Source organism: Peromyscus californicus, unplaced genomic scaffold, assembly GCF_007827085.1.
Source record: "Peromyscus californicus insignis strain IS unplaced genomic scaffold, ASM782708v3 Scaffold_11__1_contigs__length_118956290, whole genome shotgun sequence".
In the NCBI taxonomy this organism is placed as follows: Eukaryota; Metazoa; Chordata; class Mammalia; order Rodentia; family Cricetidae; genus Peromyscus; species Peromyscus californicus.
Window position 1 is genome coordinate 118,360,799 of NW_026294402.1, and position 135,077 is coordinate 118,495,875.

Sequence of the window (135,077 nt, forward strand, 5' to 3'; positions counted from 1 at the left end):
GAACCAAACTTTGGTCCTCTGTAAATGTAGCAAGCATTTAGCCAGAAAATTTTCTCTTCACCACCCACAATACATATACACCAAAGACCTTTCTAGTGCCTACTCTTGCCATTGGGAAAAAGAGAGAGAAATAAAAGACATCTCTTGTTGATGTTCCAAGTGATGTCTAAGTGTCTTCAAAGGTGTCTGCACAGATAGACCCAAAGAAATCCTTCAATTCCATGAGCTCAGCAGAGCAAAGATTGTTAGTACAGTAAGGACTCTCAGTCTAGATAACCTTGATTCATTTTATTATGATAAAAAAGAAAAAAGACAAATTCACATGATGGATGAATAACAACCATAAATATGGTGTGTTTTCAGCTACACACTACTCTGTGTGATTTATAGACATTTTAGAAAACATTATTATGTAGAGGTGAATGAAGGTGGTTGTAAGTGACGTTTGTAGGAAAGTTAAAATTACTTGTACCTTTATGGATGCATCTGACACTGAAATCCTAGGGATTGATGTGTCTGTTCAGATTCCTTATACAGTCTAGAGTTGTAGAGAGGTTAGTCCTGGCCCACTGTGAGGAACCTTAGATTCTGAGAAGGGTGACCTCCTTTGGAGTCCCAGCAAAACTCTCCCTTAGTGGCCATTAAATCCTGGTAGTATTTAGAGAGTAGCCAGGGAACACAAAAATTACATATTCACTGTGACTTTAAAGAAAAGAATTCTACTATGTCACCTTTGGTACTCCAAAAACCTCTGACACTGGTTGAAAAGCAATTGCTCTCTAGCATATTGTTTTCTTTTAAGCAAAAAACTGAAGGGCTTGCTTGGCTCCTAAGAGTTACAGTCAAGTTTCTAATGGCCGTTTACCTTAAATTCTAGGACTTTCTAGAATCAAGGAAACAATGATCTCCAGTACTGGCCTTAACCCCTGATGACAAGGAGGCTACAAGGTATGACTTTTAGATGGCAAAGGATGGAGGGCCCCCCTAAAGGATGTGGTCCCTCCCCAAGGCAGTCTTCTTTCTCTAAGCTCCCTAATCCTCCTTACAGACTCAGGAGGCCCCCAAACCAGCACTCCAGCCATGGAGCTCCCACCAGCAGGCAGCAACTGTGAAACAGAGAGTGGCTGACTTCGGTCTCTGGGAGGTCCATTCTTAGGCCACTGGGGCCGAGCCTCCCATCTTGAGGCGATTCCTGATGAAAGTCCCCAGGGCCACCAGGGGGATGCACATGGTAGATGAAGCCACCAGCAAACCGATGACAGCTAGTGCGTGTGGGGGGTAATCTTTGGTCACCAGCTGCCCCTGGGAGAAGAGACTGAGAATCAGGGGAAGGTCCCTCCTATCAAGTCCAAGAGAACTATTTACCTAAGGCTTCTATGAAGGGGAAGATGCTGAACAGTGAGAAGAGGACTGTGGTACTCCATTTACCCTGCAATTCACAGCAAGCCTTCAGAGAAACCAGGCCCATTTTCTCTATATACCATAAAGAAAGATAATTTTGACTTTTTCAAATGTATGTGAAAGATTGTATGTGAAGCTCTCCAAGAAGAATGCCATAGAAACAATCCTTCTAGTACCTTATTCTGAGGCCCTAAATGTAATGTAACCTTTAGCAGGGACTATCACTAAACATATCTAGTGTGGCACACAAGAGGAACCAGTACTTCTAGGGAAAGATCCACTGGGATGCTGTGGGTGACTCTTACTCTCTCCATGCATCATGGTTAAAAACTCACAGCCCAGTTCTGCTGTACTAGACTGAGCATCTGTGAAACATCTTGATGAAGTTCCCATGTTATCACCTGTAACCTTCCCACACCACTGTAATGGTTCTCTGTGTTCTGAAGTGACCTCATGGGCTCTGCCCTTATTCCCCATCCCCACAGAAACATCAGGTACCTGAGCAGCATCCCAGGCTTGGTACTGTAGCGTTCCTGTGAGGATATAGTCACTGAGGTAGAAGGCAAAGAGGCTGATGATGAGCAGTGGACTCACAAACGCCCACATGGCCTTCCAGTACCAGTTGAGGGTGCGGCCAGTCATGGCCTGAAGGTCACTTTCAAATCTGTTTGGACCACAAGGAGAGAGCCTAGGTTTATTCATGTTCTGGAGGGAGGGGCTCTAGTTTGCATACCCTCTGCCCTTAGGAAGATGCTGTTCTGGTTATTAATGATGTTTGAATGTGCCCCTGAACCCATCCGATCCTTTCCTGGGGGAGGTATTGAGGTGAAGGGAAATGGGCTGAAGCTGCCTGAGGGAGGATGACCAATAAAGAATGGGTCATGGGATACCTCCCTGGTGTTGGCCTTCAGAGGTCCCCAGATGTGGACCAGAGGCTAATTCCCAGAGAAGGTGGAATCAGGGTGCATGGAGGAGGGGAATGCCAGTCCTCTCAGTCCACAAGGCTAGGGTGACATTGCCTCTCTGCCTGCCCACTCTGTCCATTAGTGATGGTTCCAAGTATTCTCTACTGCCTCCTACAGATGGTCTCAGAGCAGTCACTTTGTGCTTGGAAGGGCTTGGCCTTGGCGTGGAAGAGCAGGTAGAGTGGAGCAAGAGCAAAGCTGCTAGGCTGAAACCCAAAGACCACCCTCTGTATTCTCTTATCTTGGCCATATTCTAGCTTTCTCTTTTTTTCTTTCTTGGATCTCTTGCATACACATAACAGTACTGCAGCATTCCTTTACCATGGATTTGATGGGTCAGTCCTATAGGTTACAATACTCATGTGTAAGTATGAAAGCATTTCAGCACTTAGGGACCTAAGCAACCTCTCTATTTTTTAGGAGAGAGGCTGGAGGCCAGGGCTCTGATGGAATTTGATGAGGGCTCTCAGAGCCTGAGTGGCCAGGTAACCTCAGACCAGGGCCTTGAAATCTGCTCCCTGGGCTGGGGCCAGATAAGATGCCATTGTCAGCAGTTGCAGTCTCAGCCACCTGCCTCCTCATACATGTCTGTTCTACTGAGTCCATGTATGGTTGTGCAGAGCTCTGCCTGCTACTTTCTACTGCTGACTGGGCTGGATTCTAAGCTCTCCACCATGAATGTGCAATGAGAACACCAGGACAAACGTCAGAAAGGGCTGTATGCTTCTTGTTCCTCCCCTGTTCACTTTGGAATAAAGGTAGGGGAGCGGGCTGCAGCAGAATGAGGAGCCTGTTACTGGAGGCCACTAGATGGCGACGTCTCCTGAATGAGCAAAAAGTTCCTCCTGGCCACGGTTTGGATCACCAGCAGAACTGCAAGACTCCCTTTGTTTCTCCCTCCTTCCCATCACTTGCCACCACTTTCGGGATATAACTTTGTCCCCTCTTCAGTCACTCCAGAGAGCTGAGGTTCAGGCCACTCTTTAACTTTCTTCTACTCTGAAACACCCACTTCATGGCCAGGTCCCTTTCTCCCTGAAAACTGGAGTTTTTTTAGGTGACCATTTATACCTCTTCACATTGGGTAATCCAGAAATTGGTTACCCATTCTTTAAGGACTTCAAAATGTCATAGGGAGTGGATTAGAAGAAAGGATAAAAATCCCAAGTCGGTTTGGGAATGCTACAAAGTATAATCCCTCTTTTAGGTTCCCAAGCATTTTCAAGACTCTGAGTCCTTGGGGAAAAGCCACCAATCTGATTACCTAACTTATCTACTGAACAGTTGGTCACTGGAGATGCTTCAGTATGTCATGGAACCCTGGCTCTTTAAGAGACAGCAGGGAATGCTTCTTAATGGACAGCCTGCCAGTTAGAGTGTTATGGCTGGTTTTACCTAAGCTTAAACCAGTTTAGATCATCAGAAAGAATCCAAGGAAGAGGGAGGGATGACACAGCATAGCTCTTTGACCCAGATCACATTCAAACAGCACCTGTAGTATGCCTCTGAATCTCCTTCCACGACCTCACTCAGCAGGACTGAGTGACTGGAGGGCCTTAGGTTCTCAAGGGTTCCTTGTTGCTCCTGCTGCTGCTTGACAGAAAACTGGAAAATCAAATCCTACACTAGTAGGTCTCAGCATGTAGTCCCCAGAACACCAAGGAATGTCTGAGTTCTTGTACCTCAACCCAGATCTCCTCAACCATAACCTCTTAGAGGCAGTAGTCTGGTTTTTACAAGATCCCCAAATGATATGATAATTCCCAGGCTTGAAACCTGTCTTGTTCAGTAATATTGGTCCCAGATATACATCCCATCACTTGGGAGGCCAAAAACATCCCAGTGTTGGCCAGGGTACCAAGGTAGAAATCTGACCACATTCCTAGGCTGAGTTTTCAAACTGGACTCTGGTCAGCTTTCTTGAAAAGTTCTGATGTTGGTGGAAGATTACAGAATCTAGTCATGGAGACTGAGTCCCTGCCCAGAAAGCCATGAGTATAGCAGGGTCAACAGGGAAACATGCCACGATACAAAACAGAAAACAGGAAATGGAAAGAAACTGTTGGATGCAGGCAAACTGAGGAAGCAAGAGATAGCCGAGATCTGAAGGCAAAGAACAAACTGACAATTCTGGTATCTAAAACAGGCATGCCCACCGAGGAAAGATGGTTTTCTTATGAGTGTGGCCCTGCAGCTTATCTGCCCCACGTAGAAGGCGGGGTCTGGGGTCTCCTTACCTCTTTAGCCCATATATATAGCATACAGCTATGGTCTCCACCAGCACAATGAGCAGCAGGGACAGTGTGGCTGCATAGTCGTTGAATATGTCAAACCAGTAGTTCCCAGCCTCCATGGTGAACACCATGCCAATGGCACAGCTGATGAGACACACCAGACCTGGAACACAAGATCACTGTTCATCTCTTTGAGTCTCCCTGGCTTTCATCCCACATTTGATGTCAACAAGTGCCATAGATCCCTAGATGTGCTTTGGAGGGTGGGTTCAAACCCACATGAGCTATAGGAGCTGTTCTGCAGGGGATTTCAGAGCAGGAAAAAAACAACAGTCAGGTGTTGCTCTTTGGGTGACATCATGATGGCCGAGAGTCTGGGGATGCTGAAGATCCCAACAACTTAGCCACAGAGATTATGGGAAGTAGACTAAGGACAAGGCTTAATATGGTGTGTGGGCCCAGATAAGGATTGGCTTTGGAAGAAAATACAGTTTATGTAAGTCCTATCTAATGTCACACTCTGGTCATGTATCAGACATGATTAAGCCTCCAAGGTAGCAGCCAGGAATCCCTTTTATAACAGGATGCCAAGGATTAGTGATGTCAAGTAACTGCCTATAGCACAACACGGCAGAGTCAATATTTGAACTCTGGTCTTTAACCACCAATCTCTCCAAGTTTTCTTCTGACTCCTTAGGTCTTTCCATGATGTATTTGACTTTATAGTAGCCGTGCCCTTTCCACTGCCACACCACACAGCGTCAGCCACTGAATGCCCTGAGATGCTCACTTAAGGAGAAAGGAACTATATGCACATGTAATCTGGAGCACAGAGACCCAATTTCAGAAAAGATACCAAGTGCTAAGAGGCTCTGAGGAAAGGGGAAGAGGACACATCCCACTGGATGGCCAGAACATGTGATCAGATGTAGCACTTTTTCACCTACCCTGGACATAGAACCATCAGAGGCAGAGGTTTTGAATGTCAAGCCCAGATTATCTTTTTCAATGACTTTCAGGAACAGACAAAAACTAGTAGCATTAGAAGTCAGAACAGGGTGATCTATTGGGTGTTTATTGCCTGGAGAACATGTGGAAGGAGCTCCTTCTGGTGTGGAAACAGGTCATACGCTCGCCTTAGGAAATGGACAGTTGATAACCGTTATCCTTCGATTAAAACAAAGACAGATGTAGGCTCTCAAAGACTGGAGACCTTCGAGTGTGGGCTGGGGAGTTGTCACCTTTTCTCCTTTCCTCAGAGCCTCCCAGTACTTGTTATCTTTTCTGAAATTGGGTCTCTGCAGTCCACATTACATGTGCATACAGCTCCTAGGCCAGTCTACCCAAGTGAGGCTGTAGTGAGTTCTTAGCTGGCACCTAGGGCTGAGTAGCACACTGTATCAGGAACATAGCTAGACTCCTACAGCCCTCCTGGAGTTGGCCTTAGAAGCACATGGCTCCCAAAGAAGCCCCTCCACTGATTGTCTTGCATTTCCCCATCCACCCAAGCCCTGCCTCCACTGCCTGGTGTCCTGACCTGAAATGGCCTCCTTGGGCAGGTAGCTGGAGATGACCTTGCTGTCAGTCAGAGGGGTAAGGATGGCCGCTGTGTTTCCAAGCATGCTTCCTATACCCAGCATCAGCAGCATGAAGAAGTAGAGCACTGACCACAGCTGGGACACTTCCATGTTTTTAATGGCCTCAGTATAGACAATGAAGGCCAGGCCTGTGCCCTGGACAGCCTGAGAGTAATTAAAAGACACCAGTTACACATCTGAGTCAAAGGGAACAAGAGGTAGAATGCCATAGTTTGAATGTGAAATGTCCTCCATAGGTTCATGTGTTTGAACAGTATGTCCCCAGCTGTTGTGCCTTTGGAGGTGTGTATAACTTTAGGAGTTGAACTCTCACTGGAGAAAGTAGGTCATTGGGTGAGTGTCTTGAGATTTTATAGTCTGCCCTAACTTCCTGTCTGTTTTTTGCTTCCTGGTCCATCAATAGTTAAGAGTCTCAGCCTCATGATCCTATTGTCATGAACTCTACAATCATTCTCCACCATGATAGATTGCACTCTCTCACTCTGGGAAGCAAAATAAGCACCCCACACCCTGTTAGTTTCTTCTTGTTACATATTTGGTTACAGCAACAAACATTTTGTATTGACTAATACAAAAATATAAGTAAGCTCAATGGCATAACACAATGGGAACAATCAGCCTTAGGAACAGATAAGGATATGATGACACTTGTGGAAAATTCTAAATGAATATTAAATAATACAAAGCAACAATTTCACTATTATTATTATCAGGAGCCATCAATTCTAAACAATGTCAGTGTTGAAATACTCCCTACTGGGGTGGTCTGATCTTACTTCCCTGCCCATGGCTACCACTGAAAGCACCACATCATAAACAATTGGAATAAATAACTTTGAAAAAATAGTGTTTTCAATAATAAACATAACTATTGGTTTAAAAGGTCACTGTAATATGAATATTAGATTAACTATTGATGAAGAGAGAATTAGTGGACAGGGAGGTATGTCTCAGGGTAAATTCTATTCAATTGAATGTAGTTTGACCTAAAGATGCACTTAAATTGGACTAATGGTGTCTTTGTACATAGTGAATTGTAACCTAACTTGAAGTGTAACAGACTTCAATCTTTATAACAAGTGCTGAATCTCAGACAATCATTTCAGCTCAGCTTCTGCAAACCAGACAGCCAACTGCTTAAAACAAGGATCAAATAAGACAAATATAAGTTTTACCCAACTAAGCAGTCTGTATACTTCACTTCCATTTTCCTTTTTTAAATTTTATTTTATGTATGTTGGTGTTTTGCGTACATGTATGTCCACATGTGTGTGTCATATCCTCTGGAACTGGAGTTACAAACAATTGTGAACTGCCACGTGGACAGCACTGACATGGAATTGAATTCAGGTCCTTTGGAAGAGCAGCTAGTGCTCTAAATTGCTGAGCCATCTCTCCAGCCCCCTCATTTCCATTTTTTATATATTATTTTCTTTTTTTTTATATATACAGCCTGTACATGTGAGTGTAGAACGTTCTGAACTTCTTTTTGCCCAGTATGCTTTCCAACTACAGAATCAAGCCAATTAAGATCTATAAAAGTGACTTGCTATTAGATTCTGTCTTACTTTTCTATTGTTGTGACAAAATGCCATGACCAAGGCAACATAAAAGAAGGTGTTTAATTTGGGGCTCCTGGTTGCAGAGGGTTGGAGTCCATGACCATCATGAGGGGAGCATGGCATCAGGCAGACAGGCATGGTATTAGAGCATGAGAGCTTACATCCCTTTCTGCAAGTATGAGGCAGAGGGAGATAACTGGGATTGGCCTAGGCTTTTGAAACCTCAAAGTCCATCACCAGTGCTGTGGATATCGTTCTGTATAAATAAAACACTGATTGGCCAGTGGCCAGGCAGGAAGTATAGGTGGGACAAGGAGAGAGGAGAATTCTGGGAAGTGGAAGGCTGAGTCAGAGAGACACTGCCAGCTTCCGCCATGACAAGCAGCATGTGAAGATGCCGGTAAGCCACGAGTCACGTGGCAAGGTATAGATTTATAGAAATGGATTAATTCAAGATATAAGAACAGTTAGCAAGAAGCCTGCCACAGCCATACAGTTTGTAAGCAATATAAGTCTCTGTGTTTACTTGGTTGGGTCTGAGCAGCTGTGGGACTGGTGGGTGGCAGAGATTTGTCCTGACTGTGGGCCAGGAAGGAAAACTCTAGCTACACATCAGTGACATACCTCCTCCGATGAGGCCACACCTCTTAATCCTTCCCAAACAGCTCCACCAACTGGGGACCAATTATTCAAACATATGAGCTTATGGGGGCCATTCTCATTCAAACCACCACATTCTACTCCTATGATAGGCTTGTGGCCATATCATAATGTGAAACGACTTTAGTCCAATTCTAAAAGTTTCCATAGTCTTTCATAGTCTGAACATTGTTTTAAAGTCCAAAATCAAAAGTCTCTTCAGAGACTCAAGGCAACTTCTTAATTAAAACTCCTTGTAAAATCAAAAAGCAAATTGCATACTTTCAATATACAATGGCACAGAATATACATTACCTCCCTACCAAAATGGAGGAATGAGAATATAGTGAGAAAATACTGGACCAAGGCAAGACAGAAATCCAGCAGGGTAAACTTCAAATCCTATCGCTCTATATCTGCTGTCAACAGGCTTAGATGGCTCTTCCCTTCCATGTTTTTCTCTCTTGGTTTGGTTCCACTCTTTTTGGCAGGTATCTCCTGTGATTCTGGCATCTCCAACATCTTGGGGTCTCCAAATTCAGATTTCATTTTTATAACTACATGTATGGCTTCTCTGGGCTTCCATACAGGGATTTTCCTGCCATACACCTGGCCTCAGAGACTTTTCTTAACTGCAGAGGAAGATTCCACAACTCCTTTACTCCTGTATCCTTCAGGACTCTAAAGCCAGAACCACCTGGCCAATGCTGCCATATTCAGTCATTTGAGTTGGAGCCCGTTCTCCTTCTTGAATTATATTTGTGTAACATTTTTCCCTGTTGTAGCTTTTAGTAGCAGAAAATTCCTTAGGAATTTCCTTTTTACAAGTTGTAGGATTAGCTGGGTGAGGTCTGTCCTGAGGATATCACTCCCTTTATTCCATTTCACATCAGGCCTATCCTTATTTCTTTTAGTACAGATATTACATTTCTTCGTGCTTTTTTCTCCTCAAACTGTAAATTTTATATTTCTTTTTGCCCTGTTTATTATTTTTCATTGTAGCCCCACATAAAAATGATTACTAATAACCATGCAAAAGAGTTAATATCAGGGGGCTGGAGAGATGGCTCAGAGGTTAAGAGCACTGACTGCTCTTCCAGAGGTCCTGAGTTCAATTCCCAGCACCCACATGGTGGCTCACAACCATCTATAATGAGATCTGGTGCCCCTCTTCTGTGTACATAATTAGTAAATAAATCTTTTTAAAAAAAGAGTTAATATCAGGCTGTTTTGAAATCTCCTCTGCCAATAAAATTAGTCCAAATGTTTCAATTTAGCCTCAGGCAGATTTTTAGAATAAGGGCAGAATGCATCCACATTCTTTGCCAAAGTATCAGAAGAATGGTTTCTAATACTGTCAGCAATATTGTTTCCTTCTGAAACTTCTTGAGCTGAGCATCCATAATCCACATTGCTCTCAGCACTGCTGTCCTCCATGCTCCTATTAGGATGGTCCATTCGGCCCCACTTACAGTATTCAACAACTTTCCTAATCCATTGTCCCAAAGTCTTCCATATTCCTTGAAAAAACAGCATGGTCAGGCTTGTCACAGCAATAGCTCACTCCTTAGTACCAACTTTTGTCTTACTTTTCTGTTGTCATGACAAAAACACTATGACCAAGGCAACTTATAAAAAACAAAGTGCTTAATTTGGGGCTCCTGGTTACAGAGGGTTGGAGTCCATGACCATCATGGGGGAAGCACAGCAGCAGGCAGGCAGGCAGTAGGCAGGCAGGTATGATGTTGGAGCAGCAGCTAAGACCTTGCATCCCTATCCTCAAGTAGGAAGCAGAGAGAGCTAACTGGGAATGACCTGGACTTTTGAAACCTCAAAGCCCACCTCTAGTGACACACCTTCTTCAACAAGGCCACACCTCTTAATCCTTCCCAAACAGTTCTACCAACTGAGGACCAAGTATTCAAACATATGAGCTTATGGGGAACATTCTCATTAAACCACCACAGATTCCCTTTTAATAACATAGAAAGAAGTAGAAAGAAAACTAGCCAACCAGTCATACAAATAAAATGATGATATGGAGATTGTAATATGTAAACACAAAGTTATGGAAAAGGAGGGAAAAGAGTAACATAGATCTAAATGCAGATCTTCAAGGAGAAAAGACAGAAACAGAAGCAACAGTTAAGAAATAATATATATGAACTTGCCAAAACTGAAAAGAAATCATGTATTCATAAATCCAGCAGGTTAATATTATTTAGGCTCAGGCCTGGATTAGACAATAAAAACACATCCATACTAAATTCACCGAAGTTAACAAAAACAAAGGGACATATTTAGTGAAGTTAGAGAAAGGACTATTCACTTACAAAAATAAAAGATGGGCAGACAAGACAGTTCAGCCAGGAAAGATACTTGCAGTGCAGGCCTGAACTTACATTCAACTTCTGGACCCATGTAAAGGTAGAAGGAGAGAACTGACTTCACAAAGTTTTCCTCTGAACTCCACACAAGTGTTTCAGCATCCATCCATACACAAACACACATACTAGTAATTAATTTAAAATAAAATAATAAAAGAAAAATTCAGCAGCAACAACTGAAACCAGAATTATAAGGCAAATATTATTAAAATATTGAGAGAAAAATCACTGTTAACCTACAAAACTCTACTCTGGGGACAAGTTCTTTAACAAATGGGGCCAGGGGATGTAGAAGTGGCTCAGTGGTTAAGTGCACTCACTGGCTGCTCTTCCAAAGGACCTGGGTTCAATTCCCAGTACCAACAGTGGCTTACACATGTTTGTAACTCTGGTTCCAGAGATCTGACACCCTTTTCTGACTTCTATGGGCACTGGGCATGCACATGGTGCATGTACATACATGTAGACAAAATATACATAAAATAAAATAATTTTTAAAAAGACTATGATAATATATTGCTGGGTAGGGGTGACACATGCCTTTAATCCCAGCATGGCTTGGGAGGCAAAGGCAGATATCTGAGTTTGAGGACAGCCTGGTCTACAGAGTGAGTTCCAGGAGAGCCAGGGATACACAGAGAAACCCTGTCTTGAAAAACAAACAAACAATAAGGAAGGAAGGAAGGAAGGAAGGAAGGAAGGAAGGAAGGAAGGAAGAAAGAAAGAAAGAAAGAAAGGAAGAAAGAAAGAAAGAGAGAGAGAGAGAGAGAAGTGGGACAAATACAGGTGTTTATATAGAAGCAAAATCTAACAAAGTTTATTGTTCTTAATACTTGCTCTGCCAGGCATGGTGGCACACACCTTTAATCCCATCACTCCAGAGGCAGAGGCCAGCTTGGTCTGCAAAGCAAGTTCCAGGACAGTCAGGGCTGTTACACAGAGAAATCCTGTCTTGAGCCACCACCCCCCCCCCCCCCCCCCGCAAAAAAAGAAATCAAATGAACTTGCCTTATAAGACAATATTTTTTTTTAAAGATTTATTTAGTTATACGTACGTGGACATATACATGTGTGTTTGTGTGCCCACAAGGCCAGAAGAAAACACTGGATTCTCTGGAGGTGACTTTGAACTACTTGACAATGTGAGTGCTGGGAACTAGATTGAAATCTGCTAGAAGAACACCAAGCTTTTCTAACTGCCAAACTATCTCTTCAGCCTACAGGAAGGTATTTTAAAGTTAACTCTTCTCTCCCAAAGACAGTTGGAATGCAAGAAAGAGCACTGAACAAATAAAATCCTGTGTGTGTGTGAGGGGGAGGCGCTAAGGACTGAACTCAGGGCTTTGTGCATCCTAAGTATTCAGTATTTGGCAAGTTATGGGTTTAAAAGGCCTGAACTGCGTGACAATCATATTCAAAACAGAAGAGAGGAACCAGATCTGGCCTACACCTGTAATCCCAACACTCAGGAGGCAGAAGTGGGAAGATCAGGATTTTAATATCATTCCTCTGTTTTAAAAAAAGCAAAAACAGGAAAATTAGAGAAAGTGTTCTAAAATTCTTACATTGTTTGAAAGGGAAGTAAAGATGTTCTCTAAGATTAAGCTGTGTTGTTAAACATTAATGAGAGATTTCAGGAAGAAGACATAAAAGTCCAAATTTCAAACAGTAGAGAATAGGGTAGAAAGGAAAGAAAATAAGAAACAGAGAATGGAAGGAACAGGGGAAAGTCAGTCTAAAAAATCGGTTATTATAACATTCTTGGACATAGAGCCAATCTCAAAAATAAGTGAGGAAAAACTAAGTGCCAGAACCAAAAGAAGGGAACTGAATGTCAAAGCTTAGAACAGGTGTCACAGATGTCCAAGTGAGATCTAGATCTTGAAGCCTGGGTGTTAGGGTCTTGGTGTCTGAGCTGTGCAGGGATGGAGGGTCAGGACATAGACCCTGTAGGCAGGGAGCTGGGTTGAACAACTGTGCTGACTAGTTGTATGTCAACTTGGTACAAGCTAGGGTTATCTGAAAGGAGGAGACCTCAATTGAGAAAATGCCTCCATAAGCTGCATGGCATTTTCTCAACTAGTGACAGGGGAGAAGGGGATGCAGCCCATTGTGGGTGGTACCGTCCCTGGCCTGGTGGTCCTGAGTTCTACAAGAAAGCAGGCTGAATACATCATGGGGAGTAAACCAGTAAGCAGTACCCCTCCATGACCTCTGCATCAACTCCTGCCTCCACAATTCTACCTTGTTTGAGTTCCTGACTTCCTTCAGTGATGAGCAGCAATATGGAAGTGTAAGCCAAATAAACTCTTTCCTCCCTACTTGCTTTGGGTTGTGGTATTTCATCATAGCAATTATAGCTCTAACTAAAACAACAAACAACGGGAAGAAAGTGTTGTGTCCTCTCCCTGGGCTGACTTAGAATGATGCACCCAGAAAACAAAATACCCAAACCAGCCAACTATTCCACAACTTCACTGATAAGCCAATGTCATGGAACCTTTTCTCTAGAAGTAGTCAGCAAAAGTCTTTATAGCAAATCTAAGAACTGGTCAGTGTGTTCATTTAACACTGAATTTCACCATGCTCAAAGTACAGGAAAACAATTGTGCTTGAGACTCCAGTAAAAACAATAATGGTGAAACAACAATAAAAAGGACTGAAATACAAATATTGAAAAGAAATGTGCAAAATTGTGTCTGCAGGTAATAGACAGTTTATACAGAAAACAGAAGCAGTCATGGCAGCCTGTGGATCAGATATAAGCTCTCAGGCACTGCTCCAGCACCCTGACTACCCACCTGTTGCCATGCTTCCTGCCATGATGATCATGGACTCACTCTTGAAACTGTAAGCAAACCTTCGATTAAATGCTTTATTTGGTAAGTTGCTTTGGTCATAGTGTCTCTTTATAGCAACAGAAAATTAACTAAAACATCTTCTATTCCATGAGCATAGAATATCTTTCCTTTCCTGGTGCCATCCTGAACTTCTTTCATAAGCATTTCACATTTTTATTGTAAATATCTCTCATTTTCTTAATTCTATTTACTTAGAGCTCAAACAACTTAATAGCAAAGAGCCCAATTTAAAAATGGACAAATAAATGGCCTATATAGACATTTCTTTAAAAAGACACAAGGAGGCTGCAGAGATTGCTCAGTGGTTAAGAGTGCCTGTTACTCTTGCAGAGGACCTGGGTTCAGTTCCCAGCACCCACACAGCAATTCATAACCACTGGCAACAGCCCTCTTCTTACCTCTGTGAGTACCTGACACACATGTAGTATACATGCAAGCAAAATACTCATACATGTAAAATAAAGTAAATACATCTAAAACATTTTTAAACAGACACAAATAGTCAGCAAATATATTAACAAGAAGTCAGCATTATTAATCTTCAAGAAAATTCAAATAAAAATCACAATTAGATATTATTGCAAAGGAAATGAAAAAAGTCATTGTGTCAAGGATATAGCAGCACTCTCATCTTTACTGCAATAAAAAATTCAGGATATGAAAACAACCATGGAAGAATGAATATAGAGAATGCGTGTATATATCCACAAAAGAATGCTATTTAACCATAAAAAGAATGAAATCTTGTCATGTGTCAGTAGAGAGAAGTGTAGGCATCATGTTAAACAAAACAAATCAGACACAGACAAATACTACATTTTTGCATTCATTTGTAGAAATTGATAAATGAATTTCAAAGAAGATAGGGAAAGTGGCAGAGAGTGAAGACAGAGGTTTGACAAGAGTCACCAAAACACAAGAATTAGAAGCAGAAATTATTGCTGCTGTGCCCAGCACTGTAGACAACTCTAATCTACAAAAATCCATGATACTTAAAAATAACTAGAAGAGTCAAAAAATCATTAATGTCTGAGGAGACAGAAATGTTAACAGCATTGATCTGGTTGCTGTGTGTTTCATACTTGTATCAAATCATAAGGCCCATCATAAGTATAGATGAATACTATGTTGATAAATATATATTAAAAACAATGTATCATGGGCAAAAAAAATGTAAGGATTTTGTCTACAATGAGGAGGGAAAACTTGATATTAATTTCAGACCTTTAATTGTGTCCTTAAAAAGTTTCTTTGTTCTATATAAAAAAAATCCACATATTAAATGACAAAAGGTTTGCAGTGTTCATTTGAGAAATGGAAATATTGGCGTTTGTGTGCTGGATAGTTTTATGGCAACTTGACACAAGCTAGAGTTATCTGAAAGGAGGGAACCTCAGTCAAGAAATGCTTCCATAAGATCTGCCTGTAGGGCATTTTCTTGATTAATGCTCTTTGGGGGAGGATCCAGCCCATTATGGGTGGTGCCATCACTGGGCTGTTGGTGCTGGGCTCTATATAAAAGCAGGTTGAACAAGCCATAAACAGCACACCTCCTTGGTCTCTGCATCAGCTCCTGCCTCCAGGTTTTTACCGTTTCAATTCCTGTCCTGATTTCAGTGATGAATAGCAATATAAAAGTGTAAGCCAAATAAACCCTTTCCTGCCCAAATTGCTTTGGTGATGATGTTTCATCTTAGCAACAGTAACCCTAACTAAGACAGTATGCTAACTTATACTCTGCCTTTCCCATGTTTTTAAAACTTCAAAAGAGATGAGGAAAAGGAGGGAAAACTCAGACGCTAGGGGAGCTTTCCAATGAAAAGGATTCCTAGTAGCAGCTGGAAGAGCAGGAGTCCAGTCTCTCATACCACTGTTGCAGGGAAAACAATCCAGTTTCCTGTCTTCATGGACTGTGTGAAGGCTCTTGCAGGTCATTATGAACTGTGTGGAGAGAGGCAGTCCCCACCCTTTCCAGGCCTCTTACCGTGTTCAACTCTGATTCCAAGCTGCAGTTTCTAATGTGCGGGAACACTTCACTGTACTTGCTTGGGTAGGTAGATGCCAGGTAGTCCTTCATCTCCTCCAGGTTACTGGCTGTCAGAAAGCCATCTTCAAGGTCAAAAGAATTGGTCAGCAGCAGAATCACCCTGCAGAGCAGACCGCCATCTTGACCTTCATGATTAAGGGGCCACTGGCTCTAAAACCTGGGAGGAATGTGGGTATAGGGCAGCCTTTTCCCTCCTGCCCAGTGAGGGAAGTTGATAGGAAGAGCAACTCTGGATGCCTGTGCAGAAGCCTCAAATCTGAGCAGAGATGAGGACAGAGACTACCTCGCAAAAGATAAGTGGCCTCTGATGAGACCGGGTGGGATGCTGGAAGTATTCAGTACTTCATAACCAAATTAATACCCATCGGTGGTAACAGCATTTGAATGTGGCTAATGCCATTGAGGAACTAAATTTATAAATAAATTTAGAATCACTTAAATATATTTAAATAGATTTACCTATTTTTAGACAGGGTCTCACTATGCATCCTTGGCTGTCCTGGAATTTGTTGTGTAGACCAGGCTACTCTCAAACTTAGAGATCCACTTGCTTCTGCCTCCAGAATGGTGAGATTAAAGGCATGCACCACTACATTTGGCAAAAAATTCTTAAACTTAATTTTATATCACTGTGCAAATTAAATTATTTGAATGTACACTGACTTCCATTAGTTTCAGTCCTAGTTTAGAGATAGCTACTTGTGTAAGTGACTGCCCTACTGGACATCTTAGCATCTGAAAGATGGTCCTCTGTTTTGAAGGAAGCCAAAGACAGTAAACTGTAGTCTCTGAGACTTAGCTAGAGAGATCTTGGTTACCCTTGAGATGGGGAATGGGACCAAAGACATTGGCATTTTTTGCTGAAAGCCCCTTTCTGCTAAGTGCAATGACCACTTTAAACTGCCTTAACTTTTTGGACTGTCAGTTTCTAGTGCCGGTAAAAGGCAGCAATTATGTAGTTGAGAGAAGATGCAGACTGCAACACTGGAGTCTTTAGTCTACCCCTTGACTTCTGGGAACCCAGTCCTTCCCAATCACCCTTCCAGCTCAGAGCTTTGGAGCCTTGCCTTCCCACTTGAGTCCCAAGGTTCTGAGGGACAACTTAGACTCACTTGTTTAAGCAGTTTTCATAGTTGAAGGTGGCCTTGAAGCCATAGATGGAGAAGGTCACAATGCTGGCAAATATGGAGGTGGAGCTGTTGATGATGGACACAATGATGGCATGCTTCTGGCAGTTGTTGGAGGGTTCATTGTAGCTGGCAAAAGCAATCAGGCTGCCAAACCCCAAGCCCAGTGAGAAGAAGATCTGCGTGGCTGCATTGATCCAGGCCTTGGGGTTGGCTAGCTGTTCCATCTAAAAGGCCAGTAGGGACAGGGCTGAAGAATCCTGGGCTCTAATCCCAAACTCTCCCTCCCAGATGATGGAGGCACAGAGATGGAGAAGAAATTACTTCTAATATACAGGAAGTCAGGGTGGCTTGGGGCTGGAGTCCAGGTCCCTGTCCCAGACTGTCTCCAGTGTATTCCCTGGCAGGTAAACTACTTAGCAATCTTCTTCTCATACCCTCTATGGCACCCTACCTATGGAGAGTGCAACTGAATATTGTCTAGTCTAATAGTTCAAAACCCATGGAACCTCTGAATCACCAGCCAGGCACTGCATTGGTCTTAATGCACAGAAATTTAGATGATGTGACCTGGATGTGGAGTCAAGTCTGATGTGACCCTAGTACTGATACTTAAGGTTTTGCAACAAGGGTGTATATTTTGAAAGTTGCTACAGTCATCTGAGTCCAGCCACAAGGTTTGTTAAGCAAAGAATGTGCCTTACTCGAAATGCAATAGCATTCCCACTGAAGAACACTGGCTAGGGTGACTGGAAAGGAAAAGTTAAAGAGAGGATCATGGCAACCTAGAAGGAAAGGGTCTAGGGAAATATGGGGATAGATAGGGGAGATGACTGCAGTGGTGCCCATGGTCCCTAGCACAGTGGAGTGTCTGGACAGGGCTTTGGGTTAGAACTGGAGCAGGAAGAGCAGAAAGAAGGCACAGGCATTAGTCATCGGGGCAGTGAGGGCAGCAGGAGGGGATGGGCAGAGGATTTAACTTCCAGAATGTACAGGGCTTGGGATGACCTGTCTGAGGAGGAAGTTTGGGCCCCCCAGCTATCCATTGCCTTTGGCCCAGTCTTGGGCTCATATCAGCCCTGCTGATTACAGATCTTACCCCTTCTCTTTCCTCCCAGGCATCCCAGAAAGGGACAGTCCCCTTCCCTTGCAGCCCATACCTTGGGTGTGAACATGTACATCAGGCCATTGGTGGCTCCATGGAGTGTAAGGCCACGGACCAGGTAGATAATAAGTACACAGTAAGGCATTGATGCGGTGAAGTAGACCACCTGTGGGCATCCAGGAACAGAATAAGACTGCTGGAGAGGTAGGGATGGAAGGGCAGACAACCATCCCCACAAGGATGCATCCACAGCTGCTGACACCTGCAGGTGGCACTGATCCTGAGTAGGACACAGGGTCTGAGTGTGGTTTGGAGAAAGGCAGTATGGGACATTGCTACCCATATCTGTTGCTACCATGAAATTTCTGCTTTCTACACTCCTCCAGCCCCTCTGTCTCTAAATAGGGCTGGAGGAGCCCACAAAACATGTGAGTCTCTCTGTTCAATATTTGAGCCAAATTTGACTCTGAGCTTTCTGGGGTTCCAAGAAAAGCAGGAAGACCAATCACTTACAAGATCCATATTGTCTCTAAAAGGGAAATTAATTCAATGACTGGGGGAAGAGCCGGTTTTCCAGGATGGGATCTGAGAGAAGCCTGGCTAGGCATGCCCGTGGGTAGAAAGCAATGTATGAAACAAAGTTCCTACAATAAATGCAATAGATATTGCTGGTGGGATTTTGTATATTCTTCATTAAAAAGTCACTATTTGGTTAAGCCAATCTTCTTTCCCTATTGATATGCATCATAATTTAAGGATGTGTTCTTGGTTGCTTTGGCAGGGGCATCCCAGACTTGGGGTCATCCTGACTTTTGAAAACCCTCAAAGTATAAGGACTTTCAGGTGCATGTCTGCTTAGCCTGGGTGGGAAATTTTGGGTAAATCACTTTCTATGTACTCATAGATTCATGGATAAAGCAAAAAAAATATTGGCAAGGTTGTTTTTGTTTTGTCAATCTTCTTTTAGGTTGGATCCATTTCTAAGAAACACAGCTAGAGATCCATGTCTTGATATGTTTGAATTATGCTCAATCTTCCATTTCATTGTTGGCATGGCAACATATTTCATGAATTTCTAAGAAGGTCAGAGGGAGACTAAGCAGAATGTGGGCTATGTGTTTACCATGGCATTTTATACATTTAGGGAACTAATAAACATACCCAAGTATCTAATATATCCTGACTTTTGAAAACCCTCAAAGTATAAGGACTTTCAGGTGCATGTCTGCTTAGCCTGGGTGGGAAATTTTGGGTAAATCACTTTCTATGTACTCATAGATTCATGGATAAAGCAAAAAAAATATTGGCAAGGTTGTTTTTGTTTTGTCAATCTTCTTTTAGGTTGGATCCATTTCTAAGAAACACAGCTAGAGATCCATGTCTTGATATGTTTGAATTATGCTCAATCTTCCATTTAGAGATAGAGATGGATAGGGTCCTTCGGTCAGTGATGTGAAAGAAATTCAGGGATATAATGAAGGGCTGATTCAGGTCCATAACACTGGGCACTTAGAGGACACTCACGGAAAGCCCTGAATTTCCTTCCCCCACCCAGTAGACTATGTTTTTTACAGGGTTTCTGGAGTCTCCACAAAAATGACTCCTTCCTTTCCCTTGTGGGAAGGATGGCTGGACATGTGATGTAGCTTAACCTATCATAAGTAATAACTTCTCATCAATAAGTAAAAATTCAGAGGAGAATAAGAGAGATTTCAACAGAAAAGGAAAAGGCAGCATCTTTCCCTATATATGGAACTGCCGGGGCATTTCTGTCAGGGAGGGGGTCATAGCATCCGCAGAGAAAATAGATGGTGAGGATTGATATGGTATCATGTCCAGGCTCTACTTAATTTCACAATTGTAAGAGGCCTGGAGAGGAAAGGACTGCTTTAATATTCAAGAGTACAGACATCACCTTTAGATCTTTTGGATCATGCTTGGTCTAGGTTGGGACAGAGGAGATGCTGCAAGTTCTGAGCTCAGTTGAGAAAGCACCCTGATTCTTCTGCTCAACTGTGAGGCAAAGTGCTCTGGGACTAAGGTGCTGGCCACTATGGGGATTTAGAAACCAATGTAAAATGTCATACAAAGCACAGCACTGGGGTTGTCATGCAATATCTTGATGACATAAGTTGTTCTAAGCTTGATACCTCATGGGAAAAAAATGTCAGTGCTGGGGAAGGGAGCTCAGGTGATCAGGAGAGTGAGATTCTCAGAAGAAAAATGGGAAGTGACTAAGTCACAAAAGACATGAAGAAAACATTCATGGGGCATGTCACCAATAGGATGGGAAGTCCTTGGAGTAAATCTGGGCTCTGTCCTGACTCTGCTGTCCCTACCTGTGATCTTGGGAAGATCACTTTACCTATCTAAGTCTTTTGGGAGTGTCATCATGTATCTACTCTGAGGGGCTGTTACAAGAATAAGACATTGTGGGCATGTGGTCAACTATGGATTTGCTTTGCAGAGCAGTTGAGTATGGAGCATTCACTCCAGCTTGAAACAGGTGCAGGTGATGGAAATACAGCAGCTATTTCAGCCCTAGGAGGAATGGAAACCTGGGGATCCAACAGGAAGAAAGGATTTAGGCAGATAAAAGGCCTAATCCAGGTATTGTGGCACATCTGTGGTCTGCAATCCTAACACTCAGAAGGCTGAATCAGGAGGATCACTATGAGTTTGAGGTCAGGTTGGGCTGTATAGTGAGTTTCAGGCTAGCCTGATCTACATAAGGAGAAACTTTCAAAGTAAAAGTCAAAACAAAAACTAAAACCCCAAACCGCACAACAACAAAACAAAACAAAAAACAAACCAGAGAAGAATCCAACAGTTCTGGGTCTCATTGAGTCCTTAAAAGCACTTTGAAATGGTACCCCAAGTCCAGCCACATAATAAAGTCACTGGAAGCTGGCTCATCTGTTCATGTTGAGGTCCCTCCCCAGAATAATAGCTCTGGCATTTGAGGGGGAAGGGCTGAATTGTCAGATGTTTAAAGATCTCCATGAAATGCCCTGGTATAGCTGAGTTTGGGAGCTGGCTGGGGCATCTCATTTCAGATTCAGTGTTACAACTTCAACCCTTCTGTCAGCCTTCACTGTCAGCTAGTAGAGGAACATGCCAATAACACCATCCATGCCTTCTGATCCAAGAAGCCTCTACTTCTGGACTGCAAGAGACAGCCCCTGGCACTGATCAAGGTTGGGCTGAGGTGCCACTCATCCATCCACCCAGATGCATCACCATCACATTCCCCAGCCCACCTTGCCAGTTGATTCGGTGCCTCTCAGGATGCACAGATAGACCATCAGCCAGGCCAGGGTGAGACACAGTGCTGGCTCCCACTGCACTCCTCCATTCTCCTGGATGGATGGTGAAATGTTGAGTGTTTTCCTGTACCAGAAGTACTGTGTTGATGAAGCCTTCTCACACTCCTCATCATAGCCTGTGCGGTTACCATTCAGTGGGCAAATAGACCACGGCAGGGGATCCTTTGGAATGAAGTGAGAATCAACAGAAAGGTAAGGGGAAGGTCAAGGTCTGGGTAGGATAATAGGAAGTGGCTTTGACAGGAGGCTTTATTTATACCTTGTCCTGTACATATGGGCTAGCGTGGCTTGCTTTAAGCAACAGAGTACAGTGGAGCAGAGGCTTCCTGGCCTAGACTTTCCAGATCCTTGTAGCTACCTTTTGTCCCTATTCAAAACCAGTTGTAGGGCTAGAGAAATAGCTCACTAATTAAGAGTCCTGGTTGTTTTTCCAGAGAAACCAGGTTAGAGTCCCAGTACCCATGTGATGGCTCACAACCATCTGTAACCCTAGTCCTGGGGGATTTGACACCCTCTCCAGGCCTCTGCAGGCACCAGACATGCATGTGGTACACAGACATGCAGACAAAACACCCATACACGTAACATAAATAAGATAAAATTTAAAAACAATCAAAAAATCAAGCAGTGAAGGTACTTGAATTAGAATCTTGGAATGGTGAGTCTATTTGGATGGAGAGGCCATAGGAGGGAGACATTGGCGCCTGGTGAAAACCAGCAGTAGGTTCCAGCCAAGAAGCAGAAACCCTCATAAACTCAGTTGCCTCGCCTAGTCCATTCTCTGGTCTCTCTGCTGAGGCCACTCTAACTCACTCTGTTTCACATATTTGGCTGAAAACCTGAGGATACCTTGGCTGTACCCAGGATCTCTGGGATCTTTTGCTCAAGATGACCTGGACCTCAGGTTTTTTTTTTTTTTTTTATGTTCCTGTCAATGTACATGCTGCATGAAGTAGCTCTAGGGCATGTAAGAACAGGTTCAATAGAACAATTGAGAAATTTTCAGTTCTCTTCTCTCTTCATCTGCATCAGAAGGTAAAGATAGGGTCCCTACATTTGCTTGGCTAAAGAAGGATGCCCCACCCCCACCCCATGAAGTAGAGTCCTGTAGAGTAGCTTGTAGCTTGTGGGATTGGGCAAAAGCTCTCATGTGGTGTGTATGACCGTGTGAGTGTAGATTTATATGTTCCAGGGACATGCCTGGCCCATAGAAGTGTAAGTGAAGATCTGCTGTGTCATTATCCTGTGACTTTGGAAGAGGATTTAGTGCAGGGGTAAGGGGAAGTCCAACAACCTGTGAAGTATGAAATGCATGGATATTAAAGCAGTACTTCCTAGATCCTTTGCTCTTTCCATCTGGAAAGAGGCTGAGATGGAGGCATTGGGAATAGAGTCTCTGAGAGTGAAAGGCTAAAGATGGAGGAAATAGAACATGAGTGGTGGAGAGGAAGATTCCTTATCTTTGTACAAAGACCATCTCTCAGTGTGGAATAGTGGGTCTTCTATTTTCCACAATGCCTAGACCTTTCCAGAATATCAGTAACAAGAATTTGGATAATGCATTGTTTAAAATGTTTGTCATTGAAAATAGCCCCTACAGTGTTAAAGAGTATCATTGCTCCTTTTAGGTGAACTTTTGGGATCTTCAGGATCAGCCTAGAATCAGGAAGATGGAAGGACAAATGACAATGGCAAGGGGAGGAGGTAGAAACATGACAGGAGGAGAAATAACCATTTCAGACTTGCTGGAATGGTGAAGTTATCCCCATAAGTCCTTGCCACAGATTTTCTCCTGAGTTTGTCATAAAATGGTTTGTGATATTTTCAGGATACTCTCTGTAGATATTCCAATGAGTGCTGTGGAACTGCTCCTCAGAAATGTGCACACACATAGAGTTGCATAGCATAGCTCACATTGTGACGAGTAGTGGATTCTGATGTCTCTGCTTGGTTTGAGATGTGTGGCATACCTCACCCTCTCCCCTCATTTAGAGGGTTCCTACAGGCTGGTGTTCTCATCCTCCACCAACTCCCCACTTGGTGAATGGCTCTGCATCTTCTACCCTTTTTGCTTCTGCTCTGGATAGAGGTTGGCTCACCTGGAAGGAGTGGAAGAAATACCAGAAGCCCCAGGCATTGATGACATTGTAGTACATGGCAAGGAAGAAGGAGACCACCACACTAGCAACACCTGTGAACAAGCAGAGGGCCATGCTAAAGATCAGATGTATGTGATTTAACCAGTGGCACTGGAATGACAGAACTATGGTGACATCCCAAAACAGGAACACTTTTCCTTCAGGTTTTCGATAGACCTGATACAACTACAACCTCTTCCTAAGGGTTATTACCCCTAACTGCTGATCATCTGAGATGGGAGACTAATGACAGTTTTTTGACATCTGAGTGTCAAGTCCTGGGCTCAGTACTCTATGTGCCATTAGTTCTCACAACAGTATTGTCCTTCTTTCAAAAAGTAAACTGAAGCTCAGAGCTTGCCCAAAACTACCCAGGAGAGCTATGGAGAAGTGCCAACCACATGCCTGACATGATGCTTGCTCCTTTTGGACGACGAGTCACTGGAGTATGAGATGTGAATCAGACAGATAACCCCTACCTCCAGCCTGGTCTGACCTATGAGGGTCCCACAGTAGCACTGTGAAAAAGAGAGAGTTTGCAATCAAGTTGGTCTAAAGTGGACTCACACTGGCCCTCAGGAGTACTGTCAAACTTTGTCATCCCACATGTAACCAGGAGAGCTTGTGGTGGTATTGTGTTCCCCGAAATATTGTGCACACTAATAAACTTATCTGGGGTCAGAGAACAGGACAGCCACAATGTTAAACAGAGGTTAGGCAGTGGTAGCACACGCCTTTAATCCTAGCATTCCAGAGACAGAAATCCCTCTGGATCTCTGTGAGTTCAAGGCCACATTGGAAACAACCAGGCATGGTGACACATGCCTTTAATCCCAAGAAGTGAGCCTTTAATCCCAGGGAGTGATGGTAGAAGGCAGAAAGATACATAAGGCGTGAAGACCAGAAACTAGAAGCTTTTGGCTGGTTAAGCATTTGGCTGGTTAAGCATTCAGGCTTTCGAGCAGCACAGTTCAGCTGAGATTCATTCTGAATGAGGACTCAGAAGCCTCCAGTCTGAGGAAACAGGATCAGCTGAGGAACTGGTGAGGTGAGGTAGCTGTGGCTTGTTCTGCTTCTCTGATCTTCCAGCATTCACCCCAATACCTGGCTCAGGTTTGATATTATTAATAAGACCTTCTAAGATTCCTGCCTCAAGAGCTATAAGTTGTTGACCTTGGGCGTGGTAGACTATACCAGTATCAGTATCATTACATAGCAGCAGCTCCCTCCACCTCACTGGGAATTCAGGCCAGCAAGTGGGTGTCAGTGGCCAAGGGGCCAGGCAGCCTCCCCTGTCTTTCCAATATGCAGCATATGTTGCTGCCTCAGCAGACTCTGTGATGTCCTTCATAACTCTTCACAGTGAGGAGGCAGTTTGAAGATGACTCCTAATACCCTTGACACATTTCTTCTAAAGCTGTGCTAGGTCACATCAAATTGACCCTTCTTCATTCATGAACCATTACTCAGCATTCCTGTCTGCTCCCCTTTCTGGGGCATGAAGGTGCACAGAATATCTATGGCCACTGATGGCCCTGGATCCTGGACTTTTACAAAGTAGGAGAACCACACCCTGGAGGTGCCAGGGGACAGTGACTGAAGGTCACTCTGGAAGGGTGCAGTGGACCACACCTGGTATGCACAGATCCCTTGGCTTCTGCATACAGGTATCACTGTGGTGCCCCAAAGCCCCTAAGTGGTGTGGTGAGGATGAAATGAGCTCACACAGTCATAGGCCATGCTCAGCATCAGGCACACAGTAAGCAGGGGGCAGTTGTGTACATCCCCAGATGGTAGGTGGTTGGGACTGAATGAATGCTGTTGTGCCAGGCAGCTGTGTCCAGTCATTCACAGAATCTCAAGCTGAGGTCCAGAGTGGAGATGCCCTGAGGTAGAGTTTCCTTGGGGGGCTGCATGTGGGGGTCAGAATTCAGGGCCCTCTCTGCCCAAGTTCCTTGGTAGCCCTCCCTAGGCTGTTAGTTAACCCAGTCACAGGTCTTGCTTATGGACAGCAACCCACACACCTGTGATGCCCAGAAACACATGAGTCTCTGTCAGAGGAACTGAAGAGGATCCCACATACCGACACCACTGAGGTAGGGGCTGATGGTCCTCCAGGCACCGATGCTGCCCTGCCGCATGCGTTGTCCCACAGCCAGCTCCAGGTACAAGAGTGGCATCCCCTCTACAATGAGCATGATGATATAGGGGACCAGGAAACTCCCTGTGGGATGCCAGAGCGGAACATCAGGTCAGTGTGGAGAGATGGGATGTACCCTGCCCCTACCTCTGTGCAACTATGCTTCTATCACCTTACCTCTCCCCATCCAGTCCTCTTTTTACCCCATCCATCTCCCCTCAGACCTTTCCACTCAAAATGGAAAGGTCTTTTCTGCCTTTGTTCCTTCTACCTTCCACACACCCTCCCTTCTACAATTTCTCTCACCATACGTCAGCCCACCCATCTATCTGACCATCCTTTGATTCATTTATTCATCCATCTATCCACCCTTCTTTTCTTCCTTCTGTCCCTCTATCTGTCTACCCATAAATCTATTTATCTATTTCTAGTAAAGGCTATGTTCCCACAAGCTTTATGGAATAGTAGACCAAGCCTCAAAGGTTATAAAATAATCTCATTTTTTTAAAGCCCAAAGTGTCAAACAGTAACCACAGCAGACCTAGTGAGTCCCATGGTCAGCTTGTCTCTGTGACAGGACCTACTTACTTGACTGCTGTTTGGGGTCAGGTGAAATCCAAGGCCTGGTGCCAAGTGGGAATGGGGATATTTTTAGCACTGCTCAGCAATCATTTGCATCATTTTCCCAACCCCCAATTACACAGTTCAGGCAAATGAGCTCTGTCATCCTTTTGACAAGGACACTAAAACAACTGAAAATGCATTTACAGATAAATTAAATATAATTCATATTACAAATTTTATATAAAACTATGAAAATAGATCATAGACCTGTATTTACTATCTAGAGCTTAAAACTTAAAGAAGCAACAGGAAAAATCTTTATAACTTCAGGTTAGGCAAAGATGTTTTAGATTCAAAAGTAAAAGCACCATCTATAGAAGAAAATGTTGATAAACTGAAGTACACTACATTTTCCCCCCTTGAACAACACTTAGCAGAACAAAAAGAACAACTGCAGACTTGGAAAAATACATATAAAACATGTTCCTGAGAAAGTGTTATATGAGGCATTTATAGAGGAATCTCAAAACTGAAAATGTTTCATAAGTAACACATCTTAGTGCACTTACGTTGCATCTTGGAATACATGAGCTCAGGTGCTGTGGGATGGTCTGTATGTCAAATTGATTGGTCAATAAATAAAACACTGATTGGCCAGTGGCCAGGCAGGAAGTATAGGTGGGACTAACAGAGAGGAGAACAGAGAAAACAGGAAGGCGGAGGGAGTCACTGCCAGCCGCCACCATGACAAGCAGCATGTGAAGATGCCGGTAAGCCACAAGCCACGTGGCAAGGTATAGATTTATGGAAATGGATTAATTTAACCTATAAGAACAGTTAGCAAGAAGCCTGTCACGGCCATACAGTTTGTAAGCAATATAAGTCTCTGTGTTTACTTGGTTGGGTCTGAGCGGCTGTGGGACTGGCGGGTGACAGAGATTTGTCCTGACTGTGGGCAAGGCAGGAAAATGCTAGCTACACTCAGGTCTGTTGTAAAGAATGGAAATGCATTAGCTCTTAGTTCTAGAGGAAGCACCATGCAGAGCACAGTGCTGACTTTGAGTCCTTTCTTACTGAAGACAAGTGCAGCAGAGGGCAAGAGTGAGATGTGAACTCAATTTTTATAACAAACTTCACTTCTGTGATTATAACAATCTATTTGATGCCCAAACCCTAATGACCTAATCACTTTTGAAATATGCTACCTCTAAACATTATTGAGTGGGGACCAAGTTTCTAAAAACAAGATTCTCTGACAGACTCCCAATGCTGTTAACAAAACCAGAATATTTACTATACGGATTTATTGAAATTTTACCAGTTTCCCAGAGTAGGATCCAGCTTACAGTCAGATTCTCAGATCTGGTCTTAAAGTTTCCTCATTTTTTTTTTTATTTTGACATTTTAGAAGTTTACCAGTGAGTTTATTTTGTGGAATGTCTCTCATTTGAGGTTCTGGTAGAAACACTAAAGTGACCTGATGTCCTCCTTCAGAGGTACAGGATGCCCATTTGCCCCTTCTTGGCAGTGTTGACTGCTCATGTGGCTTAAGTGGTGTCTGCTAGATTTCTCTGCTGAAACTTAACTCTTCCCTTTGAAACAATAAAGTAATTTGGAGGGGGTACTTTTTGTTTTTGTTTTAGAACATGGTCTCATTGTATGGCTTAGGCTGGCAATCTTCCTGCCTTTGTCTCCCAAATGCTGCATTATAGGCATGCTTGGCCACTGCATTAGACTTGAAGAATTTGATTCTCATTCTTTTGTGTGGTCATTTTACATGAACTAATAATTCTTACCTAAAACAATGATTAGTGCATTAGCTGTGTTTATAATTCCTCTGCCTGTAACATGATCTATCATTTTCAAGTGGTTTGTCATGCACAACAGATAACTAGAGCATATATGAGCATTTTTTGTTAGCATCCCTGACACCTGTATGTCTGTGTAAGCTTGGATGACTGGGAGGAAGTGACATGGTTCTTATTTCTTAATTCCCTGAAATCCGCCAATATATCTCGACCAGCATTGTATCATGCACCATTCCACCTCCACACTGTCTTCTGGCTCCCAGTTTATAAGTGTCTCCTTGGTTTTGTGATACTTGGTCTACTTTACCCCTCTGTCTCTTCCCTGGTTAAACCCTCTTTTCATGCTCCTTATACTTGAGCTAAAATTTACACTTTCCCTCTGTGGCCACTGTTCCCTGGCTAGGAGGCCTTAGCACCTTCACTTTTGTCTCCCCCTTTCCATTTTCTGCACACATTTGGCTTCCTTACAGGCTTCCCTCTCTGCCCTATGCTCTGTATGACTTACTTTCTGAGTAATGAGCTATGTGAAAATGCAGAAACCACCATTTTCTCCTGGTATGTCTCCTTACTACTGAGGAAGCTTTTGTCCTTACTCAGCTCTGCATGGTACTGGACAAAGCTGGAGCCCAGGGAGTAGTTGGTGAGTGTAGGTTAGTATCTTTCAGGTCTTACTGGACCTTTTACGCATACCGTTTTTTTCCAATAACTTCTTCAAAAACTGAGGTAGGGTCTTCATCTTTGGTCTCATAGTTCCTGCTTTTGAGGCAATTGTCTGTTGTGGAATAATCCTCTTGCACATTGTAAAGATTTGTCACTCGAATTGGTTTAATAAAATGCTGATTGGCCAGTATCCAGGCAGAAAGTATAGGCAGGACAACCAAACTAAGAATGATGGGAAGGAGAAGGGTGGTGGGAGGAGTCGCCAGCCAGAGGGAGCAGGAAATGAATGTGCCATGCTAATAAAGGTACCACCACGTGGCAGACCATACATATGGAATATGGGTTAACTCAAAATGTAAGAGCTAGATAGTAATAAGCCTCAGCTATTGGCTGCACATTTATAATTCATATAAGCCTCTGTGTGTTTATTTGGGACTGGGTGGTTGGGACAGGAAACTTCCATTTACAATTGTCCCTGTACTATTTACAGCTATGCTACTCCCAGACTTTTTTAAGCCACCCACTGAGGACAGAAGAAGACTCTATCTGGCTCACCACTGCCCTTTAATTCTTTTTTGTTGTTGTTTGTTTGTTTTTCGAGACAGGGTTTCTCTGTGTAGTTTTGGTGCCTGTCCTGGATCTCACTCTGTAGATCAAACTCACAGAGATCTGCCTGGCTCTGCCTCCCATGTGCTAGGATTAAAGGTATGCGCCACTGCCACCTGGCCCTTTAATTCTTAACAAAGGGTCTGACAAGGAGCATGTCCTCCACAGACTGTTGGTGATAATGGTTCTACAGTAGTGGTTTTATAGGAGGGTAGGTAATAAAGATATTCCTGGAGGATAATGATAGAAATGTCTTGAAAGTCAGTCATGTTGCTAATAACAGAGCACCTAAAAATTCACACAGGGCCCAGTAAGATGGCTTAGCAGGTGAAGGTGTTTTCTACCAAGCCTGATGACCTGAGTTTGATTCCTGGGACACACATGGTAGAAGGGGAGAACTGACTCTCAAAAGTTGTCCTTTGACCGCTACACAAACAAAATAAATAGATTAAAAAAAACAGCTTATGAATTCACATAGAACTATTTTAACTTCCTTTGACTTTACTTTTGTGTACATTAGATAAGACAGGGGAATGTCTATCCATAAGGATGGGCAATGAGAAGTATTCTTTGAACTTATAAGACACTGTAGATAAACACACACACACACACACACACACACACACACACACACACACACACACACACACACACAAACCCTTCAGTGTGTGCATTAGATAAGACAGGAGAAAGTCTATCCATAAGGATGGGCAATGAGAAGTATTCTTTGAACTTATGATAAGACACTGTAGATAAACACACACACAAAAAAACCTTCAGAGTGTTAGAACAAATGTCTTCCTCTAAAATAGACTTGCTGTGAGAAAGAGAAGAAAGCAGAGAGGATTTATGTTTATTGTATATCATGATGATGATCATCAATGATGATGAACAGTGCAGAAGAAAATAAGTTTTTTAAAGATGAAAAAATATGATTGTTAAATTTAAAGCCCAGTAGGAGCAAAAAGTAGAGCATAGTCACAAACACAGAAAAAGAATCAAGAGGTGGACAAGGCATGGCCAGCAAGCTTAAGCCCTTACTCTATCTAGAACTGAGAGGGAGAGAACACCACAGACACAAGAGTTGGAACATGTGCAATAATGAGATTTGTAAGACAATTTCCTGATAGTGTGATTGTGAACATCACATTATATAGAACATCACATATATGTCCATGATACTTTAAGTGCCTAGGGTATCTAAGAATTAATAAAATTAGCTACAGAATTCTCCATCACAGAATTAAACATCTGAAAACAATAGAAAAAAATTATAGATTTTGAGCAAAGGAGATTGCAACCCATTCATGGTGCTACAAAGGAAAGCTAGTCTTAACATTGAGTCCTTTATTTTCTGTTCCTGAAAGAATTATTTGTTGATGAGCTGCAGTGTGGGATCAGAAGAAAGAACTCAAGTATGGAGTTGTGTTATAAAATAAGTAATCAACAGTAAATAAATAAGCAAAACAATGAAGTGTAAAAATAATACTGGTGATTTCATTGGAAAAATAATATAAAAGAGAAAAGGAATTTATGAATAGGGAAACATGATTATTAATAATAAAATAACCATTGTCACATATATGAAATCCCAGATTATATTTTTAAAATGTGCTATATAGAATGGTGTAAGGAAAGGAGCAAGAAGTAGAAGTATGCTGTGGTTTGAAGGTGTCCCTCAAGTTTCATGTGTTGGAAACTCAAGTCCTTAATTCATATGGTAATCATATGTGGAGGTGGGACCTATGAGAGATGATTGGATCATGGGGACGCTGGATTAATGAATTAATGAAACATAGCGATGGAGTGGCTTTGGAATAAAAGCAAGCTCTTCTAGGCAGAGCTGCTCTATTTCAGCATGTGAGATCCTTTGTCATGTTATAATACAGCATAATGCAGAGCAGGTACTGGCTCTGGTGAGCAGTCTTCAATGTTAACTTGACTAGATTTAAAGTCACTGAAGGAACACACCTGTGGATGTGTCAGTGAGGATGTTTCCAGAAAGATTTAACTGAAAAGGGAAGACCTACCTTAAATATGGGTGGTACCATTCAATGGGCTAGGGTCCTGGACTGAATAAAAAGGACAAAGAGGGGTTGGGGAGATCGTTCAGTCAGTAAAAGGCTTGCCCTACAAATAAGAAGACCTGAGTTTTGATTCCCAACACCCACAGAAAAAAATGAGTATGCCTTTCATCCCAGCACTGAGGAGACAGAGACAGTAAGTCCTTGGGACTTGCTGACCAGCCAGCCTAGCAGAACTCCAGGTTCAGTGAGTTCAGTCTCAAAAAATAAAGTACAAGGGCTGGCTGGAGATATGACTCAGTGGTTGAGAGCTTTGGTTGCTCTTGCAGATGACGTGGGTTCAATTCCCAGCACTCACCTGGTAGCTAACAACTATCCATAACTCCTGTTCCAGGGGATCCAACACCCCCTCTGACCTTCATGGGCACCAGGCTTGTACATGGTACACAGACATACATGTAGACAAAACTCTCATAGACATAAAATAAAAATAAATGTTTCAAAAATTTAAAAAATAAGGTAGAGAGCAATTGAGGAAGATACAATGTTGACCTCTGGCATCATGCACGTGTGTAGATAACATGTGAACATGCACCCACACACCTGTGTGTATGCATAGACATGCTAGCAGATGTGAGAGTGGTGGTGACAGCAGGGAAAACAGCAGCTTTCATGCTCCTGCTACCATTACTTCCTTCCCAGGATGGATGCTACCCTAAAACTGTGAGCCAAATTCTTCTTTCCTTAGGTTACCGTTGTCAGGTACTACGTCATAGCAATGAGAAAAGCAGCCTATGCAGGCATCATACTCTTAGACTGTTTCAGCCTTCAGATTCATGAGCTATGCTTTAAATTACTCACTTGGTGCTATTCAGTATAACAGCATAAAATGGAATGCCAATGTGTTAAAAGTTTCAACTCCACAGGGTGATATCAAAGATAACATTTCATTCTTGATACTGATGGAGGAAATACTTTTTTTTTCAAAAATTTGAATTAACTATTGGTAGAGTAAAATCAGAACTTAAAACTTGTAACCATTTGAGAGAAAAAACCAAATCTATTTTATATTATAAGAGATCAAAATGCAACAATCAAACAGCAAGACAGCATAAAACAGCTAATAGCCAGTAGGTGGTGGCACACACCTTTAATCCCAGCTCTTGGGAGGCAGAGGCAGGCAGGTCTCTGAGTTTGAGGCCAGTCTGGTCTACAGAGTGAGTTCCAGGACAGCCAAGGCTACACAGAAAAACCCTGTCTCAATAACAATAATGATAATAATAATAACAACGAATATAGTCTGATAATGATTATAAATGGATTGAATTCTTCCACTAAAAGATTATGACAATTCAATAATAAAGTGTCAAATCTTAAGGTGATTAAGTTCCACAACTGGAAAATGTTTAAATGTGTTGTTACCTCTATAAATGACATGCTATAGAGCTATCTAAGTTTATATTTTTAAAGAATATGACATGACTTTGAAAATGATTACAAAAGTTTTTTTCCCATTTTTTGTCTCTTCCTTTCTTTCCTCTTTCCTTCCTTTCTTTTCTTTCTTTTGAGGCAGGATCTCACTATATACCATAAACTGATATTGAACCCAAAATCTATCTGCCTCAGTTACCTAAGTGCTATTAGTCATCGTGTCTGGCCAGGTGCTTTCTTACATATGTGAAATCATGTGTACAGAAGTCAAATGCAAAGGTCAGAGGACAATGTGCAGGAGTTGGTTCTCTCTTTCTGTCATTTAGTTCTGGGATTTGAACTCAAGTCATCAAATTTGGAAGCAAGAGCTTTTACTCACTGAGCCATTTTGCTGGCCCCTAGGCTAGGTTAATTTTAAGAGCAAAACATCAAATGACATGTAAAATGTAGTTATAACTTATTAAACAAAAAATAGGAACAGTTATTATCTCTGGGTGGTGGAATTTCAAGGGTTTTTTGTTGTTTGTTAGTTATTTTGTGTGTGTGTGTGTACTAAGGATTCAACCTAGGGCTTCACTCATGCTAGGTGAATGTCTTACTACTAAGACTCATCTCTAGACCCTGATTTTGTATTTTATTCTTCATATATTTCTCTATTTTCTAGAGTTCCTACTCAAATAATAGGTTATTCTGGAGCATGCAATTACTTATCTTTATAATTACCATAGCAGTACCCTGTTTGCTGAACCCAAGGATCTCATCGGTAGATAAATTCTTTTCTGTGTGACAAGCCCTTACATTGAGTTCTACCTCTTTGAGACTCAAAAAAGAGACAGAAAACCCAAAGTTAGCAACTTACAGAAAGTCAACTCATGTCATGTTTTCTGATTCTTGGTCTCCCTCCACTTACATACCTTTGTCCTCTACAAAACCCACAGCAGGTATCCATTAACTTGATTTCCTTCTTGAGGCATGCACTTTCTTGATTTAAGAAACAACATCCTAGATGACCCTGCAGCCTGTTGTGATGGGGACCACTTAAAGAACCACTGTTACGCTCAATGCAGGACTCCATCTGACTCCTTCACTCTCTTCATTTACCCTCCTTCCCACTTCAGTTTACTGCACAGGTTCCCATGGGGGCGGGTTGACTCAGATCCATGTTTGAGAAACAAAGCAGAAGCACAGGTGAGGAAAATTGAAACGATTCTTATTGTCTCTGACCACCTGGATCTAAAATTTCGAGGATTTCTCTCCTAGTCCTTTCTCTGCGCCTATCTTGTAACATCCTTCCTTCACCCACCACCCAGTTTATCTCCGGCCATCATCCTGCTGTGCTTCATAGTGATGACCACACCACTCTCCCACTTAACCCTGGCCTTGCCCTCACAAGTAAAAATTGAAGTTCTTCTTCAGGCAATGAACAAGACCCTTTGAAGACATACTGGCTACCTCTTCACCCCCTCTCACCTCTCCAACCATTGCCTTGGTCTCTGCTTCATGTAACACAGTCACCTGGAGTTTCTAGCTATTTTCCTCAAATGTATGCTCTCTATGCCTTTTGCACAGTTTACTCTGCTTGGAGTTTTCTAAGTATTGTTAACTCTATCTGGTGCGCTCATTTAATGATGCCATTGCTAGAGGCTTTCTAGACTCCATCATACATCAAGTCCTTCTTCCATTATTTCAGTAAACAGCCTTCTGTGAAAGCTCCACCTGCTCTGTGCGTAGAATGTTTATACATTTGCCCCTTCTTGCCCCAATGTAGTATCCATCTCTGCTAGCTCCCCCATAATATAAGTCCTGCCTTGTAGCTGATACTCAGTAAATATTTATGGAATGACTTAAGTTCCTAGAAGGTTTATATTATTCATTTTTAATTGTTTTATGCCCCTTACTTCTTATAACAAAATATAAGACAGTGATTACAGACTGCAAAGAATCCCATAATGAGGAGGCTTCTCCAACACATGGGCACTGAGTCTTGTCACTTATCTTCTCTACCATGAGGTGAGACACATCACCACAGAGAGGAGAGATGGCTTAGCCTAGGTGCCTAGGAGGGCTGCATGGGATACTTTTGATTTGGGGAGGAGGAGGTTTCCAGGAGAGGGTGAAGGGATGAAATGCACAGAAGACATCAGACATTGTGATGTGTACGCAGAGGGCAGAAATAGAGAAAAGGCTGGAACAAAAGGTACATGGGACCTTTAAAGGAGAACACAGAGGACACCCAAGCTCTTGGCCAGGCCCCCTCCAATGTCTATCTGAAGCCCTGACTGAGAGAACCACAAGAGGAGCTCCTGCCTTTATCACATTAAATACAGAAGCTACAGAGTGCTGTAGAAAGAGTCCCGTTTGCAGACAGATGGTTGAAGCTTCATTATCCCTCCTGAAGCCGTCTTTGCTCCTCTGGGCATGTTTTCCCTCTGGAACAGACAGGGTCAACCCTGGGAGTGCTATGGAGACTGACTTGAACATCTGTAGAAAATGCTCTACAGCATGACTGACTGACATGCCAGAAGCCCAGTGGAGTACATTATCACTAGGACTGATGCTGAAAATACTGGGGAAGGGCAGCAGAGGGATCTTCTATGGCCTAGACCACAACTTTAGGGCCTAATATCTGCAAGTTCATTTTGGCTAGAGCCTTTTTCTTTTTCTTCCTTTCCTTTCCTTTTTTTTTTTTTTTTTTTTGGTTTTTTTCGAGACATGATTTCTCTGTGTAACTTTGTGCCTTTCCTGGAACCCACTCTGTAGCTCAGGTGGACCTCGAACTCATAGAGATCTGTCTGCCTCTGCCTCCTGAGTGCTGGGATTAAAAGCATGTGCCACCACCACCTGGCTTTTGGCTAGAGTATTAATGCCTGACCTCTGACACTCAGGTTCTGTTCTACCCAGAACTATAGAAACAGCACAAGACACAGCCTGAATGTGCATGCATACACTCTAAGTAAACACAGTAGGGTAAGTCCCTGTCCATTCCTGGACACTTTGATGTTCATCATGCTCAGGCTGGATGCTCATTTGAGCTATGGTCACCATAGCACCTGACTCCAGTGGCATATGCAGACCTTCCCAGAGCACCACACACACCGAGCCATCCTCACCTCTTTTCAGTCTTGCAACACCCTGGAACTGTGTGGCATTCTGAAGCCATCCATAGTGGGAATGTTTATACCAGGATGCAAACCAAATGCTATGACAAGCTAAGCCCCCAGCAGCTGATAGAATGGGAACATTTGAACAACCCTGACCCTTCTTCCAAGGTATGGTCTGTGAACTGGTAGTATCAGTCTCAACAGGCCCTGTTTAAAAATGTCAGATCCTGGCTGGGCAGTGGTGGCTCACACCTTTAATCCCAGCACTTGGGAGCAGAGGCAGGCAGATCTCAGTAAGTTTGAGGCCAGCCTGGTCTACAGGGCGAGTTCCAGGACAGCCAGGGCTGTTACACAGAGAAACCCTGCCTCAAACCTCCCACCCCCCAAAAAAGTCAGATCCTGTCTTCTCTATGGGTCTCTGAGAGGGGTTCCATTCGAGATGCAATATGTTGAGCAATTTGGGTTATCAAAATTAAGGAGGCTAAAAGAACTTAGTTCCTATCCCAGAGGGAGATGAGAGCTTTGAAGAGGAATGGAACATTAACTCTGAGAATGACTTGACCTTCTATAAAGTCAGATGCCCTCTAATTTTTTCCTTGTTCAAATATCATCTAGAGAATAATTAAGACAGGGAAAATGCATAATCCATATTTTCTCCAGCCACACAACTGCTCTTTCTTCCACACATTTTTCATGCATTCAAGTACACCACGTGCACACACACATTTATGTAAGCTGCCAGTGAATGTGTGTTATCACACATTTGTGCTCAGCACACTTGCAGCCTTGAAGTAATTAATGCCTTGGACTTTGGCCTGCTGACTTTTTTGAAAATGGGATTTTGTAAAGTTCCTTCATCATCCTTGTTGTTTTTGTTTTTTGTCTTTGGTGCAGGGGTTGGAGTGGCAGAGTTGTGCAGAGAAGAGGGACACCTGGAACATAATCCTCAGAATTAACATTCTTTATTCAGGGCTGGCTGAAGGGAACAGTTACAATCTGTTTGATTCTGGAGGTTGTTTTTTTTTTTTTTGGCAGTTTATAAACAAGTTCCTTGTTGACTGGCATGATTGCATCTGTGTCAGAAGACTTTTTACATCTTTTAGAGAGCAGTGGTTCTCAAGCTTCCTACAGTTCATGTTGTAGTGACCTCCAACCATAAAATTTTTCTCATTGCTACTTCATAACTGTAATTTTTCTACTGTTATGAATCATAATGTAAATATTTTTGGAGATAGAGGTTTGCCAAAGGGGTTGTGACCCATAGGTTGAGAACCAGTGCTCTAGAGTCCAGAGTTTTTCTCATGTTGTAGCTGGTCCATCCTTACCATGGAGTCTAAGAATGAGTTGAAACCACCTGGTTTGGGGTGATGTTAATAACTTGTTGTCAGTTAACCTATATGGAGTGGGGTGGGAGTGCCACCAGCATCCTTCATTGTTGACTTTGTGTGTGTATACATGTGCACATATTTAGTGTAAGTCTGAAGTTGATGGTGGTGTCTTCCTTCATAAGTCTCCATTTTGTTAACTGAGGTAAGGTCTCTTAATTGAACTCAGAGTTTTCTAACAGGCTACCCAGCTTGCTCTATGGATCTTGTTTCTGCTTCCTGAGTGCAGACCCTTACATCTGCCAGATGTTTACCTGGGTCTTGGGTATCCAAACTTTGACCCTAATGACTGCACTACATGTACTTTAATCCACTGAGTCATCTTCTCAGTCTGAATTTATAGCTTTTCATTGCAGGTCTTGCTTATTCATTCAGTACGTTTTTATGGGGTACTTCCTTCACTGCACTGGGGGATTGGATGGGCAGGGTGAGAGAAAAATTCTAAAGCTCCCAGTGTTTGTGACCAAGTGTTCATTTGATTTTACAGGTAAAGAGAGTCAGAAAGACCAGCAGGGGAGGGTAACATGGAAGTTCTCCAAGTAAAGATCAGCCAAGGTAGGGGGAGGAGCTACATAGCGGGAAGTTAGATACCCAACTTGTGGGTAGTTGAGGCAGGGAAGAGCTTGGGGATTGGGATGAAGATGAATTGCATAGGATAAAGTGGAACTATCAGGCAAGAGATGGTCAAATGTCTACTGTGCGGGGACAAACAGTTTAATTTTTATTCTGGACACATTTGTTATCTGTCTAACCAACAATTTCCCCTCTCACCTGCTCCACACTAATCCACTCATCTACACCACCCTCAATCCCAGCTAAACATCCACTGTACCATCCACTGAATTTCTTTTGCTTTCTTCTTCCAGTATCTTGAAGGTCTCCCCACACATATTCAACTTCAAAGCCATTTAGCATCACTTGTACCCACCTAAAGACTATAAACAAGAAATTAAGCAGTCATGTGACAGTGTGGTTTACCTGGCCTGGTGGCTGGGAACTATGGAGCCAGATAAAGGTATTAAGGAAGGTGTACTAAAAATGTGAATATAATTCTTTCCAATGCCAGTTATGAAGCATTAGAAGCATGTGATGGCATATATCCTCTACATATGGATTATTTGAATACTTCAAATTAAAATAAAAGAGCCAGAGAATCAAGAATGCACTTTTTTTAAAAAAAAAAAATCTATAGATTAACCTTTTGTTGAGTTGATTTTGATCTGGCTAGAGTGACAAGAGGAGGGAGGGTTAGATTTTCTTAAACAGGTTAAATTTTGTAATACACGAATTTAACATCTTTAACTGTTCTGATGGTGAGAAAAGCAGTGCTGATTAGACCCCCGGGTGTATAGACACACATGCCGTCAGGTAAACGAACCCCCAGAGAACCACTCTAAACACTGGAATATTTCTCTTAGTTTTCTTTTCTCTCGTTTTAAGCACAACTGCTTAAAAATATTAGTTCTGAATCAGACTTCCTCTCCCTCCACTTAACATATGATAAAATATTAAGAGAAAATCTTATTAAAACTTTACCTTTATGGCTGTCAAGCACACCATTAGGCGAATGTTCCACAATTTATTGAAAGGCTTAAAAAGTTTCTAACGTTTTGATCTTATTAAAAGACGGTGACCATGCATTTTCTGCCTCAGTTAAATGCTGACTTTTCCTTCAGACAAGGTTTTAGAAAATGGAATTGAAGAGGATTTTTTTTTAAATGTGTGCTGAGACTTACTTCCTTCATGCCGTACAGATTTCAGTCCAGAAGTTCCCCACTCCTTGCTCCCCTAAGGGAATGCAGGGTGAGGGTGCTGCTGTCTGTCCCACACCTCACCCTCAGTCGTTTCTCCCCTCCCATCCCCGAGTCAGAGAAAACAAAACAAAACAACAGCAGAACCAAGAAACAAATTATCCGGGTATGGAATTATTTGTTTTTCCTGCCTTCTATGATTTCAAGCCCAACCCAAGTCTCCACATCCACAAACCAATCTTTTTTATTAAGAAAATTTAAGAAATAACTCACAATCCTTTTAATTTCTGTTTCAACTTGTGGTCAGGGACTTAAATTTCGGATCTGCAAGATGTATGGCAAGTTCCTGTTAAACAATTTACTGCTCACTTTTGCACCTCGGTAGAGGGGTGACGCACTTGTGCCACGGGACAGCAAGTTCCCCGCCGCTGCCCCGCACCTGCTGGAGCTGCAGCTCTGGCTCAGGACCTCGAGGCTCAGTATCTTAGAGCAAAAGGCCCTGCGCCTCAGCATTCTGAGCTGTCATAAGAGCCACTCGCCCTTGAAGCGCGTAGGACTTTCCTGAGCTGGGGCGCTCAGGACAGAATGCCACCCCCAGCTGGGGCGCACGGGGTTGAATGCCACCGCCACCCGGCGTCCAGGCACCTGCCGCGACTTGTCTTTCCGCACTCACCTCCTCCGTACATCTGGCACAGGTAGGGGAAGCGCCACACGTTGCCCAAGCCCACGGCATAGGAGATGCAGGCGAACACAAACTGTAGCGGGTTGCCCCACTGAGGCCGTGCTTTCTCCATGGCCCGCGCTCGGTGTCTGTCAGGGTTTGGTCTCTGGCCGCTGCTTGCCCGCCTTTTAATTGCTAATCTCATTAACTCGCGCCAGAGGGGCGAGGCCCGTAAGTGGAGATAGGCGAGCCCCACCCAGCGGAGCCTCGGCAGGGAAGGCGCCCCTGCTTGGCACCGGGTGTGGACTTCAGAGCGCGGGGAAAGGATCACATTTCCTCAACTTCTTACTGATTCATCGATGCCAATACTATATGCCAGGCACTACTCCAGAACAGACATTCAGATGGCGGGAATATTTAAATACCGCAGGATGATTTGTTCTTGACTTCTTTTGACCTACCGAGGCAGTCTCATTTCATACCACCTAGTTCACCTAAATCGGAGATGCAGGGACAATGCAAAGGATAAGCCCTAGATCCAGATAGACAAGACCCAGGGCGTTTCAGAGGAGAGATGACTTTTGCACAGAGAGGGTGGGTGTGGAGGCTCAGTGGCAGAGTACACTTGTGAGACCCTGAGTTTGATCCTAGCACACATGGGAGACCTGCGCTTCTCCATCTACTGACCCTTCCCTCACCTGAACTGTGGCAGAATCAGGTTTTGAACAACTACTGTGAGGCCAGTGGGAGCTAGAGAGTCTCATTCCCCAGGTTAGGTGGAAACCTAAGATTTCTCATGCTTTGCCAGTCCAACAATGAAATGTAGTTGAACCTGACTCCAGTTTGGTGCAGTGACATGAAATAGGGTCTGTTGTTTGTGTCTCTACTCTACCACTGACTAAGCTCTGTTGCTTGGGCAAGTCATTTAACACCTTTGGCCCTGTTTCATATGTAATAGAAAACAAAACAAAAACAAACCCCTGCCCCCTCCTGCCCAACAAGCTTAAACTACCTATCCTGGAACTTTTAACCTTAAAACAGTAAAGAAGAAAGCAAAGTCACAATACAGCAGAAGGAACTCTGGATACTTAAGCAGCTTCAGATTATAGATTTTTCCCCCTTTCCTGCTTCCTTCTATGCCTAATTCCAGTCTATTGTTGATGGACATTTGTGTTGTTCCAGTTTGTGGCTTTAATAAATAGAACTAGTGTGAACATTCTAACATCCTCCTCGGATGGGTGTACTCACTGCAGGGAACTTTGGGACTATGGGTGGCATTAGGAAATGCCAGTTCACATTCTCATTAGCCTCAGCTGCTTTGCATTCTATCACTCGACATTCTGTTTTAAAAAAAAAACAAAGCCGGGCGGTGGTGGCGCACGCCTTTAATCCCAGCACTCGGGAGGCAGAGCCAGGTGGATCTCTGTGAGTTCGAGGCCAGCCTGGGCTACCAAGTGAGTTCCAGGAAAAGGCGCAAAGCTACACAGAGAAACCCTGTCTCGAAAAAACAACAACAACAAAAAACAAAAAACAAAAAAACCAAAAAACCAAAACTAAGCATTTATTGGGGGCAGGTGCCACAGCATGAATGAAGTTAAGAGAACAATCTGTGGGAGTCAGAACCCTGCCATTTGGTTTATAAAGATCTGTCTAGACTTAGGACTGTGTGCTGATGGTTCAATTTGCCTTTCGATTTCTCTGACAACTGACAAGTCTGCAACTTTCCATATGCTCACCAGGCCATCAAAAGAGCCCTGGGTTTCTGAAATGTCTGCATAAGCCTTTGGTCAATTTTTACTGGGTTGTCTTTTTCTACTGATTTGCATTCATTTCCCTACTCTGGCTATGGGGCCTGTCTGCGTTATATGCCAACAGTTTCATTTCTTACTCTGTGTTGCCTTTCTGGCCCGTCATAAGTGTCTTCTAATGAAGAGAATTCTCAACTTCAGGAAAGCCCAATTTGGGCTGGAGATGTATGTGGCTCAGTTTGTAGAGTGCTTGCCTAACATGCATGAGACTCTGGGCTCTATTCCCAGCTCTCCATAAACTGGGTATATATGGTGGTGTACAGGTGTAATCCCAGCACTTGGGAGGTAGAGGCTGGAGGATCAGAAGTTCAAGGTCATCCTCAGCTATATAACAAGTTCAAGGCTAGCCTGTTATAGAAGACCCTATCTCAAAAATAAGCAAGTAGGCTGGAGGATTGGAATTCAGTTTCCAGCACCGACAAGGTTAGCTCACTACCACCTGTAACTCCAGCTCTAGGGGATCCAATACCTTCTTTTGGTTTTTGAGGGCACCTACATGCATCTGCATGTATATACACAAAGACACATATACACATAAAATATAAATATTAAAAAAATTACCAATTTTTTAAAAGTTGTCTTCATGGTCATTTTTTCCCCTCATGTCTTACTTTATTTTTATTTTTTAATTAATTAATTAATTTTACTTTATTAAAATATGGAGTTTATTTCACATGTATATTTGTCTCCCTACCATTTCCACATCTGACCACCACTATTACTATGTCCTATCATAACATTCCATACATACTTAAAACCAAGTAAAGGGTAGAGTTCCATCCTTGAAAACTAAACAGGCATTTTAGACAACACATTCTTGGCAATGGAACCTGGACAATATTTGTCAAACACAGTAGGGAAAATTCTCACTTTGCATTATAAAAAGGACAGCCAGATATATCAACTGTTACAGAAACTAAGTAAGACAGAATATTTCAAACTGTTTAAACCATTTTCTTAAAGAGATTTCCTCCACTGTCAGAGGTCTTGAATAGCCTCCTGGTCAGTCATCTGGAAGCAATTCTTCACATAATTAATGAACTTGGCTTCCACTTTGGGAAGAGAATCACCTTTTTCTATACTTGCTTGCATTTTTGCCTTAATGTCTTCTACAGAACTAGGTCCTTTTGGTGTTTTAGGAGTTTTTTCCTTTTTTTTTTTTTGAAAGACTCTTGACCCTTTGATCATGGTGTTGATGGTTTTAAATCTTTTCCATTTTGGTTTGATTTTTGTGCATTTTTGGCTGGGTATCTCATACCGATTTCTTCACTGGAACTTTTTCTTCAGCTTCCTTATCATCAAAATCATCATCATCATCACCATCCTCATCCTCACCATCTTTGTCAAGTTTTACTTTTTTCTGTGGAAGCTTGTTACCACTTCCAGGAGCAGATCATTTTCCAGACATACTTAAGAGTTTTACATCCTCCTCATCTTCATCTTCTGACTCTGCATCTTTCTCTACAGCTACTAGGTACTGTCCACTAATGTGCACAGGCCCTGAACCACACTTCAACCTTAAGACCACAGGTGGTGTAATTTCAAAGCCCCCAAGAGAAACTGTTGGTTGTACAGACATTTTCAAAGTTGCCAGTGTTACTTTAATTGGACTGCCTTCATAGTTCATTGCTTCTGCCTCTACAATGTGTAATTTGTCTTTTGCCCCGCCCCTAAACTAACTGTTCTTAGTGATAACTGGTGCTCATTCTCATCATTATCCACCTTAAAGTGATAATCCTTGTCAGCTTTTAGTTCACAACCAAAAAGGTAGTTCTGAGGCCTAAGACGGTTCATGTCCATGCCCATCAAGTCTTTTATGAGGTGGAGGTGTGCACTTCAGTGTGAGAGAAGTTGGACAGAGGAAATTGCCTGCTGCTCCTCAGAACAGACACACAGGTTGGAATCATGCCAGGTCATGTCTTACTTTAAACAACCTTTTCCTGCCAGGATTATGGATCATGCCTTTAATCTTAGCACTTGTGAGACAGGAGGATCCGTGAGTTCAAGGCCAGCCTGGTTTAACATAGTGAGTCCAAGACAGGCAGGACTACATAGAGACCTTGTCTTAAAAAAAAAAAATAGAAACAACAACAACAACAACAACAACAAAAAAAAAAACAAACCAAAACCAAACCAAAACAAAATAAAACAACAACAACAACAAAACAATAATAACAAGAAAAAGCCCAACCTCTTCCTTATCAACTCCAAGGTCATGAAGATATCCCTGAGCATTCAACCCCTTAGCAAAGCAAATCTCAGCAGTGAATGAGTTACTGCCTATTGAAACTGTCCTGGATATCAATGATTCTGCTAGGCTGGCTGGTTAATGCACTCCAGGGCTTCTCCTGTCTCCACATTCCCCGTCTATGTGCCACTGTCCCTGCCATTTTATGTGGGTGCCAGAGATTGAAACTCAGATCCTTATGCCTATTCACCACCATGCCTATAGGCAGACCCTTTACCAAATAAGCCATCTTCTCAGCCCCAGCAGTCCTGGTAAAGGATCTACCTAGAGGCATGGTGGTGAATAGTCTGGACAAGAGACCTGTTGCCACTTGCAGCTATGTACTTACGCTTTGGGTATCACAAATTAGTTTTTCTGAGAAACCGCCATACTGATTTCCAGAGTGGCTGTACAAGTCTGCATTCCCACCAACAGTGGAGGAGTGTTCCCCTTGTTCCACATCCTCTCCAACATACACTGTCTTCAGTGTTTTTGATCTTAGCCATTCTGACAGGTGTAAGATGGTATCTCAGAGTCATTTTGATTTGCATTTCCCTGACGACTAAGGTTGTTGAGCAATTCCTTAAATGTCTTTTGGCCATTTGAGCTTCTTCTGTTGAGAATTCTCTGTTTAGCTCTGTAGTCCATTTTTTAATTGGACTGTTAGGTATTTTGGTGTCTAGTTTCTTGAGTTCTTCATATATTCTGGAGAACAGCCCTTTGTCAGATGTGGTGGTTTCTCAGAAAATTGGGAATAAGTCTTCCTTAAGACCCAGCTACACCACTCTTGGTCATATATCCAAGGAATGCTCAATCATACTACAAGGACACATGCTCAACTATGTTCATAGCAGCATTATTTGTAATAGCCAGAACCTGGAAACAACCTAGATGCCCCTCAACTGAAGAATGGATAGAGAAAATGTAATACATATACACAATGGAGTACTACTCAGCAGAGAAAATCAATGACATCATGAGGTTTGCAGGCAAATGGATGGAACTAGAAAATATCATCCTGAGTGAGGTAACCCAGACTCAGAAGGACAAACATGGTATGCACTCATTCATAAGTGGATATTAGATGTAAAGCAAAGGATAACCAGACTGCAACCCACAGCTCCAGGGAAGCTAGCTAGTAAGGAGGACCCCAGAAAAGACACAGGGATCGCCCAATGATAGAGAAATGAATGAGATCTACATGAGCAAACTGGGGGTGAGAGGGGTTAATGCAGGGCAAGGGACGGGGGAATGAGAGCTTAGAGGAGCAGGAGGTTTGAGCTGGACCAGGAACAGAGTGGGAGAACAAGGAAAGAGATACCATGATAAGTGAAGGCACCATGGGAATAGGGAGAAGCAGAGTGCTAGGGAGGTTCTCAGGAATCCACAAAGATGACTCCACCATAGACTACTGGCAATGGTCAAGAGGGTGCCTGAGCTGACCGACTCTGGTGATCAGATGGCTGAATAACCTAACTGTCATCATAGAACCCTCATCCAGTGAGTGATGGAAGCAGATGCAGAGATCCACACTCAGGTCCCAGGCGGAGCTCCAGGAGTCCAATCGGTGAGAGAGAGGAGGGATTCTATGAGCAAGAGATATCGAGACCATGATTGGAAAAAGTACGAAGACAACTAACCAAACTAGTGGAAACACATGAACTGTGGACCAATAGCTGAGGAGCCCCCGTGGTACTGGACTAGGCCCTCTGGATAAGCAAGACAGTTGTTTAGCTTGAACTGTTTAGGGGGCCCCCAGGCAGTGGGATTGGGACCTGTCCCTAGTGCATGAGCCGGCTTTTTGAAGCCTAGTGCCTGTGGTGAGACACTTGGCGCAGCCTCGGTGCAGGGAGGAGGGGCTTGGACCTGCCTCAACTGAATGTACCAGGCTCTGCTGACTCCCCATGGGAGACCTTGCCTTGGAAGAGGTGGGAATGGGGGGAGGCTGGGGGGGTGGGAGGAGGGAGGACAGGGGAATCTGTGGTTGGTATGTAAAATGAATAGAAAATCTCTTAAAAAAAAAAAGGAAAAAAAAACAAATTAGTTTTTCTATAGGATTCTTGACTACATAGTGACATTTAGGAACTGGGCACCTCAGAAAGATACCCAGAACAGTTATGAGCCACTAGAAACATGAGTTAACATGGAATTTGTTGGTTCAATGGTGGCAATGCCCTCTTTTATACCTTACCCCAGGGAACAGACCAGCATCTGGTCTTAGCTACCTTGGGAAGCCAGGCCAATATATGAGACTCAGTGAGAATCTCTGTTCCCATCTCCCTGTTCTCTCCATGGTGTGTGTGTGTGTGTGTGTGTGTGTGTGTGTGTGTGTGTGTGTGTGTATCACAAAAAAAATCACCCAGACTGAGTAAAAGCAAATAAAGTAGTCAGATCACCATGCCACTCTAAAAATCCACTTGATAACTCATCTGAGAAGATCCACTGAGTGATGGGCTGCTACAATCACAAAGAGTGTGGTGGTGAGGGAATTCCACATGGAGAGAGTAATGCAATGTGTGGACATTGATGGTAGATTGACAAATGTTTATCCACTTTTTGCAGAAAAATCTCTCATCTGTTTGTTAATTTCTGTGGTGTACACACTACTTTGGGCCATTTTGAGCTTCCAACATGATATCACTGGGGTTGGGGAGAAGACATTCAGTGGCACAGTGTTATGTTGAGTTCTCACCATGCATGTACAGTGACACAGATAGCCTCAAGAGCTTAGCTGATAGTAAAGAAGAAAGTAAATAATTGGAAATGATGATTTTTAAGTATTACTTCTTCTTTAGATAATTTATATAATAACTTAGTGCCCAATAATGGTTGTATTTAATAAAACAAGTCCTCAAAATTCCTGTACATGCCCCAATTGGTCACTCAGCACTCCATAGGGGATTGAGCAGTAGAGCAAACTCAGCTCTTTGAGGTGTTCCCCTTTGGGGTGTTTGGTGTCCTAGAAGCAGAATTTTCAGACAAGCTTTAGTGTTCAGAGTAGCCTATGCTGGCTTATGGGAGAACACCTTCTTCAGACTTTACCTTCAGTGCATCGAAATCAATCAGGACACAAAGGCCTGAAATCCATGCCATCCACTTTCCTGAAGAGGAGAAGAGGGGGACATGGCTTGAGTGCATGGGTGTAGGCCACTAAGTGCATCCTAGGATTCTATATTCTTTTTTTTTTTTAAATAATTTATTTATTTTTATTTTATGTGCATTGGTATTCTGCCTGTATGCACGTCTGTGTGAGGGTATCAGATCCTGTAGTTACAGACAGTTGTTAGCTGCCATGTGGGTGCTGGGAATTGAACTCATGGCCTCTGGAAGAGCAGTCAGTGCTCTTAACCACTGAGCCATCTCTCCAGTCCCAGGATTCTATATTCTTACCCAATCAACTATGTAGCTTTCAAGGTCATGTAGCTTTCAATCATTTGCTCATCTTGGTGATTTCCATTGTTACTTAACCACCATCTAGAGCTTCTAGTTCCCCACAAGATAAAGTCCAAACTCCTTAGTTTTGTTTGCAAAGCTTTGAGGATTTTTTTAAATTGAGTCCTGAGGAATTTGACCCTTGCATACCTGGGTTCTAGAAAACAGAGTTTAACTCTTAAGTATAAAAATACACAGCATTTTGCTGCAGGTGAAAAACCTACCTTCTAAGGATGAATAGGACATAATATCAGCCACAGGCCAGAAGGGATATATACAATGCGCATTTCTGAACAAATGCAGCTCTGTGGGGCTTGGGGCACCAAGAGCTGGCTCAGTGGCTAAGTGCAGTTAAGAGGACCCAGGTTCAATTCCTAGTACCCACAAGGTGGTTCACAATTATCTGTAATTCCTTTAACAGGGGATCTGTTACCCTCTTCTGACTTCTGAGTTCTCCTGCCACTCAGGAACAAACACATACACATTTAATAAATAAATAAATTTTTTTAAAGTAAAAATGAAACTTTATGATACTACCATGCATATGAAGCTATTGTTTTTCTTATGTATTTCTAGATAAATATTAAACATTTTAGAATGGCTCTCCTCCTTCTGTATTCCCAGGGTCAGATGACTCACACTAGGTACTATGACCTTTTCAGAAACTACCCACAACCTTAAGAGTCTCCTAGATTTTGATATTATGCCCAGGGTAGCCTCACTACAGTAACCTGTGTACATTGCATTTCCATGTGGAATTGAATTTGCCAAGTGTTAAGGTTCCTCAATACCAGAAACTTGCAGCTAAGCCTATTCTTGTAAAGAAAGAACCTGGAATTTGTTGTCCATATGGCAATCATTTAGCTGCTGGTGGCTTCTGTGTGAGGACTGGAAAGACACAGAACACAATTGTACAACTTTCACTAGGCAATCCTGAAGTTCAATGATAATACCTGCTATGCAGCATCCCTCTCTATGCTTAGACTGTAGGCAGCTGTGTGGGACAGAGCCATATGTTGCATGCTACACTGTCTCCTCAGGAGAGTTTATGACTTTCTTCTTGCCTCTGCTCCCTCTTTGGGTGCTGACCAAGGCCATCTCAGACTTCTCCAGAGCTACAGCTCCTCATCCTATGGCAGGGAGGTCACATGTGCCAAAGGTGACTCCATCTCTTGAGGTAACTCTCACTCCAGGATGGGAAATTCCTGTGACCTCATCCAGACCTGGACCCCTGTTCTGCCTGTCTCATGGACTCCAGATTCTACTCTCTGTCTCACCAAGCACCAGCTCTGGCTCTCCCTATTTTTCCAAAGTTTCCCTCTCTGCCTGGACCTCACAGATGGTCGATCAGTTTACACATCTTGCTCCTACCCACATTTTCCCCATTCCTTCTGTTTATTATTCCTGTGCAAGACAAATCCCAAGAGTTCTGGACTCTTGGGCTGCTGTTAGGAGCTTCTGGAAATGTTTCACAAGGCTGTGGCCACGTATGTGGCAAGCACAGATGCAAGATGTCAGCAGGGCCTTGCTCCTTTATCAATCATCTCTGGTTGAGGTGTTGACCTGTGGCTCTGGGTCATATTATCTGTGTGCCTCAAATCTTTCTTCCCACATCTCTTATCCCACTGATGACTTAACAAAGGTCCTAATAATTAGATAGATAGCTAAGAGGAAATTCTCTCATAATCTGAAATTCATTTTCCTTTCTAGTTATCTTCAGCAAGAGCTCTCACTCCTTTTCTTGGGCTTCAGGAACTCCCCAACAGTCACCTCTCTTCTCATGGCATTACTTACAGATCTCCTTCTCCTCCACTTTCCTTCCCTTCCTCTGCTTATAAATATTCTCAAGGTCTACTAACATCTTTTAAAACTTTTCAGGTCGACAAGCCACCAATTCTTTATCTAAATCTGTAGCCTACATTTGTAGCCTCTGTTCATCACTCCATTTATGGCTTTACCTTTTACAAAGGAGTATGGTGGCAGTCATGCCTAGGTCAAAATTACAATGAATCTACTCTCAAATATACTCAGAAACAAAGCGTACCCTTCTTTTTTCCTTCTGTTATGTGGGAATGGTAGAGGAGTGCCTTTTTTCCCAGCTAAGCCTCCTCTCACACCAGGACCACAAGGTATCCTCAACTTCTCTTGAGTCTTCGTATACCCACACTGTTACTAGGCAAGATGATTTAACCTAAGGATGATTGCCAGCACCCCTTCCTGTCCTGCCTTCTATCTTTCAGAAACCAGACAGGGTTCTCTGCGTAGCTTTTTTTTTTTTTTTTTTTTTTTTGAGCCTGTCCTGAACTTGCTCTGTAGACCAGGCTGGCCTCAAACTCACAGAGATCTGCCTGCCTCTGTCTCCTGAGTGCTGGGATTAAAGGTGTGTGCCACCACTGCCTGGCTAGCAGCATTTTTCATAACAGCACAAAACTGTAAATAACCTGGATATATATCAACAGCAAAGTATATAAATAATTTATAATTGTATAAGTACTGGGAAAAAAAAGAAAAAGAAAAAACATCCTAAAACTATAGTTGAAAATGACCTCTGTTGTTGATTTGGGGGGCTTACCACCCAGCTCCCAAATAAATCACACATAGAGGCTTATTCCTACTTATGAATGCCTGGCCTTAGCTTGGCTTAGTTTCTTGTCAGCTTTACTTAAATTATCCTGTCTACCTTTTACCTCTGGGCTTTTCCCATTCTCTTACTTCTGTAAATCTTACTTTTACTCTGTGGCTTGATGTGTAGCTGGGTGGCTGGCCCCTGGAGTCCTCCTCCCGCTCTGCCTGCTCACTCCTTTCACTCCTCCATCTCTTCTTTCTTTCAGAGTTCTCCTTCTATATATTCTCTCTGCCTGCCAGCTCTGCTTATCCTTTCTCCTGCCTCGCTATTGATTGTTCAGCTCTTTATTAGACCATCAGGTGTTTTAGACAGACAGAGTAACACAGCTTTACAGAGTTAAACAAATAAACATAAACAAAACTAACACACCTTAAAATAATATTCCCCAACAGACCTCTCTACAGATCTTTCCTTACTTTTCTGTATATCCACTAAGCACAAATCTCTGAAAATTGCTTAATTTTATCTATGTTCAAGGTTCATATTATGAGAAAATACAGTGGTTTTTCTTTGGCTCTGACTTCTGCCTCACATTAGTATTATAGCTATAGTTTTAGGGTGTTTTCTTTTGCCACTACTTATACAATTATAAATTATTTATATACTTTGCTGTTGATGTATATCTGGGTTTACAGTTTTTTTTTTTAAATTTACAGTTTTGTGCTGTTATGAAAAATGCTGCTAGCCAGGCAGTGGTGGCACACACCTTTAATCCCAGCACTCAGGAGACAGAGGCAGGCAGATCTCTGTGAGTCTGAGGCCAGCCTGATCTACAGAGCCAAGTTCCAGGATAGGCTCGGGGGGAGGGGGGGGGAAGCTTCACAGAGATAAGAAAGAAAAATGTTTCTATCTACCTTGTGGTACTTGTGTTCTGATAGACACATATTAATACAAGTATTTCTATGGACAGAAATGAAACATACCAAGACCTTTTACAGATGATCCATGCAGTGGTTATAAAAATTCACATATATGAATAATCATGAATATAGGTAAACATAAATTCATGTATATGTTTGTATAACATTACTCCCATATTTACCTTAGAATTGAGCTGCTCATATTCTTACATAGTCTGGTGAAGGAAAACATTCTTAAAAAATTCATCACCAATATGAAGAACAAAGAAAGGTTGAGTGTGATGGAATGTCTGTAATCCCAGCACTCATCAAGGCAAAGGAACAAGGATCATTCCAAATTTGAGGCCAGCCTAGAATCTGATTGTTTCATTGTGAGATCATATTATTCTTTCTAGATTTTCCTCTGGTTATTTGTAGAGAATTGCTTAACTTAATCTTTTTATGGCACACATATGTGCAAAGACAGTGATAGAATAGATAGAATTCATTTATATAATAGTTGTATTTGTTATTGATGGAATTTTGGGGAAAATGCATATTTTTTGAAAAGTATATAACCTTTCTCAGTCTACATTTTGCACTTTTAAAAATGGGGACAGTCCTGACTCTTCAATGAACACTACCAAGCAGTTTAAATTGTGTAACAAATTTAACAAGAGACAGACAGCCCTCAGGATAGCAAGAAATTGCTGGCCAGAACTGAAGACAAGGTGGCAATCACAGAACTTGATCTGGGATGGAAGCTACAGGCTCTGGCTGTTTCCTGCCCTGTTTCTGCTGTGAGACTGACAAAGATGAGAAAAAAAATCAAACAAGTGTGAGGTTTGAAAGCAAAGAGGCCTTAATCTAAAAACAATGTAGGGAAAATGCTACACTAAACGTCTGTTTTATTAACACATAAGATAAAAATGCAGGGCTTCCTAAGACTTCAACTAAGATAAATTCAGCATAGTGTGTTCCTTTGTGCATATACCCACCTCCAAAGGACAACTGGGTCAAGAGTACAAAAAACCTGGATCATTTTCTGTGAACTGATGCTGTGGAATCTGAAATAATTAGGTGGTGTACACAACACAAAGTGGACATTGTTTGCTCAGAAAGGCCCAAATGGAACAAATACATTTTTCAGGTCAGTTCAAACAGATGCAGAAATCAGCTTATTTAGAAAACACTCTGGCTTCTCACCATGACCACTCAGCTGATCACGGTAGGTTAAGCAAGACTCAGCCACGTGTTATGGAAACAGAGGACCGAGAGAACAGTGGTGAAGCCTTCAGAGATTTTGTTAGTCTTGGCTAAATTTATTCCTTCACCTCAAATATTTTTGATGGGAACAAGAATCAAGACTAACTAGAAGGCATAATCTGGTGGGGAAAACAGCTGGAACACCGTGGAAATATTTTCCAGGGTCAAAATGTGGTTGGGGCCATGCTGTCTCCACTAGTGACCCCTAAGGAATCTCACTGTGTCCTGCTGGGCTGTTTTGTGTTTGTTCTTTCATCTCACAACAGCAGAAGCTCTATGAGTCCCACATTGCCAGGAAATACATATGCTTTGTTTCACAAGCTCAAGGTTCAAAGTATATTTGATTTCTTTCACCTCTGGATCCTCAAAATGTGGTCATAGAATGTGGGCATCATGGGAGAGAACTTGTGAGGCATGCAGACTCTCAGGACCACTTTAAAGAATTCCAGGAGTTTTGTAGGCATGTTGAGATCTTAAAAACATATTGAGCTAAAAAAAACTTTTATTTTTTAAGATTACAATATATTTACATCATTTTCCCCTTCCCTTTCCTCCCTCCAAACACTCCCATAGACCCCCTCCTTGAGCTTTCAAATTCATGGCCTCTTTTTCATCAATTGTTGTTACATGTGCACGCACGAGTGCATGCACGCACGCGTGCGCGCGCGCACACACGCACACACACACACACAAATAAATATACACATACATATATATTCTTAAATACAGCCTGCATAGTCTGTGTAATGTTACTTGCAGTATGTTTTCAGGATTGACCATTTAGTATTGGATAACCAATTGGTGTGCTCTTCCCTGGGGAAGACTATTTCTTCCACTCTCAGAATTCCTTAGTTGCCTGGAGTTGTATAGGGTTGAGGCCTTATGAGCTTCCTCCCATCCAGTGTAGCATGTTTACTGTTGATGTCCTTGTTCAGTTCATGCTTAGGCAGTCATGTTGGTGAGACTCTATAGGTGTAGCTTCAGCACCCGACTCTTACAATCTTTCCAACTCTACTTCTGCAATGTGCCCTAAAGCCCTACTTTCAGGAATTGTTTTGTAGATGAATCCGTTGGGACTGGGTTCCACAATTCAGCATTTTGATTAGTTGTGGTTTCCTGTAGTGGTATCTGTTTATTGCAAAAAGAAGTTTCTTTGATGAGAGTGAGGACTACACTTATATGTGAGTATTTGTACAAATATTTATAATGTAGTTATGGGTTATGTTATTTTAGTAGAGTGGTGGTTGTAGGTTATCTTCCAAGATCCACGACTTCACCAGGCTTGGGTAGTTGGCTAGGTTTCCAGTACCAGGCATGCTTTCTCTCTTGTTGAGCAGGTCTTAAGTCCAATTAGAGAGCTTTTGGTTACTGCCAAGGTGTGTGTGCTGCTTCTGCACCCTTAGGGTGATTGTGTGATGGTAGCCATTTTTTTTTTTTTTTTTTTGGTGGTTCATAGGCATCATAGCTGGGCATACTGGATTTTGTACTTGACTGCACATAGAATCATTTGTGAGACTTTGAAAAAAATAAAAGCAAACCAGGTGTGATGGCACACACCTGCTATCCCAGCATTCAGGAAGCTGAGGTAGGAGAATCAAGAGTTCATATCCAAATTGGATTAAACAGCAAAGTCTTGTCTTAAAAAAATAAAACAATAACCTCAACATCCCAAATCTACAGATGCTTGTCTCAAGCAGGGAAAATGAAGTTGACAGGGTTATCCCTGAGTATCTGGCATCTAAAAGGTGTCAGTGGCAACTGGTATATACTACCCTTTTCAGGGAGCAAGAGTCCTACCAGTACTTCCTTGCCACTCATTCTACTTTATTTATTTTTGTTTTTTTCGAGATAGGGTTTCTCTGTATAAGCTTTGGCTGTCTGGAACTCACTCTGTAGATCAGGTTGGCCTCCATCTCACAGAGATCTACCTGCCTCTCCTCCTGAGTGCTGGGATTAAAGGCATGTTGCTACCACCTGGCATCATTCATTTTATTAACACACACACACACACACACACTCTCACACATCATTGAACGTTTCCCTTCTGAATCCCTCCTCCATTTTCTATTCTCCCCAAAACCATCATTGCCATCATTTTATTGTTAACTTCTGAACTTTCTACTTTTAAAATGTCTTCTGTAAAGTAAATTCAGATCAAGTAAGGGAGGAAGGAGGGAGGGAGGGAGAGGGAGAGAGAGAGAGAGAAATTACATATCCTGCTTCTCCTGGGAGTGCTAGGATTATAGGTGTGCATCATCACTCTCAGGTATGTTGAAGATAATCTTGCCATACATGCCACACAAATTTCTTCTTATGCATTCAAGGAACCCCACATTTCCCCTGCTTGCCAAGATGACACATTGCCTGGAAATAGCTTAAGAACTACCTAGGAGCAGTTTTGCTAAATCCACTTCCTGCAGTATTACAAGGAATGACACTCTTCCATAATTTTTCTTTCCATTTCTTTGTATATAACCTGCCCAGCTTCATATTTTTTTATTGGTGTCTACAGTTTTGTTTTCATTTATGCGGTACTTTTGTGTTATGGCATGTCACAACCTCTAAAAAGTCATATGAAGGTGAACAGCTTAACAAAGCAAGTGTCCACATAGTTACCACCTAAGTAATAAAATAAAAAAGCTCCAGGGTTCAAGAATACGGTTCTGTCCACTTCTTCAATTTTCCTCCCATCCTCCAGAGATTAGACAATCTAACTTTTTAAAATATAGATTTTATAATTTATTACCTTTCTTCATGATTCTATTATTCTGTTGCGGTTTGAATGTGAACTATCCCCCATAGACTCATGTGATGAACAGTTGGTACTCAGTACTCTGTTTTGGAAGGTTGTTGAACCCTTGGGAGTTGGAGCCTTGCTGGAGGAAGAGGACCACCAGGGTCAGGCTTTGAAGTTTTATTCTCTGGCCCCACTTGCTTCCTGACCAAAGATGGAATGAGAAGGCTTCACACCCCTGTCACCAGGCCTTCCTACCAAGACAGACTATATCCAAAATAAACCCTCTTTCCCTTAAGTGTTTTTGTTGTTGTTTTTTGTTTTGTTTTGTCACATAATTTGGTCACAGGAACAAGGCAAGGAACTACTACACCTTCCTACATATTCTGAAAAAGACATGCTTTTGATTGTGTAGATTTGAAATTTATAATGACATCTTTTTCATGTTTTACTTTCTTTACTGTCTAGACATGCTGTATGTAGCTATAACCTGTACATTTTCATTACTTTGGATATAACATTTGGGAATTTTTCTAAAACTAGTCTGTTTTAGAACAACCCATTGGGCTTTAAGACCCAGAACAATATAAGGCTGATTTCTACAACATACCAATGCTGTCCTTAAGAAGAAGGTGGGATGCAGTGGGAAGAGGAATATGCATGCTGTATTTACTGGGTCCAATGTGCTACTTTACTCACTGTTCCTATGTTCCACTCTCTTACTGATTCTTTTGTTAGTTTGATCTATCAGTCACAAAGAGAACTGTATAATGTCGTCTACGATGGCTGTGGACTTCTTTCAGTTGTGTCAACTGTTGCTGTACAGAACTTGAAGCTATAAAGGCCAATACAATTAAATTGTTGTATTTTTCTTACAGATGAAAACTTTCACAATATTGTATGGTAGGCTCCAGTAGCCTCACATTCTCCTTTCATAATCCTGCAGAGTGCTGTTTTCAACACGCACAATCATATTATCTACTAATCATATCATCTATAGATACTGGCTATATTGTTTTCTAGCCTTCTGTTTTGGTTTAGTCCTCCAGCACAATATTGACATGACTTAGGGATAACAGGAGAACTCACTGTGTTCTGGAGATTAAAGGGGAAGCATGTGATATATCACTGTTAATCATGACATTGAAGCTTATTAAATTAAGACAAACTATGTCACTCTTTCACCCTAAACCTCTGAGTAACTTCCCCATTTCAGCACAAAAGACAAAGTACTTGCAGTGACTTATGAGGGACCATGTGACCTGACCCTTCATTGCTTTCGTGACCAACTTTCCCACTATTTTCCCTGTTCAAGGTTCCAGGCACAGCATGCCATCTGCTGTTCCATCAATACTTCATCTCTACACTGCTGTGTCCTCTTCACAGACACCCCATGGTGAGCTCCCTTACTTCCTTCACGTCCTTGCTTAGATCACATTCTCATTGTGTCCCTAGTGGCAGCCCTATCTCTCTTAATAATACTTCCTGTAGTTACTCAGGCCAATTCTCACTGGCAAAAATGAACAGCAAAACTAGTATGATCTCAGGCAATTCCCTGCCCCCAATATCTAACTGAAATGGTGCCTTGTCAGTCTTCTTCTAGAGCTGTCTGACCCAGATAGATCTCTCCCTCCTGATTTGCTCTCCTGAGTCTGTCTCTAAGGACACTCGAGGCTTTTCTGTGGTTTTACAGGCTTCTGCTATTTAGTTTCCTTGTGGATTCTCTCCTCTCTAAGACTTCATGGTGTTAGGGCATCCTGTGTTCTCATCTATACTTACTTCCTTGGTGGAATTGCCTCGCTTAAAACTCCCTCCATGGATACCCCTATTGCTTTGTTTCTAATCTAGACCAAGCTGTTGAGCTTGGGACTTGAATGTCTACCCCTTTGTCAATACCCCCATTTGGCATCTCAGGATTATATAAAACAAAATTCCTGTCTTTCTCTTCTTTTCACCTACACCCCTAAATCCCTGCTTCTAATCTAGCTGATACAGAGCCTTACCTAGCAGTGGGCCAACTGCAAACACCTGGAGTCAACCCTTGATTGAGGTTTCTTGTTCATCTTCTGTGAATCAGGACTGATATACTGTTTTACCTCTAAAACATACCCAGAACCAAGCTATCCTACAGTGTTGGCAACTTGGAAAGACTTTGAGCAATATCCACTACTGCTGAATATTCACACGTGCTGTGACCCAGGAATGACACCACACTTTGTTTATATAATTCTTTGTACTATCCCAAACCGGTAACCTCCAAATGTGCATCAATAATAAGATAGGTGATTAAATGATAGGCTATTGACATAAGATAATGTCATATAGCAATGAGAACAAGCAAATGATTGCTATATATAATAGCAGAGATGAATTCTCTGAAATCTCATCTCAGTGTTAGATGGAGCAGGACACAGTGGAGTCTATAGAGCATACAATTCCATTATATAGTTAAAACAACAACAACAACAACAAACAGACAGGCCAGATGAACCATAGTGCTAGAAGTCAGGAGAATGGTTTTGGAAAAAGAAAATATGTGGGAGAGAGACCAGGGGGCTCTGTAGGTGCAAATAACGGGTAATTCTTCATCTTGGCTCCAGAGGAATACTGTGGCAGGATCTCTGAGCTATATGGTTATGGTCTGTGTACTTTGCAGTCTGCTGAGTCTCAGACACTCTTCCCACCCGAACACTTCTAGTCTACTTCGACACTTATTACCTGTATTACCCTGCTCTCAAATGGCTCAGAAATCACAGGATGACTCTTTTAATGTTATTGTCATGTTTTTAGTATTCTAAGATTAGCAACCTTGTGAAAGCTTTCCATGTTCTTAAGCATAAAATTCTGAATTCATGGGGCTGGAGAAACAGCTCAGTAGTTAGGAGCACTTGATCTTGCAGAGAACCTGGGTTCTATTCCCAGCACCCACATAGAAGCTCACAGCTATCTGTAACTTCAGTTCCAGAGGATTCATCACCCTCTTCTGGCCCCCTGAGAGCACCAGGCATACATGTGGTACACACACACACATAAAATAAATAACAAATAACACTCTTTAAAAATTCTAATCTCAGCACTTGGGAGGCAGAGGCAAATGGATCTCTGTGAGTTTAAGGTCAACCTTGTTGACAAAGCAGGTTCCCAGACAGCCAGGGCTACACAGTTAGACCCTGTTCCAAATTAATCAATCAATCAGCCTTGAATTCTTACAACGGTCCCACCGGCAGGCTTCAGCCACATGATTCTTCACTGCTTTTTAATGTACGAGGGTCATTCCCAGGCAGTGCTTGTGACTTGCTGTTCTCTTGACTTCAGATAGTTTTACTAGCTGACGTCTCATGTGGTGGTATTGTGTTCCCAAAAAATATTGTGCACCCTAATAAACTCATCTGGGGTCAGAGAACAGAACAGCCACTAGATACACCAGAAATTCGTGGCACACATACCTTTAATCCTAGCATTCCAGAGGCAGAGATCCACCTGGATCTTTGTGAGTTCAAAGCCACACTGGAAATAGCCAGGCATGGTGACACATGCCTTTAATCCCACGAAGTGAGCCTTTAATCCCAGGGAATGATGGCAGAAAGCAAAAAGGTATATAAGGCGTGAAGACCAGAAACTAGAAGCTTTTTGGCCTGGTTAAGCTTTCAGGCTTTCAAGAAGCTGTTCAGCTGAGATCCATTTGGATAAGGACACAGAGGCTTCCAGTCTGAGGAAACATGATCAGCTGAGGAATTGCGAGGTGAGGAAGCTGTGGCTTGCTCTGCTTCTCTGATCTTCCAGCATTGACCCCAATAACTGGCCTCAGGTTTGATTTTATTAAATAAAACCTTTTAAGATTCGTGCTACAGTCTCACTTCTTTTGTTTACTGCCCCTTTACTGGCTTGTCCTGACCACATTACTGAAGTTATATCTATACTCCTCCAGCACTCTGCCTCTAATTATTCTACTTCTCTATTATCACTGACACTTGGTGGGAGTTTCTGTAGTAGCCCCCAAAACATATGTCCACCTAGAACCTAAAGGGTTTTTTTTCCAGATGTAATTAAGGGTCTCAAGATGAGACCATATTGGATTAGTATGGATACTAAATTCAATTACAAGTGTCCTTAGAAAACACAGAAAAGAAGGTGATATGAGGGTACAGCAAAGCTCGAAGTGATATGTTTATAAGTCACTGAACAGACAGGTACTCAGCTTCCACCAGAAGACCCAGCAAAGGCCCATGGGGTGCTCTCACAGCATACAGCATGAACCAACTTACCAAATCTTGACTTAGGATTTTGGCTTCTGTAATTAAGAACACATTTCTGTTATCTTAATCCACCAACTGTGCAATTTGTTAGAGCAGCCATAGGAACTAATGCATATAATTATATAATTTAGTTACCAGTCTTTGTTTTTTAGATCCTCTTTAAGCTCCATGAAGGCACACATTATTTTGTTCATGCTGCCTCTCAAATGACACACAACAGGCACTCAAGCAAAAAAAATTGATTTTGTGTATGAAGTTTTATAAATATTAGTAAAAATACTCTTGAGATTTGGTTGAATAAACAAACTATGATAGACCACACGATGGGATACTTCTAAACAGTGAAAGGGATATATTACTGGAATCCACACAGACCTTAAATATTAAATAAACTTTGTTATATTGTGAAAAAAGCCACATTTAGCAATTAACTTATGATTCTATCATATGAATTATAAAAAAAAGGCACATTAAGCTATCAAGAGAAAAAGCATATCAATGGTTGCTAAGGTACCAGGATCAGGGAGAGTGATGAAGGGCTGAGAAGGATAAATACGCTGTTTCCCAATTGTGGTAGTTGTCATGTGGGGATTCACATTTGCCAGAACTCATCAGATATTCCCTTAAAATGGATACACATTACTTAAAAGATCTGATAAAATAGAGCATTTAAAAACTTAAGATAATGTATAATCATCTAAAGCCTAAAATGTTATTTTGAGGTCCAAAAACATGTGGTAAGAACATCCAGCACAAGGAAAACAAAGATATAAAACCAAAACAATAGCAGATAGTTGCTGAGTATAAGGAACTTTACCCACAAGACAACACAGATAACTGAATCCATACTGTAGACCTTGAAGACACTCCTCCATTGCTGTACAGAGACCCTGCACAAAAAGCAGCAAGCCCAGTCATGCAAGACCTCTGCTGGGTTGATGGGAGCTATCCTGAGAGATACAGATAGTTTTTCATTATTCCCACTACCTCACTCCCACTCTTTCCTCTCTATTGTCCTTTTCTTCAAAATGGGCTTACTTCAGATCACTCTTTGCACTTATAACCCAGGGGAGGCAGGCTGAGACACCTATGGAGTAGCCTGAGGGCGAAGGGAAGGGAATCGGCAGGACCCTCAGGTGCAACAGAATTACTATAGACCCTGGGAAGACTAGGCACACTGAGCCTGAGAGCAACATTTTTGTATTTCAGATGGCTGCTGTTGGGTACAGTCTCCCTTTCCTTGCCTCCTGAAGGGAGTATACACTTGGGTGAGGCATCTCTTCAAGTGGCACAGCCCTCAAAGCTCAGACAGAAGGTGGCTGGCTGCCAGTTGCTTTCGCAGCAGTTGCAGGTTGTCGTCCTTGATTCCTGAGAGGTTACTAGGCACACAGCCGCAGCTAAAGTGAGATCAAGCTCAGGCTAAGACAGATGCATGGTGTGCTGTTTTTTAGATTCAGGCAGTTTATTACTTACATCAATAAAAAAAACAAAGAGAGTAAGCCAAAGGTGCCAGCTTCTTGGGTCTTCTTCCCACACACCAAGGACAACAGCTCATCAAAACAGGCAGGATAACAGCAACAAGAGTTGTGAGATAACTCTGATTGGGAAGTCAAGACTAGACCCCCTAGTAAGTGTTTTTGTATTTTACATGTCAATCTATTCTGAGCTCACTGGAAGCCTCCCAAGGGAGAAGGGTGTGAGTGGGAGATGGCTTCAGATGACTTCCCATACTCTTTTGTTCTGGAGAATAAGAAGGCATTCTGCCAAGTCTAAGATTAGCAACAGTTAACATTTGCCTGTAAGAGCCACTCTCCTACAGCACCCACCCACTGCCATGGCTAGGGGAAGTACTTACTATTAACAACTGAGGGTAGTTTAACATTAAAACAAAAAACAAAAAGCGCCCAGGAAATGAAGGCATTAAGATCAAGATTTCAAGGTCAGCCTGGGCTATATAGTAAGACCTTGTCTTTAAAAAATAAATGAAACATGCTGGGTGGTGGTGGCACATGCCTTTAATCCCAGAACTCGGGAGGCAGAGGCAGGTGGATCTCTGTGAGTTTGAGGCCTGCCTGGGCTACAGAGTGAGTTCCAGGAACGGTGCAAAGCTACACAGAGAAACCCTGTCTCTTGGCTCAAACTGTTTGGGGGGCACCCAGGCAGGGGGATCAGGATCTGTCCCTGGTGCATGGGCAGGCTTTTGGGAGTCAGGTGTCTATGGTGCGGTGCCTTGGTACAGTGAGAAGGGGCTTGGACCTGCCTAGGCTCAGTGTGCCAGGCCCTGCTGACTCCCCATGGGAGACCTTGATTTGGGGGATGTGGGGTGGCTTGGGAGGGAGGGGTAGGGGGTGGGAGGAGGGAGGAGGTGGGACCTGTGGGTGGTATGTAGAGTGAGTAGAAAATTTCTTAATAAAGAAAAATGAAGAAAAAAAAAAAAAAAGAAACCCTGTCTCGAAAAGCCAATCAATCAATCAATCAATCTTTTAGCCAGTTGGTAGTGGCACATGCCTTTAATCCCAGCACTCAGGAGGCAGAGGTACGTAGATCTCTGTGAGTTGAAGGCCAGCCTGGTCTACAGAGCTAGTTCCAAGACAGCCAAGGCTACACAAAGAAACCCTGTCTTGAAAAACCAAAATAAATAAATAAAAAATGAACAAAACTTTTAAAACATTAAGTATTGTAATTTACAACATTAAGAGAGAAAAAACGCATTACCATCTCAGTACATGCAGAAAAGGAATTTTGAAAAATTTAATATCTGTTTGTATTTTTTAGCAAACTAGGAAAGAACTTCCTTAGCTGATACAGAATATTAGGCATATAATTCTTGTTAAAATATTTAAAGCATTTCCTGAGACTGCGAATGAAGCAAGAATGTCTTCTACAACCATTTCTAGTTAACTAGAAATCCTAGTTGATATATCCTAGGTGATATATCCAGAGAAAGAAATAGCATCTATTTATCCAGAATCAGTTACCTATATACTTCAAGTATCTAAAACAAAGCTGATAACCTGAAGGATTGGCAATATGATGCAAAGCAATTTAGGAAGTCTTGAGGTTACCAAGATGCTGAATACCCTATATACTTCTCTTTTAGGAAGAGTTCCTTAAGCCCCCATTCTGGATGTACATGTAAAAAGCTTGTCTGTTTTCTAAGGCCACATTAGAAACAAAACAGAGATTTACACATTTGGTAAAACCACTTTGTTAGAACCCAGTTTAATAGGACAGGGCATAGGTAAATCATAAAAGGGAGATACAGCAATTCAGAGAACTGCTTTTGTGCTTACAAACTTATTAAAGGGTCAAACAGTTCTCCTTGAGGTATATGGTAGTCATTGACATTTATGTTAGTAACTATGAAGGAATAAAATTATGCATGACTTGCTTCTCTAAGACCATAGACATGAGTTCTATATTGTTTTAGTGGCCAGGTCACATGGAGAAATTCAATATTAAGCAATTAATTTATAGGAAATATTTGATTTTTATAACTTAGATGAGTTTGGTTTTTTTGTGGCTTTAAACAGCACTTTCGCTTTGAAAGCAGTTCAATTTCATTAACATCTGTACTGAAAAGGTATAGCAGGGTAGTGGTGGTGTACACCTTTAGTCCCAGCACTCAGGAGGCAGAGGCAGGTAGATCTCTGTGAATTCTAGGTCAGCTGGGTCTACAAAGTGAGGTCCAGGGCAGCCAGGGACACACAGAGAAACCCTGTAAATAAACAACAAGAAGAACAAGAAATCATGTACAATGAATGGGCTTGACACTGAATCACAAAGACAGGCTAGCCTAGGTACAGGAATGTTTGTTTTTGTTTAGCCCAGGCCCAATTAGTGCTGAGGTTTAGCAATCCAGGGACAATTCTCATACTCTTACATTCCCAGTATCCTCACTCCTCAGTGGGATCAAGAATGGTATTTCCCAGTGGGGTAACATTCTTCTTTCCCACCCCTCACCCTATGCCTTCATCCTTCCTGGGATCACCTTCCAAGTAGACTACTTAAACCCAAATCTCAAGGATTTGCAGGAAGTCCAAATAGCAAAGCTGATCCAGAAATATCCCTAGAAAAGAACTTTGTGGGCACCAGCATTCACAATTACAAAATTGGAATGAAGCCAGGCAATGATAGCAGATGCCTTTAATCCCAGCACTTGGGAGGCAGAGGCAGGTGAATCTCTTGTGAGTTCAAGCCCAGCTTGGTCAACAGAGCAAGTTCCAGGACAGCTAGGACTACACAGAGAAACCAGCCTTGAACCCTACTCTGCTGCCCCCCCCCAAAAAAAAATTAGAATGAAGAAAAAGGCAGATTCTGATTAGCCTCTATTACCTCAGATGTCCCAGAAATATTTAGATGCAACAAAATGTGCTCAGAATCAGGTCCAGGGACTGTAAAGGTTATGATGAAGACCAAATTCTCAAATACCATGCCTGGGAGTCCTTGTCTGATTCAGTGCTCTAGTTGGGAAGGAATGAGACCTATCTGGGTGGACCTTGATTTCCCAAATTTCCCTCAACTCTAGGGTCACACAGATGTAGCTGACATTCCCTTCACCTCCCATAACCTGGAACATGTCTTCTTTTGAAAGAGGCCTAGCAAGGCTTGTTGGTTGTTCTGGAGACCTGTGTCCACCCACCTCCAAATCAGTATGGAAAGTAGTGTTCCTGGGTCCCCGTGACTCCACTTAATGCAATAGCTGCTGCTTTCTTGCTTTGGACTCTTCAAGTCACTAAAGCAGTGCAGGAGAGAAGTGGCCACACCAAGGAGGGTGATGACTCAATGATCACACAGAGCTGGGACTAGCGTGCTATGTTAGGGGCAAGAAGTATTCACAGGAATGCTTATTGGGGACAGGGTGAGCAGGGCTGACCAACAAAAGGGATAGTTGAAGGGGAAATCTAGAATAAAGAAAAGGAGGGAGATAAAAAAATTCCCTGTGGCTTCAGTACAGTTTCTAACAGTAAAGAATATAGCTTGTCCTTCTAACCTAGTCGTTGGTATTTTTGTCTATTTTATTGTTTAAAAAAAGACTACCAGCCACTGTCCTCAGACAGAAGAGTCGAACATGGTGCACATGATAAAGGCTGAATGGGGTGTACTGTAGGAGATGCTTACTGGTTGCTTTAACATATTACCCAGATGTACTTTGAGATATAATTTACATATATCAAATCAACCCCTTTGAAATGTTTGACTCAGTGGATTTTAGTATATATACAACATTGTATAACCACTACTACTAATTCCCAAATACCTAAACTAAAAAACAAATCCATTTAGAGTCACTCCATCTCTTAGATTTGCTTATAGTCAGTTCCAACATGTGGCTTCCAGACTGCCTGCTGGTAACCTGACTAGAGGAAGAACTGATCCTCATTTAGAGCAGGCTAGACACAGCAAGGAATTAGTATCTCAAGGTTCCAGCAGGGCAGTCTTGGTTGCTTGTGTGGTAATTTAACCTATCTCAATTCCTGCCTCCTGAAAGAATCCCTATATAAGCCACCTGCACCCAGACCCTTAAGGCTTTCCTCGATAAGGTTATCGTGGGATCTTTGTCCCGTGTTTTGCTCAATCCTGATGTAATATGTCTCTTACCTTAAACATCACAACGGGCCAGGGAGATGGCTCAGCAGATAAAGGTGCTTGCTGCTGTCTAGTTCCAAGAAATCCCTTTACCCAAAGTCTGGCATTTAGACAAAGCCAACATCCCCTCAGAGACTTGAGAAAAATAGTCCCTATCTGATAAAAAGGAAGCATTCTCCTTATCTTTGGCAAATGGGACCCCTGGCTCTTCCATTAACTGTGGTACCTATTAGCTATCAAGGTCTGTGCTAGCTTCTAGGTTCCTTCAATCCGTACTCACAAGTACCTGTTATAAACTTTAAAGTCTTCCACCTCAGTTTACAGGTTCCCCTCCTTCCAGGTAACTGTTCCCTTAAAACCCTGTAAATCCCATCCATTAATCCTCCAGCCCTGCCCCCCCCCCCCCCCCCCCCACTTTTCCAAGAGACAGCCATGGTGGTTTGGAATAAATTTTTCCCTTTTTACCCATGGAGCAGTTATTTTGGTTTCTTTACGGCACCCATTTCATTCATCTGGTAGCGATAACCTGGACCAGTCATGTCTTTCCTTTTTTTCATTTCTTTTTTTCATTCAGCTGCCAAGTCTGATGACCTGAGTTAGATCCCTGGAATCATGGGGAGAGAACCAACTCTGACTTCCACATAAACACTGTGGTGGGGTTGGGGATTTAGCTAAGTGGTAGAGTGCTTGCCTAGCAAGCACAAAACCCTGGGTATGGTCCTCAGCTCGGGGAGAGGGGGGTCGGGGACACGGACAGACAAATAACATAAACACTGTGGCATTCACACCCCACACACATACACAGAGAATAAATACACATAAAAAAATTCCATGCTGGCCGGTGGTAGCACACACTTTAATCCCAGAACTTGGGAGGCAGAGGCAGGTGGATCTCTGAGTTCGAAGCCAGCCTAGGTTACAGAGCGAGTACCAGGACAGCCAGGGCTACAACAGAGAAACCCTGTCTCAAAAAACAAAAACAGAACAAAACAAAAACCCCACAAATTTACTGTATTTCTCAATTTAACCCCTTAAGGATTTATTTTATGAGTATATATGTGCATCATGTACACATAGGTACCTGTGGAGGCCAGAAGTGAGCATCAGATCTCCTGGAATTGGAAGTTATAGTTTGTTGTAAGCTGTGGAGGCCCACAAAGGTTTCCTAGTGAGATCTGAGCTTGCTTTACCCAGCAGGGCTGCATTAGAGGACTGCTTGACCATGTGCATGGTTAGTAGGTGATTGGAAGGGTCTACACTTGGCTGAGCTAGGGGGAGGTTTTTACTCAACCTCTTGGCATGCCTATAAGTAGTGTTGTTCGAATGTTAAATGTTCTTATAATGAAAAACCCAGAGCCAGATATTGAGGTGAAAGCTGAAAGATCAGAGAAGCAGAGCAAGCCACAGCCACCATCTATTACCTCACCAATTCCACAAATCCTCTGACTGAAATCCTTTGAGTCCTCACCTGAAAGGGTCTCAGCTGAACTGCTTTAGTTCCTGTTTCCTCACACCTTATATATCTTTTTCCGCCCTGCCATTACTTCCTGGGATTAAAGGCCTGTGCCACCACTGCCTGGCTTTGTTTCCAGTGTGGCCTTGAACTCACAGAGATCCAAACAGATCTCTGCCTCCCAAATGATAGGATTAAGGGTGTGTGCCACCACTGTCTGACCTCTATGTCTAATATAGTGGCTGGCTCTGTCCTCTGATCCTCAGGCCAGTTTATTAGGGTACAAAACATATCACCACAAAATAGCCCTTTAGAACAGACAGAGGGGACGGTGGAAAAGGATCCAGCAACCCCCCCCCCATCCTGTGTTTCTACCTGTTTCTCTCCCCTCTATCCTTCTACCTCTATATTTCTACCTAATACTCTTATCCCTCTCTCAAGAGTCCCCTGTTATAAAAAGTGGAAGCTGGTCTCCCACAGTTGTAGCTGAAAGTTTGCCTGTGTCCACTTTTTTTTTTTTTTTTTAATTATTACTTACAAACTGTATGGTCTATGGCAGGCCTCTTGCTAGCTAGCTTCTATATCTTCTTCTTTTTTTTTTTTTTTAACAAGGCGAACACCAGACATACTTTATTAGCACGAAAAAGCAGCCAGAACAAGGCACAGCAAGCAGAAAGAGATGATAGCAGTCAAAGGATTAGTGTTGCATACAAATATAGCGTTTCTTTTCACTAGCCCTGGCAATAGCCTCTGCAGCAGCTGGCGTGGACCCAGGAGCGCTCACCAGCGGGCACAGAGTACAGTGACAGACGAGAGTGAACTTGGCTACTCTAGCGCAAATGTCTAGGACAGAGCTGAGAACTCAGTCCGACACTGAGGAGGCAACACTAGAATATGACGGTACTTCCCGAAGCGGTCACTCAAGTTGTATTACGTACTATTCTAAGTGATGAAAAGGTGCCAAGGAACGTTATTTACAGACATCATGGTTGTACAGTACCTTTAAATCTGCAATGTAGGTTTTCTGTGAATTAACTGCACTAAAATGCTATAAACTGTACTTAAGTAATTCAGCTATGTAGCTCCTATATCTTAAATTAACCCATTTCTGTTAATTTATGTTTTGCCATGTGTTCTGTGGCTTTACCAGTCTGTTGGCATGTTGCTTCCCTTTTGGTGGTAGCTGGCATCTCTCCTGTCTCTGCCTTTCTTCTTCCTGTCTCTCTGCTTGGATTTCCCACCTGCCTCTAAGCTTCCTTGCCACAGGCCAAACCAATCGGAGCAACACTTATTCATAGCATACAGAAATTTGCCCAAATGGCTAACTTTTGCCATGAAGAAGATGAACTCCATATGGAGTGTCTTTGGTGCCCACCATCTTCCTTGAAGTAATTGGTGCTGCCAGGAGCAGACATGTCTCCCAGCATTTCCCCTTTTCTATCTAATCAAAAAGGAAGGTTTTAGCTTTAATATAGTAAAATTATATATAACGAACAGTTATCAAGCAAGAATTACAGTTATGGTATCTAGTCTATTTGTATTTGGTAAAATTAAAGAAAATATTTTATCTATGCTATATTTATGAGTCTAAGGTTTCATATCTAACTTATCTTTTATCATAACCAAGGAAAATTATAACTATCTAGTCTTCAACTACATCAAAGACCTCAGAAGGATATAATATTACCTAAGTAAACAGGAAGAGCATTGTAAGCAACTTTCAAAAATCTAGAATGACAGAGACAGCTGCCTGCCTGGACAATCACCCAAAGTTCCTCTGTAACGTTGGGGCATCCATCTTCAGGCTATAGGACTTTTTCCTGTGTCCTGTAGAATGTCTGGCAGTCTCCTCTGGGAAGCAGGAACCTGAAAGACCATCTTGTCTTGCAAAGATCAGTGGTCACCTTCCTATAGGTCCTGCATGTCCAGTTTATACATTATTTTGTCAAGCAGTCCAGGCAAGAACAGTTTCTTGTCCAAATGGCTAACTTTTGCCATAAGGAAAGCAAACTCCATATGGAGTTTCTTCAATGCCCACCATCTTCCTTGAAGTAATTGGTGTTGCCAGGAGCAGACATGTCTCATTGTCCAGAAAGTCTAAATTTTTAAAACATTTTAAATGCCATATTCTGTAGGTTTTTGAAGTGTTAGAAAATTACAAACAACCTGAAATACATCTTTGTATACCTAAAAAACAACTAATATGATTATAAGTTTGATTATCAAAGATGATTAACTATTAATCTGTATTTCTTAATTATCCATTACAATTTAAATGAGTTACATAAACATAATTCCTTAAACAAGAGTAGAAATATACATACAGTAAAACAAAATTAACTTTAAATTTGTAATAAACTAAAATCTATAGCAATGTAAAACATTTTAAATAAGTTGTTGCTCTTAAAAGTAGATTCAATAATCTACCCTTTTATCCTATTATATCTATATCCCCTTTTCTTCTTTAGAAAGAGATTGCATTTATAATCAACTCTCTTTAAATAAAAATAAACATTAAAAACAATATTTTGGGAATTTGAGTGTAGCTTCTTTTACTACTTCCCGCTGATAGGGGGCACTGGTAATCTCATGGGGATCCTGAGAATTATGATTAAGAATTATGGTCAAGTCCTGACCGGAAGAGTCTGTGATTCTGTATTGTCTAAGCCAGTTGCCTTGAAGCCGTTTCTGGATGTTGGATCATCTGGGCCATGGTGTCATTGGAGACCTTTCAGGGGGTCTTGGCTGGTAAAACCTGACCATCTGAAATGCTGTGGGATAATGCTTTTGTACACTGGTTTAATAAAACACTGATTGGCCAGTAGCCAGGCAGGAAGTATAGGCAGGGCAAGCAGACTAAGGGAATGCTGGGAAGAGGAAAAGCAGAGCCAGGAGTTGCCAGCCAGACACAGGGGAAGCAAGATGTGAAGGCAGAACTGAAAAAAGGTACCAAGTCACATGGCTAAACATAGATAAGAATTATGGGTTAATTTAAGCATAAGAGCTAGTCAATAAAAGCCTGAGCTAATTGCCAAAGTTATAAATAATATTAAGCCTCTGTGTGATTATTTTATAAGCAGCTGTGGTACTGCAGGGCCAGGCGGGACACAGAAAAACTTCTGCTACACACAGTAAGCCACCTCATGGGTGCTGGGAACTGAACCTTTGTCTTCTGCAAGAACAAGTGCTCTTAACAGCTGAGTTCTCTCTCCAGCCTCTAAAGATTGTATTTTTATTTATATGTATGTATATGTGTCTGTGAGTATGTACATGTTTGTAGAGGTACATGTTTGTGGAGATACCTGCAAAGGCCAGAATAGGTGGCTAGATGCTCTAGAGCTGAAGCTATAGGCAATTGTGAGCTGCCTAGTGTGGGTGCTGGGCACTGAATTTGGGTCCTCTAAAAGAGCAGCAAGCACCCTTAATTGCTGAGTCATCTCTCTGGGTCCCTTCTTTATTTCTTTACTTTGGTTTTCTTCTTTCAATATTGGAGGTTGAACCCAGGGCCTTGCACATGTTGGGCAAAATGCTCTACCACTTAATTTTATCACTAGCCCTCTATTATTTATTTTTTATTTTGAGGCAGAGTCTTGCTAAATTGTTCAAACTGGACTTGAACTCACTCTGTAGCCAGCCCTTGCAGGTCTTGAACTTGTGCTCCTCCTACTTCAGCATCCCAAGTTACTAGGAATACAGGCCTATGTTACTAGGCCTAATTTCTTGCTAGCAAAATCCACACTGATTCTAAGTGATCATATTTCTTTTTTCAGTGCTCTTAAACCTCTAATTAACAAGTTGATAGTTGGCTTCATAGTGTGTTTATTGCTATTGCTTCATTTAAAAATTACAAAGGATGATAGCTCAGTGGGTAAAGTCTTGTTGTGCAAACATGAAAACCTGCGTTCCAATCTCCAGCACCTCTTTACCCTGGCACAGTAGTACAACCTGTATTCCCAGTGCTAAGAGGGAGAGACCGAAGGAACCTGGGAGCTTCATGGTCAGGTGACTGAGCTTGCCTCAAAAAATAAAGTGAAGAATTGGTAGAAGACACTCTACATTGATCTCTGATGTACACACACACACACACACACACACACACTCGCAAGGGTATGTATACCCCCCCCACATCAATAAACACACATACACAGATACCATATATATTATAAAGGATTTGCAAAGCTTTTTTTTTTTTTTTTTTTTTTTTTTTTTTTTTTTGCTTAGTCTCATAATCAGTAATTTTTAAAGTATAAAAGTTAAGCTGAGCGGTGGTGGCACACGCCTTTAATCCCAGCACTTGGGAGGCAGAGGCAGGCGGATCTCTGTGAGTTCGAGGCCTGCCTGGGGTACAGAGTGAGTTCCAGGAAAGGCGCAAAGCTACACAGAGAAACCCTGTCTCGACAAACCAAAAAGAAAAAAGTTAAATGACAGTTATAAGTACAAAAAAAAAAAAAAAAAAAAGAGGAAGTTATATGATGACTTTCACTTTTCTTTTCTTTTATTTTATGAGTATGAGTGTTTTACATGCATGTATGTTTTGGTACCACACAAGTGCCTGGTGCTTGTGAAAGTCAGAAGAGGGTGTCAGATCCCTTGGGACTAGAGTTACAGATGGTTGTGAATCATCAAGTAGGTGCTGAGAATTGAACCTGGGTCCTCTGCAAGATCAATAAGTGCTTTTAAAGGATGAGCCAACATCCAGCTCTATCTATATTTTCATTAGGTGATTCTATAACAAGACACTCCTTTAATGGTTGACCCGATGACAGTATGAAAGATGCCAGGGCCATCCCAACATCTTTCTTTAGAATTTCCCTTCAGAAAATATTGAATGGTTTTTGTTTCTTTGGTTTGGTTCTGAGAAGGAATCATCATCAAAGATTTGCTTACAGAGATAAATCGTGTCTCAAATTTCTAATGGCAAAGCTTAGAACACAGGCACTTTGGTGTAAGTGGAAGGCAAATAATACCAAAGTTTTAAAATCTAATATATTAAAAATGTAAGCACTTAAAATGTAAAGATCTATAGGAATCTCATTCAGTTTATCAAAATGGAAATAGTAAAGGCTTTATCAAATATGATTACTTATTTCAAAGAGCAAATATATTCTATAAATTAGATTTACAAGACATAAACAAATGATTAAATATTTATTTAACACAGGCATACAAATGTAAGATAAGAACAAATAAACATTTAACTGTCAAATTGAAGATATTAATAACAAACCCTTTACATTTTATTTTTGTTAACAAAATGTCTAAATCATAATTTTCGGTTTTGTTTTTGTTGTATAGTGTGGAGACTGATCCCAGGGTCTCATGTATAGTAGGTTAAGTGCTGCACCTTGGCCAGGAGCTTCATTAAGATGACTTACCAGCTCAGACTGTCCACAGTTACCAGTACACTAACAGCTCACTCAAGGCTGAACTAGTTTCCTAAAGGGCCAAAATGTACTGACTAAATAGGCTTTTGTCAGTTAAATGAGGTAAATCTTAAAATTGGGAAACCAAGTGAAATAAATATTTAAAACTGCATTTTGCTGAGCGGTATGAGTTTGAAAGCAAAACAGAAGAGTGACAAAACCAGAAGCAGTAAGCGGTGTAAGTGAAAGAAGTCTCACATTGGTTTATGCAGCCAATTGTTTATCTTACTGCTTAAGAGATTTTAAGGTTTCAGAAATACTTTTGAATTTATTATTCAACAAGTAGAATACACTACACAGAATACTCAAAGCCACTACCAACAAAAATAAATAAATAAACAAATAAACTTCTACCCAGTAATGTATTACAGGTTTCTTAACAAATCTTTTCTTTCTGTCATGAAACAGACAAAGGGTGTAGGGAGAATACAACAAATGGTTTCTGAAAGAAAGATTTTCCACTTAGTTAGAAGTTCTGCTTTCTGACTCATATAGAACATCCTGGTCCACAAATGATGGAATGGACTTTTAGAGAGGGAATTATATTGGGCTAAAGAAGTACAGGGTGAAACTAGAGTCCTCAATGAAAGCCTACAAGAAACTGGTGAGTGACCCAACTACAAATAAATGGATGAGGAAAATGTGTAGGAAATGCTGGCTTGTTACTGTATTTTTTCTTCTCTTCCTCCTTTTTTCCTTCTTTCTGTGTACTTTTTTTCCCCAGATTCATTCATCTTCTAAGATTGCCTTCCCTGCTTTTTTAGGGAGAGATTACCTCACTATTATTTGTTCGTTTAGTATTTTAACAAAGCCTACAGAAACCCCACAGTACATTCAAAGCTAACACTAAAAGTTTGAGTGAAAATAGCACAGATGTAAGCTCTGATCACTGCACTCTTTTCTGGGAGTAAGTTCCCTATTTGTGGAGGTGGAGGAGCCTCTCTCAGATTGTTCACACAGGATGAGACATGTTTGCTTTGAGAAATGGGGTAACTTCTACCATGTTAATATGTGAAGGGTAAATGTTTTCTTTCTGAGGTTTAACTGCCTTGTGAGCTTTATTTATTCACATACCACATCACTGCACCACATACTGTAGGTATGTGTCCTGTTTCTAATACTTTATATATGATCAGCCAAGAAAAAGCACACCAATAGAAATATTAAAATCTCTTGAAAATGCCATTTCTCTATACATACACAAACCACAACCCAAAGTCCAACCTGGAACCTAGTCACTGACTTTCTGTTGAGTCAAAGTTTGAAAGAGTTCTAATTCACATATAGGCTAAACAGATATTCTGGAAATAAGTCTAGAGACTGCATGTACTCTGAGTCCATCTGCTTTCTAAACTATGAAAGCATAGGATGAATATGACTTCTCCATCCATAACACAGACCCATAAGAAGTCAGGATGCAAAAAATGACTGCATCTCCTTTGATAAGCAGCACTCATGATAGAGAGATGCAAAGGTTAACTGAGTCTTCACATTCACTGCAGCTTACTTTCCCTTATAAAGGATTAAAAATGCTGACTATAGAAGACAGTAAACATATTTTCCATGAGTTTATACATTTTGATTATCAGAAAGAGTAAATTAATTAGGATTTCATTATTAAAAATAGGAGATTTATTTGTAAACTTAATAACTTTACTATGTATCTTTACATTCAGAGACTATACAAGTATTGATGGTACCGGCTTATCTAACATTAAAAGGTTCACTCTTCTTACTAATACAAAAGGATGGCTCTTCTTCCCACTCTAAACTCTTTTCTACCATGAAGAAATCTCACTGTACTTGCACGGAGACTGGAGCACTTGACAGAGAGGTGTTTGGGACAACAAAAAAGAATCATTACATTTTTTTTTCTCTTCTCAATTAGAGAACTGAAGATAAGAATACTAATTCTAGTATTACAAGCAAAGCCTAAACATTAGAAAAAGGAGAGAATATGACAAAATGCTTCAAAATACATGCCTGAGGTGGATGGAGATAACTCGTATGTTCATGTGTGGCAGGTTCTGGACAAAACCTTTCAGTCTTTAATCTTCAGATTCATATCTGGAGATAAAATTAAGAGCATATTGTCATGATCTTTTTTGTTCTTGTTGCTGTCGTAACTGAAATCCCTCCAGTAACTACCCCAGGAATGCCATTACTGCTCACTTTCCATGCCTATTGTAGCAGAAGTCAGTTACACTCAAAACTAGTGTTATGATGGTGAGTTGGTGTCTACATCACATCACCCAAGATGTCTTCAGATTCCAGACCAGCATTTGGCATTTAGATCCATGATAGCTTAGTGTAATTATGACAACCCTCAGATCACCATGAACAGCTGACATGACTATGAGTTACGGGCTAACAAATCCCTTCCCATTACAAATCTGATCTTGAATTCACTTTACAGATGTCTTCCCTGAGAACTCTGACAAAGGCAAATGCTAGCTTCAGCTGGATTTCTATGCAAAGCCATTGACCCAACAAGCAAAGAACATTAGCACCAGGAGAACTCATGGAGCATAAATGCCTAGTGCTCCCTTGCTAGCTGCTATTTTTGTGCCATTACCTGCTAATGATCCACTGCCAAGAGCAACCGAGTACAGTGTAGTGAAGAAAATGTCTAGCTGAGCCTAAAAGCAACCCTGGGGACTAAACAATGGGCATACCCAGAGCTTGACTTATTGGTACCAGCAGGCAAGTGGGGAGAGGAACCCCAAGGCAAGGTCAGGTCAGCCAGCTTACTTTGCCAGTCTTTTCCGTAGATCTTTGATTTGGTCATTCTTTTTGGTGAGAATCTCTTTCATGTTTCGATAAGCTGCTGTTTGTTGAAATTTCTTTTCTAACTCCTGCTTTGTGAAAAATGTCAGCCCATTACTAAGAAATGTTAAGGAAAGAATAACAAATGTGATAAAAATGTACACTGTTTGCCAATTTTCTTATTTCCTTAAAAACATTCTTGTATAAAATTAAAATCGTCTGAACTTTAAAAATATTTTAAAGGAGAAGCTAATAAAACAGTACTATTTTCCAAGGTAACAACATGTTAGCAAGTAACAAGTACACTATGCCCTAGATATGGGATTCTGTATGACATACAAACTAACTTTCATGTAAGATATGTCCAATATTTTTCTATATCCCCCAATTCTAAAAACCCAAGGAGGAGGATTTTTAATTTGAATGTCTTAACAAGTATTCATTTCTTTTTATTTATGTGTATGTGTACATGATAGTGAGTTTATGTAAACTACATTCATGCAGAGAACAAGAATTATAGGTAGTTGTAAGCCATCTGATGTGAGTGTTGGAAGCCAAATCCTCTCCAAGAGCCTTAACCACCAAGCCATATTTCTAGCCCTTAATTTGAAGGTTTTTAATTTTAGTTCCCAGGACTGGACTGTAGCACAGCTGGTAGAACATTTGCCTAGCATGCATGAGTCCTGGATTCCATCCCTAGCATCCATAATCCTTTTTTAAAAAATACATATGACTGAAAAAGATTAGATTTTCTTATTTATTTTATGTATGTGAGTGTTTCACCTGAAGTATATATGTATACCACATGAATGCTTCGTGCCCATGGAAGTCAGAAGAGGGCACTGGATCCCTTGGAACTGGAGTTACAGATGGTTATGAGCTACCATGTGGGTGCTGGGAACTAAACTTGGGTCCTCTGTAAGAACAGCATGTGCTTTTAACTGCTGAGCCATCTCTCGTGCCCCACAAACACATTTTTAAGTATCTAAACCCTAAAGTAAAGAATCTACTCTCTATGTATTTCCCATATAAAACATTTTGGAAAAGATCACACACACACACAAACCCAGCCATCCAGGTCTCTGTCAGGCTGTGGGAAGAACCAGCAGAGAGCAACGCAAGGTGTAGAGTGCAGGGAGCATATGGAGGAAGAAGAGAGCAGTTTGCTTATTATCACAAAGATAGAAGAACATAAGTGCCCAGAAATGATACCTCTTCAGAACATACATTGACTAAAACTCAGAGTAAAAATAATCTGATAATTGTCTAGCATTTATCTAGTCACATTTGTTCCTCTCTGCTGTATGCATTAGGTAATCAGACATGAACAGGTGAAAGCCCTTCTGTATGTGTCTCCTGACCTTTTCAGCCATGCTCAGCTGCTCCTGTACTCTGAGGAGGTCATGTTTGGCTGCTGCTAGGTTCTCCTCCAAAGACTTTTGGTTTTCTGTCTTGTCATTAAGTGTTTTCTGAAATTCATTCTTAAGAGCTGCAACTGTGTTTTCCAAGTCATCCAAGTCATGGGCCTTTATAAAATCCTATGAAAAATAAATACACGAATAAAATTTCCCTTGACGTACTAAATAACAAATGTTTTAAAATAGTGATCCAACATCCAAGGAGACAAAGGGTAACGCCGTGTTGTGTGTGCACATAGTTTTTCTCACCCGTTTGGGTAAGTGCCAGTCCCAGCAGGGTTGCCAGCAGGCTCAATCCAGCCTCAGCCTTGGTATACACACAGCAGATACTCAGTAGTCACTACACTCCAAATATAGAAAATATCATTTCTAAACTGCTAGGATTTCAGTCAAAAATGAACAAGAGAGAAATGAGATCTTAATTTGACAAAGTTGTGTGTACCAGGGTTGGAATGGCAAATCATTTAGAGAAGGGGGCGGGGGGAGGGGGGGTGGCGCGCACCAGAGTTTCTTATAAATCAAGCTGGCCTCAAACTTGCTTTGTAACCAAAGATGACCTCAAACACCTACCCTGCTTTCACCCTCCCAAGTGCTGGGATTATAGGCATGCACCAACATGCCTGGTTTATGTGGTACTAGGGATCACATCCAGGGCTTTGTGATTGCTTAAGCAAGCATTTAGTTAACTGAGCTATATCCTAGTTCCCTGACAAATCATTCTGAAAAGTCAAATTAAAAATCAAACAGAACAACTCTTCTTTTTTGTCTCCATTCCAACTTCTCTAGACTTATTCTTTGTTCTGCAGCAGCCTACTTGCATGTGCCTCTCACCACACCTATATTTCTTGGGATTCTTCCTTTTGGGGTGGACCCCAGCCCCCTAGCTCTTTCATGCTGCCCTTCTCAGCCTTTCTTCCTAGTCCATCTTCATTCCTTTGTGTTACTCTCAACCTACAGAAACACTCTTTATCAGGGACTCCACTTGCCTAGAACCCAGAGTGGGCAACAGCAAACAAAGACACAGCCAGATATCTACACCAAGAAACACTTCAAACATCTTAACTCCAGATGCTTAAATCTCAGCACAAAAATACAAAAATCAACAGCCAGTACAACATGCCTCTTCTAGAGGCCAGGAACCTGTAGTAATAGAACCCAAGAAATTCAATCTAGCTGAAGCACAAGACAAGGACTTCAAAATAGCAATTATGAATATGTTCAAGGACCTTAAAGAGGATATAAACAAATGTCTTAATGAAGACAGTGAAAACACAAACAGTTGAATGAAATAATGAAAACATTGCAAAGCACGAAAGTAGAAATAGAATCACTGAAGAAAATCCAAACTAAAAACCTCAGAAGTAAGCCCCACCAACAGATTACAAAACATGGAAGAGAGAATTTCAGGTCTTGAAGACAAGGTAGAAGAAATGGATAGCTCAGTCAAAGCAAATGCTAAATCTTAAAACAAACAAAAAATCCATGCTCCAAAATAAATATATAGGAATTCTAGGGCACTATGAAAAAAACCAATCTGCAATAACAGGGATAGAGTAAAAAGACGAAAAACAGGGGCTAGAGAGATGGCTCATCAGGTAAGAGCACTGACTGCTCTTCTAGAGGACCTGGGTCCCAGCACCCACATGGTAGTTCACACCTGTCTGTTACTCCAGTTCCAGGGCTTCTGACACCCTCACACAGACATACATGGAGGCAAAACATCAATGAACATTAAATAAAAAGAAATTAAAAAAGAAACTTAGGTCAAAGGCACAGAAACTATTTTTTAACAAAATCATGGATGAAAATTTCCCCAGTCTAAAGAAGGAGGTAACTATCAAGGTACAAGAAGCATATAGAACACCAAATACATAGAACTACAAAAGAAATTTTCCACAACACATCAAGAAAAAAACACTAAATGTATAGAACAAAGAAAGGATGTTAAACACTGCAAGGGAAAAAGACCAAGTCACATATAAAGGCAAGCCCATTTGATAACACCTGACTTTTCAATGGAAACTCTGAAAGTCAGAAGGGCCTGTAGAGAGATGTTCTACAAACTCTGAGAGACCACAGATGCCAGCCAAACTATCAATTACAATTGACAGAAAAAGAAAAATATTCCACAATAGAGCCAAATTTAAGCAATCTACCAATCCAGCTCTACAGAAGGCACTACAAGGAAAACTTGAATCTGGAGATGTTAACTACACCCAAAGAGGCACAAATAAATAATTCCAGACAATAAATCAAAAAAGGGGAAAACCCATATCACAACAAAATAACAGGAATCAATAAGCATTGCTCATTAATAAGTCAGTATTAATGGTCTCAATTCCCCAATAAAAAGACAGAGATTAACAGATTGGATTAGAAAACAGGATCCATCTTTCTGCTGCATCCAAAACCACACCTCATCATCAAGGATAGACATCACCTCAGGACAAAAGCATTGAAAAGGGTATTCTAAGCAAATGGACCCAAGAAGCAAGCAGGTATAGCCATTTTAATATCTGACAAAATAAACTTCAAACCAAAACTAATCAGAAGTGATAAGGAAGGACACTACATACTCATTAAAGGAAAAATCCACCAAGAGGATACTACAATTCTAAACATTTATGCTCCAAACACAAGGGCATTCAAGCTCATAAAAGAAACAATTATAGCCCAAATCCATATAAACCCTCACACTGTGATGGTGGATGACTTTAATACCCCACTTAGCCCACTCTTGCCAATAGACAGGTCATTCAGACAAAAAATAAACAGAGCAATTCTGGAGTTAAATTACATCACAAATCAAATGGACCCAGTAGACATCTAGTGAAATACTAAAGAATATACTTTATTCTCAGCAGCTCAAGGAACTTTCTTCAAAATTGACCACATATTCACATACAAAACAAATCTCAATAGATATACGAAAATTAAAATAACATCCTGCAACCTATCTGACCACCATGGATTAAAGCTGGATATCAACAACAACAGAAACAGCAGAAAGTATACAAACTCATGGGAACTGTGAAACTCACTACTGCATGAAAAATGAGTCAAGACAGAAATCAAGAAGGAAATAAAAACTTTAAAATGGAATGAAATGAAAACATAACATACCCAACCCTATGGGATACAATGAAGGCAGTTCTATGGGCAAGTTCATATTACTAAATGCCTACATAAGACCTAAAGAGGGATGCATGGACGGCCCTGGGAAGGGGAAATAGATAAGATATCCATGAGTAAACTGGGGATGAGGGGTGGGAAATGGAGGGTAGGGGATAGGTGATGAGAACATAAGGGAATGGGATGGTTGAGCCGAAACAGGGAGGGAGGGGTAATGCAATGAAAGAGACACCATGATAGAGAGAGACATCATGGGGATAGAGAGAAACCCGGTGCTAGGGAAGTTGCCAGGAATCCCCCAGGATGACCCCAGCCTGGGCAAGTAGCAATAGTGGAGAGGGTGCCTGAACTGAACTGGCTTGCCCCAGAGATCAGACCGGTGAATACCCTAACTGTCATCATAGAACTTTTCTCCAATGACTGATGGAAGCAGATGCAGAGATCCACAGCCAATCACTAGACAGAGCTCCAGGAGTCTAGTCAAAGAGAGAGAAGAGGGATTCTATGAGCAAGTGCATCAGGAACATGGTGGGGAAACATGCAGGGACAACCAAACCAAACTGGAGGGAACTCACGAAAGTTGGATTAATTGCTGTGGAGCCTACATGGGACTGGACTAGGTCCTCTGCATGGTGAGACAGTTATGTAGCTTGATCTGCTTGGGGGTCCCCTGGCGGTAGGATCAGAATCCATCTCCAGTGCATGAGCAGACTTTGTGGAGCCCACTAACTATGATGGGACACCTCGTGTAGCCTTGAAGCAGGGGGAAGGGCTTGGACTTGCTTCTACTGAATGTGCCTCCCCATGGGAGGCCTTGCCTTCTTGTGGGTGGGAGTGAGGGAGTAGGTTGGGAGGGGGAAACTAGGGGGGGAGGAGGAGAGAAGAGGAGGATCTTTGGTGTGTAAACTGAATGAAAAAAATTTTCTTAATAAAAAATTAAAGTTAATAAAACACTGTGTAATCTAAAAAAAACTAAAGAGATCTCATATTACTAATTTATTGAAATATTTGAAAGCACTAGATCAACAAGAATAAATGATATTAAAAAAGAACAGATGGCAAGAAACAAACTCAGGGCTGAAATCAAGGAATAGAAACAAAACAAAACAAAATATAATACAAATAGTTGGTTTGTGGTGATGTATTGTGTCCCCCAATATACTGTGTCCCCCAGTACAATTTATCTGAGGGTCAGGGGAAAAAGCCAGCCACTATATTAGACATAGAAGTCAGGCAATGGTAGGACACACCTTTAATCCTATCATTCAGGGATCTATCTGTATCTCTGTGAGTTCAAGGCTACACTGGGAACAGAGCCAGGTGTGGTGGCACATACCTTAAATTCCAACACTAATTAACCATGGAAGTCTGGAGGTCTGTACAGACAGATAGGAAGTGACAGAGCTGGGCAGGAAGAGGAAGTAATGTAGCTGGACAGAGAGCAAATGAGGTAGCAGAACAGAAAGGCATATAGGCGTGGGTATACAGGAAGTAGGTCTCTTTAGAGACTGAAGTGTTCGTGAGGTGAGGTTAGCTTGTGGCTTTTCCTGTTCCTCTGATCTCTCAGGTTTTCACCCCTATATCTGGCTCTGGGTTTTTATTTAATAAGACCGTTTAGAAATTTGTCTACAATTAGCACCCAATGTGAGGCTCAAACCCACAACCCTGAGACTAAGAGTCTCATGCTTTACCAACTGAGCTAGCCAGGCGGGACCGGAGAAATCTTTCGACTATATTGGTTATTTGAGAAAATCACTAAAATCGACAAATCCTTAGCAAAATTAACTAAAAGACAGAGAGAGAAATTCCAAATTAATAAAATTTGAGATGAGAAGGGTAACATTACAACTGATGGCAAGGAAATTCAGAGAATCATAAGGATATATTTTAAAAATCAGTATTCCACCAAAACCGAAACCTTAAATTAGTAGATGAATTTCTTAATATACATAATCTACCAATGTTAAATCAAAATCAAATAAGCAATTTAAACAGATCCATTATCTCTAGTGAAAAGAAGTGGTAATTATCTCCCAACTAGCTGGGCGGTAGTGAGACACACCTTTAATCCCAGTACTTGGGAGGTAGAGGTAGTTGGATCTCTGTGAGTTCTAGGCCAGTCTGGTCTACAGAGTAAGTTCCAAGACAATCAAGGCTACACAGGGAAACTCTGTCTCAGGGGTGGGGGTGGGGCGGGGTGGCGGTAGGTGAAGGTCTCCCAAGCAAAACAGCCCAGGATCAGATGGATTCAGTACAGAAACCAGACCTTCAAAGATGAATTAATGCACTACTCCTCAAATTACTCTGCAAAAATAGAAACTGAGGAATATTTTGAATTCTTTTCAGAAAGCTACTATTACCATGATACCAAAACAAAAAAAAAAGACTCAACAACAAAAGAAGAAAATTATAGACCAATATCCCTTATGAACATAGATGCAAAAGTTCTCAATAAAATACTTGTAAACTGAATCCATAAACATTATCAAAGATTATCCACCATGATCACATTGGCTTCATTCCAGAGATATAGGGATGGTTTAATATTTGTAGATCAAGAAATGTAATCTAATACATAAACAGATTGAAAGACAAAAAAATACATGATCATCTCATTAGATAAAGAAAAGACTTTTAACAAAATCCAATACTGCTTCATGATAAAAGTCCTAGAGAAACTAGGGATACAAGGGATATATCTCAACATAAAAAACAAAAAAACATTTTACAGCAAGCTCACAGCCAACACCAACCTAAATGGAGAGAAAATGAAAGCATTTCCATTAAAATCAGGAACAAGACAAAGATGTCCACTTTTTCAAATATACCTATTCAAATATAGAACTTGAAGTCTTAGCTAGAACAATAAGACAACTGAGGGAGAGCAAGGGGATACAAATAGGGAATGAAGAAGTCAAAGTATCTTTATTTGTAGATGATATGATTTTCTATATATAAGAACCTTACAAACTCCACAGGGAAAATTTTACATCTAATAAACAATTTTTTTTTTTTGTGTGTGTGGGGGGGGCAAAGTAGTAGGATACAAAATTAACACAAAATCCAGCAGCCTTCCTATAAACAAATGATAACCAACCAAGAAAGAAATCAGGGAAACAGTACCTTTCACAACAGTCTCAAAAAATAAATAAAATATCATGGGATAACTAGCCCAGCAAGTGAAAGACTTGTACAATAAAAACTTTAAGAGATTGAATAAAAAATATTGAATAAGCAGACACCAGAAGATGTCCTATAGTCATGTATCTCTAGGACTAATAGAGTGAAAATGGCCATTCTACCAAAAGCAATCTATAGAGTCAATGCAATCCCCATCAAAATTCAATCACAGTTCCTCACAGAAAGTGAAAGTATCATCAACTTCTTACACACACACACACACACACACACACACACACACACACACACACAGAGGGATAGCTAAAACAATCCTGAATAATATAATCCTGAAAAAGAACTGCTAGAGGTATCATCATCTCAGATTTCAAGTTTTATTACAGAGCTATAATAATAAAAACAGCATGGTATGGCAACAAACATGTTGATTAATGGAATCAAACTGAAGACCCAGACACAAGTCAAAAACACCTATGGACACCTGATTTTTGACAAAGTAAAAAATACACACTGGAAAAAAGACAGCCTCATCAACAAATGGTGCTGATAAAACTGGATGGCTGCATGCAGAAGAATGCAAATAGAACTATACTTACCAACCTGCACAAAACTCAACCCCAAACGGATCAAGGGCCTTAATATAAGGGCAGATACACTGAATCTGATAGAAGAGTAAGCAGGGAATAGGCCTCAACACACTGGCATAGAAAGAGACTTTCTGATAGCAAAGGCACTAATACCCACAATTGCTGTGGGATGTTCTGTATGGCAAATGTGTTGCTGATTAGTCAATAAATAAAACACTGATTGGCCATTGGCTAGGCAGGAAGTGTAGGCGGGGCAAGGAGGAGAATAAAGCTGGGAAGTGGAAGGCTGAGTCAGAGAGACACTGCCAGCCGCCATGATGACAAACAGCATGTGAAGATGCCAGTAAGCCACGAGCCATGTGGCAAGGTATAGATTAATGGAAATGGATTAATTTAAGCTGTAAGAACAGTTAGCAAGAAGCCTGCCACAGCCATACAGTTTGTAACCAATATAAGTCTATGTGTTTACTTGGTCGGGTTTGAGCGGCTGTGGGACTGGCAGGTGAGAGAGATGTGTCCTGACTGTGGGCCAGGCAGGAAAACTCTAGCTACAAACAATTAACAGTTAACAAAAAGGATACCATCATTTGTGGAAAATGACAAGCTACAGAGCGGGAAAAATTTTGATGTACTATACACCAATAGAGAATTAGTAGTATCCAAAATATACAAAGAACTAAAATAAAACAAATGAATAGCAAGAAAACAACTAACGCATTTTAAAAAGTAAGGTACACAACTAAGCAGAGAGTTCTCAAAAGATGAATCACAAATGACAGAGAAACATGTAAAAAAATGTTCAACATGCTTAGCTGTCAGAAAAATACAAATTAAAATTACTTGGAGATTTCATCTTACCAGTCAGAATGGCCAAAATCAATAAAACAAATGACAGCACATGAAGGCAAAGATGTGGGGGGCACTTATTCATTGCTGGGGAGAATGCAAACTTGTACAGCAACAATGGAAATCAGTGTGTTGGTTCTTCAGGAAGCTAGAGATAGATCTACCTCAAGATCCAGTTATACCACTCTTAGGCATATACCCAAAGCAATCTACATCCTACTACAAAAATACTTGCTTTTCCATGCTCATTGCTGCTCTATTCATAATAGCCAGAAATTGGAAATAGCCTACATGTCCATCAACTCATGAGTGGATAAGGAAAATGTGGTACATTTACATAATGGAATATTATTCAGCTATAAGAAAAATTATGAAATGAAACAGGTAAATGGTTAGAGCTAGGAAAAAGAAAAGCATCCTGAATAAGGTAATCTAGACCCCAAAACACAAACACTGTATGTTTTTTTCTCCTATGTGGATGCTAGTTTTTAAACATTTGGTATTTGTACTAAAATAAAAATAATCAGAGGTTAGGTATCTAGTAAGGGACTATAAAGGAAGTGAGGATCTCCCAAAGAAGGGAACTAGAATAGGAGGATTAAACAGGGAGGGAGATGGGAGAGAAGAGTAAAGCGAGGAATATGGGGATGGACAACTAACACTAAAGGCCATTTGAAAAACCATATGGAAACCTACCACTGTAGAAGCTTCCTAAATATATATATATATGAGAAAGGATTCTAAATGGAATCAACAAATAATAAGGGAGACAATGCCCCAACTAGACTGTAGCATGCTTTTTTGTTGGCCATTAGCTCACAAATAACAACACGTATTATTAATTATAAAATCTTGATCTTTAGTTTAGGCTTGTCTCAACTAGCTTGTCTAACTTAAATTAACCCATTTATATTAATCTGTATTCTGCCATGTGGCATTACCTCTCTTCCATCTTGCACCAACCTATTTCCTCTCCATATCTCACTGGCTACCCTGCCTTTCTTCCCAGAGTTCTCTCTGTCCCCAAGTCCTGCCTAACCTCTTCCTGCCTAGTTATTGGCTATTCAGCTCTTATTACACCAATCACAGTCTTCACACAGTCTACAAATATCCCACAACACTAGACATCTTATGCTACCGAGTAAAACCTCCAGTGTCAGGAATGAGTTACATCTTGTTGAGTTGTTGGCTAAGGCAGCCCCATGAAAACTCAAGCACCACGGCTATTGCTCAAGCCCTTACTTACTCTCCAGAATCTAATGTTAAGGCCCTATTGATGAAAACAACACTTACTCACGTCATTTAACATGAATGAAGTTCAGATGGTGCCTAACTAGAAGCTTCATCCCTACTGACTAGCACTCATAGTACTGGAAGGTACTCTGCACCCTACTGGAGGAGAAAAATAATTATCAGTATGATGCAGGTATAAACCCTGTGACCTACAACAGTGACCTGGTTGTAAGACATACAGGGGCAATAGTCACACAATAGTTGACTATGGAGTAATCAACCACTTTTTGATTAGACTTAAGGCCCACTCCATGAGATGGAACACATACCAGATACTGCTAAGGTGGCCAAAGAACCCAAGACTAGCTAGATCACAGGTCTAGGGAAAACATACTAGTATTATTCTGCTACAGGAACACAGCAATAAAATACATTCTGCTATACCCATAAATTAGTACCTTGTTCAACCCACATCAGAAAAGCTTCCTGCAGTTCATGGGAACTAACACAGAGATCCACAACTGGACAATGTGCAGAGAGAGAGACTTTGGAGCTCTCTGTCCTATATAATGTTTTCATCAAAACTCTCTCCTTAAAGCTCAGAGAGCTATGTAGAAGAGTAGGAAGATTGATTGTATAAGCCAGAAGTGAGGAATGACTCCAAGTAAAGTGTCTTCCGGACACAACAGGCTTGATACACATATCAATTCACAGAGACTGTGGCATCATATATAAGGTCTGTACAGGTTCAAGCCAGGGAGAGTCCTATCACTGAGAGGGGGAAGTGGACATGGGGTCTGACCTAGAAGGTACCTGCCATTGATACCCTCTGGCAAAGGGAAAATCAGTTTTCTCTACTGGAGCCTCACTGGCTCCATTTATATATCAACCACACACTTCAGAGCAGGTCCCATGCCGAGGAGTAATTGCCTAACACAAAATAAACAAATGGTATTTTTGTGGACCCTTTCTTTCATTTTGGCATATTTTTGTCTTATTGTTCTTTTGCTTTTTTACTTTGATTTTTCCTTTTTGTGTTTTGTGGGAGTTTTTTTTGGTATGTATGTTTCTATTTGTTTTGAAAGAGATAAGTTGAGAAAGTGGGGAGGAGTTGGGAGGAATTGGAGAAAGGGAAACACAATCAAAGTATTTTGTCTGTATTTTTTTTTATAATTAAGAACAAGCAAAAAAGAATTTTGGATAAAGGGGGAAAACATAGTAAAGATTTTGAATTATGTGGGCTAGCCTGGGCTACACATAGCAAGTTCTAAGCCAAGCTGGAAACAGTGAGATTTTCTCTCAAAAGAACAAGTAGTATAGGTGTAATAGTTAGATTAGTCACATTCATAAAAAATTTAATAGGCATGTTTTAATTATTATTCAAGAAACTATGGAGACCATTACTAATGATTATTGATTTTAAGAATTTGTAAATTTACAAGGTTTTATGTTTTTCCTGTTGAGTTATATACACTTCTGCAGAATTTGACAACTGCACTACCAATCTTACATCTGAATCTTGCGTTTGACTGGGTAAAACTTTTGACAGAAAAAAAAGATCTGCATTGGTGCAACAGAAAATTGCCTATGATTGCTTGATATGAGGATGAAGCAGTGTCTTCAACAAAATGAAACAATACTTGAATTTTAAAATATTTAGTCTTTAAAGAGACCTTTCAACTAGTAAAAGCATGTATCCACTTTGCTTTTGAATCAGATAGTAAACAAGCCCCAAATGGCTTTTAAATAAATTCATCACCCAAAAATGTTTGTAAATGTTTAACTTACCCAAAAATGTTTGTAAATGTTTAACTTTTGAAGTTATAAAGCTGTTCTGGAACATTCTCCCCCCACTCTTCATACACACACACACACACACACACACACACACACACACACACACACACACACTTTTTTCCCCTTAGTCATATAAGAAATATTGTATCAATAAGTAGTTAGAGAAAAATAATGTCTGAGACTTGCTTCACACAGACATGGATGAAGGGAAGAAGGCACAAGTAGGAATGAAGCCAGACTGGCCGTGCCGGGTGATTGTAAGGCTGAGTAGTGCGTTCATGGGGGTTCATTACACTACTCTCGGTAGTTTTGCATGTTTGAATTTTTTTCATAGAAAAAAAATGTTTAACAAAACCTATTGAAGTCTGGGGATACAGCTCACTCAGTATGGGAGTGCTGGCCTAGCATGTACAGCTCTGGGCACAATACCCATTCCATAAAAAAGAAAAAAAAATATGTTAGAAATGAAAAAACGAAAAACATACAGAGGTAGATTTGAAGATTGTTTAGCAGACACTTACAATGACAACCACAGAAAAGACAATTCTACAATGAAAATTCACCACATGGCCTTGCTCATATAAAATGGAAATACCATGTCACACTCAGTGGGAGGACCACAGGAGAGGCAATGCTATCCTAATGGACTCCAAACAGGTGGAGCAACATTCAGTTATTATTCTCAGGTAGGCTTGCAGAGCTACCACTCTGGATATCGCTGTATCCCACAGCATGCTAGATATAAATGAAGCCCATAACCAATAAGTCTCGCTCACTGTCATCTCATCCAAGGAAAACTCAAGTAACATTCAGAATAATAAAATCCAAATGTAAATTTTCCTCAGCTTCCCCCCCCACCCGCCCCAACTCTAATTAGGTATAGGTGGGAAAGGAGGAAAAATTAACAATAATAAATTTAAGAACATCTTGCTTGTCATTAAAATCTCTAATGTATGCTAGTCCTGTGAGCTGTGACTCTTCCCCAGAAAACGAACAAAGGATGGAGTTTCTGAGCCAGGGAATCTCAATGTAAGATAGCAATAGCATTCAGCAGAGAGAATGGCAGGGGTAGATAGAGCATGAGGAACAGTGATTATGACTAAAGATTCTAACTTTATTTTTTTTAGAAGATGTGGAAAAGATAGATAAAATTGTTTTACCTGTTGATTTCCTTGATCAAGCTGTAAATCTTGAAGTGTTCTTTCCAATTTTGACTTCTCATCCAAAGCATTTGTAGCCTATAATCAAATGTACACAGGATACACTCAACTTTTACTCTCTAGGTTAATTTTTCAATAACTGTATTGAAGGATTTCTCAGTTACCTGTATTTCAATGGTCTTCAGTCTTGACTTTAATTTCTCATTCTCTTGTTGAAGTCTTAAAATTTCCTTTGTGAGTAAATTCAAATTTTATTATTATTATTTTAAAAATTTATTTTTATTTTATGTCCATGAGTGTTTTGCTTATATGTATGTATATATACAATGTGCGTGCCAGTGGAGACCAGATAAGGGCATGAGACACCCTGGTAATGGAGTTACACATGGACGTGAATTACCATGTGGGTGTTTGGAACTAAGCCTGGGTTTTCTACAAGAGTAGCAAGTGCTCTTAACCACTGGACCCTTTCTCCAGCCCCCCAAATTTTATTATTTTAACCAAAATATGTTTAACACTTGAAATGATCACTGCTTATTTCATTCAAAAAATAACCAAAATTATGCAATGGCTCAAAAATCCAAATGCCCTGGTTAGGAGTAAAATCCTACTTTCACAAAGCCTGTCCCAACCCCATAGCTGTGAGTCAAGTTTAGCTCAAAGACTTAGTTACTTTTTGCTAAGAAACACCTTTTCTCAGTATGTTCTCAGTATTCAGCCATTCTCTCTCACATAGCTTTCTGATTCTGCAACTTGGCTACAGTGCTGCCACTTAACCCTGAAAACACACCACCTTCATCATTTTAGTACCCAGTACTCCAGCTTCTGCATGGCTCTGAGGGGAGGCCAAACACCTTTATTCATATGCAGTTCTGATGAGATGCACCGACCTGACCAGTCTGATTTTGCATTTTACTCCAATATACATGCTGGACGGCTCAGAGGCCCCTGTGCTCTGTTATTCTAAGTCATGCCATCCTTTTGTTTGCTTATGGCCAGTAGCCATTCTGCTCCTTTGCCCAACATTCCCCTTTAACTTAACCTGTCTTCATCTTTAAGACCCAGCTCAGAGGCTACATCATTCAAACATCTGTTCTTATCTCTTCCCACCCACACAGAACTCTGTTACCCATAGGACCCTTTAGTTCTCTCATCTCTGCTTCTGGAAATGTTAGTTCCAACTTCCCAATGAAATGATAACAGTTTGGAGGGTATACTAGGTACTGTACTGCTTTTTAAGTGTAACAAAATCTGACATGCATAATGCCAAGAATATGGGAGTTGAGAAAAATTTATTTTCATGCTGATAACTTCTATAAGCATTAAAAAAAAAAAAGTAACATTTTTGTGGATCACAAATTTCAAATGCACACCCAGAAAAACATAGTTCAAAATTCCATGCCGTACACTTTACTGTGAAAAGATCTATCAGTCACTTTAGACTCTACAAAATAGGTATACCCTCTTCTGGTCACTGAGTTCCATTCAGTAAAACTGTGACAGACTATTTCTCTTACCCTAGCATTGCTCAGGAAATGGGGACAGAACCAAGGTTTTCCCTTTTCCCAAAATGATCAGAATATTACCTTGTTTAGCAGTTCTGTTGTTCCGCCTTCATTAATTGGAACAAGTTTAGGCTTTGTGATATCTATGATGGGCTATAACAAATGAAGAAACCAATCTAAAATCACCACAGAGTAAAGCAAGAATCATTAAACATTTGCACTTTCTAAGCGGAAGACCTATCTATAAACAATCCACCAGGACTTCAGTTCCACAGATGTAACGATTCTTGTTGGGTTCATTCTGTTATGTTCAGTGTCTATGATGTGCCAATATATGACAGAGATAAAAATGAAATCCAGCCAGGCATTGTGGCGCACGCCTTTAATCCCAGCACTCAAGAGGCAGAAGCAGGAGGATCTCTGTGAGTTCCAGGTCAGCCTGGTCTACAAAGCAAGTTCCAGAACAGCCAGGGATACACAGAGAAACTCTGTCTTAAAAAAACCAAAAACCGCCGGGCGGTGGTGGCGCACACCTTTAATCCCAGCACTCGGGAGGCAGAGCCAGGCGGATCTCTGTGAGTTCGAGGCCAGCCTGGTCTCCAAAGCGAGTTCCAGGAAAGGCGCAAAGCTACACAGAGAAACCCTGTCTCGAAAAACCAAAAAAAAAAAAAAAAAAAAAAAAAAACACCAAAAACCTAAACCTAAACCAAACCAAACCAAACCAAACAACAAAATACCCTTTCAAAAGAAACCCAATTTCCCTGTACCTTTTTATCCATACAGATGGAAAGGAGGGAGACAAGGAGCTCATAGCCAGACTTGATAAAAATCTCTAGCTTCTAGGACTAGAATTTTCATCTGTGGTAGCTGAAAATAATTTCTGCATGAACCTTATACCATGAAGTTGTAATGGCTAAGGAATTACAGATGAATAATAACTTAGCACAAATATTTGGGTATTTTAATAGCCCTCTGACCCCAAATTTTTTTAGTCAGAAATATGTTACAAAGAGTTATTAGAAAATGTTTTCTGTGTGTCTATACATGGATTCACCTCAGTAGTGTTTAGCTATCTGACAAGAGGAACTATTTATAATTTATGGTGTACCTAGTAAGTGACACCACAGCACATAATTGTTTAGAAAGACAACCAGGCTGTCTCCACCTGCTGTCTTGGGTAACCTGCCTATGGCACACAATTAAGAAGCAGAGTCAGGATATAACCACAGGTCTGATCACCATAAAGAATATGCTCTGTATCCGTTGAATGAAGGGTTTACAAGGCCTGGGATTCAGACTAGACTGCAGGGAGTGCGTGTGCGCGTGTGTGCGTGCATGTGTACATGTGCGTGTGCGTGTGTGTATCATAACAGACAGAAACAGTTCTTCAGTTACTTCGAAAACTTTTCATCTTTGGTTTACAAGTGTGAGTAGCAATTGAATTCTACTCCCAACTTGAATGCTTTTCCTTTAAAGGTCTCACTTCCACCTCCACTAGTTACATCATGAGGATTTTAGAGACCAGCTATTAAGAAATATGGGAAGCTGAGGAAACGCCTCAACTCATCACACAAACATGAGGACTTAAGTTTGGATTCTCAGTACTCACATAAAAACCAGGCAGGCATGGTGACCTACCTGTAATTTCTGAACTCTGTAGGCAGAGACAAGGGATTCCTAGGGAAAGCTGACTAGCTGATAAATTGACCTCTAAGTTTAGTAAAAGTCTGTGCCTCAGCAAATAAAGTAGGAAGCAATCAAAGAAGATACTGCATCAATATCTGGCCTCCATACGCCAAGCACAAACATGTGCACAAGCAGCTGTGCACATGGGCATCCATATATACACAAACAGGCATGCAAATGTATGCATAACCACACATGCAAAAATAAATACAGATTTAGAAATAATAAAAATTACCTTTTTATTTGAAGATGTAAATTCTGCCTTTTCAAATTCAGCAACTTGTTCTAGTAATTCTCTGGAGAATAAAAGCAAATTTAAGAGAATATTCTTTGACATTAGACTTCTAGCACACAAAAGAATAAAAAAAAAATCACAAGAACCAACCTATCACATGCTCATGAGAAGAGCATAAGATTGTACAAAACTGATATTTAATTACAAATGGTTGGGAATCTCACACCCCTGTAAGTAAATTTGAATCATCTATAGCTCTTGGTACTTTGTATTTGGTAGGTATATGATATATATAGTAAGACATAAAAGTCAATACATATATGAATGACAGTTGTATTTGAGTTGCATCATGATTTCTCTATTGCATAATATTCATTGTTCCCTAAGAAAGAGTCTGATTTGTAATAGAGTTATCTTGTATATGAAAGTAATCCACAGCATCTACTGAGCAAGAATACCAGCATATTCCATGGAAATATAGATGGTGTGACCAAGTCCCCAATGATCCACCAAGATTGATCTGTTGGCTATACTCTTGCTTACAGACCATTCTTCTACCTTCTTCAAACATCAACACTCAGCATGTTCTCACCAGTCACTGACAGTTGCAGAAGTCAAATGAGTTTCCATCCTTGCTTGGGGGACTGTTCTTAGCATTTGCTCATCATTTTCCACTTGAGGAGAGATTGGAGAACAATTTCGAGAGCTTGGCAGTGAGTCCTTCTTGACTTCTGGTATGTATTTTTGTTGTTGTTGTTGTTGTTTTTGAGACAGAGTCTTATTGTATAGCCCTAGCAGTCTTGAACTCCCAGAGACTGCCTGCCTCTGTCTCTCAAGTGTTGGAAAAGGTATGAACCATGATGCCCAATTGGCATGCTATTTCTCAGGAAAAGCTTCAACTTCACTGATCTTACTAGAGGTTTTTCAATTTATGAGCTTTTCAATATTGTAAAGCTTTTAAGCCTTTTATAGTTTACATTTCCTAAGGTAAGTGTATGATTTCAAATGCAGTCAAATGCAGTTATCTAGAAACAAATTTGCAGTGCTATAGTCTGAATAAATGGAAATGATACTCCAACGTATTTTTAAAGGTTCTAATCTTTATTACTTAGCAGATCTATGCATCAAGACCACTGTAATACTAATTATGCTACCAAAGATGCTGTAAGGAATCATTACTTTAAATAGATTGAAAAGCAGTTTCATTTGGCTCAAATGCTTTTTTAGTACCTAAGATGGTGGAAACAGTATCTTTAAGAGGACTTTGAGTGCTACTCAAGGGAATCATCTAGTGACTGTGCCTTACTGCCACCCTACCCGTATTGTCTCACACCCTAGCCCAAGAAATGCACTAGCAAAGTTATTTGCTAACTTTTAAGATCATGCCTAGGTCTCTATATCTCAACTATAGGTACAAATTTTACCTGTTTTCAAGTTCAGAGATGTCCGTCTGTAGCTTTAGGTACCACTTTTCAGCTTGTGAGAACAGCTGCCGCAGGAGTAGCACATTGGTGTAGGCTGTATTGATGAGCTCAGACTCCACCTCACTGTGTACCACAGCCTGCAGCCCATTCAGGACTTCTGTGACCTCATCCACGGTGAAAGTCTCCTCCACCAGCCTGAAAACAGTATGACTCCAATGGCTAGCTTATCACAGGAGCAACTTACAAAATACAACCAAAATCAAGAAACCTATACTATGACATTTAAAGAATCAAAGATTACAGGAAAAACTCTCTGGGAAAGATTTATTAAAATGACTAGATTGTGGATAATTCTTCAAATGTGTTTATTTTAAAATACAACTACATGCTGAGAAACACCCCCTAAACCTTCATCTATCCTTTTAACTTTTCAATATTATTATTTTTTTACTTTATAGTCCTCTAAATTAGTCTTAACACATTTAGAAACTTAAAAAGTCACCTAGAACATGTTGCTTCTCCATTTTCTGTCACTTTTCTAACATTTTAGTAACAGTGTGAATCACTTAAATGTTAGTAAACGCGCATGAGACATAAACTGCACTTGTACGCTATCCCCCCATGTGAGAACTTACTCTTTTGGAGGAGGGGATGAGGGAGGAGCTGGGGGGGGGTTAGATGGGGAGAGGCAGGAGGAAGGGTGAGAGGGGGATCTGTGGTTGGTATGTGAAATGAATAGAAAAATTTTTTTAAATAAAAAAATTTCTTAGCGGTTTAGAGACACAAAATAAAATAAAATCTAATGTCTTAAAGTACCACTATGACATCACAAAAATTAATGTCTCCATCAACAGCAGCATTAAAAACTACTTTCATTGGAGATACTTGGGTTGGAAAGGAATTTCAGGGGATGGGCCATCATCTTCAATCCCCTAACTGTACACAGGGCTTAGACAGTGGAAGAGATTTGCCTGTGGGTCCACTGTGGGTGACTAAGCCCAACAATGTCAGCAACATGAACAAGAGTTAGAATCCTTAACATACCCTGTGCACACCTCCTACTCTCAATGATGTTGTCACAGTAACAGAATTTTTGTCTCTCCCAGCTTTGCCTCTCCAGTCTCTCACCCTCAGACTCTTAGGTCACCTTTCTCTTTTTCTTTTCTTCCAAACAGACAAAATCAAGCAAGAGTCAGTTATACTTAGTCTTACAACAATTATACTCAAATTAACAGTAAACACTTTTAGCAGTTATATTCCACTAAGTAGTATTTAATGGATGATTCTTTAACATCATTTAACTAAAAGAATATAGCCATTTAAAAAATATAGTACTTTAATTTCATAGTCTTTATTAAAATATTAGTGTTTTCTTTATTATTTAATAGACTATACCATATTTTTGCCAGTTGCATTGTTTTCATCCACTGGAGTTAAAAAACCAGATCACCAGATTAGGTTAATTGGTTGAACAGACAGTAGTTCAAGGCTGATGACCTCCACAACAGTTATAGACAACCCAGAGACCTTTACTTTTTCTACTTACATCTCACTTGACATTTAACATTTACTTTCCACTGTTGGTCCAACAAAAACTTAACAACTTTTGCTTCAAATCAACTAACAATTTTGGTACTACCAAGTAAGTGTTTCATAATATCTTTCCCTCTCCTAATTCTTCTAAATGAACAGCAGAGGTTCACAACTGCCATGCCATATGTCTCTGCTCTTTTAAGAAATCATTCAAGAAATTAAAGTTATGGAAGATTTGATACATAAGTCCTTCACAATTTTTATCTGAAACTTTCCAGTACACAATGATTACCATGTACATTCTGATAATGTACTGGTACTGCCACCCCACAACTATTTCTTAATTTCACAAATCCATGGAACATAGTGGAGCCTGTCTCAGTGACTGCTATGGTTGTTATCCTGGTATCCCCATAGTAGCTACCAGGAAGAATCCATATTTTTCTCTGATTTCCTAATCAGAGTTTAACTTTATCTACTCAGTACCCTTTCTTTTTTGAGAAATTTTTACATGACCAGGAACACAGGTATGTAAAGTAAGCAAGCAGACAGATAAAGCATTTGCTAATTAAAAATCATAATTTGTTTTCTTAAAACAAACCAAGTGTGGTGGCACATGCCTTTAACCCCAGCACTCGGGGAAGCAGAAGCAGAACTTTCTATGAGTTCAAGGCCAGCCTGGTCTACAAAGTGAGTTCCAGGATAGCCATAGCTGTTAACAAAGAAAACCCTGGCTTGAAAAAAAAAAAAAAAAAAAAAAAAAAACCAAAAAAAATCCCCCAAAAAACAAAGCAAAAAACCAACAATTCTTTGTTATACATAAAATTTGCCATTTACTAAAGCTAAAAGCCAATTTTTCATATAATCAGATAACGTGCTTATTTTTCTAGCAACAATTAAATCTTATTTGAGTATTTGATAATACAAGGCAGAGCACACCTTCAACATTTTTCAGAGTTGATTGATAATTTGATTTTATAACCATTAATATTGAGAATACTGCTCTGCATAAATATACAGTACAAAATGGCAAAATATATTTATTGCCATTTCAGAAATGGTTGGAAATTCTATCTTAATCCCAAACCAAAATTCACTTTATGGTTTTTTAATGAAACTCAACAACTCAAATAACAATTTTTAAAATCAAAGACTCCAGAGATACACTAATTTGATACATGTTGAAGAATGATGGTAAGAAAATATTGTGTTTGTCATAATTAAAACATTATGTTTCCATAAGAGCAGATTACTTATATGTACAGTAAAATCACTGAAATTCAAAGCATACAATAGTCTAAGCCAAAGAGTTCCAGGCAGCTTGCATTTGAGCTGGGTGGATGATGGCCTGGGCAGTGCAGAATGTGCCTGTAGTGTTTAGAGCCAAGACTGCAGTGACATCATCACATGATAAATCATTTGCAAATGTTATCGGAACACTTCAGATGCATTATGAATTTGATTATGAACTAATTTTTAGTGATTGCATTTTCAGAAATCTTTTACTACTGCCAAATTTTCAAGGAATACACATTCATTCAGTTATATGACCCACAGTTTTAAGAAGCAAGGCCTTAAAGTCTCTTGATACCTGCTCTCCTTGAGGTCTTCAAAGCAGGAATCTACTGTTTTAAGTCTCAAGCCTCTTTTTGAACGAGCAAAACGCATGTAATTAATAATCTCATTTTGATGGTGCTCATTTAGGCCCAACTCTGCCTGAAAAAGAGAGAATTTGTTAGTCCTGAGGATCAGACAAAAAAACTTACAATGAAAATAAGTAAGATACTTTGTTGGGCCCGGTGTGGTGGCACACACCTTTAATCTCAGCACTTGGGAGGCAGAGGCAGATCTTTGTGAGTTTGGGACCAGTCTGATCTACATAGTAAGCTTCAGACCAGCCAGGGCTACACAAAAGACCCTGTATCCAGAAAAAAAGAAATTTCTCTGATCAGGTCTAAGAGCTTCATTTACTCGTGCATTTCTTTGTGCAACGGATGGTGGTTGATGCAGAAACTCACAACTGGTCAAAGTGCAGAGAATAAGTAGACTTTGGCCACAACTGGGATATCTCTGTCACACCCCTCTTCCAAGGCACAGAAACTATCTCTGAAGAGGGACAGGATCAGATCAAAACAGAGTCTTCTAGACCTGACAGGACTGCTCTGCTCGGAACTCACAAAGCCAGGCCAATCAACAATCTAGCATGGAGGCAGGAGGGATTTATGAGGTCTGGAGAGTCAGTTTCTTCTAAGAGTATGGCCCATGGTAGGTTGGTCATTCTCCAGTGGATGGTCCCACACCCATGAGTAAATGGGCAGCATATACTAGGTAGGTACAGAAACAGCAAGATGAATCTGGGAGGAGCTGGGGGAGGAGTAAATACGATTTTAAATACATTGTATGCATGTAGGAAATCTTTAAAGCATTTTTTTTTTGTTGTTGTTGTTTTGAGATAGGGTTTCTTTGTGTAGCCCTGGCTGTCCTGAAACTTGCTCTGTAGATGGGCTGGCCTTGAACTCAGAGATCCACCTGCCTCTGCCTCCTCCCCCACTTTTTTTTGAGACAAGGTTTCTCTGTGTAACCACCTTGACGTCCTGGAACTCGCTCTGTAGATCATGCTGGCCCCAAACTCACAGAGATCCGCCTGTCTCTGCCTCCGGAATGCTGGGATTAAATCTGAACGCCACCACTATCTGGCAATAAAAATAATTTTTATAAAAAGCCAAACAGGAGAGTGAGCCTATTGCTAAAACAATTTTATTTCACGTGCATTATTTGATGAGTCATTTTTCAACCCTTTCAATTTACTAATGAGCCATCTATGCCCAATTCCCAAGAATTAATTGTCAAACTGACAGAAAAGAGTAAGAACACAAACAAGTACTGAAGGGACTTTGGTCAGCTCAAGTGTGGCAAGCATGGCTCTGGCAGGCCTTGCCCTTCTCCCCAGTTCCTTCTGCCTTGCTATTACATTCCCAAAGCTAGCCACCAAAGTCTATTCCCTTATTTGACCACTTCCTCCTCCTAAGGCTGACTACCAAGGTCCAAATATTAAAGTATTAAAGTCCAGCAATCAGGGGCGGGGAGAGATGGCTCAGAGATAAAGAGCACTGGAATGCAGTGTCCTGAGTTCAATTCCCAGGAACCACGAGGTGGCTCACTGCCGTCTATAATGAGATCTGGTGCCCTCTTCTGGCGTGCAGATATACATGCAGGCAGAAGTCAGTATCCATAATAAATAAATTTAAAAACATAATAAATGTCAAAAAAATCAAAATCAAAACATACCACCGCATCCTAGCTCATTGTAACACAGAGCTCCCCTTTCTCTCTTCTTAAAAATTACATCTGCAACGTCATTTGCTGCTGTTTTTCTGCCTGAGTCAGAAATCAGCCACTTTACTTTTCTTCCCCGCTTAATAAAGGATCTCTCTGTGAAAACAGGTGTTTGGGTGTGGTTTGTGCCCAATCTGGATCGGGGGTGGGGGGAACCTCCGCTGCACTGGGGTCTCCTTTAAGCACTATCCATCCCCCACTAGCATCATTTTCTCGTTTTTGAAATCAAGAGAAGCAGAACTAGTTCTAAGCTCAGGACTGGTTAAGGAGTGGTCTGTTTTGTTCAGATGTATACAAGGTGAGGGCTTACTAGGAATTCTGAGTGCTGGGATATGTTGGCAGCCCGTTTCAGCAGCACTCTCAATTAACTTCAATACCCCTTCAACTTCATTTTCGTGCTTTTATCTATATACAAACATTTAAACTGGTAAGCTGATGAATGAACTGGTGTGTTCTTTCCCGTCTTACCTGTTTCAAGCTAAGCCCAAACTCTAATACAGAGCTACATTCTAGCCTAATGGTCTTCACAAGTCCAAACAAAGGAAATACCACCCATATTTAATCAGCTATAAAATAAGGTGCTTCAGAAAGTTAGACTCAATCAAGTTCACACAGAAAGTTGGAACCAGCCTGTAAACTGTGCACAAAGGCATATGTGTGCCTGCGCTGACGGCCAGGGCGTCCCAGACCACGGCTACGGATGAGGTGACCAGGCCGGAGAAAGGCTGCAGCAAGGATGTCTCACCGAGGTGTTGCTAGCCTCCCTTCCCCACCGAGGCCCAGCCTGCGCGGCCCGGCTCGTCGTCCATTCCCTAGCGGGGCCCTCTCCTGACGGGGATACTCACCATGGCGGTGGCGGGATCAGACAGGAAACAGGGAGGCCTGAGCTGCGGCCTGAGGAAAGTAGGTTGTTTAGAAGCCGCGGGTTGCCAATGGGAACGGAGGCACGTGAGCCCTCGGCTGTACACTGTCATTGGCCCTCAATATCACGTGATTGAAAGTGCTGCGTAACTAGCTGATTTCCGCATGTACATTGGCTTCGAGATCCGGAAGTCCCACCTTTTCATGCCACGCTAACTTGGGGCGGTGCCTGTCATTGCCAATGGTAACAGAGAGGCGGGATCGCGTGGAATTCCGGTGTGTTTGAGTACTCTGAATCCCGACAGAAGTTGAGGTCGGCTAGTTGCGGGAACCAGAGCGTGGTTCCAGACCTTTCGACCGCTTCCGATAAAAACAGGCGTGGTGACCTGGGCTTCAGCGCGACAGCATCAGGCCGACAAGCCAATGCTGGCAATGATGCGCGCCCTTCCTCCATCTGCGTTATATTATAATGCTAGCAGAAGTGACTAATTAAATTTTACCTTTGAAAAATGTGCAAACACATAGGTTTACATACAGCAGTTCATTAGACAGAGACAGACACTAGATTCTCCAGAAGGTTGTGGGATAACGTCCTGATCTCCCTGGCGGAAATTTCACTTATGAAGTCTAGCTTGAGTCATTGGAATCTGCAAGTTTAACCGTTGTTCCAAAGCAATGGACCCTGTCCTTGGCTGGCATGGTGAGCTTGCCTTTAATCCCAGCACTTGTAAAGCAGGCAGGGGCAGATGGATCTCTGTGATCTGTGAGTTCAAGGCCATCCCGGGCTACTTAATGAGACCCTGTCTTTAAAAACAACAACAAAACTACTGTCCTATGAAAGGCAAGTATAGGAAGAGATTATCACATATACTGGGTTCCAGTGAACACACCCCATATCTTATGAGGAGGCACTTGGGTAAGCCAACATCGTGTAGAGCTGCCAGCCTTTTGAAACTGGGAGACTTAAAGCAGGAAGGAACGAACATTCAGCATTAATTTTGGTGGTCCATTTTGGGATTATCTATCACAGCCCAATACTAAGTACAGTTTAAAGTGAATCACAATCGAGTGTTTTTGATGCAGAAGGATTTTAGAGACCTGGTTCCAGGACTGAGAATCCACAGACTCACATGCTAGATGGGCACTCTGAAGCTTGACTCTGAAACCAATATAAGTATGTTTTCAAGACAAAAATCAAAAGACTATTGTCAAGTTTTCTAACACAGTGGGTGTTAAATAAGATTCTGGTTTCAAGAATTTTATCTTTCATTTTTTGCCATTTTATTCTATCTAAATGATACTAAGTTAGGTAGAAAATTAGTAGCTGTCACAGGAGCTAAGCTTAATAACTTAAAAGTCAAATTGAGGGCTGGTGGGATGGCTCACCTGATTCAATTTTCTGAATCCACACGGTAGAAGAAGAGAGCCAACTCAGGAATATTGTCCTCTGACCTCCACTTGAACACTAAGCCATACCTGTGTTCCCCTTCCACATACACACATACATGAGCATGCACACACTCACATGCATCATTTATTTATTTTTTGTTTTTGTTTTTTCAAGACAGGGTTTCTCTGTGTAACAGCTCTGTCTGTCCTGGAACTCACTTTGTAGACCAGGCTGGCCTTGAACTCACAGAGATCTACCTGCCTCTGCCTCCCAAGTGCTGGTCTGTGCCACCACTTCCTGGCTAAAAATTTCTTAAATGAACTTGAAACTTTTGTCGTTAAAAAAGTGCTAACAGATAAATCCTTTAGAATAGAATTAATTTATAAAGACATGATATCTATAGGAAAAGGTACAATAATGACAGCATACTTATTAGTTAAGTGGTCAGGACATCAAAACAGAAATAAATTAAATGGATAAGAGTTAGAAAGAAAACTATTTTCAGATGAGAAAAATGTGTTCACAAAAAAGCCACATACCATCATCAGTTAGGGGAGGCAGATCTGGAATATAATCATGTGATCACTGTCAAGGGTTTTAAGTTTCATTCTAGTACAGTTAACAACAGGGTTTTCTTGTCCACAATTACCCCCACCCCTGCCTGCCCCAGAGGAAAACCTCTGCTTTCTGATCTGGGGAGTGTCATGAGCAAGCTGTATCAGAAACAGGCACATTTGCATATTTTCACAATATCAGAATTTGCTTAAGAACAATAGATTAACAAGCTGCTTCAATTTTATTGGCTGCAATTTGCCAATTAGTCTTCCTTTTTTTCCAGATTTTTGTTAATATTAATTTTTAGGCCACACACTACACATCATTCACTATATCTGTCTATAATATATAGGTGCATATATATGTATGTATACATTACAACTTAGCTATAAAAGAGTTAAAGAGGTGTGGTATGGTATTCCCCCAAATATTGTGCATGCTAATAAACTTATCTGGGGTCAGAGACAGAGCAGCCACAATATTAAACATAAAAGATAGGCAGTGGTAGCACACGCCTTTAATCCTAGCATTCCAGAGGCAGAAATCCATGTGTTCAAGGATACAGACAGGCATGGTGACTCATCACGCCTTTAATCCCAGAAAGCGAGCCTTTAATCCCAGGGAGTGGTGGTAGAAAGCAGAAAGGTATATAAGGCGTGAGGACCAGAAACTAGAAGCATTTGGCTGGTTAAGCATTTGGCCTGGTTAAGCACTTGGCTGGTTAAGCTTTCAGGCTTCTAGCAGCACAGTTCAGCTGAGACACATTCTGGATGAGGACTCAGAGGCCTCCAGTCTGAGGAAACAAGACCAACTGAGGATCCAGCGAGGTGAGCTAGCTGTGACTTGTTCTGTCTCTCTTAGCTTCACCCCAATACTTGGCTCTGGGTTTGTTTTATTAATAAGACTCTCTAAGATTCCTGCTACAAAGAGGCTATAGCAGAGTTCCAGGAGACCTAACTGAAAGGAAGAAGCAAGAAGTTGATATGAATACAAAGTTCCCTTTGCAAGGAAGGGAGTGGGGTTGGAGGGTGGAATCAGATCAGATAACAAACCTTGTTGGAGATTGGTTGGAGATAAACTACAGAGTCAAGCCACAGAGTCAGACTGGAAGGATCTTCAGGGTTGAGCTACGTAGGTGAGATGCAGGATAGTGATGGCCATGGAGCTGAGGCACAGAACCAGGTCTTGATGGATGAATGGCAAGTGGGCAGACAGACTGATGGTAATTAAAGTAGGCTGCATTAGCAATGGAAGCTCAACTAAGCTGAATTCCCTGGGACATCTGGCAGTTCATTGCCAGTCACTTTGATTTACATGCTGGGTGCTCAGATGTCATGTCAATGGGGCTGTCACTATTGCTATGTTAGGTATCTTTCTCTCTATGGGGTCCAGGTGAAGGTGTTGCACCCTTTCCTTGGTTTGGTGTTTTGATGTTCTCTGGTGTTCCTGGTATGCTTGTATGATCCCAAATATATAAGTTGATACTCGTTATTGTCTAAGACTTTCATATATACATGCTGTGTGTTTTGATAAATTCCAAATTCCACCTCTGTAATCAGACTTTCTTTTGGACTTCCAGCCCCAAATAATGACATGGAGACTTAATATTAATTACGAAAGCTCAGCCTTAGCTTAGGCTTGTCCCACTAGTTCCTTTAACTTAAATTAACCTATATTTTTATATCTTCGTTCCATTGCGTGGCTTTTTACCTTTCTTTCATTCTGTGTGTCTGATTCCCTCCATGTCTCAGTAGTATCTCCTCCATGCCTCAATTATCTCATCCTCCTTCCTCTCTCTGCCAGGAAATCCCGCCTATACCTCCTGCCTAGTTACTGACTGCTCAGCTCTTTATTAAACCAACCACAGCAATATATCTTCATACAGTGCAAATATCCCACAACACACTCCCATCTCTTCTGGTCCAATTTCAACAAGGATTTCATGAGTATCCCAGAACTGTTGAAAAGCAGGAAACCCAGCAGTTTGCTGCCTTCAGTGGGCTTGGCACAGTACTGTTTCACAGGAATAATTCACTTAGATGATCCAGAGATGACATATAGATGGTTGCCCACGAGTGTAACAGTGGCAGTGTTCTCATGAGTGTAAGCTGAAGCACTCCATGGCGTTGGAGGTAGTCTGGAGGTACTAATTTGGCTGTGCCCAATTTCACCTTTGTCCAGGCTTTTCGTCTTTGCTTTCCCCTCCTCCGGAGGCATGGGAACAGAATATGTCTCCTCACAAAGTCCATAAGGATAGATTCAATCATCCATAATGAACCTCTTCAAGCCCAGTTAAACTTCCAGTTTATCATGCTATGTCTCACAATTCTGGTCAGTGATTATTGAATTTCATAACAACAGCCACCATTATTTAGTATCTACTATGAACTAGACACAGTCCATCTTAGTAGTAATCCTCAAATGTGATTATTTCTTACATTAATAGACATTGGGTTTGCCTATGGAGAAAATAGCTTTACTATGTATTGTGTTTTCAAATAAATTAACAAGGTTTTTCATCAGTCTGCACTGCTGAGGAATAAGTGTTTCCCCAGGAGCAAACTCCTGTCATGCTGTGTCATTAACACAGGAGTTCAAAGAGGAAGTACACAGTGCAAATATTTCATCTGTGAAGTCATTTGTGACTTGTGGATTTTTGAAGTAAGAGCTACAGGCAATTAATAGCTGCTAAGAGAAGCTAGAATCAGTCTTCTCCAGGAACAAGCCCCTTGATAGGTTATCTAATCCTAAGTGATCAGCCCTAAACACATACACATAAGAGCAACACTAAAAGACTCACAGACTTTATTTATATATTAGTAAGTATATATAATAATAATAATTAAAGAAGAGGTGATAAATTCAAAAGGGAGTTGTGGGGCATGGAAGGAGTTGGAGGAAGGAGAAGTAATGGTGGAAATGATGGAAAGGAAAGGATAAATACAGTCCTTATGTATGGAAATAAAAAATCATAAAATTTTAAATTAAGAAGGAAGGAAAAATGACAAAAAATGACAGTGCTCAAGAAAATCCAGGTTAACATGAAAAAAGCAGAACTCAGGGCTTGAAAGATGGCTGAGCAGTCAAGAGCACTTGAAGAAAGTTTAAGAAGTTGAACAGGAAGATGGGATAGTTTAGAGAAAATCACTTTGGGGAATCATCTTAAAGCAGAGGCTTTGCAGTATGACTTCTTACATGAAATTCTCCCCAAAGATCTGACTTCTCCAGATAGTCCCCCAAGACTTTAAAGAAGGAAAGGTCCAGGGTGGAAGGTGTTTTGGTTAGTTTTTACTATCTATTAGACACAACCAACAGTTACCAGGGAAGAAGAAGTCTCACTTGAGGGATTTCTCAGATCATATTGGTCTGTGGCCATGCTGTGGGGAATTGTCTAACTGCATCCACCCAAGACAGGGTTTCTCTGTGTAACAGCTCTGGCTGTCCTGAAACTCATTTTGTAGACCAGGCTGTCCTCAGACTCACAGAGACCTGTCTCCCTCTGCCTCCCTAGTGCTGGGATTAAAGGTGTGTATCACCATGCCTGGTTTGTCTTAATTTTTTTATTGGTATGGTAGGGTCCATCCCACTGTGGGTGATGCCACTCCTGGGAAAGTGGTCCTAGGAGGGGACTGGACCTGCCTCAACTGAATATACCAGGTTCTGCTGACTTCCCAGGGAAGACCTTGCCTTGGAGGAGTGTGGGAGCCCGTTTTCAGGTTCCTCGTGGCTTTACCCAGCAGGTCCACATAGAGAGGATGATTAGGACCACGGGCCTGAGTGCAGGTGTCTGAGATGGTCTGCACTTGGCTGTGCTGGTGGAGAGGTCTTTTGCTCCACCCCTTGGGGCAGAGACAGTCGGGCCATTGGAAAAGGTTCCAGGCCCTCTCGAGGCTATCCTTTATTTTCTATCTGTTTATCTCTGCAATATAAATCCTTCTATCTAATATTTCCTGCTACTCACACTCAAGAAAACTCTGGGGAGCTGTGGGGTTGGTGGGTAAACGCCCCACAGAGGAGGTGGGAACGGGGGATGGGTTGGGAGGGAACACTGGGGGGGTGGGATGAGGGAGGACAGGGGAATCCGTGGTTAATATGTAAAATGAATAGAAAATCTCTTAATAAAAAGAAAAGAAAAAAGAAAGAAAGAAAACTGGCTGAGCATGAGTTAAGACCAGAATGAGTCAGTAAGCAGCTTCCCACCAAGGTTCCTACCTCAGCTCTTCTTGAGTTCTACCTGGACTTTCCTCCATGATAGACTGTTACCTGGAAATGCAAGCTGAAACAACCCTTTCCTTTCCAAACTGCTTTTGATCAAAATGTTGCATCCCAGCAACAGAAGGAAAATAAGGACAGAAGGGCTCTGTGAGGAGCCATGGCACATCATTGCTCTCCTGGTTGCAGGAGGCTATTGTCAGTCAGTTTCAAAATTTGCTAGGGACAGGCAGAGTATGGAAGAGTGCTGACGAATTAGATTAATGAAATATGCATTGCACGCATTAAAGGTCAGGCAAGGAAGTGGTTCACCATAAAATACAACTCCCTTTAAGATGGTGTGGATCGTGGCAAGACTTAGCGCAAATTATAGATTAGTTTCACTGATAAATCTCCATATGTTGACAACACCCCTAAAAGGAAATAAACACCAAAACCATCACACAGTGAAGCTTATCTTAAAAAAAATATAAAGAATTAGTTGTAGAGAACATTTTTTGGGGGAAGTAAAAAAAGTTTCTTACAAAGACGATCTCCAGCAAATTCTTATTTTATACCTCATGTACACATATTCATTTGATTAACCTGCTAGCTCAGCCTTGTGCTCAGCAATTGTTTACGCAAAACTAGATACATGAAAGACACTGTGGGGAGGGGGACAGCAAGTAAGATGGGATTAATCCCTTTCAAAACTGGCCCTGGAATGAAATCAAGGGGAAATATGAGCTTGGAAAACAACCTCAAAGCAGACAGCAAGTATTAAGACGCTTAGAAGAAAGCATAAATGGTTGTTTTTATGATCTGGGAGAGGAGAATTTTAGAAATGTATCCCAGACAGCAGTAGAATTCTGATGAGGCCTCAGAAGTATGGAGAGGTGTGGGAGATTGATGACTGTGGATGAGAGGGTTGTCCCAAATGAGGAATTAGATTTTCATCAGATCCAGGGACATGTATTTATATCTCTTAAATTGTTTCAGGAAGAAAATGAATTTTGAATGAATTCCTCTCATTCAGAAATATGGGCCTGCTCATGGCTATGGTCTTGCCTGTTTGCCAAGATTACTGACAAACCAATTTTGCATCTCATCTCATAAAATGGAACAGAACACTTCAGTTTACTAAGAAAGTTTTGCCTACAAAGGCAAGGTTATGTGATCTGAATAGCCCTGCACCATGTTCATAAATGTAAGTTTTCTCCATGAAATAGGGGTGGGAGGGCTAAAATATGATGAAGGTAAAAAGGAAATTCCATTCTCAGCCAGTTGATACAGGGTTGTCTTCCCCACTATTATAATTTAAGTTGGTTGAAGGAAACATCTTCATTTCATGGCCAACCTGAGCATCCAAACCAGGCTGGTTTGTACTCAGCTCCAAGCTATTCTTGCAGAATTGAGCAGAAGAGAAGCAGCAACATCTCAACAGACATTGTTTCTGCTGTACCTAAAAACTATGTCTATGGGTTGCTTTTTTTTTCTTATAATACTTGATATATTTTATTATCAATAACAAACAGCTGCTTTAACGTCTGTCTACAGCTGCTAATGGGTGAGAAGACATCCTGACCCTAACAAGGAAAACTCATATTAAGCCTTTATATACAAGCAAATTAGAGCTCTTTTAAAGTGTCCAAAGCTATTAGTTTAATTGAGTAATTAAACTAATCAAGTTAACATATCTGAACAATGAACTAAAATGTTCAAAAGTTTTTCTAGTACAAAAAATTAAATGCTTTAGTTATAAAAGAGCTCTGTCAATATACACAAACTATATAATTCAGACAGTCACAAAAGTGTGAGCAGAAGGCTTATCAAAAGACATTTAATACAATTAGTTTTCAACATCCCCTTGGTGGTCCACATCTACAAAGAAATCCAGCCCAACCCCCTCCAAACCCACCCCCACAGAAAAGCACATACTTACCAGAATTTTTAGCAAGTATGGTTTGGGAATTTGTTTTGTTTTTTTAAAAAAAAGGCCCCCAGGGCAAGTTATTTACAGTTTAATTGCCACTGTCAACTGATCTGGACCTGGACCGAGATCGGGACCTCTGGCGATCCACAGATGCTGGAGACTTAGATCTACTTGAAGAACCACGTTTCTGGCTCTTCTCAGGCACAGGAGATCTACTACCAGAACGGGACTTGCTCCGGCTCCGGCTCCTGCTCCTTGAGCGGCTGTAAGACTTGCTCCTACGGGAACGAGATCGGCTCCGGGACCTAGAGGAACTCCTGGTCCGAGATCGTGACCTGCTTCTTGACCTGCTGTGCCTTTTGCTTCCTTCAATTAATTTGATTTTTCTCCCATTAATTTCCTTTCCAGAAAGTTTTTCAATAGCATTCTTTAAGTCACCATAAGAGGCAAACTCAACTACCCCTTCATTTAGTTTAGGCCGATGTGCATCCGCAAAGGTTACTTCCCCAGCTTGTCTCATGAAATCTTTGAGATCCTGCCAGCTGACTCTTGAGGATAAATTCTCAACTATAAGTCGATTTTCTGTTCTTACAGGTGGAGCATTTCGTCTATCATTTCGTGGTCTTCGACTACTAAAACGGTCAGAATACCGTCCTCTTCCTCGCCCACCTCGAGACCGAGCACGAGCATGTTCAATTGTAACTCTTTCACTGCAAAGTTCTTTTCCATCAAGTTCATAAACAGCATCATCTGCATCCCTTGGGTCCTCAAATTCCACAAACCCAAAACCTCTTTTCAGATCAATATCTCTGATCCGTCCATAACCCTTGAAGAATCTTTCCACATCTTTCTCCCTCACTGCTGGATTTAGTCTCCCGATGAACACTCGACAGCCACTCATGATGCCCGGCTAGTGTTTCCGGACACGGTCTTTGGCAGCTGAGACCCGGGGAGGTCCGTAGTCTGCGACGGAGCTGTCTGCCTCCCTACAGACCCCGACCTCAACTCGTCTACGTCTCGCCACAACTGACCTATGGGTTGCTTTTTGATCCTGATCAAACCCTACTATCTCTTGAGAAGCATACTGTATTATTTCAAACATTCCCGGCTATTCCTATTTTCCATGCTAAATAAGAATTTGAGCTAATCTATATAAATTTTTGCAATTATGAGTGTTTTGTTTGATATGGGTTCTTTATTACCAATCCTCTGAACCACACTCAAACTCTCTCATTCCCCTAAACCTGGACCCTGACATCACTGTCCCCTCCTGTGATCTTTGACCCTTTCATTTCCTTCTGGTGCATCTGCCCTCCTCCTTGATTTACTTTACTTGGTCTCAAGACTTTGATGAAATCATTCAACCACCAGCTGTTTCACTGAATGATCCTGCTGTAATGTCAAGTTGATGGAATCCAACCTTGAGTTCTCTCAAGGACATTTTTGTTTGTTTGTTTTGGCTTCATAGAACCATCTTGACATTTATTTTACATTTTCTTCTGGATGTTACAGCATTTTAAAATTCATTATTGGTCAAACCCCAGTGGCTGTCTTCTAAAGGCTTTCCTGGTCCCCAAATACTCATTGTCATTTTTAATCCCAGTGCAATTGCTTTTCTACTTTTCTAGAAAGCTAAGCTCCCTTAGTAGCTCTGAACTACTGCTTAACGCAAATCATGTTATAAGTGAGGAAATATTTAAAGATTTTCAACACCTAGTACTGGAACTTACTTGAGGACAAAATGCACTTTAAGAACCCTGATAAGGCTTGGTGGTGGTGGTGCACACCTTTAATCTCAGCGCTTGGGAGGCAGAGGCAGGTGGATCTCTGTGAGTTTGAGGCTAGCCTGGGCATTTATTTTCTAGAGCAATATCAGGCTCATAACAAAGTCAAGAGACTGAGAGATCTATGTGCTCTGTGCCTCCAGATACCACAGCTCTCAGCACAGCCAATATCCCTGGAGTGCAGGTTTATTGCAGATGAGTTGAGATGGATTTGCTAGTCCTGCCCAAAGGCTTGACACACAGGAGCTACTTGTTTTCAGTCCTTGTCTCTGATGTGTAAATAAAATCATTATTTTGTGATTTTCAAGTTGTTTAATCATGATGATTAGGGTTTTTTTTAATTCTCTCATACATTACATCCCAACTGCAGCTTACCCACTCCCTCCATTCCTTCCCATAACGTATTCTGTGGTGAGATGTCCTTCTGTACTCTGTGAATATGTGTTGCTCTGATTGGTTAATAAAGAAGCTGCTCTGGCCTATGGTGGTTATAGCCAGGCAGGTTATAGCCAGGCAGGAAATCCAAGAGACAGATGGGAAGAGAAAGGAAAAGAGGGAGAGACCTAGCCACCACTGAAGGAGAAGCAAGATGCCAGCAGACTGATAACACCATATCCATGTGGCAAAACATAGATTAATAGAAATGGGTTAATTTAAGATGAAAGAGCTAGCTAGCAAGAAGCCTGCCATAGGCTATACAGTTTGTAAATAATATTAAGCCTCTGAGTGATTATTTTATAAGTGGCTCTGGGACTGCGGGGGCTGGGTGGGACCAGAGGAGAAAACTTCTGGCTACAGTACTCCTCCCTCCTCTTCCCCTCCGAGTACTTCACTCCTCCCCTATACTGCCCCCCCCCCCCCCCCCCCCCCCCGGCCATTTCTTCTCTATTTCCCTTCAGAAAAAAGCAGGCCTCCCAGGGATATCAACCTAATATGGCATAACATGTGACAGTAAGATTAGGCACAAACCCTCATATCAGGGTTGAACGAGGCAACCCAGTAGAAGGAAAAGGGTCCTAAGATGAGGCAAAAGAGTCAGCAATAGCCATCACTCCCACTATTAGGAATCCCACAAGAGCACCAAGCTATATAACCTATAACATACATGCAGAGGAATTAGTGCAATCCCATGAGGGCTCTGTGATTCACCCTTCAGTCCCTGTGAGCCCTTATGAGCCTTGCTTAATTGATTCTGTGTGCCATGTTCTCCTGGTCTCCTAGACCCCTCTGGGTCCTACAAGCCCCTCCTTCTGAGGGGTTCCCTGAGCTCTGCCTAATGTTTGACTGTGAGTCTCTGTATGTGCTCCCAACTGTTGCCGGATGAAGCTTCTCTGATGACTGTCAGGCTAGGCACTGATCTACAACTATAGCAGAATATCTTTAAGAATCATTTCATTGACTTTTTTTGCCAGTAGTGTTTGGTTCTATCCTAGGTCTCTGGGATATCCACACCATGACTTAAGCTGGACCAAACATTGGTTGGCTACTCCCACAAGTTCTGTGCCACCATTGCCCGAACACATCTTGCAGACAGGACAGATTGTATGTTGAAGGTTTTATGGCTTGGTTGGTATCCCAGTCCCACCACTAGAATACTTGTCTGATTACAGAAGATGGCCAGTTCAGGCTCCATATCCTCGATTACTATGAGTCTTCACTAGGGTCACCCTATTGATTCCAGGGAGCTTCCACTGCACTAGGCTTCCCCCATCATCCTCCAAATGTCCCCCCAATTCCAGTCATCTCTCCCTCTAGCTCTCTGCCTCTACATCCCCCCTCACCTGATCCCATCCCTACCCACTACCAGTCCACCCACAAATTCTATGATATTTCCCCTTCCTGGGGAGGTCCATGCATCACTCCCCTCTTAGCCTCTCTGGGTCTGTGATTTGTAGCATGATTATCTTTTACTTAACAGCTAATATCCACTTATAAGTTAGTACATACCATATTTGTCTTTCTGGGTCTGGATTACCTCACTCAGGATGATTTTTTTCATAGCTTTATCCATTTGTCTTCAAATTTGATGATGTCATTTTTTTTAACAGCTGAGTAATACCCCGTTGTGTAAATATACCACATTTTCTTTATCTACTCTTCAGTTGAAGAACATGTAGGTTGTTTCCAGTTTCTGGCTGTCATGAATAAAGCTGCTATGAATACAGTTGTGCAAGTGTCCTTGTGGTATATTGAGCATCCTTTGGGTATATGCCCAAGAGTGATGTAGATGGGTCTTGAGGTAGAGCAATTCCCAATTTTCTGAGGAATCACCATATTGATTTCCATAGTGTCTGTACAAGTTTGCACTCCCACCAGCAATGGATGAGTGTCCCCCGTGCCCCACATCCTCATCAGCATGAGCTGTCACTTGTATTTGTCTTGGCCATTCTGAGAGGTATTAGATGGAATCTCAAAATCATTTTGGTTTACATTTCCCTGATGACTAAGGATGTTGAACATTTCTTTAAGTATTTCTCAACCATTTGAGATTCATCTGTTAAGAATTCTCCGTTTAGATCTGTATCCCATTCTTCAATTGGATTATTTGTTTTTTTTTATATCTAGTTTCTTGAGTTCCTCATATGTTTTGGATATTAACCCTTTGTCAGATGTCGAGTTGGTGAAAATCTTTTTCCATTCTGTAGGCTGCCATTTTGTCCTATTGATGATGTTGTTTGCCTTATAGAAGCTTTTCAGTTTCATGAAGTCTCATTTATTAATCATTGAACTTAGTGCCTGCACTATTGGTGTTCTGTTCAGGAAGTTGTCTCTTGTGCTGATTAGTTCAAGGCTATTCCCCACTTTCTCTTCTATCAGGTTCAGTGTATGCTGGTGCCCATGTAAGAGGAGCAGCAGGTGGCAATTGACTTCAGGGGATTGGCCCACCAGGAAGCAAAGCTTTGATGGGTGAATTTTGGATAAACAAGGCAAGGCCCCCCGAGGACTTCCAGCCCCAGAAGGTCTCTTGCTACTGCTGTTCCTTTATATGTTTGCTGCTGCCATTTTCCTCTGATATCTGGAATAGCGTGAATGGGCATGGGGAGATCCCCACTGACCTTAATGTAATGTGATGATCTCATGGAAATATCTCTTTCTATTGGGCATTTTAACCTGTGGATTATTATGAGGATGATTTCCTTCTAAGCTGCATATGACATTTAAAATGTTTAAGTTTTCTGCAATGAACCATGACAATGCCTAACACCTGCCTTTGAAGTCTCCAAAAGGATGATGGGGCCCCACAAGGAGGATTCCACATGGACTATGATAACTCCAGTAAGCTGACAACTACCACACAAAGAATGGCTTTGGACTACAAACTGCTCAGGACAGTTTCGAGGTGGCTAGCTGAGATGATCCAGCCTCACAGACTACTCTAGCCAGGACTTGAGACAAGCCCTATACTTTCCCATTACACAGAGACTGAACAACAAATAATGCTGCTACCTCTCCCAGGACTTCACAATTAACCAAAATTTTTCTTTTCAAGATCCCCTAAAGATGCCTTTGCCCCCAGACAGTAGGAAGTAAATTTAGGAACACAACACCCACAGTCCCAAGAGGTGGGGTGAGTGGTTTTCAGTTGTTCAATGGGTTATGGATATTTTTCATTGTTTGGGGTGGTTGGTTACAAGTTATATTGGTAATGATCAGGGAAAAACCTGAACAAAGGAGATTAGATTCAGAGTTCTTGTTTGAAAAAAAAAAGAAAGAAAGAAAAAAGGAGGATTCAGATATGATAGGATAAAAGGGTAGATTATTGAATCTACTCTGGAATAAAAAGATATAGAAATGATAAGATAAATGGTAGATTATTGAATCTACTCTGAAAAGAAAAAGAGAGGATATAGAGGATATAGCTATGATAAGATAAAAAGGTAGATTATTAAATCTACTTTTAAAAAGCAACTACTAGTTTTAAATATTTTATATTGATTTGGATTTTTGTATATTGTATACAAATTTTATATATTGATATAAAGTTGAAATTATTTGTGTTAGAACATACTGTACATACGTTTTTAATCTTATTTAATGTATTGTACCTATACAGCTCATTTAACAATGTAATGCAAATTTCTAGCCCTTGAAAATTATTATTACCAACTATTTAGAATAATAAGGGAATGCAGGTTAGTAATTAGTTACCTATTAAAATTGAACTTGTCATATCAGATATGTTTTCAAGGTCAAACAGAGATATATTTTAGATAAACAGACCATCTTCAAACACTTCCAAGACCTACAGAATATGGCATTTAAGATGTTTTAATAACATAGGTTTTTTTTATGACAATGAGACATGTCTGCTCCTGGCAGCACCAATCTACTTCAGAGAAGACGATGGTCATCGAAGAAACTCCACATGGAGGTTACTTTCTTCACTGGGCAAAAAAATGTCCTTGCCTCGACTGCTGACAGTATGCTGTCCAAATGAGACAAGCAAGACACACAAAAAAAGGGCTGCTGAATTTTGCCAAGACAAGGTAGGACAGCCCTTCAAAAAAAATCCCTCTTCACAGATATGTCACAGTCTGTCAGATATGTAGACCTGTAGGCTGAAGATGGATGCCCCAACATTGCAGAAGAACCTTGGGTGACTGTCAAGGCAGCTAGCTGTTTCTGTCATTTCTCACAATTTTTGGAAGTCACTTGCTTACACTTCCTGATTACTCGGTTAATATTAATTCCTTCTCTGGTCCCTGGAGTTGAAGACTAGCTTGTTATAGTTATAGTTTCCTTGTTAACAAATTCAGAAAAGAAACTCACTAAAAAGGTGTAAAGTGTGTAAGTTTGAGAGACATCAAAAGATAGTTTTTGGTTGGTAATACAAATTAGGATAGAAAGTTAATTAGGTATAACACTTTGGACTCACCAAAGTAGGATAAATAATGGAATATTTCCTTTAAATTTGTCAAATGTTAATGGACTAGACAATATTGATGTAATTATTGCCTATATATTGTATATAATTATTATACTTATTTTATAGAGTTTTTCTTAATTAGTTATCATCTTTTTTTATTTTAGACAAAATGGGGAAATGTGGTGATATCTTGTGTATGCTCTAACAAATAAAGCTTGCCTGAAGATCAGAGGGCAAAGCTAGCCACCAGTCAGCCATAGAGGCCAGGCAGTGGTGGCACACACCTTTAATTCCAGCACTTGGGATCTCATGCGTACTTGGGAGGCACACATGCCTTTAATTCCAGCACTAGGGAGGTTGAGATAGGAATTGATATGGCTGAGAAAAGGAAATAAGGTGGGAGGAGAGAGGAGCTCAGTCCTTTCAGCTGAGGAGTTGGTGAGGTGAGAGGTGGCTATGGCTTGTTCCTTTGTCTCTCTGATCTTTCAGCGTTTACCCCAATATCTGGCTCCGGGTTTTTATTAAGACCTGTTAGGATTCATGCAATACCTTATGCCCATTTCTGCCCTCAGCTTCCTGTTATAAAAATTGTTGATAAGTGAGTATGCACCCTGAGGATTTAAAATAGAACTGACTAGTTCTTTTTCAAATATATAAAAGTTTAGATTTGTGATTATTTAAGATTTTTAAAAAGATTGCCTTTTGAGATAAATAATAAAATAATTGATCCTTTTTTGTAACAGCAAAAATGCAGCCTGCCAGTAAAGGAACTGGCTGAGGAAAATACCTGGCTTGCTTTCACTCTGTTAATGTATAATAAGTTGCTTGGCGGTGAATGTATGTGGGTTCTTGGGGCAACTTGTTTTTCACCTGTAATATGTAAAATGTTTAATTATGTAAGGGATATAGAAAACATGCTGTTTTTTTTACTTGTATTTATTGTAATCATTCACTTGAAAAATAGAATGTAACCACATTGTAATTTTTATATTGCTTAAAGCTTCTCTTGGGGTATATAAACTGTAAGGAAAAAAATAAAGACATGAGGAAGATGTAGAAGGAAAGTTAGAAGGAAGACATCAAGAGAAACAGAAGGAATACATCTAGATAGAGGTAAGAAAAGAAATAAAGAACAAAGTAAGACCCTAAGAGAGAGAGAGAGAGAGAGAGAGAGAGAGAGAGAGAGAGAGAGAGAGAGAGAGAGAGTGTGTTTTCCCCTTTTGTGCCAGCCCCAGAGAATTAAGTTTTGCCCCCCTTGCTGGCCCCAGAGAATTAAGTTTTACTCCCTCAGATAGAAAAGTCGAGTGATTAATTCACCAACTCTGTGGCTCCCCCTCAAACTCTGAGTTGCTAGAGGCTGGTACTCAGGGCAGCGGTAAGTGTATCTGATTTTATGTTGAGGTCCTTAATCCACTTGGACTGGAGTTTTGTGCAGGGTGATTGATAGATATGGATCTATTTGTATTCTTCTACATACAGACATCTATTTGTTAAAGATGCTTTCTTTTTTCCATTGTGTATTTCTAACTTCTTTATCAACAATCGGGTGTTCATAGGTATGTGGATTTATATCTGGGTCTTTGATTTGACTTCATTGATCAATATGTCTGTTTTTATGACAATAATATGAGGTTTTCATTACTATAGCTCTGTAGTACAGCTTGAAATCAGGGATGGTGATACCTCTGGAAGTTCTTTTATTGTATAGGATTGTTAGTTCTCCTGGTTTTTCATTTTAACATATGAAGTTGAGTATTGTCCTTTCAAAGTCTGTAAAGAATTGTATTGGAATTTTGATGGTTATTGAGTTGAATCTGTAGATTGCTTATGGTAAGATGGCCATTTTTACTATTTTAATCCTACTAATCCATGAGCATGGGAGATCTTTCCATCTTCTGATATCTTCTTCAGTTTCTTTCTTCAAAGACTTGAAGTTTTTGTCATACAAGTCTTTCACTTGCTTGGTTAGAGTTACCCCAATATATTTTATATAATTTGTGACTACTTGTGAAGAGTGTTGTTTCCCTGATTTCTTTCTCAGTCCATTTGTCATTTGTATATAGGAGGGCTACTGATTTTTTCAAGTTAATCTTATAGCCATCCACTTCTGTAAAGGTATTTATCAGCTGTAGGAATTCCCTGGTAGAATTTTTGGGGTGGCTCATGTATGCTATCATATCATCTGTAAATAATGATACTTTGACTTTTTCCTTTCCAATTTGTATCCCCTTGATCTCCTTTTGTTACCATGTTGCTCTAGGTAGAACTTCAAGTACTATAATGAATAGATATGGAAAGTGTGGGCAGCCTCATCTTCTTCCTGATTTTAGTGTAATTGCTTTGAGTTTCTCTCCATTTCCATTTAATTTGCTTTTAGCTATAGGCTTGCTGTAAATTGCCTTTATTTGTTTTTTTTTTTTTTTTTTTTTGTTTGTTTTGTTTTTTGTTTTTTTGTTTTTTTGTTTTTCGAGACAGGGTTTCTCTGTGTAGCTTTGCGCCTTTCCTGGGACTCACTTGGTAGTCCAGGCTGGCCTCGAACTCACAGAGATCCGCCTGGCTCTGCCTCCCAAGTGCTGGGATTAAAGGCGTGCGCCACCACCGCCCGGCAAATTGCCTTTATTATGTTTAGGTATGCCCCATGTATTCCTGATTTCTCCAAGACTTTTTCTTCTCTTTCTTTCTTTCTTTCTTTCTTTCTTTCTTTCTTTCTTTCTTTCTTTCTTTTTTTTTTTTTTTGAGACAGGGTTTCTCTGTGTAGCTTTGCACCTTTCCTGGGACTCACTTGGTAGCCCAGGCTGGCCTCGAATTTACAGAGATCCTCCTGGCTCTGCCTCCCAAGTACTGTGATTAAAGGCGTGCGCCACCACTGCCCAGCTCTCCAAGACTTTTATCATGAAGGAGTGTTGGATAGTGTCAAAGGCCTTTCTTGCATCTAATGAGATGATCAAGTTTCTTTTTTTTTTTTCCTTTCAGTTTGTTTATATGGTGAATTACATTGTCTGATTTTCCTATGTTGAACCATCCCTACATCTCCGGGATGAAGCCTACTTGATAATGGTGGCTGGTCTTTTTGATGTGTTCTTGGATTTGGCTTGTGAGTATTTTATTGAGGATTTTTGAAACTATGTTCATAAGAGAAATTAGTCTATACTTCTCCTTGTTGAATCTTTGTGTGGTTGGGTATCAGGGTGACTGTGGCCTTATAAAATGAATTTGGCAATGTTCCTTCTGTTTCTATTTTGTAGAATAATTTGAGGAGTATTGGCATTAGCTCTTCTTTGAAATTATGGTAGAGGGGGCTGGAGAGATGGCTCAGCAGTGAAGAGCACTAGCTGCTCTTCCAGAGGTCCTGAGTTCAACCCCAGCACTCACATTGCAGCTCACAATCTGATGCCCTCTTCTGGTCTGCCGGCATACATGCATACAAAGCACCTGTATTCATCAAATAAATAAATAAATAAATAGATGGATAGATAGATAGATAGATAGATAGATAGATAAATATTGAAATTCTGGTAGAATTCAGTACAAAAACTGTCTGGCCCTGGGCTTTTTTGGTTTGGGGTGACTGCTTCTATTTCCTAAGGGGTTCAGATCTATTTCAATTGTTTATCTGTTCTTTTTTTTTTTTGGTTTTTCGAGACAGGGTTTCTCTGTGTAGCTTTGCGCCTCTCCTGGAACTCACTTGGTAGCCCAGGCTGGCCTCGAACTCACAGAGATCCGCCTGCCTCTGCCTCCCGAGTGCTGGGATTAAAGGTGTGCGCCACCACCGCCCGGCGTTTATCTGTTCTTGATTTAACTTTGGTAAGATAGATAGATAATAGATAATAGATACTTTGGTATCTATTGAGAAAATTTTCCATTTCCTTTAGATTTTCCAATTTTGTAGAGTATAGGTTCTTAAAATATGACCTAATGAATTTTTTAGATTTCCTCTGTTGTTATGTCCCCTTTTCCTTTCTGACTTTGTTAATTTGGATATTCTCTTTGTATCTTTTAGTTAATTTGGATAAGAGCTTGTCTATCTTTGATTTTATCAAAGACCCAACTCTTTGTTTCATTTATTCTTTGAATTATTCTCTTTGTTTCTATTTTATTGATTCCAGTCCTCAGTTTATTTCCTTCCATCTACTCCTCTTGGGTATGCTTACTTCTTTTCGTTCTAGAGCTTTTAGGTGTGCTATTGTTAATTTACTGGTATGAGATCTCTCCAATTTTTTATGTAAGCACTTAGTGCCATGAACTTTCCTCTTAGCACTGCTTTCATTGTGTCCCTTAAGTTTGGGTGTGTTGTGTATTCATTTTCATTGAATTCTAGAAAGACTTTAACTTCTTTTTTTATTTCGGTCTTGACTCAGTTGTTATTCAGTAGACAGAGTTGTTCAGTTTCCATGCTTTTGTAGGCTTTCTGTTGCTTCTGTTGTTGTTGAAATACAGCTTTAAAAACCATGGTGGTCTGATAGAATAAAGGGGATATTTCAATTTCCTTCTATCTGTTGAGATTTACTTTGTGACTGAGTATGTGGTCAATTTTGGAGAAAGTTCTGTGAGGTGCTGAAAAAAAGGTATACTCTTATATTAGGGTGAAATGTCCTAGAGATATCTGTTAGGTCCATCTGGTTTCTAACATTTGTTAGCTTCAGTACTTGTCTGTTTAGGTTTTGTTTGGATGACCTGTCCATTGGTGAGAGTGGGATATTGAAGTCTCCCACTATCAATGTGTGAGAGTCAATGTGTGAGGGTCAATATATGTTTTTAGCTTATTATTAAGTTTCTTTTACAAATGTGAGTGCCCTTGCATTTGGGGCAGAGATATTAAGAATTGAAATGTCATCTTGAAGGATTCCTCCTTTGATGAGTATGAAGTGTCTTTTCCTGTCTCTTTTGATTAATTTTTGGTTTGAAGTTTATTTTGTTAGCTCTTAGAATGGCTATTCCAGTTTACTTTTTAGATCCATTTGCTTGGAAAATCTTTTTCCAACACTTTACTCGAAGTTAATGTTTATCTTTGATGCTGAGGTGTGTTTATTGTATGCAGCAGAAGGATGGATCCTGTTTTCAAGTCCATTCTGTTAGTCTGTCTTTTCAATGGGGAGTTGAATCCTTTGATAATGAGAGATACCAGTGACCAATGATTGTTAATTTCTGTTATTTTGTTGTTGTTTGTAGTATGAATCTTAAAAGTTCTTATTAATAAAATCAAACCTGAGGCCAGTTATTGGGGTGATTACTGGAAGATCAGAGATACAGAACAAGCCACAGCTAACCTCACCTGGCCAACTTCTCGCTGATCTTGTTTCCTCAGACTGGCAGCCTCTGAGTCCTCATTCAGAATGAATCTCAGCTGAACTGCTGTTAGAAGCCTGAAAGCTTAACCAGCCAAATGCTTAATCAGGCCAAATGCTTCTAGTTTCTGGTCCTCATACCTTATATATCTTTCTGCTTTCTGCCTCACTCCCTGGGATTAAAGTCATGAGTCACCATGCTTGGCTGTATCCTTGAACACATGGATTTCTGCCTCTGGAATGCTAGGATTAAAGGCGTGTGCTACCACTGCCTATCCTTTATGTTTACTATTGTGGCTGTTCTGTCTCTGACCCCAGATAAGTTTATTAGGGTGCACAATATTTGGGGGAACACAATACCACCTCAGTTGTTATTGTTGTTGTTGGTGGTGTGTGTATATTTCCCTTCTTTTGGTTGTGGATGGGATTATTTATTTCCTGTGTTTTCATGGGTGTAGTTAATCTCCTTGGGTTGGAGTTTTCCTTGTAGTACCTTCTGTAGGGCTGAATCTATAGATAGATATTGTTTAAATTTGACTTTGTCATGGAATATCTTGTTTTCTCCATCTATGGTGGTTCAAAGTTTTGCTGGGTGTGGTAGTCTGAGCTAGCATCTGTGGTCTCTTAGAGTCTGCAGGACACCTGTCCAGGCCCTCTGGCTTTTAGAGTCTCCATTGAGATGTCAGTTGCAATTCTAATTCTAATAGATCTGCCTTTATATGTTACTTGCTTTCCCCGCCACCTTGCAGCTTTTAATAGTCATTCTTTGTTCTGTATGTTTAGTGTTTTATTATGTGGCCATGGGATTTTCTTTTCTGGCCCAATCTATTTGGTGTTCTCTATTCTTCTTGTACTTTTATAGGTATCTCTTTCTTTAGGTTAGGAAAATTTTCTTCTGTGATTTTTATTGAAAATATTTTCTGGACCTTTGAGCTGTGATTCTCTTCCTTCTTCTATTCCTATTATTCTAAGGTTTGATTTTTTCACAGTGTCCCAGATTTCTTGCATGTTTTGTGTCAGGAATTTTTTAGATTTAACTTTTCCTTTGACCAATGTATCTATTCCTTCTATTGAACTTCAATGCTTGAGATTCTCTCTTCCATCTCTTGTATTCTGTTGGTGAAGCTTGTCTTCTGTAGTTCCTGCTTGCTTAACTAGATTTTTCATTTCCAGAATTGAAATGTAGTGTGTCAGTGTTCCAACACTTTTTCTTAAATTTTTCTTTTCAGGGAATCCCACACTTTTACACATTCAATTTTCAAGAAAAAAAGAAATACCGGCTAATTTACATCCATTTCCAAGAACAGCAAACAAGTAATAAATAGTAGATTAAAATAACTACTGTCATGTGTGGGTCTTTTAACAAAAGTCAGAGAATATTGCCAAGAAGAAGAAAACTTGTGTTTCTTTTCTTTATTTTATTTCTTTATTTATCCATATATTTATGTTTTTTCAAGACAGAATTTCTCTGTGTAGCCTTGACTTTTCTGGAACTTGCTCTGTAGATTGTAGGCTGACCTCAAACTCACAGAGCCCTGCCTGCCTCTGCCTCCCAAGTGCTGGGACTAAAGGTGTGTGCCACCACTGCTTGGAGCTCTTCTTTATTTTTTAAAAGATTCTTTAAGATTAGTACATTGTAAGTGCTTTCCCCAGATGGGAAATAGCCTCCTAACCTAACCTCTAAGTCAAGGAAGATTTGGGGATGCCAGTGTACAGGACTGTTACAGTAAATATTATGACAGAGAAGCATTCAAAGTGACAGGTGGTGAGCTGAATAATATGCTTGCTTACATCTTTGCTTAGTATCATGGATATAATTTACCAGTACCCCTAATATATTTTTATCTCTTGTTAAAGTCATGTGCCACATTTTATAAACTGTATCTACATGTTTCTACATGCTATGGAATCTACAAACACAAAAACTGAAAGTAAGTGAACACTCACCTTAATCTTTTTGTTAATACTGTGTAGCTGCTCTAGAATTGTCTATTTTGGAATCCTGAAAGAAAGGTGAACAAAACCAGCAGAAAAAAGGTTGAGTCTGACTTAAAAAAAAAAAAAAAGATATGAAGAACGTAATGTCGGCATTTAAAAAATAATTCTAAGAACTGTTGTCATGAATCTTGAGGTCACGAATGTTTGGTTATGTTTACCACAGAAGTTGGTGTTTGTTCACTTAAAGTTGTAAATTGTGGTTTTTCAGAGGAGGCCAATTCTTTGCTTGGTGACTATGGACTCACTGGCCTCTGAGCTCCTTAAGAATTTGGGAAACTTTTGGAGGTATTACTCCATGTAAATACTATTTTATAGGTAAAGATACACACACACACACACACACACACACACACACACACACACACACACACAAACACACGTATGCATGCATGCACATACACTAGCTCTAAGTGAGAATTTAAAGCTAATCTTCAGGCTCTTGATTCCCCTGACTATAACTCTACAATGGCATATGTGAGGCTGTTGTAGGAAGCAACCTCTTCCCTTCTTGCTACTGCTGTTGATGCTCTGCAGAGATAGTGTATTGTGTTCTGATTAGCATAAAAGTCTAGTAAAAAAATTCTGATTTATTCATACTGACCAAAAGTGGCACCCTACTTTCCCTAGGCCTTTCATTTATGCCAAGAGTATTGTCTTTAATCAAGTTGAAAGTTGTCAGATTCAAAATGGAGCTACCTGCATCAAATTCTTCCAGGGAAGGCTATGGAGAAGGGCTGTCAGCATGCCTCACCTGTCTGAAACTATCCCAGGACAGTGAGCAGAACAAAGACCGCTAACTGCTTATCTGAGAACACTGTTTCACTGTTTCTTGAGCCCCATTCAGTGAGACAGCAGGCTATGAGGAGACTGAGTCTACCTTGTTACTACAACTTTGGCCAGCCAGAACTCCTGGCTCTCCCCCAAACACTGCAAGAGCCAATAGGCTTTCTTTTAAACACTGTAAGCAACTTTTCTTTTTCCTTAATAAATTCAAATCTTACCTTTGTTCCTTGGGTATAACAGGAGTCACTTAGCCTGTATGTGCCTCTGTTTTAATCCTTTTGTTGTTGTTTGCCAAATAAAATCTCTTTGCCTTGAGTGTTGTCTCTAAATTTTTGTTTACTTTTATAAAATCAATTGGGATAATTTTCTCATTGACAGATGACAAAAAACAACAAATGATTATGGGTCTTACACAGAGAACATTACACAATATACATAAAATCCTGTAAAGGACTGTACTAAAACTCATTCTTGGAAAAGAATTTCAGAAATTTGAAATAAAATGACATTCATTATAAAATAATAATAAAATAGGGCTCTGATATGCTCTAATAACCACAATATCATGAAGAATTTTATTTTTGATGGGTAGTGCTAGAAATTAAATCCGGGGTTTTGTGCATGTTAAGCATACACTCTACCTCTGAATTACACTCCCAGTCCTTAGCTGCTATTATTCTAATAGAAAGAAAATAAAGATTCATTGTAGATTCTAAAATTTGCAACTGATAGTAAAAGTTTTTATGAGACATTATAACAAGAGAATGACTGAAGAATGTCTATCTGCACATATAGTGAGTGTGCATAAATACATATGCGTGTGTGTGTGTGTGTGTGTGTGTGTGTGTGTGTGTGTGTGTAATGAACAATATATATGGCTCTTTGAATGTATGGACTACCCAACCTCAAATCAAACATATTTGAAAAATTATGTCTATAGTGATCAAATACATACTTTTCTCCCTAGTATTATTCCCTAAACAATTCAGTATAGTGACTATTTCCATGGCATTCATGTTGTCCTAGGTACTGTGTAAATGTTATGGAAAGAGTTAGGTATTGTAGGTATTATAAGTAATCTGGAGAGGGTTTAAAATGCTCAAGGGACATTGTGTATGCTTTATGCAACTGCTACATCATTTTATATGAGGGGTTTGAGAACCTGCTGATCTGGATATCTAAGAGAGATCCTGGAACCAAATCCCATAGATGTAAAAGGAAAACTGTATATGTATGTGTGTTAGTATCTGCAGGTGTGAGTGTGAGTATGTGAGAGAGCAAGTGAGAACGTGAATGCCTATGTGTAAGAGCATGTGTTAGTAGGAAGAGCACAAATGAAAAAATCTTGGACTCCTATGGTTATTCAGCCCATCTTAATGGATTTCTTTTTTTTTTTTTCCTTTTCCATACAGGGGTTCTCTGTGTATCCCTGGCTGTCTTGTAACTAGCTTTGTAGACCAGACTTGCCTCAGAGATCCACCTGCCTCTGCTTCCCATGTGCTGGGATTCAAGGTGTGCACCACCATTGCTCAGCTGCTTTTGTTTTTTTATGATTATATATTCATCATATAAAATGAAGGGTTTCACCATAACATGTAGTACACTTACTTGTTCATATCCCCATTATCTTCTCATGGCCCTCCTTCTCCTTTCCTATCCTCTTTCTCTTCTTTTAATACTTTCTACTTCAATGTCCATTTTTAAAAGTCTGCTATGCTTATGAGAGAAAATGTGATGAACGTCTCTGGCAGTCTTCTGCTGTATTTTGATGAGCTCCAGTTTCACCCATTTCCTGCGAACAACATATACGATTCTCTTCTTCTTCTTTAGGGTAGGGGTTGACACAAGATCTTGCTATGTAGTTTTCATTGCTGTGTGAATGAAATGTGTGCAGTAAAGAAACCCAAATAGCCACTCTGTGGATAAAAGGGAAAAGTTTGTTCCAAATCACTGAGGCTGTCACTCAGGAAAGCAGAGTTGGCAAAGCAGAGAGAACCGAGGGTGTGGGGGTGTGGGGTGTGGGAGTGGGGTGTGGGCTGGGGGTTGTGGGGGGTCGGGGTGAAGGGATTCCAGGGCTTTAAAGGGGAGAGGTACCTGGGAGGAGGGGAATCTGGAAGCTTGGGTGGAGGACTTTGAAGTGTCTAACAGTACTTGAGTAGAGGCTGAAAGAGCCTAGAAGCTAGCACAGACCTTGATATGCTAATAGGCACCATAGGCATATGTTAATGTAGAAGCCAGAGGTCCCTTTTGCCAGATATCAGGAGAATTCTTCCTTTTAGCAGGTAGGGACTATTTTCCCCATGTCTCTGAGGGGGTACTGGCTTTTGTTTTAAATGCCAGACTTTGGGAAGAGGGATTTCTTGGGACCAGACAATGTGGAGCTCACTATGTAGCACACACAAATTGGCCTTGAATTCTCAGCAATTCTTCTGCTTCAGCCTTTCTAGTGCTGAGATCATAAACCTGTGCTACCAAACCTGACTTTGCTGTTTATGGCTAAATATAATACCACTGTGGGTGCACATTTTGTTTATCCATTTATCTTTGACAGAATAAATGCTTCTTTCATAGGTAATGAAATAATACCATGGGAAATGTGAAAAACCTACTTTTCTCTTAATAGGGTTGTAATGCTTTCTTCAGAAGGCATGTTTCTCCTCCTGACAATAGTCTTTTATTATTCTATATTTTGTCAGAACAATTAGGCCAGAATCAGACATTTCACTGAAAGATCCCACTATTATTTTCAGAGCATATGAAACAGTCTATTGAGAGTAGGTCACATGACCTGCTGGGTCATGCTTGACTTGTAGGAAATGCTGTCCTTACCAGGTCTCATGCAATGTCATAGCAAGGAGACTCAGTTTTCAGGGTCTGTACAGTAAACATGGGGTGGCTGAATTTCTCAGTCCATAGGAACCAGTGACACTTTTCTCACCTTAATCTTGAAAAATCACTTGCTGTTAGGAGAGATTTTCAGGTCTCCCTAACCAATTCTGGAGGAATCCATCACCAGCACGTTTTCACTTGACTCTTTGAGTATATTTCTTCTGTGCTTTTACTGGAGATTATTTTTAGAGACAAGATACGAAAGAAAGAGACAAATCTGAACAGCACATAGCAGTGTGTGAAGTATTCTCAGTGTGGAGGCAGGGGCAGCTTCCAGGAAATTAGAGCAGACATGAGGAGTGGGGCTTACCCCTGGGCTAATGTCAGCACCGAGACTGCTTGTGGGCACTGTAGTTATTTTGAAAGAAACAAAATGAAAGGACAAAACCCTATCAGAGATAAAAGGGCAAAAGTTTAAAAAGGGATTTATTTTTAATGTTAAGAGAGAGGGTGAATTATGAGTAAAACTGAGAACAATGGTTCAGATATAAACCTCCAGGAAGCCCCAAAGTGCTCTTTGCTTTGCTGCATGTTTGTATTTTCTGGGTCAGAAGTCAGCCAAGTGTACCTGCCTGATTCATAAAAGGTGTTCTGATAGCCTAAGGGAAAGATCATTCAATGCATGCAGAGAAAAAGTGAAGGATAGATTAAAAATTTTAAAGTCTGATAAGCAAGCTGGCATTGATAGAGTTTATATGACTGTTCTGTATATACAAAGGTATGTTCATGCATGTGTTTTTACACTGATGCCAGAGGCAAAATCACAGTTCAGTAGGCACATTGCTGATAACAAAGACTCTCACCTTGGGTTTTAGTGCAAACTAAAACAGACAACTGGTTTGAGGTTCATGACTTTCTAAGGCTTTGTGAATCTCATCTTTCTGTATAACCAACTGAAAGAATTTACTCATCTCTTATCTAAAAAAGAAACATACTCATAGAAGCTGAAAGCTGTGAGGTACCATGCCATTGTCAAAATACCTCTTAATTTATTTTTATTGTATGCACATGAGTGTTTGCCTGCATGTATGTATTTGTACCATATACCTGGTCCCCTCAGAGGCAAGAAGAAGACATTGGATACCCTGAAATTGGAGTTACAGATGGTTGTATATTGCTATTTAGGTTCTAGCAACCAAATCTGGATCCTCTGCAAGAGCAGCAAATGTTCTTAACTGCTGATCCATATTGCCATCCCCTGTCAAAATATTTTATTTCTCACTTGGTGATTATTATCTTTGTTATGGAGCTCACTTTTTGACTGAAGAAATAAAAAAACCACTCACGGCTAGTTATGGAGTTAGGTGACCAGGTTTGTTAATTTGTCCACCAAATGTACACTGCATACCTGATATACATGCCAAGCACCATCTGAGGCTTGGTGTCACAATGGTGAGACAGATAGGTGCCTGTTCTTGAGAGGTAAAGTGAGTTGCACACTGATTCTATACTTTGCTTTTCCTTTGAAGAACCTCACAAATACACTTTGGCCTCCAAGTCCCCATCTGTAATACCAGAAACATATGGAAGAGCCAGAGAATGCTTCAACCTTGCTTCAGGATGACAGAAGAACAGACCTGAGCTATGCACAAGCAGAGGTGCTCTGGTGCTGTGGCTCTCTTTGGCCACATCCCTCCTCAGAGAAGGGAGCCGGGGTGATAGAAGCAGTCAGACTGAAACCCATCAGGACATGCAGGGTGTGGAAGGGACGGGATTCTGGTATTTTAACGACAATGTTGGGACTCTGCGGTGTTTTTCCCTCAAGCCACAGTGAGGAAACAATGTCTTACTAGAGGAATCATCTAGAAGGGACACTGTTTCTCTGGTTCTACTATTTGATTTATGGGAAAGAAGAAGGGCAAGACTGGGTCAAACTGCAACTTAGGAAAAAAATGTTTTTTGTGGCTTGGAACTTCTTAAAGTATGGGCCAACCAAGTACCTTTGAACTTGGACTTGAGTTTCTCTGCTCACTGTCTTCACAGTCACTGGTGGTTAGGGAATATCCAGCATGGTTTGCAGCCTTCCTTCGGATGGGGAATTCTTTTGTATCTTGATGCAGGCAGAACAGAGTAAAAAGTAATGATATCCCTCAGGGCTGTTCAACTGTTTGGCTTCTCTGGTCCACATTGGAATAAGAAGAATTTTATTGAGGCACACATGAAACACATAAACACTACTGAAATGTTGATATATACATGTATAAAGTTTTTATGATGTCTGTGACCAGAGATAACAAAAAATGTTTTTACAAAATAAGGGTTGATACTCTGCTAGATGATTTGACTATTGTTCTCTGAGAAAGGCATGCTTCCTCTTTCTAGAATGCCTCCTGTTATACTTGGAACCTCTCTTGTTGTGAAACTCAATTTTCTCTGCACTGGCTTCTGGTGAGAAAAGTATCATCATGAGATCCAGGAATAATTGAATAAAAGGACATTCACTGAATGTATAATTCATAAGTCCACAATGATACTCATAAAAGAAAAGAAACTCATTTGAGGCAGCTCATATCAACTCTGACAGTATATAATGCACATGAAAGTGTATTTACTACCCTTTGAGTGGGAACTACATTTAAGGTGGTTGAAAAGCCCCAGTGGACAAGATCAAGCTTTGTTCTGCCAGAATGCCAGCTAAAAAAGAAAGATAACTGACTTAGAGCGAAAAGATAATGGCATAGAGTATTGAGTTCAAAATAGCAAGGAAGATGTTATTGTAGGAAGATAAGTTAAAGGGGGGAACAATGCATGACACCATTGTAATGTTGCCATCAGAACCTAATTTCTAACTATTACCATAAATGGTGTATGGAAATAACTTTTTCTACTAGTGCTACCCCAAATCTTCATTTACTAGTATAAATCTGTCACCAAGAGGAAATGGTTAAACAAATCATATGTCTATGTGAAGTACTGTGAGTCATTGGCAGTTAAAATTTGGGTTGAAGTTATCATTTGAGTTACTATTCAGTAACGCAAAACCGTGTTCATGATAAAATGTTCAATGCGGACATACAATCCTGTTGTATCACAGTCCCAATTTTATGCAAGGCAGGTGATTTAGCCTTGGGACTTGCTGAAGGATGGAGTACCATTTTCTGTGGCCCTAGGAGCTGTTAATTTTAAAAAATGAGAAAAATGAATATGGGGGAGACAGGAAAAAGCTGTTGGGCTGACTGAGTGGGTGATATTGTTGTCAGTTTAACATAAGGCAGAAGGTTCTCTCACCACATTGGCACATGTGGTAAGTTTTCTGACACAATGATAAGGACTTTTAAGTTTACTCATCTTCAAAGCTGAAAGTTGAAGAGTTGAAGCCCTTTTGCCCTTTTCAGAATGACTAATCCTCCGAGAGCCTCCTCCTTACCAAGTAAGGGACTTACAGTTGGCCTGAAACGGTGACTTTGTTCTCACTGATGGGACTCGCAGAATGAAGCCCAGCCCTCAGGCAGAGCGTCTGGCTGTTTTCTGTGGCTTACCCAGCAAAGTCTTCTGTTTACATGCATACACACACACACACACACACACACACACACACACACACACACACACACACAGTGACCATAGCTTACAAAGAAAAGGGGGACACACACCAAACTTTAAAGAATATGAGGAACTAGAAGGGAGCTGGAGTAAAAGGGACTTAACATTTTTCTTACTCTGTATTTTGAATCCCAAATATATTCCTGTATTTGGGGATTCCTTTTACAGTTTTATGTATTCATTTAGTCCCTATGTAAAAAAAAATTAAAAGCAGAAAGAAATCCATCCACTCTTGGTAAAAATATAAAAATGATAGTTATTTGAAAACAACAGTCTTTCAAAAAGTTAGACAAGGTCCACATAGGCCCCAGCTTCTCCACTATTTTTTTTAACCCAGAAAAGAAACACATGTCCACACAAGACTTGAACAGAATGACAGACATGTAGTGAGATCTGTCTCAAAAAACAAATAAAACATAAACAGTAAAAAGTGAATAAGTAAAAATAAGTCAGACAACAGAAGAATAAGCACTATATATTTCAACTAATAGAAACTGAGCTATGATAGGAAGAAATCGGTAGCTGAATGGGCGTAGAAGTCAGGAGTGGGGAGTGCAGGAAGAGTGATACATATTTAGTATAGAAAAGTTTGAAATAATATGATAATGAATAAAAATAAAAAGACTCCTTACTTCTCTGAAAAGGCAGCTGCTAACAATCCCCCTAAAATGTCCCTTTTCAAGATCTTCCCTCTGGGAACCTGCTGTGTCAGTTTGTCTGTCAGCTGCACCTGCACCTAGGCGGGTTGAAATTAAATAAGATTTGAAGACTAGTGTCGTTCAGATTGCTTTAGAAAACATAGCCAAAGATAAATGTCAACCCTCAGAGTGGGCTGCACACAGTGCCCTGGAGAGCTGTGGTGTTGAAGGACGGAGAGGGGCAGTTTTTTCTCAAGTGGATTTTCCCCAGCTTTCTGCTGAAGTTCAGAGCTGTACAAGTGAAACTTGCTGGAAACCACTATCTTCACAGCGTGGTGGTGGCAAACCATAAATCATTCTGGCTCCCTGAGAAGTTCTGACAGCCTTAGAAAACATCTGAATTAGCAGCCAAGTTCCGATTCTCACACTTACCAAAAATGTTTTGTGAGACACACACACACACACACACACACACACACACACACACACACACACACACACAGACTGAGACAGAGACAGAGAGAGACAGAGAAGGACCAAGACAAAGAGACAGAGAGTCAGAGACAGAGGGACAGAGGTGGGGAGAACCTTTGCTCATTAACAAGGAGAAAAATGAATATGAATATATAAATATATGCATAGATTCAGAAAAGTTCCAAATACAGCTTTACTTAAATGGTAAAATTCCCTTTTACAGGTAAAAAAAGGAGCAACTTGCCCAAACCCCTAGTTAGTTAATGCTGAGAAGAATACACCTGGTTCTCTCTAATTCCACAGTACATAATATAGACAACATAAATAATACCAACAGACAACATTTCCTTGTGCACTACAGAACAGCAGGGCATTGTTTTTTGGTCTCATGGAGCCCTAGCCCCTCTCTGTTCAGAAGGGCTATCTAAAGGGAGGCCTCATTCCCGTACACCCAGCTGTCTTGCTGATCAGCATGGTTCTAGTCCAGCATCATGGACATTGCCTGGATGCTTATTGGAAAGGGAGACTCAGGTTCCACCCAACACTGGTCATCTCAGAATTTGTTTTTTGTTTTGTTTTATTGTTTGTTTTTTTGAGACAGGGTTTTGTTGTATAGCCCTGGCAGTCCAGGAGCTCTATAGACCAGGCTGACCTCGAACTCAGAGAGATCCACCTGCCTCTGCCTCCTGAGTGCTGGGATTAAAGGCATATGCCACCATTCCTGGCTAGAATTTGTATTTTAATAAGACCCTCCCATTAAAGTTTGATCAGTCACCAAATGCACAGGAGACCAGGGCAAAGAGACATAGCCACTGAGAAGAGACAAAGGGCTCAGGCGATCAGGTCTTGTGTGACACTGGTCAAAGAGCTAAAGAAAGTGTGTGAGAAGAGAGATATGCAGGAAGTGGGGACTGGACACAGGCCACTGCTGGTGGGCAATGCCGGCACTACTTAGGATGGAGGATTAATGCCAAACCGTCCTATGGCTCACCAGGCCTCCAGGCATCTCTCACAGTATATTTGTCCTGGGGAGTTCTATCTCAATAATGTGACATGCACATTGTCACCCATCTGTCTTGTTGGGGCTTCTTGACCTTTCTCAAGAATAAGCTATTGAGGAAGCCATGTCTGCCATGCTAAATCCGAAGGGCCTCTTGGTCCTTGTTTTTGTATTCTTGCGTTCCTCTTAGAAAATGCAGTCAATGTCTCAATGAAGTAAGTGGTTGTATGCTATCTTGGACCTCCAAGTTCTGCCTGATGTATGACCCAGCCTCCACTTGACATTTAATAGAAATGCTAGTTATGTTGAGTTGGCAATTGCCTAATCTTTGATAAACACTTCTTTTGGAGAAGGTGCCAGAAAGCAATGTGTATAAAGTCTGGGGATAGCTTGGCAGAGAATATGTAATTTCTCTCACTTGGGAGTCTCTAAGTCTCCATCTTATTGAAAAAAAAAAAGTCTATCCCAGATAAAAGAGATCACTCTGAGGTCTGGGAGAACTTGAGGTGACATTTATATCATCATATAACCAGTGGCTGAGGATTTTTCTTCCAGAGTTGTCATCTGGTTCTTCTCAACTCATTAAGAGTATGGTTATGCCAACAATTCTCCAGTCCTCCTAGCCCTGGCTTTGTGCTTTCCTTCAAATCTCTCGGTCTTCGCATCAAGCAGCAGTGAGGTGTATGAATTAGGAAGCTGTAACAAACATGTTCCTTGAGATGGCTTCTACTGGATCAGCCTTCTTCTGGGTGCCCCACTGGTCACCAGCACCTGCTCTGAAGCTCAGCCTGGCAGCAGTGACAAGATGGCATGTGGCTAGGATACTCACAAGGCCACACGGAAGCTTTGTGGTTTTGGGGTCAGGAAGCCAAGTTCCTGGCTGTCAGGTGACACCCACAGTCCAGGCCCCACCATTAAGTCAGGTGTCTCTGGGTTTCATCAGCTCTAAAATTATGAGTTGACAGTCGGGTGGCACGGAAGTTTGGAAACTCAGCTATCAACAAATCATCCAGGCCTGCTTGGATGTGGTTTAGACATCCTGAAAGGCAGCACAGTGGGGGAACAGGTGGAAATCACATCACTAGGATGAGTTATGGTCTCTGTGTCATGTGTATGTATGTGTCTGTGTCTATAGTTGGGTGCAGAGAACTGATCTTTGTTCTTAAGCATCTGATGAATAAGGACAGATAAACAGGATGATTTTTATAACAACTTTCTAAAGACCAAAGTCTACTTAATATTCAAAATAAATTCCAGATTTTGTGATGTCCAGATAGAAAACTTATTAGACTCTTAAAATGCTCAGTGTTATTGTATTGAACGCCCCGTACTGCACACACAGTTATGTAATTTTTTTCTCAGAATACTCTTCTAGTAAAATATCGATGATTACAAAGCCAAACTCTTCCTTACTGCCTCTCACCACCACCCTGACTTCTTCCTAGAGGTAAGCATTGTAGTCATTTGGTTTGAAGCCTTCTCAAAGCCTTTTGTGTACCATTATAAACAAACTTTGTATTAACGTGAACTTGACAAGATCTAGAATCACTTGGGATGGTCTTCTGTATGTTGGGGGGTATGCTAACTGATGTGAGAAGACCTATCTGAATAGTTTGTGGGACCATTCCCTGAGTAGGGAATCCTAGACTGTATAAACGAGGAAAGTGACCTGCTCATTAACATAGTAGGCATTCATTCATTGCTGTCTCCTATTCATAGTGAATTTGATGGGACCAACCAGATGTTTCAAGTTCTTGCTACCTTTACATTTCCATCATGATGGACCTTGAACTGTGAGCCAGAAAAAATACTTTCTCTTTTAAGTAGCCTTTGTTAGGGCATTTGATTATAGCAAGAAGAAAAGAAACCCTAACACATATATTCCCAGACAGGTTGATTTTGCTACTGAGAATGCCAGTACATTGAGCATATGATAGACAAGTTGTTTTGATCATTCAAAACCATAGAGGTATTTCCATGTTTGTACAAGTTGACTCATCATCTTGTTACTGGTGCATGGTATTCCACAGGATTAACATACTATGATCTATGTGATCCTCTTCTGGTGATTTTCCATCAGCAGCAACATGTGCAAGGTTGCTGTCATACATGGGACATTAGAAAAATGCTGTGAGCCAATGGTAGACAACTTTACATTTTAACAGATGTAGTCATGGTCCTTCCCAATGTGGCAGGGCTAATTTTCACATTCTCAGGAGTTTGTGATCATACTTGATTCCCTACCCCCCAATATTTGCTACTAAACTCAAAACAAGTTACCTATTTGAAAGATAAAAATACTATCCTCGTTGAACATGCATTTCTACTTTCATGATTACTACTTTTGTGTGTGTCCTGAGTGTGTGCATGTTCACATGTGTGTGTGCAGGTGCACATATATGTATTCATGTGGATATGGAAGCCAGAAATCGACATGAATGTCTTCCTTGATCACTCTTAACATTATATATTGAGGTAAGATCCTTCATTTGAACCCAAAACTTACTGATTCAGCTAATCAGCTAGCCAGCTTGCCCTGAGATCCCCTGTTTCTGACTCCTGAGTACTGAGATTACAGGAAAGCCACCACACCTCTGCCATACATGGGCGTTAGGGATTTGATCTCGGGTTCACTTGTGTGTAAAGCAGTTTATTCACTAATTCATCTCCCCAGACCCACAATTATACTTTTCAGATCTTTTTCTTTTCTCACTAAAAAACTGTTCATATTTTTTCTCATTTTAAAATTTAGGTATTCTTCTATTTTTGGTTGGTGGGAATTGAGTTTCTTTTCTAATAGACATTGCAAAAAGCAGGCAGGGACCTATAGAACTAGAAAGTCACAAAAACATTGCTCACATAGAAGGATTAAAAAAAAGCTGTGGTGTGTGTTTGCGAGTATTTTGTTTCCATAGCGTGACTTTAACACCCACACAACTTTAGCAAGTGGAATGAAGCCCCCAAGACTGCAAGGGCAAAGATGAAAGAGGGAAGTCAGTAAGTCTACCGCATGCTTGAGTACCAGTGGGCAGGCTCCTACCTCTGATGGTCACCCTCGCGTCCTGCACAAAGCTTTAGTTCAATCTAAGGGGGACTCTCCCATAGGAATCTTTGCATATCTGGAGTTTGGAATTTAGGTTAGTGTTTGTTGCCCATCTAAGGAAATGATGTAAGCTCATGGCCCCCGCCTGGAGTTATCTGAGGGGCTCATCATGCTCTGGTACAGAGCAGAAAAGCAGCCAGGTGGTAGCGGGGGCCCAGGGCCTGCATGAACTGCGCTCAACCACAGCACAACTTATCTCAGCATCACATCTCTCAGGGAGAAGATGTAGGCTGGGGGCTTGAGAGAATTGTGGCATGGTGCTGAGGGGCAAAGGAGAAAGGAGAAAGGGTAACTGTGACAGGAGAGTCATTATTTCTGTGATAGTTCTGATATGTGTTGACAGGGCCCTTGAGACAAGAGGGATATAAGATGGATAAAAGAGATCTATGTGTGACATAACCAATTTAAAATTCTGTTTTATATAGGAAACAGCTCTGGCTTAGGTGATGTCTGCACCTTCATGGAAGCAGCTAGCAGGCTGAACCTATCCCTTAGGAGAGCCAGGTGAGATCTGTACCATACTCACTTAACACAGGGACAGACATGCAGACATCACTTTCCTGAAGGGGTTGTGAAAGCCTGGGTCACCAGTGTCTGATTGGGAAGGTCTGAGGCATCACAGCTCTGGCAAGTTTCTGGGTGATGGTTCTTGGGTTGTCCCAGGGAATATGCTTTGAGGACTGTTGGGTTAGTGATAACTTGCCTGAGAAACTTTTAATTTGGGAGAAAAAAGATGGTGGGAGCTTGTGAAGGCAGCTGTGGCCATGGTCTCTCCTCTCCTGTTGTTGAGAGAGGGGAAACAGACTCAGAACAAATCCTTTGACAGCTACATTTGCAGATGAGATGGGGAGCAGTGTCTGTACTGCTCTAAAAGCATGCAAGGCAAGCTGGGATGCCCTTGAAAGGCCACTCTAACCTAAGATAAGGGCCCATGCAGGGAAAGTAGACACTGTGAAGCATCTGTGGGCCATGCTTTATATTCTTTACATCAGAAAGTTTTGGTCATTTTTAGACATTTTTGAGATGGAATCACATTCTATTTCCCAGGCTTATCTTAAACTCCAGGATTCAGATGATTGATCCTTCTGCTTCAGCCTCCCAGGCACATGGGACTACAGATAGGTTCCTCCAAGCCTGGCTCAATTTTAGACAGTTTTCAGTTACTTCCTGTGATAACAAATGAGGATCTCATTCCTACCCTAGCCTCACTTCTCATCTTTACAATGTAGTATTAGCATTGTTATCAATACTAATAAACAGTTTATAGTGACTGTATAGTTGTTTACTGCAGAACCATGTATCAAGTTGTTATAACAATTCATTGCTTATACAGCCTTTTTTTTTTCCTGGCATTTCTAATGGTTTTTTCTTTTCTTTCTGCAATATCTTACTTCCTAAAGTATTATTTCTGGGGCTAGAAAGATGAGTCAGCCCTTAAGAACACTGGCTGCTCTTCCAGAGCACGAGGGTTCAGTTCCCATCACACAAACAGCAGCTCACAACCATTTGTAACTCCAGTTCTAGATAATAAGATATCCTTCTGGCCTCTGTGGGCACCAGGCACTCACATGGTGTGCAGATATACATGTAGACAAAACACTCATACACACAAAATAAAAGTAGATAATTCTTTCTTTCTTTATTTTTTAAAATCTTCTTTTAAAAATACCATATTTCTGGCTGGAGAGATGGCTCAGTGGTTAAGAGCACTGGTTGCTCTTCCAGAGGTCCTGAGTTCAGTTCCCAGCAACCACATGGTGGCTCACAACCATTTATATGGGATCTGATGGCCTGTTCTATAATGCAGGCATACATGCAGACAGAGCACTCATACATAAAAATAAAATAAAAAAGCATTTCTAAAAAAAAATAAAAATAATGAAACTCCCAGGAAACCACAAGGATGACCCTAGCTAAGAATCCTAACAATAGTGGAGAGTGTGCCTGAACTGGCCTTCCCCTGTAATCAGATTGGTGATTACCTAATTGTCATCATAAATCCTTCATCCAGTACCTGATGGAAACAGATGCAGAGATCCACAGTCAAGCACTGGGCTGAGCTCCAGGAGTCCAGTTGTTCCTGAGGCATAAGCTGGCGCTTTGGAACCTATTCCCTATGGTGGGTTGCCTTGTTCAGCCTTGATGGAGGTGGGAGGAGCTTGGTCCTGCTGCAACTTGATGTGCCATGCTTTGTGGATTCCCAAGGGAGGTCTTACACCATCTGAATGGAGAGGGAGAAGGAGTGGATGGGGGTTTTAAGGGAGGAGTGTGGAGGGAATGAGAGGAGAGGAGGGAAGGGAAACTGTGGTTGGTATGTAAAATAAAATAAAGAAAAAATATAGATAAAAATATCATTTCTCCATGTCCCTCCAAAGTTCACTGTGACAGACATCTATGATGTCTTCTTTCTTTTGGAAGGATTTCCATCTCTATTTCCTTTATATCTTCCCCTAAATTTGTCAATCAATCAAAACATAAGCAAACAAAAAGTCCTTACTTCTATATCTCTATTTTTAAAGATTTATTTTTATTAATTTTTTTGCATGCTTGCATGCATGCATGCATGTATATAGACCACATGTATGCTTGTTGGGTTCCCTGTAACTAGGGTCATGGATGGTTGTGAGCTACCTTGTTAGTCTGGGAATCAAACTTCAGTCCTTTGCAAGAGCTCTTAACCACAGAGTCATCTCTCCAGTCATTCCTTATCTCTTACACTTCTGTTTTAGAAGCCATACTTATTTAAGGATCCAAAATCACTTTGGAGTTCCAGGATGTGCAAGACTGATCAGTTTGAATGTGTACATTGTTAT

General features: G+C 40.9%; 3 protein-coding genes and 1 pseudogene across 7 annotated transcripts; all 4 read right to left on the reverse strand.

Moving 5' to 3' along the window:
- Nucleotides 1-273: 273 nt before the first annotated feature.
- Nucleotides 274-73,241, reverse strand: LOC128102190 (sodium- and chloride-dependent transporter XTRP3A). 4 transcript variants are annotated; one of them, XM_052725770.1, is made up of 11 exons: nt 73,158-73,241; nt 25,474-25,614; nt 23,352-23,443; nt 21,187-21,414; nt 17,982-18,092; nt 16,807-17,048; nt 15,632-15,794; nt 6,138-6,342; nt 4,604-4,763; nt 1,900-2,065; nt 274-1,302 (listed from the first exon to the last, which is right to left on the reverse strand). In XM_052725770.1, exons 2-11 carry the CDS (start codon nt 25,586-25,588, stop codon nt 1,153-1,155), a joined length of 1,632 nt encoding a protein of 543 aa, XP_052581730.1. In that variant the 5' UTR covers nt 25,589-25,614; nt 73,158-73,241; the 3' UTR covers nt 274-1,152. The 4 variants fall into 4 exon arrangements, with proteins under 4 accessions (XP_052581730.1, XP_052581717.1, XP_052581738.1 ...); XM_052725757.1 differs by lacking the exon at nt 73,158-73,241 and adding an exon at nt 39,534-39,715; XM_052725778.1 differs by lacking the exon at nt 73,158-73,241 and adding an exon at nt 38,846-38,934.
- On the reverse strand, nt 25,504-97,923 carry Lztfl1 (leucine zipper transcription factor like 1). 2 transcript variants are annotated; one of them, XR_008215357.1, is made up of 11 exons: nt 97,816-97,923; nt 95,226-95,350; nt 92,102-92,296; nt 90,678-90,738; nt 88,838-88,909; nt 87,416-87,481; nt 87,252-87,329; nt 75,302-75,478; nt 73,926-74,029; nt 73,158-73,241; nt 25,504-25,614 (listed from the first exon to the last, which is right to left on the reverse strand). XR_008215357.1 is itself a non-coding variant. In XM_052725790.1 (10 exons), the coding sequence occupies exons 1-10, from the start codon at nt 97,816-97,818 to the stop codon at nt 73,223-73,225; spliced, it is 900 nt and encodes a 299-aa protein (XP_052581750.1). In that variant the 5' UTR covers nt 97,819-97,923; the 3' UTR covers nt 70,887-73,222. The 2 variants fall into 2 exon arrangements, 1 of the variants encoding a protein (XP_052581750.1); XM_052725790.1 differs by lacking the exon at nt 25,504-25,614 and having other exon boundaries at nt 70,887-73,241.
- Nucleotides 41,091-45,451, reverse strand: LOC128102225 (nucleophosmin-like; annotated as a pseudogene).
- Nucleotides 97,924-105,791: 7,868 nt separating the features above from the next.
- On the reverse strand, nt 105,792-106,928 carry LOC128105113 (serine/arginine-rich splicing factor 5-like). Its single transcript, XM_052729988.1, has one exon. The coding sequence runs from the start codon at nt 106,799-106,801 to the stop codon at nt 105,989-105,991; it is 813 nt and encodes a 270-aa protein (XP_052585948.1). The 5' UTR covers nt 106,802-106,928; the 3' UTR covers nt 105,792-105,988.
- Between the last annotated feature and the right edge of the window lie 28,149 nt (nt 106,929-135,077).

Excerpts from the sequence above, each read along its gene's own strand:
- LOC128102190 (XM_052725757.1), bottom strand. The coding sequence starts at position 39,654 with ATGGAGAAAGCACGGCCTCAGTGGGGCAACCCGCTACAGTTTGTGTTC. Across the intron at positions 21,415-23,351 it reads ATTTCTTCCACTCCTTCCAG|GATCCCCTGCCGTGGTCTAT; the intron begins GTGAGCCAACCT and ends TTCATTCCAAAG. Across the intron at positions 15,795-16,806 it reads TATGAAAACTGCTTAAACAA|GGTGATTCTGCTGCTGACCA; the intron begins GTGAGTCTAAGT and ends TCTGCTCTGCAG.
- LOC128105113 (XM_052729988.1), bottom strand. The coding sequence starts at position 106,801 with ATGAGTGGCTGTCGAGTGTTCATCGGGAGACTAAATCCAGCAGTGAGG.
- Lztfl1 (XM_052725790.1), bottom strand. Across the intron at positions 87,482-88,837 it reads CAACAGAACTGCTAAACAAG|GAAATTTTAAGACTTCAACA; the intron begins GTAATATTCTGA and ends TTACTCACAAAG. Across the intron at positions 75,479-87,251 it reads TTGATCAAGGAAATCAACAG|GATTTTATAAAGGCCCATGA; the intron begins GTAAAACAATTT and ends TATTTTTCATAG.